The 129,328-nt window shown below is 39.9% G+C and overlaps 6 protein-coding genes across 8 annotated transcripts; 4 read left to right on the top strand and 2 right to left on the bottom strand.

The window, feature by feature from the left end:
* Positions 1-7,147: 7,147 nt before the first annotated feature.
* On the top strand, positions 7,148-27,879 carry slc13a4 (solute carrier family 13 member 4). The gene is made up of 16 exons (XM_014976503.2): positions 7,148-7,527; positions 15,442-15,570; positions 18,390-18,526; positions 19,039-19,214; positions 19,916-19,979; positions 20,825-20,864; positions 21,783-21,869; positions 21,967-22,151; positions 24,169-24,288; positions 24,448-24,549; positions 25,691-25,792; positions 25,919-26,028; positions 26,213-26,334; positions 26,501-26,662; positions 27,395-27,532; positions 27,718-27,879. Exons 1-16 carry the CDS (start codon positions 7,405-7,407, stop codon positions 27,853-27,855), a joined length of 1,935 nt encoding a protein of 644 aa, XP_014831989.2. The 5' UTR covers positions 7,148-7,404; the 3' UTR covers positions 27,856-27,879.
* Positions 27,880-30,633: 2,754 nt separating this feature from the next.
* On the bottom strand, positions 30,634-32,925 carry coa6 (cytochrome c oxidase assembly factor 6). The gene is made up of 3 exons (XM_014976564.2): positions 32,727-32,925; positions 32,358-32,511; positions 30,634-31,858 (listed from the first exon to the last, which is right to left on the bottom strand). Exons 2-3 carry the CDS (start codon positions 32,499-32,501, stop codon positions 31,763-31,765), a joined length of 240 nt encoding a protein of 79 aa, XP_014832050.1. The 5' UTR covers positions 32,502-32,511; positions 32,727-32,925; the 3' UTR covers positions 30,634-31,762.
* Positions 32,926-39,033: 6,108 nt separating this feature from the next.
* Positions 39,034-99,577, top strand: ptprz1b (protein tyrosine phosphatase receptor type Z1b). The gene is made up of 33 exons (XM_088003076.1): positions 39,034-39,570; positions 62,599-62,667; positions 75,593-75,772; positions 78,486-78,637; positions 78,716-78,811; positions 78,895-78,961; positions 79,759-79,916; positions 81,282-81,432; positions 82,292-82,476; positions 83,136-83,262; positions 83,343-83,395; positions 83,577-84,080; positions 84,220-84,397; positions 84,953-85,180; positions 88,246-88,390; positions 88,468-88,559; positions 88,635-88,720; positions 89,816-89,836; positions 90,052-90,148; positions 90,223-90,305; positions 91,013-91,147; positions 91,229-91,360; positions 91,461-91,618; positions 91,698-91,833; positions 92,237-92,383; positions 92,462-92,555; positions 92,914-92,987; positions 93,619-93,747; positions 93,821-93,973; positions 94,052-94,194; positions 94,267-94,402; positions 95,439-95,640; positions 98,835-99,577. Exons 1-32 carry the CDS (start codon positions 39,507-39,509, stop codon positions 95,580-95,582), a joined length of 4,317 nt encoding a protein of 1,438 aa, XP_087859202.1. The 5' UTR covers positions 39,034-39,506; the 3' UTR covers positions 95,583-95,640; positions 98,835-99,577.
* On the top strand, positions 85,442-87,316 carry LOC148152464 (uncharacterized). Its single transcript, XM_088003077.1, has one exon. The coding sequence runs from the start codon at positions 85,934-85,936 to the stop codon at positions 87,194-87,196; it is 1,263 nt and encodes a 420-aa protein (XP_087859203.1). The 5' UTR covers positions 85,442-85,933; the 3' UTR covers positions 87,197-87,316.
* A 304-nt stretch (positions 99,578-99,881) lies between the features above and the next one.
* Positions 99,882-108,607, bottom strand: LOC106910064 (HMG box-containing protein 1-like). 2 transcript variants are annotated; one of them, XM_014976622.2, is made up of 13 exons: positions 108,549-108,607; positions 107,638-107,735; positions 106,835-106,939; positions 106,552-106,732; positions 105,781-105,904; positions 105,574-105,685; positions 105,187-105,296; positions 104,540-104,696; positions 104,318-104,462; positions 104,018-104,136; positions 103,727-103,901; positions 103,250-103,391; positions 99,882-103,157 (listed from the first exon to the last, which is right to left on the bottom strand). In XM_014976622.2, the coding sequence occupies exons 1-13, from the start codon at positions 108,590-108,592 to the stop codon at positions 103,134-103,136; spliced, it is 1,536 nt and encodes a 511-aa protein (XP_014832108.2). In that variant the 5' UTR covers positions 108,593-108,607; the 3' UTR covers positions 99,882-103,133. The 2 variants fall into 2 exon arrangements, with proteins under 2 accessions (XP_014832108.2, XP_014832117.2); XM_014976631.2 differs by lacking the exon at positions 108,549-108,607 and adding an exon at positions 107,937-108,509.
* Positions 108,608-109,575: 968 nt separating this feature from the next.
* On the top strand, positions 109,576-127,399 carry pik3cg (phosphatidylinositol-4,5-bisphosphate 3-kinase, catalytic subunit gamma). Of its 2 annotated transcripts, none has more exons than XM_014976609.2 (24): positions 109,576-109,774; positions 111,427-111,642; positions 111,735-111,906; positions 112,807-113,069; positions 113,588-113,674; positions 113,766-113,866; positions 113,961-114,130; positions 114,208-114,395; positions 115,914-116,021; positions 116,120-116,201; positions 116,868-117,297; positions 117,374-117,472; positions 117,553-117,688; positions 120,348-120,413; positions 120,915-121,058; positions 121,271-121,352; positions 122,235-122,338; positions 122,515-122,661; positions 122,742-122,832; positions 123,631-123,761; positions 124,368-124,479; positions 124,569-124,726; positions 124,812-124,893; positions 125,747-127,399. In XM_014976609.2, exons 2-24 carry the CDS (start codon positions 111,430-111,432, stop codon positions 125,944-125,946), a joined length of 3,366 nt encoding a protein of 1,121 aa, XP_014832095.1. In that variant the 5' UTR covers positions 109,576-109,774; positions 111,427-111,429; the 3' UTR covers positions 125,947-127,399. The 2 variants fall into 2 exon arrangements, with proteins under 2 accessions (XP_014832095.1, XP_014832100.1); XM_014976614.2 differs by having other exon boundaries at positions 111,423-111,642.
* Positions 127,400-129,328: the final 1,929 nt, after the last annotated feature.

Raw genomic sequence — 129,328 nt, 5'->3', positions numbered from 1 at the left:
CAAACTTTTTTGCTGCTCTGCTCTTTAAAGACCAACAAACAAGCTAACAAGTTTATTTCAGCTAGCTAAATAGTCAGGCTGTCTGCTCCTGCCTAGCCTGCAGTTGGCTACTTAACAGATGGATCTTGAAGCTGCTTACTCTCTCCTTCCTGATTAATTGGAATGATGGATGACATTCCCAGTTTTCCATGGCTAAAAACACTCAAACATTTAATAAAATTTTTAAAAAGGTTTACAGTTAGCATGTAGCTTCAGCACATCGCTTTCAAATTCAAACATCTCACCAATTTTATATGCATCTTTTGTCGTTTCAGTGGTGTGCCTAATTTTATTCAACACTTTCCATTTTAATTTCAGATTTTTTTTCAATAAATAATGAAAAGGTGGAATCTGTCGTGTGTGAATTTGTATAATTGATGTACCCAGTGGAAACCAGGCAATGAGAACTGCATCAGGGTGTACTTTCTTTAGAGAATCCCCATAAGGTGATGTAAAGGAATGTATCATCACGAGCTTATAAAACCGTCAGGATTTTCGTTTTGTTTCATCCATGCGGTGAAAAACGTGACTACAGCACCTTCCTGGCACGCGCTTCCACTGTCGCTGTTTCTTCGTGTGAGCCTGTGAGTGCCAGGGGTGGATGTTCAGGTGTAATGTGATGACCCACAAAAGCTCGCGTTGATAGCTTTCCAGCCTGAAAGTCCGTGCAAAAACTGTGAATAATTTATGCTTCTCGGACCAAAAATAGAAGAGCGACGGACGGGAAAAGATGCTGTCGGTGAGCGAGAGAGGAGCAAAAATAGTGTCAACACAAACAGAAGAAAAAAAAGGCAATTGGAATGGAATAAAAAAAAAATAGAAAACACAGAAGATGATTTGAAAACAGATGCAGATGGAAGGAGAGCTAACCTCTTGAAACAACAAAATGTTAGCCTGTAGATGGGGATGAGGAAAGCTCTGCTGGTGCAAACTGCATTATTTACAGCTACCGCCTTTCCAAAGTGGCCAAAATGGAAAGTTATTTTAAGCCATCAAATGACAGCCTCTTGAATGTTTTCATATCTGCATGTTAAGTCTGAAACATGCATTACTTTTGTGTACTTTAACAAAAGATTTCTAAAAAAAATATAAAATAAAAATCTAAACAACCCTGTAAAATTGCCATGATGTACAATAGATAATAATAAATCATTTTCCATCTTCGTTGTGACATGTCTTCTGTTCTTTTCAGCTGAAAAACCAATGTTCTGGGGAAGAATATGAAAAATTAAAAAGCTGCAGAAGCCTGGCTGCACATAAAGTGACTCTTTGCTGAAGCACCTTTTGAGTCAACTTCAGCAGTTTTCTTTGCTTGGAGGCTCCCTGGATCTTGACTCGCCTATATCTCCCCAACTCCACCTTGCAAACGTTCCCCAAATCTACCAGATTGTGAGAAACTCTGAGCTCCACAGCAGTTCTGCCAGATCTAACTCTGGACTTTGGTTAGGCCAGTCCAAAACCTTGCAGTACATTTGGTGGAGTCACTGTTTGTTTTTATGAAGTCTGGACTAAAACCAAACTTTCTCCTCATCTTCATGTTCCTATTAGACAGGTGAAGGTCAAGGGTCAAAGCTGATTGGTGTTTAGAACTGCTCATGATTTCATCTACCGAACTCCTTCAGAATAAAAGTAACCCCAGATCCTGATGCTGCCACTGTCATGTGTCAAGTGAAGCACTGTGTTCTCCTTTTGTTGTTGTTTTTTGACACATTTTTTCACACAAATGTGCAAGATTTTTATGTAGAATTTGATGCATTTCTTGAAATAAGAGGCTCCCTCCTGTACTTAATACTTTTGTACCCTTTGTTGCTCCATTGTAACCCCGCTGCAAGCTAGAGCCCAAATGAAGCTGAACTATAGGAAAACTCAGAATATTTATAATTGATAGCAGATGTGAGTCTAAGAAAACTGAATGTCTGAGTCTCAGGATGTCCTCACATCTACCAGCAAATTTGTTGGTTTTTACAATTTCCCCCAGAATAGATTTTATGGGGATTTTTCAGGTAAATAATAAATATGCCACATTAAAAGTTGGTAAAGTTCTAAGATGATTAATGATTAATGGATTTATTTTTTTACACCGCAAAATCCTGTTATCTAAACAAAAATGTGTAGGCTTATATTGACATCAGGGATACACAATATATCGGTATCGGCCGACGTTGATAGTTATTTTTATTGGTATTGATCCGATAAGTAAAATTGGGTCAATATGAACTGAACAACAGTTGTTATTGTTGCTGTTTGTGTTTCAGAAGTGGGAGGGATTTTTACACACTGTCCAAAGTGTCGGGTAAAATACAGAATATATTTGATATCTGGAAATATCGTCTATCAGCGATGACACTTATCAGTGCATCCCTTATGGATAGAATAACTCTACACATCTTTGTTTAAACATCAAGCACAAACATCAGTGTAAATCAGAAATAAGTGGTGGAACAAAGAGAAGCTCATAAGGTGTAACAGAAGCTGGTCTGCATTTTGTTTTGAGCATATATGTGTCTGTAGAAATAGAGTTAATGTTTCAAATGTGATGCCAAAGTTTTGGCATTCACCTCAAGAAAAACTGCTTTAAAAAAAACAACAAAGACCAGATGTATTTCATAATGAGCCAAGTGAAACATTTACTTTCAGAACAATTCATGTCAAATTATGTTCTGCACTCAAAAAGTCAGACAGTCTTCTCATCTTACTGACCAGGCGAAGAAAAGCAGTTTAAAACAGTAAAGCGATAAGTCTGTACAGAGGAGTCAGAATGACTAATATCAGCAGTTTATCTTTCTGGATGTTCACAACAGCAATCTGCTGCTCTGACACTATCAGCCTAAACCTCTGTGTGACATCTTAGAACCTGCTGAATACCATTATATAATCCAAAACCCCACTGACTGCATTAATGGCATCTGCTCACGTGTTTGATATTCTGCAAATATGTCTGCAAGCTTCTGTCTGCTTGTGTTTATAAAGAAAGTGAAGGATTTGAGGAAGATTGGGCTTTAGTTTTTTTTTTTTTTTTTTGCTATGGCTGAATAAACGTTAAATGTGCATTTTGACATGCTCTTGATTTTGGAGTTATGGAAAAGTGTTTGGTTGCACAGTTTGTTTTCTAATGTCATAATCAAAATCTTAAGACTTTCCAACATGGGAAACTGTGTCAGTGGACCCCCTCACACCCACACGTTACGTTTCAATAACATTCAGTGAAACAATATTGTTGTCATGAGGTGGCGGTTTGTGGTGGTGAGAATGAACGCTGACGACCCAGGTAGTGATGAAGATGATGACGAATTTAATAAAGAGAGCTCAAACACAGTCCAACACAGGCAGCACGGCAGAGAGTTAGCACACAGCTAATTACCGGTAGCAACTGAAAGAGAGGACTGAAAACGAGAGCTGAACCAACACAGGACTTTACAGTTCGACTGTGGTGGCAAGCAGACAAATGACATACAACGAGGATCCGACAAGAGAGAAAGACAACAGGTGGGACTAAATACACAGGGAGGGTAATCAAGGAATGAGACACACCTGGGAAGCAATCAACGGGGAAGACGCGAAACACAGACTCACAGGAAAGAAACTGAACACAGAAAACCCTAAAAATAAATACACAGAAACACGGATCATGACAATAGTGATATATTTCTTCACTAATTTATAAAAGGTGGTCAAGACATGACTCTCTCTGTCTCTGGGACAGACTGGAGAATGACGCTAATCCTAAAAGCTGTCGCCTGGTGAGTCCAGGTCTATTTGGTTCCACAGTGATTGGAACAGTAGGGCCAAGAAGACTGCTAGGTGAAAGGATTCACCCATGAGGACGATTCAGCATTGCTAAACCTTGAAGAGGTCAAAGTTCATTCAATGTGATGAATGTTCAGGCTGTTCCGCCAATAGATTTCTTTCTGCCTTGGTAGTGAAAACATTTTTTGAGATAATAATCCTAGGATTAATCATGTGTCAAATTGTGAAGAGCATTTGAATCTTTGGGTTAATGCTAGAAAAGTTGAGTCATTTCCAGCTTCATCTCGATTCCATGCCTCGATCGAGACTTCCTTGCTCAAATCTGCCTCAACGTCAGGTCAAAAAAAGTCCACCCATTACTCTCACTAAGCCTTTAATTACAGGGACATTAAGGATATCTCGGGGTCTTGCTGCTTCACAGCTGGGGTCTGTAGACAGAAAAAAAAATCTCCTCTGATTGAACACAGCCTTAAAAACCTGTTTTCTGCCCACCGTCTGGGTCTAAAGCGGCTGACTGCGACTCCCGCTGTGACAAAGCCTCAGGATGATGAGGTCAGGATGATGGAAAGGATTGGAGGGCCAGCGGGGAGTGGTCTGACCCAAACCGGAAGGGCTCCTGGGAAAGCATCCTCAACAAGAAAACGCCACATTAGACGTTCTTGAGTGCTGTTTGTTGATCGCAAACATAATAAAAGACACGCTGTCCCAACGATCGATTGTCACTACGATCATTACTCTTTTGTCACTGCGATCGTTTCATCCATCTCTCTTCAGAAACGTTTGTGAAGAGACACGTGTGATGGAGAAATGGAAGACTTTAGAACCAGAGGCTGCTGTTGTAGTCTCTAACATCTTGAAAACCAAACACAGAACTGTCTGTTAATCTGTCGTCTGAGGATTTGGGTGAAGATCCTGGCTTTGAGTGACTCCATGCAGCTTTGACACTGATTTGGAAGGCAATCAGCTGCATCAGATTAGACCCACGCAGCCAGACGGGGGATAACACATGTAGAGGAAGACTGGGAACTTTTCTTCACTCTCCTCTTGTTCGTTTCTAGACTAGGAAGTCTTCTCAGCCCAGGAGGTAAATCATTTCTGACAGTTTCTGGTTCAGGAGAGGCTTGAGACGAGGAATGCAACATCTGTAGTTCCATTCCCCGTCTCTTAATGTGAATCTCTTCAATGGATTTTTCTTGTGGTTGCTGTGGTTGTCCATGTTCCTGGTACACACCTTTTCCTTCCACTCAACTTTATACCCTGTTCACAATATTCTACTTGTCTGAGATGCTTTATTGTGGGTTTTCATTTTCTGTAAGCCATAATCAGCAAAATTATAAGGAATAAAGGCTTAAAACATTTCACTATAGTTGAAATAAATCTGTATAGTAAATGATTTCCACTTCCTGAAATACTAAGCTTTTTTGTGATATTCTATTTGCGTCTTTTGCTTTAGTTATTTGCAATGTAACCTGTAACACACAAACCTAAAAGTCCACAAACAATTGTCTAATCGTTTGTCAAAAGAAATAAAATTGGGGTGACTTTTTAAATATTTATATTCCTGTCCTTCTCCATGTTTTTAAAAGTAAAAACGGGAAGTAAAACTAACTTTCCTAGAGCACCAATAGTTCAGAAGATAAAGGAATAAGTAAATAAATAATGCAAATTTTGTTTAGATGAATTTGATGAGTTTTTAACTTTGTCTGGAAAAAAGGTACTTTCCTGCGCTGACGCTGTTTATCCACCAGAGGGCAGTATTGTTCCACTGGATACAATCCTGCATTTTGAGGCGCTAGGTTTCTCTCTGGTTTTGTAAAACAGGTTAGAATAGATTTTCTGCTCCCGTGGTTAGATATTATATTTTAATTATTTTTATTTTTTTAAAGATGTATTTAGATGTTTGTTGCCATAAGGAATTAATCTGCTAATCATTTCCCAAGCTACAGAAAACTTAACCAAATCGAAAAAATCAAAATAGAACAAGCTCAGTATTGATCTCCATTCATTTTCCCATCCACTCTGACTGCTTCCTTTGCTCTGCTGCCTGCAACCTGGGCCAGACTTTACAAAGGCCTGACAGGGGCGGTAGCCCAGGGCAGCAATTTGTGGGGAGCGGCCAAAGATTTTTATTTTCTGTTTTTTTTTTTTCAAGAATGCACATTTCACAAATATTGTACTGTACAATAAAATGCCAAGTTATGCGAGTTGTATTATTTTAGGATTGTTATGAATTTAACAATATTTATAAAAATATTTGAAAATTGTGAAGTTACACAACATAGTTATTGGTATTGGGGACAAATTAAACCTACAATGCATCACTTCATACTTTGTATTTTTTTTTAAATAAAATCTTTTCTTTTTTAATAAAATCTAATATCATGTAATAAAAATTATTACATATGTGTTTGGAGAAAGAGAAAATGAGTATTAATATTTTGTACATTCATTAAATGAGGGCTCTTGATGTCAACATTGAATGTGAACACTGAACAATTTGTTAGTCCTACTGTTTTTCAATAAAATAACTTGAATAAATTTATTTAGATCATCCATCAAACACACATGCCACCGTATAACTAAGGTATTCTACAACAAAACGGCATCAAATCTTAAATGTAGCTGTATTTTGTAAATGTAGCTGTGACGACGTCTGATAATCTGATGCGGAACTTCCTGCATACCTTCACAATAAGAGCTGAAAGCCACTTTGAACTTCAAACATACCTCATTAAAACAAAATTAACTTGTAAAAATACAACAGTCTCAGTCAGTGGTGTCCAAACCTCTAGAGCTGCAAAAAAATAATTTTGGCATAAATTCTTTTTACCTGCCCAGCAATAAATGTGACATGTAATGTTTAATGAAAAAAGTAGAAAACAATAAATTATTGTAAGTGGGAAAAGTATTTTTCAAAAATAGATATATTCGGTTTCCTAACTATTTTAACAAAGGTTTTTGCCCTTTAATTTTGTTGGTTATTACAATGTCTTTAGATTCCTCTTATCAACAAAAACATGAACTTTCTTTAAAAACAAAAATCTTGCTGTGTTTAGCGAAGTTTAATGATTGTGTCTGCTCTGGAGTAAAAAGTCACAATGTTATAACAACATTAAAATGAAATTTAAAAAACGTGTTACACCTAACATTTTCCCTTTAAGTTACAGTTGTAAAATGATATTAATGTCATCCTAAAGTAGAATCCATCTGCATAAGCATAAGCCTAATTAAAGTGGAGATCTCGCACACTGCCTTCATCAAACCTTTCCAGCCACCCTGATTGGTGAGGTCTCAGCCAATGAGGGTGGGGCAACATGGAGGCTAATTAGCATACCTATGCAGCCAGATAAAAACTCCCGCAGCTTCACCTGAGCGCCAGACCCAAGGAAGGAAAACAGGAGGAACCTGACTGGTCCTCTCCTCTCACCTCGCTGTGGAAGCACGCAGGGCCAGCTGCCGCTACCACCTGGGTTCTTGTGCGTAAATGCGCACAGCCGAACCAAAACTTTGCGCTCTCTCAGGTGGATCCAAGGCTCAACCCGTCGGCCGGCTGGTGATTCCCTCACGCCCGGTTCCCGCCGACCCGTGTCCGCTCCGAGCCAGAGTTCCGGGTGCCCCATGAGGCTGGAGGCCGCAGCCAGGATGGACGTGTTCAGGAAGCTGTGGAGGGCCAGGAAACTGATCGTGGTCGTGTTCATCCCGCTGTCGCTGCTGCCGCTGCCGCTGGTCCACCCCACCAGCGTGAGTACAGTAAACCACTTTACCCCCAAAAGCATCCAAACAGGTGGAGCTTTTCAAAATAAAAGCGTGCCAAGGAGTTAGTTTGCATGTCGTCGCCTTCCTAAAATAGTGGCATAAATCATTTTGTGCCAGAAGTATTTATTTCTTAATTTTTTTTATTGTATTTTTGCCTGAAACATCTTCTGGAAAGGGGAAAAATTGTGATTTTAATTTAGGAAGGTGACCACATGTCAGAATTAGTAACACATGAGAATATTAAAGTCCAGGAATGTAACATTTTGCAAATTCCTCTGGAATTAAGATTAAGCTGGTTTAGGTTATTAAAAGTCTCAATAAATCCATAATCTAGGATTTGATAACTACCTGCTGCTGGTGGTGTGTGTTCCTCCTGGTGGCCGCACATGGCTCCACAGTCCTGATGGGAGCTCCGTTTCTCTGAGTGTGTGTGTGTGTGTGTGTGTGTGTGTGTGTGTGTGTGTGTGTGTGAGAGAGAGAGAGAGAGAGAATCAATCAAAAGGCACACTGTCCCTCTCTTTGTCCTGCGCTGTCCCTCTCCTCAGCTGATGAGTTGTGTGTGTGTGTGTGTGTGTGTGTGTGTGTGTATTGAGGGGAGACGTCGCGACATGGTGATGAGATGGAGATCAGTTCTGAGCTGAAACTTGAGCTTATTTAGGCGAATGTTTGCCTTTTTTTTGGGGTCTTTAAATAATAATAATAATAATAATAATAATAATAATAATTGTGTTGCTCCAGATGAAACATTCCTGACAGATTTTCAGACTTTGTTCCAGAAGAGTTGGATCTGGTTTGGTTAGAAATGGTCGATTCCAGGAGCTCCTACTCCAGAGCTTTTGGAACAATTCAACTCCTCACCGTCATTAAAGTCGTTTTCTGGTTTATCTGAAACGACGACAAATTCAATCAAAGTGAATTTCTGATGACATTAACCAGCTCCCAGAGATTAGACGAAGCTCTTCCATACATTCCTGACACTTGATGTGCTGCACTGTGTGAGAACTGGACTGTTAGAATACATTCTATTGGATTTAAACTGGCCTTTGAGGAAAAGTTGTAAATAGTTCTGGGTCTTTTATATGTAGATCTGCTGCTGATGTTTATAAAAGACAGTTATTTAATCTGTCTGATAGAAATGGCCTTTATTGTTCCACAGAGGAGAAATTCAGGAGATTATATGACAAAAATCTCGCCTCAAGACAATGAGTTATTTCAAAACTAGTTTGAGTAATTTTGACTTTTTCAAGTGTTAAAATGACTCAATTTCTTGCTGAACCAACTCTGTAAAGAGTTAAATTAACACCAATTCTGATAAGGACCAAATGGACTCGGCATAGTGTTGATTTAACTCTGCAGAGTCTGCATGAAATGTATTTTACTTATCGTGCTGCACAGACGATCTAAATGAAGTCGAGACAAACTATCTAGATTAAAAGAAAATGTTGCCATGGTGACAACGACTGGGTTTGATTACGTTTTCAGTTGTTTTGTCTTCTCATCTTGTCCGGATGGCTCATGGCCCCAAATAATCTGCCTAAGCACTTGGCATGTGGCCAAACATGTTTCCAGTGTTTTTTTTGTCTTAGAAATAATTTGGCATAAACGGCATCTAAGGCTTTCTGTGTCACTCATTGACCAACGGAAACCTTTGCAGTTTTTTATTCCCTTCTTCTCATCCACTGACTGCAGGGTTTTACCCCAGAAAACCTGCTAAGCCCGGCGGTATGGCCGCTACGGCGCCCCGGCCTGTTTGTGTTGGGGAAAAAAACATTTTAATTTACCAAAATTCTGAGGTTAACGAGCGGGTATAATAATTCAGAAATAATGGCGGGTGAGGAAAACGGGCAGGTGTGGTTCAAAGTACCAAACTATAAACCTAGCTTAATGGGAAAGTTTGGAGTCTTTCCCGTTTTGAAGAGTATAGCAGCTCTAGTTAAATTAGAGAGTAAAGCAATGTTTGAAAATCTGGTTTATTGATATTTTTAAGGGACTGCTAAAGTTAAAAACAGTTTCTTCTTAACATAAGATTTTTCTCCCCTTGTTAGATGAATGTACTTGTTTTTTGTTTTTTTTACAGTGAAATTCTGCTGGTGTGAGAGTAGATGGGTCCGCATTTAGGTTTTTACAGTTTAAGGGGTCTACTATACAGCGGGTGTCCTGGTTGTCGAACTTTATTACCCAACGTCCATGTTGTTACGTCAGTGGTGTTGGATGCTTGGCACGAGTGACGGCCACAGGACGTGGCCATTAAAGCACAAAGTAAAAAAAAAAAACTTCATGACAAAGGGGGGAGAAAAAAAAAACAATCCGTGCAATTAAGTTACATAATCAACCCACCTCCATGCTGGATTTTGGCCCCCACGTGGCTTCGTTACGACAACGCGGACCTCAGACTGCGTCAGGAATGCGACAGTTGTTCAGAACGATCCTTCCTCTGTGTGTGTGTGTGTGTGTGTGTGTGTGTGTGTGTGTGTGTGTGTGTGTGTGTGTGTGTGTGTGTGTGTGCTTGGAGTGGTACTGTGTCCAGCTGCAGAAGAACAGAACATCTGTAGGACACAGTCAGGGCAGGTCAAAGAGACACAGAATCAAAGAACAAGCACTTGATGTTCGATGTTTGTGTCATCAGATGTTAGAAATTAGTTGTGGCCTGCTTAACTTTAATATAATCCCATAATGTATATTTCTCATAGAATAGGATGATAAACATTAATAGTGTTGAGAAAATGACTCAAAACGAGACTATTAGCAGTATTTTTTATAAAACAAAGTCCAATTTATTTATTATTTTTTTTTTTTACAAATTAGTTTTGTAAATCACAAACCTTTTTAAAAGCAGTAGAGTCTCCAAGACCTTTTCTAGCCAAGCATGGTTGGCTAACCTAGAACCTAAAAAAAAAAAAAAATCCAGGATAGTGTTGATTTCCTAAATTAGGGTCTTTAGTTTGGTGTAGGACCAGGAAACGATTTGTGTGGATTGTCTATGTTTTCTTTTTTATTGGCATATCTGCGCTGTCTGTGCTTTCTAGGACTAAAAATGTGAAAATGTCAGACTGGATGACTCCAGTATTTGATTAAACAAAGGAAGCTACCCTGATGTAGTATAACCTCTACTACTTTTTATCTGTAAAGTCCAGTCTCAGTGATATCTTAAGTGTTTGTAATGGCCTTTCCATGTGTGCTGGCCTGCTGTCTTTCTTATCTGGTTTTGCACACAGACTGAAACAGTTTATCATCGATTTCATCACTCGCAGGTTTTTAAACCAATGTGTGCTTTCCTCTGTTCCCATTTCCTCATCAGTCGACTGGATTGCAGTCGGCTGATGAGATAATCAATGGGATATTCAGATGGGAATGGTTTGGTTTGATGTCGTTTTCGGTGAATACCTTCCACCCTTTTCAAAAGGTTATTGTGTTGCATTCAAAGACATTCTTCAAGAAAACAGTTTTTATTAGCAGGGAAACCATTCATAGCTGCTTTGTGTCTGCCGTGTTGAAAAGTGTGTTCAACGACTAAAAGCTGTCATGGAAGATGAAATCTTTGAAATGTGTCCCTGTTGATGCTCTTCCTGTTTGAAAAGGACACGTATATCGGGATCAAAGTTGTGGATTTCACAGTGTCTTCCTGTGTCAGGTTGGGGTACGTTACTTTTCCCATAACATCGCCATCTTGCCGGTTCTTAATATGTACTTAAGGATCAATTTAATATCTGGGTATAAAATTCCCAGGTATTAATGGCTCTCTGCAGCAGAATTTCCCAAGAAAACAGCCTTTTTTATCCACTGATCATTTTATGGATGCTACACTATTAACAGAATAATGAGTTGATTGTGTTTTTTCTACAGCAGAATTAGAAATGGTATTTAATGGTGTGAAAACAAATTATATAATAGTCCAACAAGACCGAAGAAAGCTAGCTGGCTTTGATTAGACATAGGCAATCTTCAGAAATTTTTAAAAATTACATTTCTTTTTAAACTACAAATCATTTCCTGTCTGAAAATTTGCTTTAAGGAAAATTGTATTGATGCATTTATCTTCATACGACTAAGAATTTCTCATGTTTCCGATGAAACCACATTTAATCTGAAAGCAACTTTTTATCCGTTGGCCCATGTCTAACTTTTGCCATAATCAGACTTTTTTTACTGAGATGCGTCCGGAAGCAAAGAGTTCAGCTTCCACCTTGTGGCCCTAAAGCAAATCAACTGAATGATAACAGAGGATCGTCGATCAGCAATCAGGACCAATAATCAATTAACAGTGACTGCTCATCAACCTTCTGTGTCTGTTTCCATTTTCTACGTGTTTTTTTTTTTTTTTGTGGCATCTTCATTTCCTCTTTAAACGTTTCTTTGTGATTCACGTGTCAAAACTCGAACAAAAGAGAGGAGCGCTGCCAAAAACAAAGTCTTTGCAAATCTGGGCTGCGTTTAGAAGTGATTTACTGTTTAGTTGCACATTTGCGTGCGAGAACGCTTCTGAGCTCCAATCTTCTCGTTTTGTTTTCAGCTTTATCATCTGAGCTCTTTTTAAGGTTTAAAAATCCACAGGAGAGATTTAGACTCCTAAACCCTGCAGACGGCTCAGAAACAGATCGATAATCATTTTGTCAGAATATTTCTTAGGTTGACCACATTTGCAGTCCTGGTTGATATTTGTGAAGTGGAATAACATAATATACATTTTTAGCAATAAAATCTGAAAAGTGTGGCATTTGTTTGTGTTTAACCCCTTAAAAAAAGAAAAAAAGTTGTTTTTTAGAGTTGAAAACTAGTTTGACACTTTTTATTTAGCTATTTGTAAAATACATTTAAGTGTGTCAGTGTGAAGAAATGTAAAAATTATGACGGGATGTGAATAAGTACGGATTTGGTTTCAGATGATCTTTTAGAAATTAAAAATGTTGCGAACTGAAGCGATGTTTTTTTATTTTTTATTTAGCGCATGGATGAATGAAACGAAGAGCGGAGAAACAAACCTCCGCCTGACTTTGGCAAACTTCCCAAACATTTACGGTCAGATTACGGCCATTTTTAACAGCTAATCGGGCTTACCAGATGTTTTTAACACTTTTCATAATTACTTAAAAAGAACAGAACTCCCTGATAATGGGTGGTTGTTGAAAAGCTCCCTGAAATCTCAGAACAAACTCACATTATCCTAATCCTTGAAGGTGGTGACGGTTAAGTCTGCGCGGGGCTAATGCCGCCTGCGGAAGCACACTGCGTCACCGCGCCGCCCGGCTCAGAGGAGGCTTGAAGTGAAACACGAGGAAACTAAAGGAAGTCAATCCGACTGCATGGTCATGGTGGGTTTTGAAAATGCCACCTAGATGGTCAGTTGGAGGCTTCCTAGTTTGTTTATCACGTGTGTAAAAATGTTTTTTATGAGAGTAACAGAAACTTGTTTCTTGACTGCAAAATTGGGTCCAAATCCTATCCACAAATGTATCAATCCAGTCCAACGATGCAAGCAGACAATCATTCACACCCAATCAAATTCAATCCTACTTATATAACCTTGCAGATTTAGGTTAGAAAGGCAATTTGCAAAAAGTTTATTTTATTTTTTAATCTAAATAAGCTGAGCCCTAAGCAGGCATGCTTTATCTATAGCTTGGTGTAATGTACAGTACGTTTGTTTTTATATGTCTGAATCTGAGTTTTATGTTTTGCTTTGAGGTTGTTGTTTTTTTTTTGTTTTTTTTTGTTTTTTTAGTCCCAATTACCTTTTTCAGTTAGGTGTTTATAGAACAGCCTGAATAGTGAAGCACGGACTGAGCTTGCAGGACGGTGTCCCCCAGGGAACATGGTTGGGAAACAATGTCTTAGTGCAGAGGTTCCCAAACTGTGGGGCGCGCCCCCTAGGGGGGGGCGCCGTGTCATTGCAGGGGGGACGCGGGAAGCCGTCTGGATGAAAAAACAAAACAAAACATGAACACTGTATGCGCTGGGTTTTTACCTTAGAATGGCCAACTCTCTGTTATTCCTATGTCAATTTGATACAGTAGAGGCTTCCACACTTCCCATATCTGTGTCCTCTGTCACTTTTATCAGCAGTTAAAACTGTTTAATCCGTTGTTAACATGTTGTAACCTGTTTTTCTGAGCCGCCTTTAAACGCAACATGAGCGCTACGACGCTCGCGCTGGGTTTCCACCTGTGAAGGAGACCTGCTGCTGCTGTGCAGAGCTACGTAGGTTTGTGTTAGAATCACGGCAGCAAACCAGCAAAACGCAAAGAACTTTTCACAGTTTTTCCCTCCAAACTAACCGACTGAGTTGAGTAAAGCTGTTGGATGCAGGCAATGTTAGCTAAAAGATGACTAGCTAATATCAATACAGAACCTTAAGCTTAACAAGTACCTTGTAGGCTACCGATGTTGGTGTCTATTTTCAGCTACGTACATTCATTTTGCCCCCAAAAAAGTCGATGACCCCCCCGTCACACGCGTCGTTTCAACCAGACAGCCATTTGTAATCCATAGGGGGGGCGCAGAAAATGTTTGGAAACCACTGTCTTAGTGAGATCTTCCTGCAGCACAGCGGTTCATAACCATCTCTTCTGGTGTACTCTGGGATCTTCGTACTTGATGGTGGCTGAGACAGGTGTTAGTCCCTGACTAAAGTCCTGCAGTGTTAGACGTAGGGTCAAACCCTTAAAGCATTGGAGGCTTTATAGTCTTGATGTCAGTTACTTGGTTGTTCGCCACCAGGGTCTCTCATGATGGACGTGTCTTTGTTGTTACCATGCAGATGACTTTGACTACCTGTCTTACTGCCCCAGGGCAGCTGTGACTACTGTCCAGTAGCTCACCACCATCAGCGTGAATGACTCTACAGCAGGGGTGCCCAAGTCCAGTCCTCGAGAGCTACCATCCTGCAACTTTTAGAAGTATCCTTACTCCAACAGACCGGGATCAGCTCTACAGAGGCCTGGTAACGAGCCATTCATTTGATTCAGGTGTGTTGAAGCAGGGATCCTGAAAGTTTCAGGATGGTAGCTCTCGAGGACTGGACTTGGGCACCCCTGCTCTACAGTGATGTACTTTGGCGTCCTCTGGACTCGATGAAGCACTATGCGAGTACAGGCCAGTTACCATTTACTCTCTGTCTGTACTCGGTACTTGGTTGTAAACCTAGTGAGGTTTGCCCTTAGCACTCCGAGACTGAATGTATTAAAGACCTGTAGAGTTGGAAAGGAAGGAAGAAAGAATTCAGAGGAAAGGAATTGAAGCTAGGAGACGATCAAGGAACAACAGCAGATAACCCTTGCTGATTAGTGCATCCCAAAGCGAACCCAGACCATAACGACTCTACTGCCATGCTTCTGTATTGTTACAGAGATGGATACTTGGAAATATCTTTCTCTTTTATCTTCACCTAACATGTCAGTCGGTGCTTAGAGAAGGTATACGATTCAAACAGGTCTGGACATGCCGGACATGTTCCTCCTCCCCTGAGTTTATTCATTTAAGATTAATTGAGCCACATCGATATATTACACTCAACGCTTCTCTTACATAAAACTTCAAGCTCACAAAGCATGTGACTGCTCATGTTTAACACTAAAGCATTTACTTAAGCTGTTATCATTTATTTAATGAAGAACAACCGTTTTCTGCAAGATCGATGGGAGTAATTGGTAATCCTGGCATCTTAAAAATATGAGACTTGGAGTCAGTTTTTAGGGCCAAAGAGCCTGCTAACATCCATGCTAATGTTTAAAGTGCTAGCATATGAGAAGCCTGCATGTTGGCATCTGTAATATTGCAATGAAATAATTTTAAATAATCTTCAGCGTAGATGAGGAACTCTGACTTCTCTACTCTTAATGTTGCTAAACGTTACAGTAGCTGCTGTTTCTACATGGATCTAATGGATTGTTTTGTGGTTTGCAGGAAGCGTGCTGTGCGTACGTGTTGATGGTGACGGCGGTCTACTGGGTGTCGGAGGCCGTGCCCCTGGGGGCCGCTGCCCTGGTCCCGGCATTCCTCTATCCTCTCTTTGGCGTTCTCAAGTCCAGCGAGGTGAGGCTCATGATCCCCCCACACCAACCAGCTGGAGCTTCTTTTCTCTCAGGCTTTTGTGGAAAAGAAAATGTCAATCCTCAGACTTTAGGAAAGACGATATGAAGGACACTAGGAGGAGAGGAGTGACTTTAGGAAGGGAAGAAGAACTCTAGGAAGCATGGAAGAATAATAGGAGGAAAGGTAGGACACTAGGAAGGAAGGATGGGCACTGATAGAATTTTCTTTTGCATATTTATCTGACTGACCTAGAGCCCATCATCCTAACTAACTAACCTTTATTACATAAGCACAGAAAAAATGATCATGTTAGTTGTTCTCATACCAACTTTCCTTTGCTCTTCACGTTCCTCATTAGCCTTACATAAACTTTGATCCGAACGCCTCGTGTGACCGGGCTGGCTCTGTCCAAGCGGTAAAGAATCTGCCGCTGCACTGCTACACTGTAATCTCTTTCAAGTATTTTCTAAAAATATGCTGGCAGAGATTTATGCAACATTTCAAGACTATTATTGTCCTCCACGCTTGAGCTCCACAGGTTAAAAGTAAAACTTTACCTGCCGTTAGGAGTAGCATTAGCGGGAACGTTGACCTGGTTCTTGGAGGTTTCTGCGGTTTAGAGAGCCGTATTAAAAGTACAGCGAGAATATGTTATAATCCTTTCTGACCTTTTACAATTCTTTTGTTCTGTTTCGCTTGAATAAGTCAACATGTAGACTGAAATGGTGGCAAGTTTTAGCTGGAGAAGCCAAGCATGTCTCACTTTGCATAGCTTGTCCACCTGAGAAGAAGAAAAATCATGTCGGTAGATTCTCTCTTTTGGCATATTGCAGCTAAGTCAACATTAAGCTAAACCATATAGCTGGGCAAATCAATACAAAGGGACAAAATTGAACCAAAATGCCATTCAATTATTAATTATATACCATGAAATACATAGATGTTTAATGAATTTATGTAATGGACAATATTTTTACGTCATTAAATCATTAAAATGCCTATAGGTAATTAAATATGTAATTAATTATTTTATGGTTCCTGTTGTTGCTGCATCAATGTGAAATCACCATTGGTCAAACTTGCTCATTCACACCGAGAGGCGGGGCTATGGGAGGGCTGTGGGCGGGGCTATGACCATCAACCAGAGGAAATGACTGATAAAGTCGACGAATTCATACATTTAATAAATTTTTAAATATTTAAACAAAGTCTATATATACAAAGTCTGTGAATTTAATTCAGCTTTTTTTTTTTCATTTTATGGTACATTTCATTAATTATGTATTTATTTAATTTAGTTAAGTTGTTTTTGGAAATCATTTACAATTGTTAGGGTTTTTTTTAATCTATATTGCAGCTTAACTGTAATAATTTTCCTAATTAATTTCAACTTGACACAAAAAGTAAATCTTATGCCATAAGAAAACCTGTTCATTTACATTTAGCAAGAGCCTGTATATCTTCTTTAAGTCTATTGTGGCAGCAATATCAGAACCAAGGACTTAAAGCTAAAAAAAACAAAGTTATTTCTGTTTTGGGGACGACTGTGAAACATCCGAATGAATTTTTGTAATGAAGAATTAAACAACAAAAGTGTATTCAGTCAGAGGCTTCTTCCAAACCGCTGTAATACTGTGAGCTGCAGGAAATCCTTCTTACAATAACGTTTAATTTCCCTCTGAGATGAATAAAGTATTTTTGAATGTGAATTTTATTGAAAGTGTGCCAGATTATTAGTAAAATAAATACATAAACTCCTCCTCTCTGCCAGTACAAAGCAATTCTTCTCTTGACCTGAGTCTTGGAACGGCACCAGTAGTTCATTAGTGAATCATATTCATATTTTTTTTTCTTTTTTGCATTGTTTTTGATTTTTTAGTTTTTGTCCTTTTCTCCTTTAGAAACCACTTCATCTTAATATTTTTAATGGTATTCTTAGCAGAGCGCTGTTTCACCTCCAACTTTCATGGGATAAAAATCACCACTGTGAAAGCAAAACATTAGCTGTTTATCTTTATTAAATTATCAGAAACATAAACCAGTTTAAGATGTTTAGTCAGACATTTTAAAACCATAAATGTGCCTCCTCAAACACTGTTTTAAGATGGCTAATCAAGAGCAGTTGGTCTTTTTGTCTCTTCATTAACATTCAGCTCTTTAGCTGAGGTAAATACTTCGGCCGCAGGAATTAATTAGTCATATTAAAGTTCTCTGTTCAGTTCAGATTGGATTAGTCTTTTTTTAGATTTTAAAGTAGAATGGGTCCAAATTTGTTGAAAAACTGTGAAACAACCAGTTAGCTTGGCGGCAGCTAGCTAACTAGTTGCTGCCTAGATAGCTAGCTAGCTTCAATGCTCAGCCATGTTTTTTTTTTTTATAGCACTTGCCCTAAAAGTACTTTTATGCACCTCACATAAAATGCCTCCACTTCAGAGGGGGTGTACTTTTTTTTTTTCACATTTACATATTTACATATTCCATGTGAAGGTCGGTGCTATTGGTACCCTTTGAAGTGAACAGAACAAACATAAAAAGTTTGTGATTTGATGCAACTCGACTGGAGAAAATCCGTCTTTTTTTTTTTTAGGGGAGAGGTTAGGCGATGGGTGCCATGAACACAGTGGGTGGGAAGTGGAGCAGATTAACAAGAACAACAGTAAATTGTAACTGACGACCCCAACAAGAGAAGGAAATGCTGAAAGACACCTTCTCAAGCTTCCTTAGATTTCCTCTGCTAGCTGTTTTGGTCCATAATTCAGTTTCAATAGTGTCTGCTTTGGGAACTAACATGACCATTTGTTGTGTTTGTGTGTGTTTAGGTAGCAGCAGAGTACTGTAAGGACACCACTCTGCTGCTGATGGGAGTCATCTGCCTGGCCGCCTCCATAGAGAAATGGAACCTGCACAAACGCATCGCACTGCGCATGGTGATGATCGCAGGGGCAAAACCTGGCATGTGAGTTATATACTTAAGATTTTTTAAAGGTTCAGCATTATGTTACATTTTGTTAGTGTTACGTCATGTTATAAAGTTATTCCTTCATCAAAAACATAACTGGAGTGTTTGCCTTGGGAGATTAAAGGATTTCTCACTCATTTCCAAGCTTCCTAGCCTCTGTCTCACAGAGCAACCCTCCCCCACTCAGTCCCTTAAGACTAGCCAGTAGCAATTAGCAAACACTTGGTGCACAGTGAATGTGAACTTCACATTCACTGTGCTCATTATAGGAACTATTTCTCTGTGAAACACTAGTAAAAAACATTGTTAAAGTGTTAATAGAGGAGCCATGTTGTGATGACTTTCTGAAGGCAGAGTTTCAGAAAGAGCAGGAGCTTCTTAAAGAGACAGAGGCCAGATTTCAAGCCGTTAAATTACAAAGTGAAAACATTTGTGAAAGTCCCATGTATGTTCATCTAAATAGTAAAAAAAAAAAAAAACCAGAAGATGATTTTTACTTTGTGACTCAGGCTGGTGCTGGGCTTCATGTGCTGCACGGTCTTCCTGTCCATGTGGCTCAGCAACACGTCCACCACCGCCATGGTGATGCCCATTGCCGAGGCTGTCCTGCAGCAGCTCATCTGCACCGGCCTGGCCGACTCCCACGACTACTCGGAGAGCGGCGATGCTCCAGAAGAGGACAGCGGTGGGTTCAAGGGTTTGTTTCCATATCACTGCACATAGCGCAGTGAAAAATGTAACCCCTGACATATTTAAGCTTTTGCTGATGTTTTAGATCTTCAAGTTAATTTTAATATAAGATGATCTGAGTGAATACTAGAAAATGAACCCTGTTTAGTTTGCTTTATCCAAATTTTTCTAGAGGGTCCGGTTCGTTTGCCCAGGTGTGAATGCACAATTGAATTCTGATGCGGACCAAAAAAATTAACTCAAACCGTTACAAACGCAGGTCTCAGTTCGTTTAAAGTGAACTGTGTTGTGGTTCGAATTCATACATGAATGCCAAGTGGACCAGAGACCAGAAGCAGGAAGCGAACTGGACAGACAGTTTCTATGGTTTTCTGATTCTACACTTCTTTGAGTAAATTTTTTTTTTTTTTTTTTTTTTTTTTTTTTTTTGGAAACCGTTTTCTAAAACAACTTTACTGCAATTGACAGCAATTGATGAAATCATCAATTGAAAATGTACTTTTGAATGAAAATAACCCTGGTTATTTTTGTCTTACATTTAATGATGAAACATTGCCAAATAGGTGTGAACAAAAACAAATCGGAAGAAAACTTTCAGGACTAACAAATTGTTTTTTTTTTGTTGTTTTTTTTAGCTGTGTGAAGGTAAATGTGATGCAGAGAACCTTTTGATAATTTTTGTCTGTTATATTGCAGCTGTTTCAACCAAAGAGGAGAACCTGGACAAGAACCAGCTAGAGCTGCTCTATCAGAATGAACAGTATGTGTGTAGAGTCTTGTTTTATATGTCTTTCTCCTTACTGCCTTATTAATCAACTTTCTTCTTTCACTGTCCACATCTTTATGCTAATACATCCGTTATAGTAAAGATGAATATTGTGTGGTGGATACTACAAGCACAAAATTTGATTATTTTTTTTTCAATGAAAATTATGTATGGTGGACCACAGGGTAATGTGTGTAGTCCCCTTTTGTTTACAGCCAAATTTTCCATCATAATTGATTTTTTTATGTCGATTTATATTGCTGTTTAAAAATATATTTTAGCCATTTTCTGCTGTGTTTGACAATCATACCAATTTTTTTTCCACAATTACTTTCACAAATAATTCCTGTAACTTTTACAAAATCTCTTTTACAAGACATGTTATCTCTCTAAGTAAGTCAGTTTTCTTACCCCAGAGTACTAACATATTATATTATATTATATTATATTATATTATATTATATTATATAATATATTGGCTTTCTGCATATTTTGGTTCCTACTCTGAAATGTTATTAGTCACTTATTACATCTTCAATGATTAAATTTACTTTAATCAATATTAATTTGCTCTCTTCTCATAATTAACTTTGGACATGCATTTTTTCCCCCCATCCGTCTTAAATGAGAACATAAAAACTATTTAAATACATTTCTGTACGTTCGTTCATATTTTATGTTTTCCAAACTTTTATTGTCTTCATCATAAAACAATTCTGGCTGTATTTAAGTGTGTAGTAAATTTGACAGACTTCTTTTCATTGCACCATTTTGTGTTTGCATTTTGTTTGTGAATCTGATTCAGATTAACTGTTTTTTTTTTTTTTTCTCCTTTCAAGGAATGAACGCTCCAAACAGGATGTCTGTTCCTTCACTGAGGTAAAATACAGTTTAAGTGAAGTGCACTGAAAAAATGTTTAATCGCTTTTAAACCTTCTTCTTATATTTCAACCACAAACTTGCATGTATTTTTGTGAAATAAAAAAAAAAACATGCATTTAAATTACTGGCCTAAACAGGAGCGGGCCCTGGGGGTGTGGGGCCTTAGGCAGGAGTTGATGTGGGGCCCCTCTACCTATTAACAACAAAACCACCAAAATTTAAATTGTGACTGCCAATGCAAGAATTTAACAACAAAAAATAATTTTTCAGTTTTGCAAAGCAAATTTCCCAATTCCTTTAATTCTTACAGAAAATATCAAATTAATTCTAACAGTATTCCCATTCTCAATAAACAAATCTAAGACTTTTAGATCTATTGTTTGTTAGAATTCAAGCATCTATCGGGGGCCCTAAGCAACAGCTTAGTTTGTTTGCTGCTTGGGCCGGCTTTGGTCCTAAGGCAAAACTTTAGAGGAAAAAAAAAAATCTCAATGTTTAGAACCAGTCAGTCAGTTTAAGTGAATATCCTCCACACAGCGTGACGTTGCCACCACGCTTTCACGCTAAAGATGGATTTTAAATGTTTTTTCTTATTGTGACACATACGTTTTTTTCACTAAATACACATGATCTACTAATGAGGCGACTTCTGCCCACAAATGGCTGACCCAGATTTTATTTTTGGGGTTTTAGAGCAAAGGTGACTGAATGCAAATACTCTCCACTTTTCTATTAGAATGCAAATTTACAAACCACCTATTCATCCTTTTTCCTTTCACCTCCCAATGAACTTTGTGTTCACCTATCCTGTAAAGTTTGTGGTTGTAATTTAACAAAACATGGGAAATATGAAATGATCAATGGATAAAAAGATGCAAATAATAACGCACACAAATTTCTCCTTTCGCCCCTTAGGGTCAGGCGGGTGAGCCGAACGGTTTCGGTCTTCAGCCCGTCTTGAACAAGACTTTTGTTCGACAGAGCAATGGACACCTACCGCAGGTCGGGGACAAAACGCAGCCCCTTTAAACTCTCTCAGCGGCTCCCCGCAAGTCATAGTGTTGAATTCAGACGAAGCATTCCTGTGATTCCTCTCTAGGTTGCCGTAGAGATCTCAAACGTGAAGCGAGTGAGAGCCAGAAGAGACTCCCAGTACCCCACGAAGAGGGACCACATGATCTGCAAATGCCTGTCACTCAGCATCACCTACGCAGCGACCATCGGAGGACTGATCACCATCACCGGGACGTCCACCAACCTCATCTTCGCCGAGCAGTTCAACACGTAGGTCCATGTTCTGTTTACAGCTTCATATTCAGAGGCTAAAACAACCTTAGACCACTGTGGTGAGCAGGTGGAGGTTTCAGAAATCAACAATTGAGCTTTAACTGGGAAAAAACCCAGAGAGTGAGTATTGATTTTCTTCAATATTAGCAATTTAACTGGTAACAGGTGTGAGGAATTTTTATTCTTAACGTCAAAAGATCTACTTAGCTTAATGTTTGTCACGTTAGCCCAATAGCAGGTTTTGATTTTTCTTTTTTTTATAAATTTGAATTTAACATGTGTAATTCAAAATCTTAAGACTTTTTTTTTTTAGTCAAATGTTTTTTCCTAATTCATTTTGTTGAGAGAGCAAAACGATAATTTGCTTTTATTCTGATGCCAACAGATTTTTATCCAAAATTTCCTGATATTTCAAACAACATGGAAGCTAAACAAATACAGAAGCTGTTACAGTAACAGCAGCTCATAATGACCAGAGATGCCATAATTCCATTTGGTTTTGAACACATGTGCAGCTAGTTTTGGCGACCGCGTTGCTGTGATTTAACACTCTGTGTGAAATCAGAACCCGGGGGCCTTGAAGGGTCTTAAATCAAACTAATCAGCCTGTACAGTCCTAATAGAGCCGATTTTCTCCAGCCAGTGTTTTTAAGCCCCACAGAATGGCCTCCTTCATGTCACAGCTCAGTGGGCAAAGGTCATGCCTTTTATTTTCCGCGCAGTTGGGTTTGTGTGTGTGTGTGCGCGCGCGTGTGCATCTGTGTGTGCGTGTGTGTGTGTGTGTGGCAGAGGTAATCCTAAGAGTATATTTCCGGGAACGGGACTCTTTTGAGAAAGTTAACTCTTTGCTAAAAACAAGACTCGTGATGGACATGTAGAGAGTGCAGTAGCTCTCAAAAGTATGCAAGTCCCGTTTTCTGTGACCAAAAAAAAAAAAAAAATGACGTGGTTGCAGAAATGTCTAAAGTAAAACTTTATCGAGTTAGTCATATTCAGGCACTCTGTCTTCCAAAAGTTCTCCAAAGCTATCAGATTGTGAGGATATCACCTTTATTTTCAGCTTTCTAAAACCAAGCTATTGGAAAACCTTGATTAAATATCTGAGGTACATTCAAAGAAAAGGAACCCCAGAGCATGATGCTGCCACCACTGTGTGGCCATGTGTTTCTTGTTGTTCAGTGCCATGTTTGTATCGTTTTGTCTTCTTTGCTTGCTGGAACCAGATGCAATTTATTATTGCGCCGTCAATTTAATCATGTCACTCAGTCCGATTGGTGCAAGGTGATATTCAGGAAACGTTTCAGGAATTTCTTTAAGAATGTGGACTTTGGACATTCCTAGTGTTGGGGATGTCTGTGCTAGCTACATGTTTAGCATTGAGATGCTAATACCTTCGCTGCTAAGCTAACTCCTTTTAGCACAACAGTAGTCGTTTTTTAGCATCCAATCATACTGTTTTTAGAAGCAAACATTCAGCCATAGTGGACCTTGGGGAACATCTGTCGCTTTCAGCAGATGTTGTGTGTGCGTCAGATTTACGGATGTACCAGAAACATGCGAATACAAAGGTTCCGCTTGAAACTTTTGTGTGCAAAAAAATAAAAATCATTCATGCTAAAATTTGTAGCGCATTAAAATCTACTAATTAATTAATCAAAATATTCTATTTTAAGATCACTTTTGTCCTTGTTTTGTCCTGACTGTAAGTGAAGACGCTGGAAATATTATTAACCACAGGTAGCATAGCTACCGCTCATGGCTACTTGACAGAACCAAATTTGTTTGAATCCAACTGAAGTTTTGGTTTCAGTGAAATAAATCCGGTTGAGTCTGCGGGTTTCCAGTGACTGACTCCACCTGTTGGAGCTCAGATTTGTGAGCCCATCAGCCGTCAGTCTCAGCAGGCATCACTCGGTTTGGAAATGGTTTGGGGTTTGATTGTTGTTTTTCATTCTTTTAAAACGCTAAAAGTTCCCTCACCGTCTCTCTGTCTGGATTTTTTTCCCTTTTCCAGTCGTTATCCGGAGGCGAAGGTGATCAACTTCGGCACCTGGTTCATCTTCAGCTTCCCCATAGCCATCATCATGCTGGTGCTCACCTGGCTCTGGCTGCACTTCCTCTTCCTCGGCTGCAAGTGAGTGCACTTCTTTCTTTCGTTCATTCGTTCGTTCGTTCTTTCTTTTCTTTTTTTTTTCTTCTTCTCACGGTCAGACTCATCCAGGTGTGTGATTATTAGTGTTGCTCACGCTCGCATCTTATCATTACGGTAATCCGTTGGTGTCTCTGTGCTCAGCTTCAGACAGACGTGTTCGCTGAGTAAGAAGCGCAAAACCAGGAGAGAAATGATGTCTGAGCAACGGATCCAGGAGGAGTATGCCAAGCTGGGCCCCATCAGGTGACTGGAGAGGCTCGTGTGGAAAACTCTGTTTTTATTGGGATTTTTTTTTCTTAAGTGACGCATCGACACAAAGTAGCTCAGAAATGTTAATCGTTTTTTTAAAAACTCAATTTTCAAGTCTGGTTGCAGATCCTCCAGCTGGATTTTACCTTTTTTTTTTTTTTTTTTTTTTTTGTTCTCAGTAACTGTGTTTCCATTAACAATATAATTGTGCATTTTGACATTTTGAAATAAATAAATTCGCTTAATAGAAACATGGCAATTAAAAAAAACTTTTCTGATTAAAAAGGATGACATTTTTTTTCTTTCCCCCGTATCAAAATTCTTTTATTTTGCAAAACATCCATTGAAACACTTTTTTCTCATCACACACGAGTCACATGATCAAAAACCGGATGATCATGTGACTCCACAAAAAGAAGACGGCAGGAAGTAGCTGGAGGATTGTGGAGAAGCTTGTCTTTTTTTTAATGACTTCTCGCGTGAACAAACTTATTCACATGTGATTTTAATTGTTTTTATTTTTTTCATTCCACTCCAAATGTACCATCAATTTCTTTGACATTAGCAGAATATTGACAAAGGTTTGGACACATTTGTAATCAGAAGTTAAATCCAACTAAACCTTTCTTGTTTCAGCCAACTTAAAATTACAAAAATGACAAGAACGAGAAAGCAGTTGGTTTCAGGTGTGACCTTAAAATACAGTTAACTCAGACGAGTCAGTTAACCTGTCAGACGTTTGTGGAGAGAAACCCAACAGGTTTGACCCAAGTCAAACATTTTGTACAGTGATGCACATCATTCCTGATACTAACCAGATGAATGTTTGAATTCAACAAAAGTAACAACAATTCTCTAAAAACTGGCAGCTTCCTGGAATTTAGCAAATGGAAATAATGTTAGTAATGCTAACTAAGCTAAAATGCTGCATTTTGTTTGCACTACTTTGTGCTGCTCTTTCTCAAAAAAATACTATTATTAATATTTAGTCACTTTTCTAGTTGTAAAGGTGACAAATTTTGAAATAGAGGAGTTGAATCGTCTGTATCCAACTCGTCTGAGGTCACACCCACATGTAGCTGCGATGCCCACTGGTGCAACAGTTGCTGACGTGCTTTTTGTGGTTGCGTTGCAGCTACCCCGAGGTGGTGACGGGGATTTTCTTCATCCTGATGACTCTGCTGTGGTTCACCAGAGAGCCTGGCTTCGTGCCCGGCTGGACGTCGCTCTTTGAGAAGTAAGCGGCTCTGGACGTCGCAAACACTCCTCCTGTGGTCGTACTTAGTGGCTCCACCGTCCGCGGCGAAAACAATCCAATTAGCACCGTTGCGGGATTCGATGGATTTCTGTTTTTTGTCTCCAGGAAGGGCTACAGGACTGATGCAACCGTGTCCGTCCTCCTGGGCTTCCTGCTCTTCCTCATCCCCGCCAGGCGTCCCTTCTCATCATCCTCACCCAGCTGCAGTAACTCAGGTCGGTTCCCGTGCAACAGCAAAAACTTTTTTTTTTATTTTTATCCAGTGGTAAATCATGCAGTAGAATTTCCTTAAGAATATACAGCAAAGAATTACACAAATATGTTAAAAAACAAACAAACAAGGTAATCAGCTTTGTATTATGATTGTTTTGTTTCTTGTGTTTTTTCTTTTACCTTCAGAAGACAGTTCAGATCCTGACCCTCTCGCCCCCATGATCACTTGGAAAGATTTCCAGAGGTTGATGCCGTGGGAGATTGTGATCCTGGTGGGAGGAGGATACGCGCTCGCCGCTGGCTGCAAGGTAGAATACACACGTCTCTGCTGATGTGGCAACACAACAACATGTACAAACTCTGCCCATACAAATCATGTAGCCCTGCCCATCAGTCAGCCTGGGTTTTCCGTTTATTTTTTTCCGATTGGCCAGATTTGTATTTGTGGGGTTGTTTAATGAAGCGTACCTGCAGGTGTCGGGCCTGTCGGTGTGGATCGGCAGGCAGCTGGAGCCCATGAGTGGCCTTCCGCCCTGGGCCGTCACCCTGCTGGCCTGCCTCCTGGTGTCGGCGGTCACAGAGTTTGCCTCCAACCCAGCAACCCTTACAGTCTTCCTGCCCATCCTGTCAGCTCTGGTACGTATGTCGGCTCCTCCACTTCGCATGCCATAAAAACCTTGCATTAAGTCCTTGACTTTCGCCGATAATGAAAAGAAACGCGGCTAAACGTAGAACTGCTGCGTTAGGAGTACAGTCTATAGAAAGACGGAGAGTAGACAAAGTTAATATCAGTGATGGCTCCGTCAACGTTGTCGTCTATTGATGGATTTATCTGGAGAAGGGACACAGTTAACACACTAGCAGGGAGTGAAGAGAACTTTGAACAGGAAAGACAAAGTACTGGTAGTCAGAGGCAGCCATGCTTCGACTGATGGCTTAATACACAAATGAGACACGGCTAAGCTAGCAAGCTAGCTAGGAGTACCCTCTCCCCCCAAAGTAATAATATAGAAAACACAACATAATTGATTAAATATTAGTGGTTTTTATTACAGATTACATCTCGGTTGCACTAGATAATGTTCAGTAAAACTCAACCACCATGCATTTAAATAAACAATCCCAAATATTTGTAGAACTCTCATAACTGTGGTTGTGAATCCATCTTAAAATACAAAAGCTTCCTCTTTTGTTAATTTTTTTCATCTCCATTCTTAAATTATTTTTCAATCCTCATGTTGTAATCGCCACCTTGCCTCGTCTTCCTTCGCTCCGCTTGATCTCCAACCAAAAGCCACTCTCCCTCGCTACCCCCTTGTAATGTTCCCTCACTGTATCCGTGTTGTTCTTCTTCACCCCATGGTCCAGTCGGAGACCCTGCTCATCAACCCCCTCCACACTCTGATCTCGTCCACCATGTGCGTGTCATTTGGGGTCATGCTTCCAGTGGGGAACCCCCCCAACGCCATCGTCTTCAGTTACGGCCACGTGAAGATCAGCGACATGGTAGGTCTCTGACACACACTCTGTGTGCACCTGCAGCATCAAACGGCTTCAGATTTGTTTTGTCTACAATCAAAGAATAATGTTTTATTTTCTTTTAGAACTGAATGTTCCTGTTCTTTATTTTTTCTCCCCCCCCAGTCTTTTCAGGTCAGTTAATGTGTGTTTATTTTAATCTTCCTGTCCAGGTGAAAGCAGGGTTTGGAGTGAACCTGATCGGCGTGGCGGTGGTTATGTTAGCCATCACCACTTGGGGCGTCCCACTTTTCAACCTGACCGAGTTCCCCGCCTGGGCAGTGGCCAGAAACGTCACCGGAGGCTTATAACCAATGCTGGGCTAAGGCCCGAGCCAATAGGAAGGGGTTGGGGCAGGGGGTAAAATTAGAAAGAGAAGAGGTTTTTATGAAGAAGACAAATAAAACATGACAAAGTCAAAAGGATCGTCTTCCCCAGAAAGAGACTGAGAGAACTGGCCTTATGGAAAGGAAGACGAGAGAAAATGGTGGAAAGCTAGCTTAGCTAGAATATTAGCTTCAGTTTAAGTTGGCCATATTGTGGTCGCTCTGGGGAAAAACTGAACTTCAACTAATTAACTTTACCTCTGTTGCTACAAATACACTGATTCTTTCAAAGAAGCAATACAAATTAGAAAGCTAATTGAGGCAAATTAAGAGCTCATATTGTATTGACATTTCAAGTATATAACAGAACTAAGAGGTTTTTTTGTTTTTGTTTTTTACAAATTTACCATGAATGAAATGTGTCTTAATGTATTCTTTGTACTCTTGTAGTAAACGTTACAATAGAAATAAGCTAACTAGCCACTTGTTAGAAACCTCTTTTATGCTTTACCTAAATGTGCATGTTACCGTAGCGCACTGGTCAACTGGTTAAAGAGAGGTTTCTGCTGTGGTTATGGATGTACTGTATCGATACACTCACTGATTAAAACGGTAAAGAGGAAGAACTCAGAAGAAACTGGCGTAATACTGTGGCGGGTATGTTTCTAGTTTGACTTTTAACACTCTGGTACATCTAGAAGAGAACATAATTTGTCCACAAAAGCCGATGGTGCTGCAGCCAGTGGGCTAGAATGTTCAGCTGTTAGCATAAGCTAATATTAATGACTTTTAGTGGGTCTACAAAGCATCATCTGTGTCTTGTGTACAGATGCAACTACAGCAACAGTTTTTACCTTGATGAAGTCATGATACGGGCTAGTTAAGTCTGAACCGACAACACACCAGCATTCTGATTCATGTGTTTTTATGACTGGAGAAGGTACTGTAAGCTCTTTAATGAGGTTAAAATCTTTTTTTTTTTAAGATCAGAATTAATTATTTGTTAGCCTCTCATTGTGAAGATCTACAAGAACTTCTGTCTTAGCTTTATTAACGTTTTTAACTTCAGACAGTCCTGCTATTAGCAGAACTCCAGCTACAATGCTAGCAAAGATATGAGAAGCTAGCAATAAGTTTAACAGACTAAATTAACACTGGTGAATGCAAACACCCAGCTCAAAATGATCTAAGCTGCTGGAGAGTGATGCTAACTGTATGAAGTTAAAAAAAAAAAAAAAAACCTACATGAAATATTTAGCGTCTGGTGCTCTTTTGTAGTCCAAATGTCTGCTTTACTGAGAGATGGAGATGCTGCTTTTGATGGACAATCCAAAAACCTGGAGCTGTTATTATTGGAGTTAACCTTCAGAAATTGTACTATAATTTTTTCATTCCTACTCCAGTGATCTTCACTCACCATTTTGACTGTTAACTGCCTGTAGCACCATCGCTCAAATTGTGATGCTGCCACTTATCCACTCAGGGAACTGCAACCTGGGGCTCTGGAGTCGAAAGTGGTTATTTGGACCTTCCACAATGACTCTTAATACTTTGGGTAAAATAATGAAGAACCAACTTTTACATTTTTTATTTATATTGTTTTAAATAAGGCTTTAATAGTTTCTGGGGGTTTTCCAGCACTAAATTTTCATAACAGAATGACACTAAAGGTAGCCATAATTTTTTGTGTCTGTTCTCTTTTTGGAAATGTTTTTTTTTATTATTCTCTTTATCTTAAAACAACAAAAACAAATTTTAAACTGTGATCCCCACAGTCTTAAGAGACACTAAGCCTGAATGTACTTTTACAAGTTTTGTTTTTCTGTGTGTGTCTCACTTCGGGAATTGACGGTCTGATGGGACAAACCTCCCATTTTCCCGCTGTTGACTGTGACATCTGCTGCGCAACTCCTGAGCCGCAGTAGGATGAAACATAATGTTTTCCAAAAATTATAAAGTGTCTTTTTTTTTCTAAAGGTCATGTTACACTTGCAGATCTGAGTTTCATTTAGCTGGACTGAAGGCAGAAATGTAAAGGTAGCTGACCCCTGTTTTGACCATAACTAATCTGCGCAAATTATGTCCAATTCCTTCTGAATGCTTGATTTGGATCTCGACCGTTTTTCCCAGTGAGTGTAGTCAACCTACTGTACATATAACCAAATGTTTTTCTTCTATGTTTGTATCTGTGGATAAAAATCTAATTCGCCACACAAGCCAGGGCTTCCATGTGACCAATCATTTTTTGCAGAGGTTCTAAAGCTGATTTGGAGCTTTGCTTTGCACCAAATACCCAAATTATTTTTTTTGCTGCCTGTTTTATTCAAAACGTCTTGAAGTGCTTTCTGTATCAAGCCTGTAATGCCAAAATGTTGGCTGCCTGTTTTAAACCTGGATTCAAACCTTATAAGCTCATTGGTGCCTTGCTGTGATGTTGGAGAACCTCTGTTCACGGCTTACTTTCTTAAATCTTGCACATTGTTTACTCTACTTTACGACAAGAATGTATTTCCAGCAGTGATCGTGTATTCTTTGCTAAAAATTATCTTGAAACTTTGCTTTTTTTTTTTTTTTTTTTGTATTTTTGTCTTGTCAGATCTCAATGTCCTTAAGATCACAGGGAGAAGTATTCGGTTGTTGGATTAGCTCAGTTTTTTTTTTTTAGGTGTAGAAAGTACATGACTGGATTATGTGCAAGAGGAGAATTTATATGAGGCAGCAGAGTCCATTCAGCTCTGGTTGACTGAAAACTGAGTACGGGACTGTATTGTGCAATAGTTTAATCAATCATCAAATCACAATAACTCTCATGGTGGCAAAGTCAGGTTTATCCAAAATCCTCCACTGTACTGAGCAGAATTGCAAAAATATATGCTTTATATTTTCACAGAAAATACAAAAAGTTAAGATGTAATTTGTGATCGTTTTGTACTGCCAGAGACCTTAGAAGTCTGAATAGATCTACAGTTTTCTTTGTGGTTTGTAGATTTCTACAGGGTTCCTACACATTTACGGGGTCAAAATTTCATCTTCAAAGTTCTTGATCAGGTTAACTTCAAAATGTGGTGCTTCCAAAGATCAAGCTAAATGTAAAGGATGATGGACAGAAGGGTTGACTGGAGCATGAGTGGAGGGATGATTGATGCAGTGATGAGTGGATTAGTGTATGAAAAGTAGGACGAATGGACAGTTGGACTGACCGGACAGAGGGGCGGCCTTACAAACGGATGGACCGATTGACGGATACATTTGACACCAAGAACTTGTATCAAACTCCAGACTGTAGGAACCCTGTTTCTAGCAAGTTTCATTGAAGACTTTTGACCCGGAGGCCACACTCCTTTGTAAATACACACTGATTTGTAATATAAACACAATGTGTTTTTTGGGGTTGTTTTTTTTGCCCGTTTCTAATGACCTGTAACATTCTCAAATCAGCTGTTTTATTCTGAAAGGGTATTCATATCCACCTGTTGCGCTAGAGTTGGAAAACAATATACATGTACGACAATAAAAGCCATCAAAATCACCCTGTTGGTTTGATTTACTCCAAAACATTAGCGAATGTTGATGTTTTTTCAGAGTGGTCATAATCCAGAATCTTGAATGCTCTGCGACAGGAACAGTTGATCCGGTTATACAAACCACACAGACACTTCTGGGTGGATTCCATTGATCTTAATCTTCCATTAAGACCAATTTGCAAAAAAAAACAAAAAAAAACAAAGACATTATTTTTGATTTTCTAAGGAACAATGTCCAATAACTTGCCAGGTTCATCTGATCACATAAATAATGGTAAAAGTGAAGGGTTTTCCTATTCACAATGAAAACTCCACTCAGGAGCTCATGTGATTAAAAGTCAGTCTCCAGAGTTCCAGTTTGGAAGGAGTTAGTTTACTTGTGGGCCTTCAGCAGGTGTGAAGCCTTCTCTCTGCATCTTATCTTTGTACTTCAGGAAGTCTCTCCTCTTGGTGAAATATTTCACCTGCCAGGAAGAGAGGAGGGGGAAAAATTAAAGAGACGAAACAAAAGCCCCAATTCTGCAACGAAGTCATCCTGTGCTCTTCAAACTTTGTCGAAGTGTAGTTTGAGTCTTTTGCACAGAAAACGATTCAAATTGTGATCAATTTGGATCTCACAGATTTCTGATTCATCTGTCCATTCAAAGATAAATGATTCACACCAACATACCTTCATGAAGTTTGGTTTGAAATTGGCAGTTTTTAATAACTTTAAACAAGGTTAATCTCCATGAGTATTAGGGCCAGGCTAAGAACTTGTTTTTTAATTACAAGAAAGTTGTACAACAAATAGTACACGAATAAAGTCAACATATGAGACTATGATACTCATCTCTTAACTTAAGATGAGAAACAAATGTGCAGATTAGTTTTATTTTTAAAGAAATTTCAAATTTCCTGAGTTTTCGGCCATTTCTGCTTCAACGAGCACAACGAATGATTAAAAACGAGGAAGAACTTTACCCACTGAGCTGGACATTTTGCCTCGAAGTCTCCCTGGAACTTCTGACAGGATTGAATCTTGTCATTGTTGTCGTCCAAACATTGCCAGAGTTGATCCCTGGCGTCCCAGCAGGCCTTCCTCTGCGCTGAGTTTGGAGCTGCCATTCCTGATCACCTGAAGGAGAGATTAGGAGAATCTATGCTTCAGGAACAGCTGCTGGCTGGTGGGTAAGTTGTTGAAAAACAGCTTCCTTTCCTTTCATAATTTGAATGTATTTTTAGACTACTTTCTGATTAAATATACTTTGAAAAAAATTTCTTACACCGCTGACAAATTAGTAAGTAATAGGGTAAAGTATCAGCTGTCAATTTAACTTCACTGTTACTTACCGAATAAAAAGCTAAAGAATAATAAGACGACTCCGCGGTTCCGACCCACTTCTTCTCTTCCCTTCGTTATTTCATTAAAAAAAGGCTTTGCTTCAAAAACAACGTATAGTACACTTTTGTAACGACATGAAGTGGATGGACGATGTGAAGGACAAGCGCGACAACAACAGCACTTCCTCGTCGCGCGGTAATGACGTATACGTGCAATTACGGGGTTGGGCCAGGTGATGTCGCTGTTATACAACAAACTTGAATACAGAAAATGAAAATTGTTAAATTCTTTGGAAAAAATGTATTTTATTTTTCTACTTTTATGGAAAAACTTAATTTCAATATGGTTCTATTTCATATACTACTTTATTACCGTAATACTCACCAAAATGTTTTCTTTGTGCAATCATTTCAGCTAATTCAACCTTCTTTCTCAGTTTTGTAAAAGCACTACATAATGTATATGGGTTTTTTCGCCCATATATATATATATATATATATATATATATATATATATATATATATATATATATATATATATATATATATATATATATATATATATTGTCTTCATGGAGAGTGAAGTGGAACCACAGTCAAATTAATGTTTAAAAAAGTAAGAATGAGAAATGAACTGGTGAATATTTAGACTCTTGGGTGTTGTTGAGGCACACATTTTCTTAATTTAATGGAAAAAAAACAGTTTAAAGTCAATGTTTACAGTTAAGAAACTGACTTTTTAAGGTTTAATATTAAAAAGAGAGACTATTTGTGAAGTAAAAACAATCTCCACTTGTTTTCTCCAGATATGAAAGAGAGTTAAAGTTAACCAACAAGAATCAAGCTAGCAGAGGAACACATTTTCAGGCGGTAACAATGTGAAGGCAGAGCAAAGTTTTAATAACCACATATGTCTGCATAATAAGACAGTGTGTGAAGGCAGAGTGAAAATGTGCGTTGCTGATTAACTCCTTTGGTCCCTCCTTCAGCTGCAGTGATTGAGAATAGCCCCACTGGTTGCCATGGAGCCCTGCAGCAATCCATCTCTGTCTGTGGGCTTCCACTGTCAGAAGGGAATAAAAAAAAATACACACACACAGACGTAGGGATGAGGCGCTCACCCTCTTCTCAGAAGAGTGTGTTTTGCCTCATGTATGTATGTGTGAAAGATTTGACAGAGTTCCTCTGGTGTCTTCAGGAGCAGACCTCATTTTCTATTTATGCCTCACTCTGCCTGCTGACCTCCCTTCAGATTTGTTGTACACATGTACAGAAATTTAAGACCTAATATTTTGAAGCCAAATCTACTTTATCTTCCCTTTAAGTGAAATATTTTTAACTGAAATCAAATTTGCAAAGAAGAAAACGGAGGTTGATGATCATCCGTGTCGTAGTCCTACTCCTCCTTTGGGATGTTGCGTTGCTCCCACTGCACACCTCGCCACTGTCTCACTGTCCTTGCACAAGTCCTGTATCACTCTCTGCTCTGTCGCACAATATTCTTGCACAACAATGCTAGCTGTTTTAAGTCTTTCATTTGATATTTTACAGACACAGACTGTTGGCCGGAGAGAAGTGATTAACACAGACGTCACGGTTGATCCACCATTAAACATTTTCATCCAAATACTGCAGCCTGCAGTCACCTTCCATGCATTTCCTCCAACAATGCAAATGCCATATAATCTCATATTCATAATCTTTTGATATATTAATGGAGGATAAGCACATGATGTATTCATGAAAAAGTAGAAGCCATGCCTGAGGAAAGTGTGAGTTAGCTACAGGTCAAGATGTTACAAGCAGACCCTTAATTTCCCGTTCTTTGAGCAGATCCTTCTTGAGACTGAGGTGTGGGACGTTCGTAGGACAAATCCCCGACTCAGATGACTTAGCTGTGCTTAAGGTGGAGTCTGGTTAGCTGCCCCATTTTTACCAGGGGTTAAAGACCCCAACGAGACAAACCCAGAGGATGAATGATCTCTGAAACACAAAACCACCTAATGTTCTCAGGAAGAAAGATGGGAGCCATGCCATTAGTGGCTGCCTGGTGAGGTCAGGGTGTTTGTGCTCCAGCTTCTAATCCTCAAAGGGGCCCCTATGACTGAGCCCGACATTTAGGGACCAGCTCCCTCGCCCAAAGCTTTTGGATTTGTAATTAGTATAATCTTAAGAAGTCAAAGAAGACCCACCATTGAAACTACAGATCCAACACACACTTAAGGATGTGAATTTAGGTGTGTGTGTGTGTGCGTGTGTGTGTGTGCATGTGGACTCATCTACATTGCCTCTTTTGGACCTTTTCTGGTATTTTCACTAAGCTACTGAAAACCGGTAGGCTGTAGGGGCCTAGTCATGAGCCCCATCCTAATATGGTGGACCCCAATTTAGATGGTTGGGATTAAGAAAAGTGTTTTTGTTAGGTACAAGTGGAATTAATTAAGTGACTGGAAGTCAATGTAAAGTCCTAATATGGCTAGAAATACAAACTTTTCAGCAATGTCTTACTGTTATGGGAAGATTTACACAAACCTCAGTTGTGTCTGCGTTAAAGGGGCAGTATGTGTTTTCTGGATACTTAGTGCCATTTTATAGCACAATCAAGTAACTATCTTGCCTTCGGTTGTTATAAAAATAGTGTATGTATCAAATTTGACTTACTAGAAGTTTTACTTTGCGATTTAGCGCCTTGAAATTGGGCCTCTGTCTCTTTAAAAAAAATCTTGTTCTTTCTGACGCTCCATCTTCAGGAAGTCATCACAACATGGCTCCTATATTAGCCCTTTAACATTTTTATCAGAGTTGCACTTCCGCAATGAGCTCAATAGATGCCACCAGGTGTTTGCTAATTGCTGATGGCTAGTCTGAAGGAGCTCAGTGGGGAGTCACTGATTTGTAAGGCAGAAGCTCAGAAGACTGGAAACTGCAGTTCTAAGGTAAAAGCTGTGTCTCGAAGGTGGAGCTAGGTCCACCAGACCTGAATGGTTGCCATGGAGATTAAAGGATTTCTGAAAACATGCATGAAAGAATTAAAGCAACACTCCAGGTATGTTTTTGATGAGGGAATAACATTATAACATGATGTAAAGCTTTTAAAATTCTGAAATATTGGCCCAAGTTTGCCACCATTCAAGCGTACACACTGTATGCAGTAATTAGCTGCAGTATTGATCCAAACGCCACATATGTTCTGGACTAATGAGCGCATGGAGAGGTGTTGCTCCACAGCAGCCATTGACCTGCCAACAGCACCACTCTCACCAACAAACACACACACACATCGACCAGTGTTTGTCAGCCCGGTGGTGTCTAGGATACCGACCTCCGATTGGCACCGCTTGAGGTCAATACCATTGTATTGTTCTTTCAGCAGGGATTCACATATACAAATATGCATAGGATCACACAGATAGAAACAGAATTTTGCACTATTATATATTCTTGACCACCTTGAAAAGTATCTTAGACACTAAATACTCACAATCCAGACCTGACTTATTTGAAAGCCCTCTGCAGGTAGCTCAAATGAGAACCATCAAGTTATTGACCATGTTCCAATTGTGGTTTGATTGCACAATCAGAGAGAGAACGGACAGTGGTAACACAGGATCCATAATCCATAGCAGCCTGAGAGCTCGGAAAAAAGACAATCAGTTTTCTGCCACAATGGGATGTAAAGGCAGTTCGGAGACGGCAACATGATATCTTCCTTCATCCCACCTCAGCATCCACTCTAAATGTCGTAAGCTTTCAGCGAGTCTTTCATTTAACAAAAAAACCTCCTCATACATCTTGAACTTTTTTTATGTTTTGCCCAAATTGTCAAAAAGGCTTGACACTGGTGACCAAGAATCAGGCACATCAAGAAGGAGTGAGCTAGTCATTGATTGCAAGGAACACGCAAGGAAGGGAAGTTGAGGTATCAGCAATGAGAAACAGACAATGCATGCCATTCTTTGGGATTATAAACCACTTTGAATTGGCATATCATATAAGATTCCATAAACCTTGTATAACCTTAGACAAGGTTTTCTTGTCTAATGAAATGTTAGACAAGCAAGGCATTGCAGACTTTCAAAGAGTTTTCTCATCGGTTCACATCCGTACATACTCCGCCGCTGCCATCTACTTGCTTCTGTACAAGCCACGTTCTCTTTCATGAGCCACAAACGTGCATTTGGGGCTGCCGGCTTAGACCCGGAAGCAGAGAACCAGAGAGGACATTGTAAGACAAGCGTCTGAAAAAAAAATGTTGGTCCAACAAATGAGACGAGGCTCCTGTGTGAATTCAAGGAGATTATCTCTTTTAATGTATGCTAATTGATGTACACAGTAATGAGAGCCTTGTGTCATTGTGTGACCGAGGCTTGCCCCACACACACTCTGACACAAACACACACACTTCCAAGCTCCCATCAGCCCTGTTGCACCAGTAAAACCTGTTGATTGCTTGTGGAAATGTGCTCCCTCTCTCTCTCTCACAAGACACACACATGCACGTTCAAACACCCGGCAACCCACAACTGTGTACTCCATGGGAATCCTGAAGTCCAGCCGCTGCCAAATCTCACTCTCATCACAAAAAGCCCGCATTGATTCAGATCCTCTTGGCTCACATTCCTGCATCATTATGTGGTACTGTTTCAGTTTTTTCAGACGGTTCACTCTGTGTGGTGCACAGTTTGAAGGTATCTTTGAAGTCGTATTACCATTCCACCATGGCTCTTCTACTTGCCTGAAGTAACACCCTGGAGTACTGATGCCATCTTGGTTGGTTCTGTGGAAAATTACAATGCTGCGCTTTCTAAATAAAAGATGAATCAAAAAAGTTTCCTACTTTTACGTTTTTAAATTTCCCACAAACCAAGTAGCAGAAGCAGCAAACTTGTGGAAGAACGTGCTCTGGTCAGGGAAGACTGAAATTAGACCTTTTGACCTTCATGCAGAACAGTAGGCGTGCTGAAGACTGACACTACATGTAACCCTGAACCTTCCACCTCCACATGGGAGTGAAAACTTGTTAGAGTGGATGTGAATATGGATGGAGCTTAATTCATGGCTATCCTGGAAGGAAACTTCAGCCAATCTAAGTTCTCAAAAGCTCCTTCTCCACAGGCGTGGCTTTAATCGGTTCTTCCTCCTCTCCTCCCATGGTAGACTATTAGCAGGCATTTCTGTTCCTTTAAATCAAGGCTAAAAAGCCACCTATTTAGAGTTGGAACATTGACCAACATATTTGATGTGAATTGACGATTTTGATCATGGCACTCAAAATGTAACGTTTGTTACTGGTTTTTCAATTGGTCACTGTATGTATGTATATTTTTTTATGTTTGTGTTTTTTGTATAGGACTTTGAACTGCCTTGTTACTGAAATGTGTTATACAAATAAACTCGACTGATTAATTGATTGATACATGAGCCGATCCTTCTGGAACCTGAGCAAAAACGCATGACAAAAATGCTAAAAGAAAAGGGTTACACACCTTTTTGTATCATGTTCTTTTGTTAAGGTAGTTAAAATAAAGGGGAAATGAAATTTCTATCAATCAATCAAGTCAAGTTTATTAGTAGGGTAATTTTATTTATATAGCACATTTTCAGCAACAAGGGAATTCAAAGTGCTTTATATCATAAAAACACTTTACAAAGTTGTAAAGAAAACACCATACAGTCAACAACTAAACAAACATTACATTTTGACGAGTGCCTTCACCAAAATTATACACATTTCAGAAAAAAAATCTGAAAGTTCAATTTGCATTTCAGAATTTTATTCTACGTTTGTTCCTTTTTTAATGCTCAGAGTACCCTTTGGCTTTATTTAATATTGTCTTTTTATCACTGCTGTTTTAGTTAATCTATAGATGTTTCTATAGTGCAGAATAGATTTTATTTGGCATTATAAAGGACTATTGGCTGTCAACCAGATGATTAATATTCATCATCTTAGCTTAGGAAAAAATTAAAGCATTTATTAAATAACATTTGCTGAAAGCTTAATTCACACACACACACACACACACACACACACACACACACACACACACACACACACACACACACACACACACACACACACACACACACACACATATATATATAAATATATATATATATATATATATATATATATATATATATATATATATATATATATATATATATATATATATATATATATATATATATGCCATTGTTTTAGGTCATACTAGCCTTTCATTATAAATGGAGAGAAATACAATTTTGAGATTGTAAATGTATGTAGTTTATTTTAAACCCATACATAATTGTTAGGGTTCTATTAACATATTGTCATGGTAAAAAAAAAATCAAGAAGTGTAACGATCAACCTGTATGATATAATATTAACTGTATTTATAACGGGCTGTGTGAGCGACAGGCAGCCAGTGAGTCCCAGCCGCTGCAGATAAATGGGTCCCTGCAGGAAGATCAGACGCACATTATAGGAGCGATTCACTGATTTCCGTTCAAGGCAGTGGGCGGCGCGCGCGCTGTCCGTCTCTTTAATGCGATGTACGTGAAGAGCGCGAGTCCGCAACCGTCCAGCCAACCAACCAACCTGGCGGCGCGCGAGCCCGCTCTCCTTAAACCAACCCAGCAAAACCAAGCCTTGCTGAGCCAGTCTGTATCGAGTCCGTCCCAGCCGTCCCACACACAGAGGACGGGCTCAACGATGTGACCTCTTAGCACATCCGATAATTAAAAAAAAAAAAACGAAAAATATTTTTTTCCCTGCCGGCTTTTTACGTTGAGCTCATCGACACCATGGACTCTACAGCTCTGAGAACCGATGTTTGCATCTGCCAGCTGCTTCTAATCAGCCACATAGGTAAGAGAATGAACTGTTGCGGTGGAGAAAAGAAAAGAGGGGATTGAAGGGTTTAAATGTCTTCTGACTGACATGTGACGATATGAACGCGCTTCATTTTGAGCTGCGCGCGTCTAATGAATTCCCACGGACATCCAGCGCACTTTTCAGATTGTGCAATCGTTGGTAAAGAGTCGCTTTGTGGATTTTAATTCAGCCTCATTAGAATGCGCAACAGCTATATTTATGCAGGGATAGTTTTTCTTTTCTTTTTAATTTCCTGCTGAAATATTTTTTTCCTCTGCAGTCTGTCATGCAAATGAAAATCTCTGGGGTCAGTATTTTTGAACGAACACTGTGAATGACCAAAAAAATGTGATGTTCTGCAGAGGGACCATGTGCAGGACTTGAGATGCTGACTGTAATCTTGGTTACCGCAAATATTATGTTTAAAAAAGAAATCTAAAAATAAATAAGAAGGTCTTTCTAACAAATGACTCTTTTTGTTCCACCTGAATACTTTGTGTCTGAACTATTGCTGGTTAAGTCTGAAGAGAGGACTGGTTTCAGACTTTGGTAACAGGGGGCAAGGTGGGTGTTAACACTGAGGAATCAACGTTATACAGGTTAATTTCTATTCAGACAAAAACATGGACAAATTACTTCAAGTTAAATGTCTCTGAGAACCTTTGAGTGGAATGTCTAGGGCAGGACATTTTTGAAATATTTAGAAACCTGCTGCAAATTTGTTGGGTATTGTTGTGACTGCTGACATTTACATATTTTACAATGTACTTTACACCTGCTGCTGTTCCGGTTACATCTTCTGAAGGTGGCAATAATATGCCTGACGGCAATAATTTTGATGATGATGGTGATTCATTTGTAATGAAAGTGGTTTGAAGTCACACTTGTATCTTTATTGTCAATATTGCTACAATAATTTGCTGGAATAATCAATAAACAATGTTATTTTTTGTGGACAATGCTCTCAAAACTATATTAAACCGACAGAATTGGACTGAAATTATTAGAAAAGATTAAGGATTCTCATATAGTTATTAGGGATTATCATGAGACGGTAGAAAGCATAAGAAAACATCTGAAAATATTCCAGAATATTAAGAAGTTGTGTTTGAATTATCCAAATAGCATCCCTAAATCTTCTGGTGGTTAGACCAAACAATATGCTCAATGACCAATCAGGGACGACCTTTTTATGTACCACTGAAAAAAAAAATTGACAGTGCAAACTGTCAGTGAACAATCCAACGTTCATGGTTTTTGATTACAATATATTTGCAAGGCATTTCTGCTAATGTTAAAAAAAAAAAAACAGTTTCTGCTGTCTTTGTCTTTTCCATCGGTAGTAACATCCAGTTGTTGATCATGTGACTCATGAGATGGAAAAAAAGTGTTTCCTTTGTCATTTTGTGGAAAAGACTTTTTCTAAAAAAAATAAAAAAAAAGTTTTTTTTCTGCAATTGGTATCTTTCCATCAAGTGGATTTATTTTCATAATTCCAATTTGTACTGTTATATCGTTGGTTGAACGCATCTGCTGTGTGTAATTTTTAGATCGTACATCATAGCAAACCTGACTCACTTTACGTTGATAGTCCAGTCACTGTTCAAGTGAAAAGTTGAGTGATTCTGGTTAACCACTGATTGGTTTGTTGCTTCAACTATATTTACCTTTCTATAATTTTTTCCCCACAGAATTTAAAATCAACTTGGAAACACTTTACTCTCTCAAGTTTTTTCATCTTCTCCTAGTTTGATTAGAACTGGGAGAAATCAAAGTGAAGATGCTAACATACTTAAAACTCCCTCCTAACAAGGTTATTTGATTTATTTTGGCATTTCTTTTAAGGAGCGCCAGAAGATAAAGAGTATGACGTTCTGCCTCGGAAGCCAGGATTAGGCTTTTTCCATGTCCTCAACTGGCTTTGATGTGATTTTCTGTGATCATGTTTTACTCAGAGGAAACCAATAGAAACAAGACCCAAAAGAACTGTAATATATGGTAGAAATATGCCAATGTAGAGAAATGGAATGAGTTAAAAGATGCATCATTGCAACCGCACACATCCTCATTTCACTGTCTTCTAATCGCTTTCCTCTATGTCTTGTTATTTGCTCTCTCTCTACTGAAACGAAGTGAACCCGATGAGTACTTCTGAAAACACCGCCTGTCTTCCAGTAAGCCTGGACTCCAAAGGAACACATTTTCATGCCTAACCTCCTTCTCACACTCTGCTACATACATATAAATTGCTGTGATGTTATGGCTGCCATCTCTGGCCTTGTTTCCACCAGTCAGCATGTGCCTCTCGCACCGAGGCATATGCTCTTCAGCATGGTTCCATCGACACACCACGGATCTCTGTAGCTCTAGCAGATGATGCCCGTCAATCTGAGTGTGCGGTTCAGCAGGGGAGAGAAATCATGACATGCTTTCCTTTTTTTCTGCAAGATTTTACGTTAAATATTCAGTACCCTAGAGTTTTGATTTCTTTGAATCCAGCTGCGTTCAGATTTGAAGCTAATCTTCTTGAGCTCAGCATGGTTGTTGTCTATGTGGTACTTTCTTCTAATGTTAACAGCAGACACCAGCCTTCCATTTATCCCACAATATGATTGCATTTGATGCTTTCTACTCATAATTGCATGTGTTAAATCTCACCAGTTGAGATATGTGTGAATACTAAGTGGAAGCTTCTAAATAAAAGGCAGAAAAAGGACTAACAGGAGAGTTAGGGCTTCTTGGCATAGGCTAAAATCTACAAATGAGTTCATTCTCATAATTTTAGGATGGTAAAAACCAAATGCTGCTATACTGATTGGTTAGGTTTTGGGTCACTGTTCAAGTGAAAAGCTGAGTGATTCTGGTTAACCACTGATTGGTTTGTTGCTTCAACTATATTTACCTTTCTATAATTTTTCTATACTCCTTTTATACCCAAAAGGAGTATAAAAGTAGTTGACAAATGTGCATTAAATCTTTTTCTGAAAAGCAAACAACCACCTCAAGTGACTGTAAAAACATTTTTGCAAAATTGGGGAAATTATTATTTTCAGATGCGATACACAAAAATGTTGACAGAAAAATGACCACTGATAATTCAACCCATAAATTATTGGTGTGGTTCCAGAAAAGCCCAGGAAATTCAATCTGTTGTAAGAATGGATTCTCTTTAAGGGTGGCTCAGTGATATTGAGTGTCCACACAAGTCCTCTTTATCTATCAGTAGAGAAATTAGCCTTACAGACAGAAGTAGTCTATTGTGTTGTGTGTTATTCTAACCTTATTATGTTCAGACTAAAGAGCTCCACAGTCGTCTTAACAACCTTTGAATTTTATGTTCTCAATAAAAGGCACCAGGTTTCTTTTTAAAATACTAAGCCCATAAAAGCCAGCGGATAGGTGTAGAGATATTCTGATTAGTGTAGCTTTAGTGTTTGGGCCAACATTGGACACTGGATATTAGCTTGTTGGACAAGTACCACATTGGCAACTTGCAAGCATATGATGTTGGTGGCCATAGTTTTTGTAAAGTAGACATTCATAAATAGCCCTCTGGTGACAGTTCTTACAAGATAAATGATGCCCTCTTCGTTTCACTGAGGGAAATCTGGGCAAAGTGCCACCAAACATTATGTCAGGTTCAATGTGACATGAGCAATCATATGTTCTGCTGGTGGGATGCCATCTGGCCGAGCACTCGATCCAGAGGGGGCTCGTCCGGTCGACATAACGGGATGCCGGATGGTGCAATACTAATTGGCTACAAAATAGTGACACATGCTTCCGGGGCCCCATAGCAAAGCAGAGTGAGTAAATCCATGAATTTATTGGAAGAGCGATGACATAACTTGCAGTCAGATACAAATCACAAGGGGTATGGGAGTTCACATCCAGCTGGAAGGTTGCCTTACAACCACTTTATAATTATACTTGAATGAAATGGCATTTCACTAGTCAGAGTGGTTAGGATGTCTGTCGGTGTTTACTTCTACGGTTCTTCTTAAATGGCCTCATGAGCTATTCTAATGCATTTTGTCATATCAGATCCACAAACCTGAATTTGTTTTAATGGGATTTAATGTGGACAACGTCGATTGGTAGTCTTGTCAAAGCAAGTATATGGATATTAACGCATACTGGATGCAGAGTGTAATTTCTCATGTCCACATGTATTCTCAAATCTCCACTTTGGTCTGAGTTTTAGACTGTTAGAGGGAAATGAATATAGAAGGTGATCTTCCAGCAAATTAAAGTCTGCTGAGAAGAATTGTTCCATTTTGTATGATCTATATCGTTGCTTCCCATTCTTGACTGTCATTCCCAGTTCGTAGTTGCAAAACTCTGCATTTGTATCGCTTTTCACATCCCGTCTTGAGTGAATACTCCACCCAGGTGAGGTGCCACCTGAGGATATATGCTAGTTGTTGAAATGCTTTCTGCTGAGTAGGAATGTCTCCTGCTGGGGAATGAAACTCAAGTTTGGAGCTTATTTTACACAACCTACCTAACTTCAAAGCGATAACAAATCATCCCAACATGATTGATTCAGATAGTTTTCCTAAAGCCGCCTTAATGTTGGCTTTGAAGAGGAAGACACAGGAATGCAGAAAGTTTTATTCTAAACTTGGCTACATCGAAACTCTTCTGAGTGTCAGAAAGATTTAACGATTTGCACTACATAGAAACGTCTGTGTTCAAACAGCACTCTATTACATACATTGAAGATGAACAGTGAATCCAGTGGGATGGTTACCACAGAGTTAGGATTGCTAAAAAACACAGATGTTACTCTGAATAATTGATTGCCTGCTTTCTTCTTTGATATTTTATCTTCTTTTCTCCCCACTTTCTCGCTTTTCTCACTGTCACTTTTTCATCTGGCCTCGCCATCTGAAGCATTATATTCATAAGTGCTCTCATTCTTTAATCCATTTAGCTGCGGTCTGGTCTAACTTTAGCGGCATACGGTCATGGCTATTTTAGCAGACAGTCACAGCTATTTTAAAGCTGTTCTGTGCCATGAGGATGTCTTGATCTTTATGCTAAGGCGCCTGGACAGTGAAGTGGACTCTGTGAAACACTGATCTCGCTACTGTAATGGTAGATTCTTTTAGCAAAGTCAGAAAAGTGTGACAAAGGAGAAAAATAGTTGTTTAAATGGCAATGAAGGTTCTTTTCATATGTCCTGGATAGGGCCCAGAGTTTAATCCTCCCACAGTTTTAAGAGGCGGGGTCTATTGGGAGCTTTTTAGCCTGTGCGCTTTTACAAAAGTTTTTTTATTCGGGTTTCAGGAACTGATAGTCTGACAGGACAACCCTTTTGCTTTCATATTGTCTGACCGTGACATCCGCCGTGCTTGTCCTGTAGGCATCATGCTAAGACTGTGGGATGGGGTAAAATAGTACAAGGACTAGGTCATTAAAAATCATGGCGCCAACGTACGTAAACACTTGCATGAAACATTTGGCTAACAGCCGTGAGACTCCTTGTGTTGCGATGCTGCTACATGCAAACTAGCGTGACTTTTGTGATGCGAATGAAGTATTTCCTTTACAGTTTTTCGAAAAAGAAATCTTGATATGGCTGAAAAACTACCTCTTCCTAGCGCAAAAACATTTTAACGAAAAATGTGAGTTTTTCGCAATTGCTGTTTTTACATTAAACATATTTATTTGTAATTCCAATTTGTTCAATTGAGCAATAGTTAATGGAAACGCAGTTGTTAGTTTTAGCTACACAACTAACAAAAACTATAGTTAAATTTTCTTAGTTCACATTTTTTTAATTAAATATCAGATACCAATAGAAAAATGTAAAATAGATGTTTGGATTTTTAAAAAATACTCAGATAATCATACCTTAATCAAGACTTTAAAGATAAATGTTGGGAATAAATGTGTTAAAACTAAAGTTTTCATTACAAAGTGCCTGAAAAGTAAACACCAGGTTAATAAATGTAATTTATGGTAATTATTAAATTGATCTTTCTTACGTTATATTATAGGTACGTTTCCCAGCATGGTTTAAAAAAAAATCACAATATCCTTTTTAAAAGACTAATTTCAAATATGATTATCAAGTCGAACATCATATTTACAGATTTTCACATTCTTACACAATATGAACCAGTCAGTCACCTGCTGTAAAAAGAGCTGCCCAGAATCAAAGCCGGACATTTTACCTGTCTTTACGATGAATATAAGATCTAAACATATGAATGTTGTCAGGAATAGATAAAGTTTTAGGGAATGCATCTCAGAATTCAATCATTCTAACACGGTTTTCATTTTAAAATATTAAATCAGTGTCATATTTTCAGCTTTTAATCTGCTGAAAGGTTAATCTTGCATTAACCTCCACTATAAATCAAACCTTTTAACCAGCAACACTGGATAACGACTCACACTATGCAGCATTTCCTCCTTTGCCTCAAACACGGCCATATTGTTGCTTTTTATCTGCAGGCTTTCATCAGGTAAACCTAATGTATAAATAATGCTTTGCTTCAGGCAACTGGGTGGTTGTTGTGAGTAACTGAAATATTGCCAGGATCCACTTATTCACCCAGAAAATGTTGGTGAATGTATACAAGGATCTGAATACCAGTTTTATACAAACTCCTGGCTTTTGCAGGTGCATACAAAAATGTTTGTTTCTATATAGTGACACTATCACATTTCCTAAATATACCTCAAAATGGAAATATGGACTTAGAATTTTATCTAGTTTTTTTTGTACTATTGTGATAATAAAAAAAATCCAATTAAATAAACAACAATTTATACACTATACAATATATCACAAATGTTTGTAAAAACAGACTGAATGCCTAGGTGCTTAATTTTATATACCTGTGGCCATGGAAGTGATTGGAACGTCTGATTCCAATATTTTGGATGAGTGAGCAAGTACTTCTTTCATAATGAAAGAAGTATGCAGACTTCTCAAACTGGGACTGAAATATTGGTGATGTACTACTGGTTTGAGAAATCTTTGCTCTACTTAATAAATATAAAATATCTATATTTTACGGTTAACTCCACCCAATGCAAAAGAACAGATCCACACTCTGGGCTCATGTGATGCAACAACTGGGACTGTTTGATGAAAAACAACGCAATACCAGCACTGTAAGAATACAACGGACAAACTGCTAGCCACTAACAATGCCAACGTTAGCATTTCCTTCAGGACTTAAAGCACCAGTTCACAGAATTGTTTTTGTTTGAGTCTAGACTGCTTTTGATAATCTCTAATTTAAAATTAAATTAAATTTCCTAAGAACAACATATTTTTTTATAAAGATTTTTTTGTGCTTAATATTGGATGTGGTGCTTCTTATATGAATAATGTGACAGGGAACTCCACCCACTGAAAAGATAGGGAAACTGATTTTCATTTAGAGTTGAGTCTGACATTAACTTTTGGTATCCTGATTCTCACCAGCAGCCAGGTTGCCAACTCATCACATTATCAAACATTTTTAAAATTTGCTGTTTGCTTCTATTGCTACCATGGGCAACTGCCCATATGGCCAATATAAAAACTGACTACACCTCTACTTATAGTAACTATAATAAAGTTTTTATAATCAAATAGCATCAGTTTTGTGGCAGTTCCAATAAGAATTTCATTTAGTTTGAATAACTAGCGAAACTACTCCGTTGTACACTGAGATGAGGGATTAACAAAGAAACCAAATACATTTAACATTTACATAAAGGAAGCAGCTAGGCATGGGGAGCAGAAAGTTTTCAGTAGAAAAGAATGATGGCAGGATACCAGAGAACAAAAGGTGAAAAGGAGCAGAAGAGTGAAACTAAGTCGCTAAGACCAGCTCTCCGATGTTCAATCATCAAATGCCAGCTCTCTCCCCAGATGAGGAAGTCTGTCTGAAGTTCCATTAGCTGACAATGGCTGTCTGTGTCTGACTGTGCTCACATAAAAAAGCTACTGTTGTGTTTTTTTCTTCCCTTTGGCACCAAGGATTGAGACAACTTCACTACCTTTTAATCTACCCAGATGATGGTCAGCGGAGACTTCAGTGCATACGTCAAAATCCAGGATTTCTAAAGAATACCATCATTGTCCTCTAATGCTCAAAGACTCTTTCAACAGCTCTACTACTGTTAGTGAACTTTGAACTTAACACTGCAGTTTAATTGTTGGGTCAGACTGAACTTTTCCACTTTGTGTGTTATCAAGATTTCGTGTGACAGAAAAACACAAAGTAGGACATAATTGTAAAGTAGAAAGCACATATCAGCTTTACAAAATATATTGCTAAAAGTTAGGGATGCATCGATCTACTTTTTCTCTTCCGATACAGAAACTGATATTTTAGGTTTAGTATCAGCTGATCTTCTGCCAAACTGATACATAAAAATGGTTGAATTGACTTTAAACGTCTCTTTTTTTTTAAACACAGACATAAATGTACCGATCTATAGATATTTATTTGATAACTGCACCAGCACAGCACACTTAAGTACACCAACAGCTTGACAAGCTTGGTGAAACTTGAAATAATACAACTTCAGTTTGTTCATTCAGTGCAATTAGGAGTATAAAAGTCAATGTAAAATAAATAATAAGCTGAGACTGACAAAAACAATAGGTTGACTACCCTGGTCGAACATGTAAAAATAAATTGCAGCAAACCTTTCAACTGGTTCAGAAATGAGGAATTCTAAATATAATGTAAAGTCAATTATAATAAATCATGATGTTGCTCAGAGCACAAAGCATAGAATTAGCCTGAATAGATCTGCCCATATGGATCTGGCACATTGTCAACGATACCCGATCTAGAATTCTTTTCAATATCGGAACCAATACAGATATTAATATCGGATCGGCGCATCTCTACTAAAAATGTCTAGTTGTGGTCCTGATATGCGAGTGTGCTGTTTGTTGTAGCTCTGGCTGCATGTTGGAGCTCACTTTCAGATTCAAAGTTGCACAATTGAATTTTAGGTATCAGTGTTGAATCACCGCCGCAGTTCTGCTAGCTTAAAGTCTCAGCTGTTGCTTTTCTGTTTGCTGCAATGGACTTGTGCCACAGCCCCTAATCCTGCATGTTAGGTTGGTTGTACTGCATTCAGGTAAGAGTGTGTGTGTGAATGGTTGCCTGTCTAGTGTGTGTGTGCTTGCTGGCAACCTGTTCAGGGTTTACCCACCTCTTGGTTGCTGAGTGCTGGAAGAGGTTCCCAGGCTCCTTTTCTGGCATGGCAATGATGTGGCCAACTGAGATGCCAATCTTTCGCCTAGCAACAGAAATATGTTGTAATTTCTGTAAATAAACGTGGATTTTTTGGGGTTTTGCCAACATTGTTTATTTAGGTGTCAAATTCAGATGTTGAATTTTCTTTTTTATGTTTTCATCAACAGTAAAACCCATAAGACTTTTCACTCACTCTTCACTCTTGTGGACTCAGTCCCTTTCCTCTTTCCTGTTGAGTCATTGTAAGAGTGGGCACCCAGCTGTAATTGTAGGATTATTCACATGAGGGCAGAATGGTAAATGATCTCGACCGGCAGTTAGCATAATAGTATAATTAATAAGCTTCTGAATGAGCGTGATAATTTGGAGGGGTTCTATAAAAACAAAATTGCAGCACCAGTTAGATTATTAAAGTTTTGTTTGAATGAGCCACAAGATTTCTGGAACCATGTTCTTTGGACAGAGGAAACCAAGGAAAATATATTTGCCCATAATGCACAGTGGCATGTTTTCTGAAAACCAAATGCAGCACACGCATCTCATAGTGTCCAGCATGGTGGTGATAGGCTGATGCTTTGGCTGAGAATTTAGATTTTTTTGCCCTGAACTTCTTTATATACCTATTCTATAGTCAACATAAAGACGTCTTTCCTACATTTATAATCTATCCAAACCATTGCCGTGACGATTTATAATTGATGCTTACAATTACATAAGTAACATCTCATGTCCATGCATTCAGACTTCAGAGATTCATGGTGCTACACTTTTGTCATTTTGGTCTCAACTGCGTTGAGGGTATCTGTTCTTCTCACAGAGTTTGACCCCGAAGCAACTGTCTGTATTGTTTCCCTTCTGCACATTGTTGGCTTTGTGGGGTTTATTTTTGGCACAGCTGTTGAACTCAAAGGTTAATCCAGGTGCGTGAGCATTTGGCACACTTGCAGTAAGCACAGTCCCCCCAGCTTCCAATTTTTGTACTTTTCACAGATGGCCAACCTGTGACCGGCTGTGGACTCTGGCTGAAGGGAATAAACGGCAGAATTTATGCCACACAGGCTTTATGAAATGAATAAGTTGGACTTTATGGTGATTGCTCGAGGATATTTAACAGTTGTCCTATTTTTAAAAAAAAAATGTTTAAACATGTCTTGTCCAGCAGTGTGACATTGATAATTGTTGTCTGAGTGTCAAGGTGAGGCCCAACAGATTTATTTTTACAAGCGAAACATTAAGCCTCATGATCCTCCACTTGATATATTAACAAAGCTTTAGTAGAAATTGCTTTGGGTTTACAGCAAATGTAATAGAAAAGTTGGTGGTAAAGTAATAAGGGGAAAAAGGGAGAAGGGTTTAAGAGTAGAGAGAAAAAACTTAGAAGTACAAGGAAATATGAGTCAGCACCCTGGAAGTCTGCTTCTACACCTGCAGAAAGAGGGAAAAACGACCCCAAAATAATCATTTATAGCAACACTGAGATTTAGCAGCAGGCAGAACCAGTTTGGTTTGATGGAGGAAGATTTTCTGTGTTCTGGTCATGGAAGGAGCTCAGAGGAACAGAGCAGAAGTCAGCATGTTGGTGCAGCATAAACCTTCTTCTCCTTCTGGGAAAGTTCATTAACGGGCTGCGAGTGTGACCAGAGAGTGGTCAGAATCTTGATCAACACCCCCTCTGAAGCTGACCCCGCCTCCTTCAGACTCAGACTCAGGCCTGTGAGTGCATACATGTGTCTTTGTCTCATTGTCCCAGGGTGTGCGTGTCTGTGTGCGTCCATAATAGTGAGAAACGGAGGGCATGACCCGAGGTGGAAAACAGCGACGGGATGGGGATGGTTCTGTATCCATGGTGATGGAAAGAGTCGGAGTAAGAAGCTGACAGGAAGTCTGAGGTTTCTACACGCCATTGTGAGGCGAGGGAGGGGGGGTGGAGGGGGGAGCTGTTTCTGTTTTCTTGATACTGCGAGTTGTCATGGAAACACATCTGATGGACAGCATGTTAAGCTGATGCTGTAGAAGGGCCCTCTCATAGATTTCCTGTTTATACTTTTCACACTTTCTCAAATTGTCAAATTTTAATATCAAACAAACACAATCGGAGTAAACACAACGTGTCCTTTTTAGGGCTGCAAGTAATGATTAGTTTAGTAATAAATTATTCTGGCAATTAATTGGATTAAAAAAAATTCACATTATACACTTTTAATTTAACCGCTTTAGCCTTTTTCGTACAACATTAAAAATACATTAAAAGATGCAAATAAATAAATGATTCTGTTCCCTTTTGAATAAGAAAATAAATATTTTAGTTCCTAGAATGAAATGACAAAGCATTCCTTTAGTGGACTGGAAATAGGTGAAGATAAAACTGTGCTACTTGAGTTTGGGTAAAACATACTTACAGACAAAGGCATGTAAGGTTTTTATCTTGATTCCAAAATGTATCTATATACAATATTGTATATACAGCTAATGGCTTTTTTTGTATTTTTATACATGTAACAATCAATTACTAAATTAGTTGACTATTATTTCAATAATGATTAATCTGATTCATTGTTCCAGCCCCTGTTTTCTTTTTTTAAGATGGTTTTTAAACCTGTAAACTCAAAAAACCCACTGAAATAGAACCTGTCTGACAACACGAAGTAGATTACAAGATCACAAAATAATGTCTTTGTTGATTCGAAACACTTTGGGTAGAAATAAAAGCCGCAAATTTGTAAGGCTGGCAAACACTTGGTGGCTGAACTGTGTATCTTTTTATAAAGAGCAATGGATGTTCTTTTCACATCCTGCTTTTTCTTCTTCTACAGCTGACCTTAAGATCTCCTGGTTAAAGATGGACCTTTCCATTTAAATCCGAGGAAATCTTCAAAAAGATCTTTATTTATTTATTTTTTAAACCAGGAGCTTGGGTATTAGCTGGCATCCCCGCTTCACTGAACGGCTAGCAGATTACTAATCGCACACACGCACACACACACACACACACACGCACACACACACACACACACACGCACACACACACACACACACACACACACACACACACACACACACACACACACACACACACACACACACACACACACACATGTTTGTCTGGCTATCTTTGTGGGGACTTTCCATTGACTTCCATTCATTTCTACAGCCTAAACCTTACCTTTACCCTTTTCCTAACCCTAACCATCACATACCTAACACTAACCCTAACCAAATCTCAATTCATACCTTAGCCCTAACTCTGGCCCCTGACCCAGAAACAGGGTTTCACCTTGTGGGGACCAGGCTCCGGTCCCCACAAGGAGCGATTGGTCCCCACAATGTAGTATATGTCAGGAAAATCGTCCCCACAAGGTATTACAAACAAACGCACACACACACACACACACACACACACACACACACACACACACACACACACACACACACACACACACACACACAGTATTTTCTCAATTTGTGCCAAGCAGATGGAAATGTAGCATCTTACTGCCCTAACTAGGCATGCAGATTAGTGAGCCTCTCACTCACTCACACACACGCACACGCACACACCCACACACACACACACACACACACACACACACACACACACACACACACACACACACACACACAACTTGGCTGGACATGTGCCATCACAAATTCTCTGCGGATAAACCTATCTGCGGCGCGTCCACGCACCGACAACTTGCCACCAATCAGAAAGCGGGAGCGGGGCTGAAACATTAACCACACACATCAAACGGACACAAACTCGCCTGCTCGTCTCGCTGCGAGTCCCTCAGTGTGATTCTGAACGTGTGTATCCGTTCAGCAGTTATTCATAGCTTCATTTTACCAACTCCCCCCAACCTCCTTCTATTCGCCCGAGCTTTAACTAGAAGCAGAAATTTGAGGTCAGCCCCCCGCAGGGTCTGTACTACTCACAGCTCATTGGAGACATGCAAGCTTCAGGCTAAAATGTGGTGAAAACCTCTCTGCAACTCCGGGCTTTCACCTAGATCTGAGGTTTCTGAAGTGCAGTTGTGGGGGAAACAGCAGAGCTTTGCTGAAACATTTACAGTGAACAAAAAGAGGCCTCTGACACATTTAGTTCCACAACTAGGTCTGAAGCTCAACATCGGCCCCATTCAGGATACTAAACTCTTTGTATCCATGCTGTCGTCTTGTCTGTCCTCTCACAGTGCTACCACTGTGACATCATATTTACAGCAGGAAGTGCTCCCACAATCTGTAAAAATATCCTTATCACTTTTGGGGGATGGGAGGGGGGGTCGGTTCTGTGCCTGTATCGTTAATTTCATTTGTGTACCAATTGCAGTTTTCCACCAGATCACCAATCTTTAAAAAGCTTGACTTGCTGATTGTAATTTTTTTGTCTGATACTAATTTCTGGTGTTGGTATTCTCTCCTTTTGACTGACAGACACGCAAAGCAGATCACAGCTGCATATGTGAGTTTAACAATGGTCACCCACCGTAGCCAACTTAGCAAGTTCAGTAATCTCTCAGACCTTTGTGGAAATGGGTAAGATTGGTGGATAAGATCTGTAGTTGCGTTTCTCCACTAACTGCACAATTTGACTTTTGGGAAATACATTTGCTTAATGGAAACACTTCAATTTTGAAAAAATACTAGCTTTTCAATATAAAATTTCAATGCTTGGCATGATATTTTTTGTGTGGCCATATCAAAATTCATTTATTTTGCAAAACTGCAATGGAAAGACTTCTTTACATGTCACACGAGTCACTAGATCAACAACTGGACGTTGCCGCTGCAACAAACCACAAAGAAGATGACAGGAAGTGGTTGGATATGGAGAGCCATAGTTGGAGGATCATGTTTTTTAATGACTTATTGGGTGAACAAACGTATTCCCATGTGACTTTAACTGCATTTCTTTTATGGAAACATTTCACAACTGCAAATTATTTTTTTATTTTCGACATGTTTTTTCATCAGACGGCCAATTTTTTTTTTGTCTGCAAACCTCAGTTAACACTTAATCCGTTTCTAAACTACTTGACGATTATTTCAGTAATCGATTAATCCGATTAATCGTTTCAGTTCTAACATGTACGTCTTGAACATTGTAAATCTTGCATCTTCTGCCTGTTGGAATATTTCTTGACTCGCATCATTGATTTAACCCTTTGATTGCAGTCATTTAAACTCCAATCAGATGTGATAACAGACCAGTTATCACGTTTCAGTCCTCCAGTGTTCCTGTGTGTGGTTACAGCTCAGCGGACGCTTAAATAATAGAGTTTTATGCGAATATAGTGGAGCCAAATAACTGTAAAGGAATTTGTGATGCTTCATCTGGTTGGATATGTAGAGGGTTACTTGACACTGTGAGTGTGTGTGTATGCGTGTGTGTGTGTGTGTGTGTCAGCTGTTCATCCACATTACCACCTCCAACACAAGTCCCCATTATTTCTTGGTCAACCTTAAAACTCACAATAAAACTTTCTCGCAAGTCTTCCTTCGCCGCTTTTTAAAACTACTGGAGAACAAGATGCTTCACACGCACTAATAAAGACACACACTCTCTCACACACACCCGACACAGTCACCGCTTCCAGTTTAAGTCTGTCCTGATAAAGGTTTGTGTTGCAGCGTTAATGCCGCTGACACAAAGCTCGGTTTGTCCTGCACCCAGAAACACAATCCTCCTACTTAACATGGAGCCTAATCTCAGTGACGGAGAAACTCTGTCGCTCTCAGCTTTTCTTCATCCCTCCATCATCTGAGATGCAGCAGGATGTTTGTACCAGGATGCCTGAAGTCGTACATTAATCAAACCGAGGCCCTGATTAAAATACCAGCTACAGCAGGCCAGTAAAAATTAGATAAAAGGTGAAACAGGCCAGATGGGCAAATGCTGAAATTTGCCATTTTTTAAAGCCATTTATTCTCTTCTTAGGTGTGTAAAAATATCTTAGAATTACTACTGTTAATCTTTGAGGAAGTAGAGGTGAACAAAATGGACTTAAAGTTTTAGCACAATGTTTTGTCGTGCTACTGTGATAATGAGAAAATAAGAACTATTTACTAGAGATGTGCCGATCAGGTTTTTTCCTCCCGATACCGATACCGATCACCCATGAGGGCCGATCACCGATACCGATCACCGATACCGATCACATAATTATTTTTTTATTTTTTTATCATAAACACTACCGGTTACATTATGTGGAAAAAGGAACCATGAATTCACCTTAATTTAGACAAAAACTTGTTTTTAATAACTTTTTTCAAGAAGAAAACTAAACAAAACAGGCATTGTGCAAATTGTACTGCTATTGATAATACTACCTTTAACAGACTGATAACATATGAAGGCTCTGAAGAGGCTAAGTAATGCAAAGAGCCAAAATAAAACCTCTCAACATTGCCAAAAAAATTCAAGTATAAAACTTAACATTCAAAGGCAAAAACAGGTTCCATTACAATAAACAATCCAGAGTTACTGAATGAAAACTTCCTGTTAGCATGGCGGCTAGCTGATTACTGCTAGCTCTGATTGGCTGTTTCTGACTCAGCGGAGTAATTATGCAGATCAGGGAGGAGATCGATTATTTTTTTAGAGATTATCTGTCTCATGTTAGGACAGCGAAAGTTTTAATACGTAGGTAAAATTTATTTTTTTAGGTTAGATGCTGCAGCTTTAAACAGAGGTTCGGTGTGAGAGTCACTACCAGGTGGAGCAGAAGCGAAGCTCCGTCTGTGAAATATTACTACCTGTAGCGTAGCAGCGGTTCAACAGGAGAGCAGAACCAGCGTCTTACATCGCAGCTCGATGACTTAAATAATTTTGCGGGTTATTTGTTTAGCTTTCTGACCGTCATGCTAATCCGGGTGAGTGTTTGTAGCTGTGCGCTGCTTTACCTGATATCTGATCCTCCGTATGTCTTTTTTACTGCAGTGAGCCTCGATGTAGCCAAACTCCGTCAAGTATGTCATTGTTTTTATGCCATATTAGATTTGTTGTGTTGATGCATTTTGACCTGCTTCAATTTTCCGCCGCAACACGCAAACTTCCCCATTCACTCAGTGCGTTATAGTTCCACATCGCTTAGGATTTGTTGCTGCGCGTTTGCGCAGAGTGAAGGAAAGAGGAGACCAGCTGCACAGGCAGGTTGGAAATGAGATGCAGGTGATCGGTATCGGCAACAAGAGCCAATGATCGCCGATCACCGATCATGCACTTTTTCACGAAAATCGGCCCGCTTATGATCGGTGACCGATCGATCGGCACACCTCTACTATTTACTAATATTTCCAGGTAACTATAGTTGTAACATTTGCTTTACATCATGAAAACATAAGAAAACATAAACACATAATGTAGTCAACAGCTGTGAAAACCAATAACAAATTATTTTGTTTAGTGTCATCATTAAAATCATCACAAATCTTGTCAATGTTCCTTTTATTATGGTTAAAAATCAACTCTAAACAGACATAATTTAAAGGAGCTCAGAGTTTCAGCTGATTTGCAGTTTTCTGGAAGTTTGTTCCAGATTAGAAGTGCATAGAAGCTGAATGCTGCTGCTTTCTAGACTAAGCTAAAGATGTTCCTTCATAAAGCTTATAGTTAGACTTTGGTTATCTCTGTTGTTATACCACTATGAGACATAATGACCACTTTTCCTCACTCTGCTACTTTCTCCTACTACTCTCCAATTTTGCTGTTGTTCAGCATGCTGGAGCATCCCAATCCATTAAAATTTTAAAAGTTCATTTACGAAGTAATTGATCTAAAGTGAAACTCATTGAGGTTTATCACAGAGTGAAACAGATTTCAAGTGTTTATATCTGTTCATACCCCCGACTATCTCTTGTGACGTATGGTGGCCATTGAAACACCGAATCCAGGGAGCATCAATCGATTAATCATGATTAATCGATTATTGAAAATATTATTAGCTAAATTAGTTACTGATTGATCGCTAACTGGAGTATATAGACTCTTAACAAAGGTCGTCTGCTGAAAGAACATGATGGTCAGACAAGTAATCAAACCAAAACTGTACAAAACTGTACATTTTGGGTTTAAGATAAACAATCTTCTTTGTCTGTTGATCTGTTTAACCTAGAACTCAAGTGCCAGTTTTAGCTTAACTTGGTTCAAATTCAGTAAATAAAAAAAACTCATACTAAGCACCGTTTTCTACACTGTATGGATGTTAAACACAATGGCTGAGCTTCTCACACATTGATGTTAGAAGTATTTTTTAGCTGCAGATGCATCTTTTTGCTACACAAAACGAATGTTATGTTTATGCATTTTTGGCAATAAAATGTTTGTTTTTGTATTTGAAAAGGAATGTGATTATTTGCATATTTTGATGCATTTCTAATATTGTGTAAAACAAGCTTTAACTGCTCAATAAGAAAATTTGCAGAATGTGCCATTTATTTCTGCATTTAATTCATTAATCTTTAGAATAATTGATAATTAAATAATCAATAGTTGCAGCCCTGCTTGTTTCAGTAATCCTCATTGTCCTTGGTTTGACTCCTGACCTTGGTACCTTCTACCTGCACCCTTCCTTGTCTACTTACAGTCAGGAAAAAAGAAAAAGTTCACTAGCACCAACCAAAAATGAATTATGTAAAGAAAATGCTGAATCTAGTCCAATTTCATCTCTTGAATGTTTTTTTTTCTTCACAATCCTATTAAGACTGTGATCATCCCTGTTGATTGTGTGCATTTTTTGTCACACTTTTTCCTTCCACTCAACTTTCCAGTCTTATACTTAGATACAGCTCTATGTATTTAACTATTTAACCTGCTTTGTCAGCACTTACTTTTTTTAGGCTGATTTTCCCTGCGGAGGCTGAAGTGACTCTCTGCTGGAAAACTGTTAAGTTAGCAGTCTTTCCCGTGATTGCGTAGGCCATAACATAAATATTTCAGTGTATTTATTATTTTTTTTATATCAGTCTCTTGCAACATCATTTTCTGGAACACTGAGTTGTTGGTCTAACTGTTTCTAACCATAATCACTAAAGTGAACAGAAATAAGCGCCTGAAACACATCGTGTCAACAGCATAGTCAGAACGTTCTCTGCTTAAGCAGACGCAGCGGGATAAATCCAGAGAAACGCTAAGTGTGAGAGAGGTCAAGTGTGGTAATTTACCCGGCTGACACTCCACACACAGCTGAAGGCTATATAAGTTATCGTCTGGCCTCTGAAGGCATCCGCCTGTGGGAGTGTGTGTTAGTGGTTTGGCGGCCAACAGGTGTCACGTTTTATGTGAGGCGGATGTTGTGTGTTTGTCACTGACAGCAGCTGCTGCGTAGGGTTACTTTCACTCAAGAGATTTCACTGTAGTTATTTTTATATGTTGTGATCTAAGAAAAGAAAAAAAATGAGTGCTATTTATTATGTGATGACAGTTGGTTAGATTGATGCCATGTTTCTGAAGACGGGGAAGCAGCGAGAGGTTTTGATGGTTCAATTTGGCTTCCAGTCCAAAGTTCTTCAGACAAAAATGGTGCTTCTGTACTTAACATGGGTCAGTGAGAGAGGAGTGTATGAACAGCAGCTTCATGGTAGCAACACAACCATCTATACCATTATCTAATTTATAAAAACAATTGAAATACTATTCAAGAAAACATTTAGATTGCAAGGAATTGTATCTCTTTTATGCTATGCATAACAGTGTACAAGCTAATACTGGCTGGTTCATTAGTTTATTAGGGACATTTGCTTAGGTAACTCGGTAGTAGAAATAACTGACATATTTGTGGTTGATGGTAAAAATGGAGCAGACGTTAATCAGCATGTTGACTGGAAGTGTGGATTAACAGGGTGAGGAAGGACAACGCTACGCTACAATAGCTATGTTTCCATCCAACTGTCACACAAATTCTACGCCAACTTTTAAAATGTCACAAAAAAAGAAAAAACAAAAGGAAAACAAGGCGTGTTTCCATCTACTGATTCAGAGTGAATCAACCAGGTTATGCAAAGCATGATTTCGTCATGGCTGTAATAAACAGGAAGTAAAGATTGCTAACAAGCATGGTGCACATACCTTTTTCCATTGAGGCAATTCCCAAAGTGACCATTTTGACTTCCATGCTAACTCTAATTTCTGGTCAGAATGATGACCTTTGGAACAGAGATATTTATTATTCTGGTCTGGAATCTGGACTAAATTATGATCCCCCTCTGTCCAGTGTCAGAATTCAATGGTTTTACTACCCTTGTCTATAATCATAGCCATGCCTGGATTGGGTAAGATTTATGAAAAGTCTTGTTTGAGGTTAACTTTGAAGCAAGCGAATGGTTTCTCTGTGTTCTTGTGTGAGTTTTAGTGCTTCTGCTTGCACAGATTTATTCATTTTCTTTAGATTTCTTCATTTGAACTCTTAATTTTTTATTGTCGCTGCAATGAGAATCAGATTTTCCAAGTCTGAGGACAGCAGAAAAACATAGATTGCCTCTTGCTGGTTGGGGTCCGTCATTGCCTCAGGAATTTAATACCTCGTCCTGTTCATGAGTGATTGTGGGTAGGAAAGAGCAGGAGAAGGATGTTGTCAAGGGTAAGGCCAGTGATACTGTGGTCTGTTGTGATGGAGAAACAGCTGAATCAAAGAGGGAATATCTCCATGTAATAGTTGGTCTTTAATTCCAACTTTCCTCTATGGTCAAGAAACGTAGATCGTGACCCAAAGAACAAGATCCTGGATATGAAGAACTTCCTCCATAGGGTTTCTGGTGGGGGTGCAATAGACTGGATGATTTGCAAAACCTACATAACTTGTAGTAAATAATCAAATTATTATGTTTCTCTGCTTTGGGTTCATAGAAAACATATACCTTGCTTAACAGTAGTCTGTTGAGATCCCTGATGAAGGCCTTCCTTTGGAAGTTTCTAGGCACATCCCAGGAGGACACCAGAGGGAACACCCAGAACTCCCAGTAAGGACTCATGGCTTTCACCGTCTTGAGAATCTTGGAGAATTTTTTTTCTTGTTCTGCAAAAGAAGAAGAAAAAAATCTGGTTGGCACAGACATTTTTCTTCTTGGGGTTTAAACCCTCTAGCCTTCAAGCATGAATGGAATACTTAAAGCTACTAGCATTCAGCCTCAAGGATTAGATGGTTAAACCTTGTAGGTTTATCCATCCAATCCAAGTCTCATTTTTACTTTTGACCTTGAGTAAACTGTCCTGCTTCAACTTCAGTAACTTTGTAAGATTTCCATTACCGAAAAACATCCTGCTAAGCTAAGGTAAGCTAAGAAGGACTGCATTTGCAACAATCCGTTGCAAATGGTGATCTTTGTAGAGTGCATTTTAAAAAATTGCAGGAGTAAAATCTCCATCTATACACGTTTGTAAGCAAAAGGAACAAACATTGGCCATCCTGGACTGATATAGTTCAACCTCCTGGACTGTGTCTAAGGAATTCTGAAGGGACATATTAGCATTTGTTATGTTTACCTGCAATACATTACAATGCAACATAAGTTGTGTTTTCATTGATTGTACATTGCACAATTTGATATTTAGAAAATAAATTGCTCACATTTGTAATGGAACTGCAGCTATACATCAAGTTCATAAGAAGAGTGGTTTTGGAAAACTGAAGATTTTGACTTTTTTCTGATGGTGACTCTGTCTACAGAAAATTCTCTCTTGTAAACCTTTTGATATCAAGACCTGAAAAGTGTTGGAAAGCAGGTGCAGTGTAGATGGGTGAAATCATGAAGTGATTGGGCGTTGGGCTTCATGCATGTCCAACCTGCACCAATAAAGGCCCTTCACTTTCCTCTGCTCGCTGTAAAACACAGAACCCCCTGCTTTCATCTTAGAATGTTTTTTTTATTTGTGCAATCACCCACTGCTTTCCAATATTCACATTTCTGTCATTTGATGTCCAAGTTCAAGTTTGTTACAGCAGATTTGCATGAATAACCTTAAGAAAGGAATATAATCTATGTAACATTTAAATAAAAAAAACAACAAAAACACTTTTTTTCCACTGATGATTAAGTGTTTGGAAAACTCCATAGTTGAGTATAATACAAACCAATGATTAAAAATATCTTAACCTTATTCTTTTTTTTCTGTTCTTCCTCTGAGTAGGTGGTTTGTAAGGCAGCATCTTTTTGCCCACAAAATGTTTGAGCAAAAACTGGATCTGCAGCTGCGTTTCCAATAGAGATGTGCACAAAACTTTGTCAATATTCTGCTAATGCAGGAAAAACACAATTTCACAATTGAAATAAGTGGAATAAGTTTATTCATGCGACAAATCATTAAAAGACACTTCATAACGTTACCAAATGGAAACAAAATGAAAGTCAGTTTTTAGTAAAAATGGATAGAAGAGACTAAGCATTCTTTGATCAGGTAGATTTTCTATAGCAAAGAGCCTAACAATATTAGTGCTACCTACACAATATTTGGTGTTAAAAGTGGTATATTTATTTTTTATATTTTTATTTTACTGTAGGAATAGAGCAGATTTTGTCCTTATGTTTGACTGTGAAAACAGCCCAGTCTGTCAAGCTATGGGTGATTTTTATTTCTTCTTTTTTCTGCTGGTGCTTCATGGATCAGAGTTAAGTAGCTTAAACACAAAAATGGCTCCTCTGAAAATAGAGACTGCGCTGAAGCTGAATTTGAGAAATCTGTACACAAAGGCCAATAATACTTTACAAGCCGCTCCATAGTAACCTCAGTCATGTGACAGAGGACTCGTGACTGGACTGTAAAAGTAAATGCAGTGAGGCATACAGTATGTCACCGTGCAGTAATTTATGATGTTTACATCCCAGCGCTGTGCACATACTGTAACTATAGGATTATTCACAGTGCGTCTGTGCCACATGTTGTTGGGATGTTACTGTGACCTAAATCTGACTCTGAGCTACACTTTCATCTTCTCTGTGTTTTTCCTCTTCTTTTTTTTTTTTTTAGAGTTACGCTTTGAAAGATCAAACAAAAAGAAAATGCATCATTTTGGTATTTCTCCTTTTGTGTGTGTGTGTGTGTGCGTGTGCGTGTGTGTGTGTGTGTGTGAGTGTGTGTCTGTTGCTTTTTTACAGTTCCATTTAAAATGTTGCAAACTGTTTTTGTTTTTTTTTATGTTCATATAAATAAGCTTACCAGATATACAGCATGGCAACTTTTAGTTCAGTTCACCCACCTATTACATGTTATGCCTAATATATTCTACTCACTTTAATCAATTAGTGGCTACAAAATAGATTTAAATCATTTAGAAAAAAATCCAAACAGTGACTTGCAAAGTATTTTTATTTGTAAAAAAAATCTTTTCTTTCAACTTCACATTTGTATTCCACTTTGTGTTGTTCTTTCACAATAAATTCTAATCAAATACATTAATGTTTGTGGCTAGAATGTGACAAAAAATGTAAAAATTCAAGGGGTGTGAATACTTTTGTCACTAAGATGGCAAGTAGGAAGCTGGAATTGAACCCACAACTTTAAATCTTTGAAACTACAAGTTGACTACACTTCCCACTGTCCCACAGTTGAATCACCAGTGTAAAAAAATGTTTTTTTTTTTTTTTTTATTGAAATGTTATATAGATTCTATTCCTTTCTTAAGGTTATCCATGCAAATCTGCTGTAACAAACTTGAACTTGGACATCAAATGAGAGAAAATATGAAAATTGGAAAGCAGTGGGTGACTGAGTTTTATTTGTTCTGTACAAAACTCCATAGTTGAGTATAATACAAACCAATGACTAAAAATATCTGCTACAATAACATTTCTATCTTGTTTTTGATAGTTCTGGCAGTGGAGCCGCCGGCCCAAGGCCTGGAGAAACTCCCGGAAGAAATGAACTGGTCCTACTCAGGTCTGTTTGATTCTTCTGATGTTTTACTCGTTTGTTGGCTGCAAGTGGAATTTTATTTTCCAGTTTATCGCTTCTAGAGCCAGCTTATCTTAAACAAACTACTTTTTTAAAATTTTGATGTCATGACACGTAATCAATTTTCCCAAAAATAATCACTCACTGACACTGGGACTGCATTCTGTAACTGCAGAGCCCGTATAAGACCCAAACGCCACAGCAGTATGAATATCTGATGAATTGCAGGTATTATCCATTAGCCTCTCCCGCAGGAAAAAATTGATCTGCCTCGGACCATATGGTTCGGTGACTTGAGCTAACTCAGCACGGAGCCCCTGCAGAGTTAAGCTACGATCAGACAGAAACAAAGAGTGGACGCAGACAGGCAGTAAGGACCCCTCAGGGAGCGATTAGAGTTTTACTGCTCAGAAGAGACCCACTGGCCGTCAGCAGGCTAAAACAAGAGCTATTAGGGTTATTAACCTTCACCTCCATGGATCACATTAGCTGTAAAATGCTAAGATGTATGATGATTCCCACTGCTGCTAATAGATCTCACCTGGAGTTATAAAAGCAAACTGTTTCGTTTAGTTGATTAGTTACAATTACATCTTCGGTTTGATCACTTAGAGTGACAGCAATGTGAAAAGTTTTTCTAAAGCCCACTCTCAGCAGATTTCAGCATGAATATTAATGGGAAGAACTGCTGCTTGTCAAATGATGTAGCACAGTATTTTCAGTGCATTACCTCCAAATGATGATAATCAGTACAAGAAATCTGAAATACTTAGGAACCATTAGACACCAAGCCTAATTACAACAGAACAAAAGCTATTTCTACTTGCGAAACATGTTCATTTGAGCAAAATTCAATGGGGTTTATGCTCCCTACTCCCTTACTGACCTACTCCCTTACTTCCAACCTTGGATGAATACAAAGCCAATGCTTCAATCCGTTTCCTACTCATTACTGCTGTTATACGTGACAAAGACTGAATCTCAATAGGTGCACCTGCATTTCATCCTTCAGATTGCTCTGTCTTCTTGTCAGAGCTTTACAATCAATTTGTCTGCCACCTTCACCTTGTTTGTCAAATTGGAATGGGTTTTTTGTGTGATACACTGACATGCATAATGAACAACCTTTCAGCAGCAGAAGGGAAGTGGATGCACATTTTCCTTTTCTCTGTGTTGGGTCTGGAAGTTCATCAACACAAATGAGTTCCTCTGGTAGTTTATTGAGATTCACTGTAACTGTAGCTATCACCGTGACTGTGTGTGTGCGTGTGTGTGTGTGAGTATATACTTGTATGCAACCTATAGAGGTCCATTATAACAATTTTCACCAACAAATGGAGGTCTTTTGTGGAACATGAGGACATTTTCCTGATCTTCACGTTTTTCCAAGTAAACTGTGCTCAAATAAGAAGGATTATTTGTTTATTAACACGGTGGTATGCCTCTCGACGTGAAGGAGCAGCGGCTCTACTCCGAGTCCCTCACGGATGACCGAGCTTCTCACCTTATCTCTAAGGGAGAGCCCAGCCACCCTACGGAGAAAACCCATTTCGGCCGCTTGTTTCCGGGACCTCATTCTTTCGGTCATGACCCAAAGCACATGACCATAGATGAGGGTAGGAACGTAGATCGACCGGTAAATCGAGAGCTTCGCTTTTTGACTCGGCTCTCTCTTCACCACTGTGGACCGGTACAGTGCCTGCTTCACAGTAGTGAAGTAGTGAAGCAGGCTCAGACCTGTTCCTGGTTGTGGGAAAGGTCCAGTGTTCCACAACCAGGATGAAAACCACACTGCTCTTCCTGAATCCGAGATTCGACTATCCGACAGACCCTCTGCTCCAGGACCCCTGAATAGACCTTAACAGTGAGGCTTAAGAGCGTAATCCCAGGTTGTTGAGTGAGAATGATGATTTAATGGTGAAATTATACAAAAATCCAAAGTCCAGACAGCACAGAATGAGTGGAAGGCTAAGAACTCATATCTGGTAGCAACTGGTAGAACAATTGACATCTGACGACAGCAGACAAGACTACTCCCAAAGAAGAAATGCTGTTTTTGGGTTAAGAAATTGAGTTTTGGTTGGGGTTAGGCTGTAGAAATGAATGGAAGTCAATGAAAAGTCTCCGCAAAGACAGTGAAACAAACGTGTGTGCGTGCGTGCATGTGTGTGTGTGCAAAAGTGTGTGTACACAAGCTTGTTTTTGTGTCCAGCTCTGTTTCTCGCCTTGTGCGGTGCTCTGAGCCGAGAGTAAAAGCATTAACATTTGAAAGGACCACACTTCATTGTGAGGCACAGCGCACCGCGTTTTTAGTTAGGTCAGAAGTAAAGGGGGGACTGGGGGGAAACGAATGAAAGGGAGACAGCCAGGGGAACGAGAGAGAGTGAGAGTCGGAGAACTTTCAAGACAAGATACATCCAAATCCCTATAGGCCTTTACAATGAACTCGCCTCCAACAAACCATGGCTGTTCACTTAGATTTACTGCAGCAGGTTTAAATGACTACATGCCTCTCATTAATTGTGCTTATACAGCTACTTACCAACCTGCCATGTAAGAAAGACAGATTTGTTTTGTCTGACATTGAGAATTTCTCACAGAAGTTTTTACCTTTAAATTTAGAAGCTTATCACACTAGACAAACAAACTGGAGTTTGATTAAAGCATACTAAACAGGGCTGGTGTGGTCTGAGATTAAGATTAAGCTAAAAAAGTGTGTGTGCTTGAGCAAGGCAGTCTAAAAACCCAATCCCCAAATTCAGTTCTGTCAAAACAAATGGGCCAAAGTCCCAGCAAACTGTTGGGAGAAGATTGTAGAAGGAAACTCGACATATTTGATACAAAATGTGTTTAAAAGGCAATTTTAATGATCAAATATTAATGAAATGCATGTGAAATTTGTAATTTGAAAATATTTGAACAAAGAAACACAAACAAAAGATGTTTTACCTGATTGTTTTGGCATGTTTCAAATAGAAATCCTTTTGTTGATTACAATTGACTTAAAACAGAAAAGGTTTAGCTTTAATGTTGGACAGAAACTAAATTGCATTTGTACCATATTGAGTGGAAAAAAATGCAACAGTTATTTAAGTAAAAAATAATTGTTGCAGATTCATTTAACAAAACAAATTCTAAATTTAAATGCAGTATTATCAACATAAATCCAACCTAAAACCTAAACAATGGCCTGAAAGTCTGTAAGAACCTCAAAATATCATTAAGATTTATTCATGCTTTAAGCCTCAGAAAAGAAAAGAAACCCAAACATACCTTTTTTTGTGCATACCACCTCTTCTGGGACATCTCTCACTCTTGAGATTAAAAAAAATTCTACTTCTATGTTTCCCCAAGTGGATTCATTGTAAATTATTAATGCTTTTATGTTTTTATTTGGTTCAACATGAAATAATAATCTTCTGGTAATCCAGATGAAGCTTGTTAGGGTGGAAAAAAAGTAAAGTTTTTTTTTTATAAACTTGATTCGCAGGATATTCAAAACGTCTTTTAAAGAGCTACACTCCCATTTGATTTTTCTTTTTTTATCATTGCTATTTTTGTATATTTTTATGAAAAACAGGATTTTTTTAATGTTCAGTGTTTCCATCATTATTACTCTGTGCCTTGTCTCCAGGGGGTCCCTGGGATCCTTGTGCCTGGAAGACACCCCTTAGGGTCCCATCTGCCATGCGTGTTTTTGTGCATGTCGTTGTGTATCCCGTTAACCCAGAATTTCCCCTGCCTGGCAAATTTACTAGGAAGTTCCCAAAGGAATATTCCAGAGTTCACACTGTAACTAATCAAAAGAATTTGCATGCATGTTGTTTTTTTTTTTATTTCTGATAAATTGTTGGTTTTTCATTATTAAACATTTTTTCCCCACTACAGTTTTCATAAATGTGTCATGAACCAAAGGAAGATTATGCAACGTAACAGATTATGCCATTTCAGAACATTATGAGCATTCTGAATCCAAATGTTGAATTTATTACTAGATAACTGCAGCATGTTTTGTCATCCGTCTACTTGTTTTTGTTTCTTTGGCCTCCTGTCGCCTGTTTCTCCTCTTCTACTCACCGAACCATAGCCGGGGGACACGCAGGCTTCAGTTGTGCTTTGTCTATGGAACACACACCCACCCACACACCTTCAGGTTTTAATTATGCATAACTCCCACCCCCGTGTGCTATGCTTGTGCTACGTATTCCTTCACATCTGAAGCGATGTGATTGGAAAGAGGTGGGCTCTGGCAGACGTGGAAGTGATTCATGCGAGTGCGTTTTTTTTCCTCTTTTTTCTTTTTAATTCGACCATCTTCAAAGCAGGAAATACATTGGCTCTGGTAAGGTGACCTGACATAGATCCAAAACCCACTTGGAAACATTTTGTACAAGATAAGACTAGAGAGTTACACACCTGGGAGTTAGTTTGAAACCAGTAGCTTGAAGATGATTTTACACAAAATCCTCATTGTTCTCAACAGGTCATCTAGCCAGAACTCTGTTTTGGTCTGTCTGAACTTTATAAATGTCGTGGTTGAAGATGGAAGTGCATTTCATCAACATTTCTTCTGCCACTTTGTACAAGGAGTTTTGTACTTGAACTTCTCCCAAAGGATGAAATGTTACGGCCAAAGCGAACAGCTTTCTTGTTGTGGCCAAATTTCTCAGTTCTTATGGAACATCTTCAGGCCTTATCATTCAGCTGGCTGATGAAAGAGTAGACTTTCCCTTCACATTTAGGAATTACATAATTTGGCATTTCACAAAAACACCTCTTGTGTTTGACTCTTCACACTCTAATCTGATTTTACTTGACATACAGGCCATGACTTTATGGTCCGTCTTCGGACCGCTGGCCTCATGAACAAGCATCAACTGCACGAACAAAACACTTACCGTTTCCTCGTCAAAAAGGCAGCCGGTCACTTTAATTTACAATGGTTCTCTTCCATTCCTCTCTAGAATATTTTTTCTCTCTTCTCAAGAAAGTTTGAGTTGTTTTGCTAACTGCTTTACACCAGGACTATACCACCACATTACTCTTCAGAACCCAACTGATCAGGTATCGAATTGAAATCTGTTTTCCAATGCAATCACAACCATCATCATTTCATGGCTTTACCTGCATTTGGCCAGAAGCATTCATCACCAACCTTTTTGTTCTCTTTCAGTTTTATTTTAAAATGTGAGAACTAGAAATCTCTTGCTGTGGTGTTTCTACAACAAGATGAGGAGAAGGAGTCGCTTGCTCTATATATTTAGGCTCCTCTCATCCAGCCTCCTGTGCATTTCATCTCTTTATCCTTCAGTACACCACCCACAATGTTCTCAACTGCCATCTTAGTCACTAAATACTCCATTCTGGCTGCTCTTCTGCTCCAGTTGCTGCTCAGTCTGTGCGGCTGCCTCTGGAAGCCTTCGGGGAGTCGGGAGGTAATCATGCAGAGGTGTCTTTCTTCATCCACAAATAGAGGCTCTGTGCTCCCTGCTTCTTGTCCAGTCTTCATCAGCGTGTTGCAGCGCTAATGACAATGGCCGCCACATGAGATGGTTTGAACTGTGAGGACATTAGTGGCTAAACGCTTCAGGAGAGCTCATTTTTACACATCTCAAGTGCCTAGCAGAAAGGTTTGCAGTGCACACTGACTGCCTTAGACTTTAAAGATGTGGTAACTTTGAACAAAAACACAATGTTTTCACACTACTGGAGGATAAACATTTAATAGAAATCAACTGTGCTCTGTTTTGGGGCGTGATTGAAAGGTTTACGCTGTATTTTTCAGGAGCAAATATTGGATATTTAACGGTGAAAGAGTTGCAGCATTTCCCCCAAAGGTGAGCGCTTAGTGACTGCTGTGTGCTGGTGTGTGTACGCACAATTCACCTTTGTAAGGACTTCTTTTGGTAACTAGACTTATTTATTTCCCCTCACTGTAAACTTGGCTAATATACTTGAAGAGAATTGAGCTTTGGTTGTGGGTTGACTCCCTTATGACAACTGATACATAAATTACATTTATTTATTTATAATTATAGTGGGGGTGGGCATTTAGTGTATCTATCATTTTTTATGAAAAATGTCTTGTGATAATCATTTTTGATTCATTAACATAATAAATTTCAGGAAATATTAAAAAAAATTGACTAAAATATTATTTTTACTATTTTCTCCCATTTTTTCCACAAGAGCACTAAAAATATCAATAAATTTGACCGTATGATTAAATGAAGTCTCTTTTTGCATCTTAGTGAATTAAATCACACTTCTTCATGTATGTGGTGCTCTAAAGAAGCTTATTTTAAATCTGTATGTTTTTCAAGAGCAGTATTTATGTTTCTTGCAGTATGAATGCTATGTATGTCCACCAAGGCCACAACATATTTGAGGACACGAGGCAAGAATGAGGGTTCAAAAATAATTATTTTATTCTTAAACTCTCTTGAACTTTTCTTTTGGTTCAGCTGCTTTGATTTTCTGTGAAGAAAGACCCTATACAGGGCCGTCGAAGCCCCTACTAGTACCAGACTAAAGTAAAAAAAGAGCCTATGCAAATAAAGAGCCCTACTTTTTAAAAATAGAATGATCAAATAAAATGTGCAACTAGTGACTGTTTTTGTTTCAAACAACTTTGACTTTCTGTGTTTTTGCTATTTTTCACCACTGCTGTGCTTCTAGGCTTCTATTTAAGCAACGGTTCCAGTTACTTTTTTGCTATTTAAACAACAGCTTAAAGAGCAAAAAATAACGAGCCTTAAAAATCCAAATATAGTCTTCCATCATGTGAAATTCAGACATATAATACAGGCAGACTCCACACATCCTGGACATAAGCTATTTCGACTTTAGCGTGTGTGCACTAACTCAATTTTCTCTTCTTATGTCTATTTGTATTCACTAAAAAACTGCACAAACTTAGCAAATACAGCTGACTGACTGATCTTAGTTCTGATTAGATATCTCAGGGCCCCTAAGATCTCCTGACAAACACACGAGGCCTCTTTTTCCCTCTAAAAATCAGAACGGTTTGATTGATAGACGAGGTGACTGCTGTTGTGTGCGACAGCTCGTCTCTGTATTAGATCTTCTGAATGAATCATGTGCCCGTTTCTCTGCGTGTGAAGCCTCTCTATTATCCATAATAGATTTATTTCTTATCTTGGATTCTCTCTAAATCTCTTGTCACTGTGTCACACTGTAGCAGTCGAGTGTGTATGTGTGGGGGTGTGTGTGAAGGAAAACCTAAATGATATGGGTCAATATCTTCATGGGAAATGTAGTTCTATCTCGGGGAACTGCAAGTCACAAAGTAAAAAATAAATAATAATGTAAATGATTTTCCATCTTGCTTCCAGCTCATGTTTTAAAATTATTTTTGTTAGATTTTCTTTCTTTCTTTTTTTTCACCGTGAAAAGACGCCACGAGTTAATTTAAAAATAACGCTGAATGGAATATGAAAAATAATGGTCTCCTGCGAATGCAGCGGCAATATTGCAGATTCAGAAAGCGCCATTAAGACAACACCAGCAGCCTCTCATTTGAATATTTAATACATATTCAGCTATTTTTTTGCCAACTGCGAAGCAAACAGGAGCCGACAGTCCCCAAAAAACCTCCAAGCCCTGCATTATTCAATCCAACAATCTACCCTGTTTTCTGAACAGTTAGCTCACTCGGCAGAGCGGAGACGCAGAGGTTGACGTCAGCTCTAAGTGGTAGAAAACACACATTACACACATGGATTGTGTGTGTGTGTGTGCGTGTGTGTGTGTGTGTGTGTATTTGCATTGCTTGCAGCTCTGGAGCAAATGTGACATTTCCTACACTACCTTCCTTCCTCTGGAGCTTCTTTTCTAATATTTTTCTTCATCACCTCGTCTCACCCTCTTTGTCCTCTTCACTCTCCTCATTTTCTTTTGTTGCCTCTGACCCCCCTCCACCCTGATACCCCCAAGTGAAAGAACTGGCCTGAAAGGATAAGAATGTCGAGAATAAAAAGAGCAACCGCTGTCGCATCAGAAGAAAAGTATTTTCTTCACATTAATGTTTAAAGAAAGAAGAATTCATTTTCTTTTTGATCTTTACAAAATTTCACCATTCTGATTGTGAAACACGGTAACGGCTTTGGGTGCACTGACTGTAGTTTTCTGGCTGATCACTGATTTTTAAAAAGCCTGAGCTGATCCCAGTTTCAAAATGAAGGAAATTGGTTTTGATTTATTGGAGCACCCCTAATAGAGGTAGGATCAGGGAGGAGAGAGGAGTTCTTTTTTTAAACAGGAACAAAAAATTGGGAGATTTTATATGTTTTTTGATGAGAAGATAATTGAAGAAAACTTGAGGTTTGTTCACTATCCAGCTTGACAATAATCCTAAAAATAAAATTCACCCATAGAGCCACAACAAAAAAAATTCTTAATATGTACATAAAACGTTATTCTATCAAAACTAAACAAGAACTTCTTTCTACTCTCTTTAGGAACCTTTAGGATTTCAGGTAATCCCTGAGGATATTTACATTAACCAGTTACATTAATCAATTACTAACTTTGGAGATCTTCTAAATTAAATCCAACAATAATAATACCAAAGATGGTAGTAAATTACGGATTATTGTGGTTTAAAATTAGATAATTTGTTACGATATCTGAAGTGCTTTTAACGTTCATATGGACTGAAGAATAAAAAGGAGGGTTCCTAATATTCAAATTTTCTGAATCTAAGATAAAAAAAAAAAGGACTGGTGACGCTGGTGACACATCTACATACTTCTTTGTCTGACCGCGCTTGAATATCACACGGAACTTAAGAGACCTGAAAAGTAATTTCCTCTCTGAATCATCCCCATTTTTCTCCCAGCGCGAGCTCGAGCGCGCGCGAGGCGAGGCGGTGCGGCTTTTAAACGAGCACAGCAGTCTTCAGTGACATCCAAGTCGGGCTTTAGGGTTTTTTCTTTTCCTTTTATTCCTGTCTTCAAACTGTCAGCTACTTGTTGCCATGGCAGCGTTATGTCAGCGGAGTCGCTCGGTGTGTGCAGATGTTTCGGCGCGCGCGCGTGTATGTGTGTGTGAGAGGTGATGCTAACAGATAAAGCTGTAGGGGTGAGATGTGGCTATTGACCGCTGACACCCTCCTGACATTTCCCCCCCTCACGCGCCGCAGCACGTGCGCGCGGTTCGCGTGTTTATTTTACCCTGAGCACAAGTGGAGACGGACACGTGGAAGTCTTTTATTGCAGCTGGAATTCTGGACGGCTTTGTTCCCTAACAGAAAACCTGAATAAATATTGCGAGAAATGCGAGTTTAGGCACAGAAAAGGTTGAGGTTGTTGCTTTTATTGTAAGCGGTGCTTAATTTGAGCCTGTCCAGTAAAAGAGGAGGGTGACAGAGATGTTAGCTCAGCTGCTTTACAGGCTGATGTTGTTCCCACTCTACATTTGTGCTCTTTCTCTTTATTTTCAACATACTGACAGCTATTAGGAGCCGGAGGAGCCAGCGTTCTGCAGCTGGAGCTGAAGTAGACTGAAGGATTGCATCAAGTCTGCTTTATCTGTCAAACTGTTGTAATTGGACATTTCTGAGCCGCTTCTGATTTAGTTTGGATTTTTGTTCCTAAAATATATTTTCATAAGGACCTAATAGGGTTGCACGTGCTGATGCTTTCATGTGAAGACAATATTGTCTGGTGATCTTATGCAAAAGGTTTAATAATAAACCACTGTCCTCTTTTGCTCTGCTGTGAGAGAGGTTTGACTGACATGTCTACACATTCACAGTTAACAATAGTTACCAAACTGTTGTCAACTCAAAGATTTTCTTTCTACATTTAGCAACATTACAGACAAAAAAAACTTGGTATCGGCCAAAATCAGAACCAGCAAGTCTGGCTTTTTAAGGACCGGCAATTATCCAGAGAACTGCAGTCGTTGCACCTGTAGAACCTAAATTTGAATGATTTCCGCCTCATGATGCAACAAAAACAACTTAGTTACATGGGCATCATTCTGAAATCCAGTTACATATGTAAAATGCTTTTGGCTATGTGATTTCTAGATCTACATCAAATACAACTACCTAGAAAAGCTGCAGTGCAGCCAAGATGAAGCTTGTTTTGCCCATGTCTCTACCGTCCACACAAACGTCCACGTCCAGGAATGTAAAGCCTGCTCTGCTCTGAATGTGAACCATCTGCTCTGACCTCATTATGCCCATTGTCTTTACTGTACACTGTAGCACAGTACACAACACAAACATAGGCTTCATGAATTACAGGGATTTAGCTGTGTAATTGTATAATTCTGCCATGTCAGTTCTTACAATAGGTTTGTGATCAGGATGCTTTCTGGTGATGAGGAAGAGAGGAGGAGTCTTCCCATTAAACACACATCTTCATCATCAGTCATTTGAAAAAAATACATATGACCTCACCTATAATTTAGTATTTTTGACATATTTGGACATAAGGATATAAGTTTTGCCAATACTGACTAAGTCATCAGGCGCACATGCCTGTTTCATCTTTGCTCATCATTCCATCGTTTAGAGCTTTGACGTTTAATTTGTTGCTCTTAACTGTTGAAGTGAATGTGAACATCATGGTGAGATCTGCCTGTTGCCTTCAGAGAGAAGATTGTAGGAGGTTAGGATTCTGTTACATTCAGGAGAATGTTTCCACCACCAGTTGGGGTTAAACCCACACATCTAACACCGCATCATACTAGAGTGACGACAAATGTGATGCGCTAGTACGTCTTGTGAGTCAAGCAATGATGTTATTCTGTCCCCAAATCAATGGACTGTGTTGTGTAGCAGTAGCTCCACCCTAACCGTACCGTACCATTGTCCTATAGACCTACAATTGAAGGGGGACCAGGAATGGTGTCATACAAGCTGGTTGTATTGGTCGCTTGTACAATGGACCAGACTGAACCTTTAGTAGAACTGGATCTGAAGACAAATACCCAAAACGTACCAGTAAATTCAACAAAGGACTGTCTGAGAGTCGATACACGGTAAAGGCCTATAGTCAATGCCCATATCCTGATCTCACTGAGGTGCTGTGAGGTGAACTGAAACATGCCTTAACGTATATACCTCAAACATCTCAAAGAAGTGTCAATCCTACAAACACGAATGTGTAGACATAATAAACGAAACCATACGCATCCAGGAGACAGCTGTAATCATGCGACTGAATGCAGGTGCAGATCAGGCGCGCTATCATGAATAAATTCACACAAACACACACAATTGCTGTCTGGAATTTCAGCCAAGAGCCTACAATATTGACATGTGCTCATATTTTATTTACAAGTTGCTGTTTTTCTTTGTTGCATTTCACATAAGGTTCATTTTTAATGAAGCTTTAACATATGAAGAAGCACACTGGCTTTGTCTTTCATGTTACGGCCCTCTGACTGAATGTTGTGCTGCTGCTGGTTTGGCTTTGAGTTTTGTTTGTCTCCGTGTTTTCGTGTGTTCATCCTCTCTTACATAATTCATGTGAAAAGCATCCTTATAAAACAAAACACACACACACACACACACACGCACACACACACACACACACACACGCACACACACCCTGACACCGCATCAGTGACTTCCAGCACAATCCATGCTGCACCGTCTTGAAAAAATAAAAAATAAAACGAAGACAAACATGAGAAGATTATTCAGCCAAAAGCTCATTTAGTCATAAACAAAAAAAAAAAATGTTCAGAGAATATCCCCCCTACCACTTCACTGAGCGGCTCATCGGCCTTGGATTCTTTTCTCTACAACTTTGCTGTGAGCATAGCTGGTGCATGTGAGTGGGCACATACTCATACTATTGATAAAAGACATTCTTTTCTAATTCAAGCAATGTAAAGCATTAGGCGTGTTTACTACAGCTTTTTACTTTTTAGTGTTATACATGATCATATAATCACAATGAAAACTCTTAGAACAGATCCTTGTGTTATTTTTGGTTAGCCATGTTTTTCACCCTGGATGCCGTTTTTGCCCAGTATCTTTCCATGTTGAGTTTTTTTTTTTTGTCATCTAATGGGTGAAAAATCAGTGCTTTCTTGGAGTAATTTTAGGGTGGACACTAAAAAATTCCCCACTTTTCCATGTCTTCATCTGTGGATAATGCCTCCCACTGTGATTCTCTGGAATCCCAAAGTCTCTGTTCCTAAATGGTTTTGTAGTCACTCCGTATTGAGCTGTGGCTGCCACTAAATATATCTTAAATGGACTAGTGTTGGGTACTTTTCAGTGATGTTGTAGTTGTTATGTTGTTAGTCGGGTTTCTTTCTCTCAGACTTTTAGGATATTAACTTGTATTATCTCTGTGTTTCTTTCTCTCCTCTTTTCTCCTTTCTCTATTAAATCTTTTCCGCAGCTTTCTATCTTTCTTTTCCGTATCTGTGTCCATTATATTTGAAATACACAAAAAGAAATTCAGAATATATTTTTTATATGTATACAAGCCTTAATGCTTCACTTGTGAAAGTAAATCTCAGGAATTGTTGGCACTCAGACAACAATTCTGACCACCACACTGCCAGATAAACAAAACAAATGTAAACATAAAAAAATCAATTACACAGCAAAAAGAAATGGCTTTGTAACCCTTTTCAGACTGATTGATATTATTAATTTTCCTTAGATCAGGTCATGATGTGTTATTAGACTACTTGAGGCTTAAGGATGCCATCACCTTCATCTTTTGCTCAGATTCTGGCAGGGACACTCCAGTATCATAATACAATTTCTTGTCAAAGAAAGCATGTTGATAAAATGAAAAAGATTACTTTAAACCTAAAATATACCGGAGGTATGAATAATTTTGAACTCAACTGTGAGTGGACTTCCACTACTTTTTTTTAGCAGTACTTACTAAGCTGGTTTTCATACTTACAGGTAGCCTGAACCAGCAGAACTGGGGGAAGAGTTACCCGTCCTGTAATGGCGCCCGGCAGTCTCCTGTGGACATCGATGAGATGTTTACCCAGGTCCGGATGCAGTTCCAGAACCTGCAGCTAGAGGGCTGGCAAATTCCCACATCAGAGTCCACCACCATCCAAAACAATGGGAAGACTGGTATGTTTAAAAGCGCCTTCTTTCATAAGTATAAAACCCCAAAAAGAAAGATTTTTTTTTAAGCAAATCCTAAAATTTGAGTATCCTAGTAAAGCCAGTGTCTCTACAACTTCATTTTTCTCCTGTATAAGCATCGTACTTAAAGCTGCAGTGTGTAACTTTAATAAAAAATAGTTTTTTCAAAATTTCTTGAAATTATTTCTATGTCGTGGTGGTATGATATGAGACATAATCTGTGAACTAACTACAAATAAACCAATCAGAGCTAGAAGGAGGGTCTTAGTGCTGGCAATCACCTCCTCTCCACGCTGCAGCTAGGAGATCCTGTTATGAATGCTAAGGCTAGTTATCATAGCCACCAATTATGTAGAATTAATAGTTTTCCTGTAGATTTAAATTGTCACGAAAGGGCAGGGCCTCCCATGGCTGCAGCCTCAGGCACCTATCTACCCATGTCTTATGTTTTAAGTTCTTTTGGACTTGCTGTACTGAAATGACAATTTCCCTCCTGGGGGGACTGATGAAGGTATTCTATTCTATTCTATTCTGCTCTCTGCCTTTATCACATTTAGTAGTGAATACATGAGTTGATTGACAGCGCTAAGCCCCTCCTCCTGGCTGTGATTGGTTGTTTTTGGTTGGGAGCGGTGCATTTCTTCAGATGGCAATATTAGCTCTGCAAGAAGGAGGTCAATCTTTTCACAGATTATCTGTCTTATACTGTCACAACATAGTGACAGTTTTAACAAATATGTCAAAAACAAATTTTTTAATAAAAATTACATACTGCAGCTTTAACACCGTGGAAACATGTGGGAATATTTTTGATATAATGATTGCATAAAGCGAGACTTGGTAATCCTGAGCTGTGGAAGGATTAAGTTTTTATATGCCCCCTCAAAAAAAAAAAAAACGATCCACAGCTCCAAGATTAATGACACAGTGAGCTGTTGGGAAAGAAACAAGAAGCGAAAGAGACTATGTAATTGCAAGAAGAGCAATGAGAGAGACGGCACCGACTGAGGGATCATGTAATGAAAAGAGAAAAGATCAGTGCTGAGAGGCAGCGATGAACAGAGGAGTCGCTAGAAAAGAGCAGGAGGGAGGAAAGCGAGTGGGGGAGCATGGACGATGTGAAGAGACGTGAAGTGATGTCTGAAGTGATAAACAGATGAAAGCTGTCTGAGCTACTCTATCCTCTCCATCTGTACAATACTGCCTGAGCTGCAAGCCGTGTTGTGCCTCTGTGTGTCCATTGAATGTTAGTGGTATGAAAGTGAAAATGGCAGAAATCTCACACAGCTTGTATGATAAACTAGTCATAATTCTATACCCATATAAATCAAAGTGTTTATAAAACTTTAGGATAGCCTTCATAAAAGCAAAGTAGGTTTTAGAATCTTAATATTTGACTTGAGGGAGCAGTTTTAGACTCAACTGGTGTGTAACTGTAAAAAGATTTGCTTTTGCAATACTGACTCAGCCTATAAACTGCTGTTACACTGCTTCATATCTTGGTATACATGCTGGTGTATTGAAAGGCAAGTTTTATGAAGGGGATTATGGTGAATGAGTCTTTTCATTTTGATGCTTCCTGAACAGTTCTCAACCAACTTATCTGGTAAAATAAACTGTGAAAAATATATAAAAATGTCCTTGCAGCTATTCTAATGTGTCCTTTGGGATCCCGGTTTGAATTTCAGTGTTGCATTCAGGAACGGCTATGTTACTTTTGCAATGCTGTCAAAGTCTCATCGTCTGAAAATGAAACTTTAAATTTAAAATAATTCAAATTAATCAGAAAGTACACACCTTCAGTTTCAAGCATTCTGCATACCGACATGAGTAAATCGTCATCAGTCAAAACAACATGACATTAAGTACTGTTATCAAATGGCTGTTGCTTAAATATCTGAGAGGTTGTGTAGAAGTGGCGCATGTGTTGCATGAATGGCATATGTAAAATTAGGAGCTCATGCAACATATTTTTTTGCGTGTGTCAATTAGTTTCATAAGGATTTCTTAACATCTGAGAGCTTTTAATGAGAGAAGCTTGTGAGAACTACTTGCTATTAGCTTAGTTCATCGATTTATTCATATCGTCATGGGCATGCTAACCTATAACAATTGCTTTGGTGGGAAAATATGTTCTCCCAGCAAATAGTCCCAGAGTGGCATATTTAATGCTGCTTCAACACCATGAGTGCAGTCGGCTGCATGAACAATACATATAAAGGCAACTTCTCTCCGCTCTGACTCCCAGATATAGCTCCCAGAGCTAAATATCTCTCATGAGAGACACACAAAGACTACATTTTATATAACAGCTCTGTCGGGGTGTTGGTGGAATAAAAATCTGTCAGGATGCACGGCACGTTGGTTAAGCATCACTGAGCGTTTAAAAGTTTCAGCACAAGTGAACTTCTAGTGATGTGAAAAATCTACATACCAGCTCAACTGCTCACAGAGTTAAGGTCATTTCTGGTGCATTTCAGAATCTGCAGCGGTCTTTATTTATATTTCAGGGTGTACCTGTGTATGGGAAAGGTACTTTGGGAATCTCAGGGTGTTTTCACACTTGGTAATCCAGTAGACTCGGTTTTATTGGGGCTTTCTGGTTTGTTTCATGAACCAGTAAAGAGCCAAAGTAAATTTATTTTCATTAAGATGGAGTTTTGTTCTGCTTAAACATTTGTTTTTATGAACATTTTAGTGGTCATCAACCTGGAAGGGGACTTCTTTGTAAGTGGAGGAGGGCTGAGTTCCAGGTTTCGCGTATCCAGACTCAGCTTCCATTGGGGGCGCTGTAATACGACGTCAGATGGGTCTGAACACAGCCTGAACGGGATGAAATACCCTCTGGAGGTAAGTGTCAGCAGTACGCCACACGTTTTCTTCTCCAACTCAAACCCAAAGATAACGTTGACTCTGACTGTGTCACAGATGCAGATTTACTGTTACAATCCCAACGAATTTCAAAGTTTAGACGACGCGATGGAGAACGGAGGACGGGTGGCCGCCTTGGCTGTTCTCTTTGAGGTGAGGCGACCTCACTGTGGAACCACCCGTTTCTGTACCTACCCTCAAACAAAGCAACAATACAATCATTCTTTCATTTCCAGGTGAGCCTGGAGGACAATGGCAACTTCAGTCCTATAGTGGAAGCAGTCAGTGGTGTGAGCAGATATGGTAGGTCACTACATGAAAGTCTGAGCTTGTTACAAAAGATGAAGATGTCAAATATTTGACAATAAAACACATAAAGCTTACAGCTTTATCTTGGGTCTACTTCCTCTTAATCTTAATAATTGCAGCTTTAGAGCTCTGGATACCATCAGTTTTCTCCAGGTTTATTTGCCCTTTTACTCAAACAGTACAGAGTAACATAAGGCACTTTTTATGTGTAGATAATCCAAATGTATCGGGTTGTACTAGTGGTATTTGTTTTTTTTAATCTATTTTATTTGTCGACTGTCTTTTTTGTTCTATTGTTGATATCGTTTAACTGCATAGTCAGTTACAGTTGTAAATATATTTACATTAGCATGAACATTAATTTAAAAACAGTAATGGCTCTGCAAAGTAAAAGGACTTCCTGTTTGATTCATTCAGAAATTTGACATAAGCTAATGTTCACTTATTTCTACTACTTTTCTTGGAATAAAAATATATATTTATGTTTTTGTTGGGGTGTATTACACCTTATCAACATTTGAAATAATGAAAAGTGGTTATTATTAGTGAAACTTTGGCCAAATTGTAATTATCGGATCGATACTTTAAAAAAAAAAGACTAATTTCGGCTGTTATCAATGTTAGTGCTGACATATCATGCATCACTAGTTAATATTTTTTTAATGTAGCATTAGCTCTTCTGATAACGATAATGATTTGAATGAATAACCTACAGAAATTCTGTGTTATAAACAGACTAGACAGCAGAACAGTTAGACTTGAGGTCTGACTCCAGTGATTCATTTCCCCAGGTAAGAGAGGATCGGTGGACGCCTTCACCCTGAGCTCCCTCCTGCCCAACGTGACCAATAAGTACTACATCTACAACGGCTCGCTGACCACTCCTCCCTGCTCTGAATCTGTAGAATGGATCGTCTTTAAACACACGGCAGACATATCAGAAGCACAGGTCAGTCGCTCTCAAATGTGTTGCCTGTTTTTTGTAGTTTTAGGTAGGACAAACATAAAGAATGTACAAAATAACCAAATATCTGAAATTTTTATGAGTTGGGATGAGAAGTGCTTTCTTACACTTGTTGCATTCTTTTATTGTATAGTAAGCAGTGATGTAACAAGTTGACGCCTAGAGTTTGCTAACTTTAGTGTGACTTTGAGTCGTAGTGTGAAAGATTTTTTTCATAATCTGTAAACTGTAAAAACAAAGGAGTACAGTCAATAACGTAACATCAGGAGGTCACAGAGTTATTCTAACAGTCACCAGAACTAACAATACATGTAAATGGGGCATTTTTTAAAATACTATAGTGAAATTAAGTGGAATTTGAATATTTTTAAATATATCTTTTGTAATAATAAGTGACTTCAAAGTTACATAACATTGTTAAAAAGCCTGGTATTTAGTGAAAAGAAAAATAAACTTTGATAAATTACTGAAAAACCTTTGGTCATATTACACATAAGATATCCTGTACAATTCAAGTAAAAATCCAACTAAATAGGAAGGAAAAAAAATAATGTTTTGGGTGTTTTTAGTTGAAGTGTGCGGACACCAGGTTATTGAAAGGAACTTTATGATTCAGTTTTCATCTTCTTTTGACTTTACCGCCGCTATCAGTGATGGTGAATCTGATGGACTCAGATATCTTAGTAGGATTTTCCTGACATTTGCTTTTTTTATGCTTTAGCTAAAGCATAAAAAATAAATAATGCACCGATTTTATAAATAACAAAGAGCAGCTCGTTGTGTGTGTCAGTCAGTGACACTGTGAAGGTATTCACCAATCATTTGATCTGAACCAGCTGTGGTCGTCGAGTGGGATTTTTAGTCTGTTGCTGGTTAGCTGTCGCTAACATCAACAAAGACAACATGTTGCTCTAAAGCGATGTAAAGCGAAAGGTTCAGTCAAGATCTCCTCACAGACGGGCTGTTCCTGCTGCTCTTGCTTCTTTTTTTTTTAAACGTTCGGTCGGGTTTCACACTGAAGACGACTGAGCTCTCCCTTTGACGCTACGCAGCGTTACAATGAATAACGCTACCTAGCAGTTATTCATTGTTGCAAAATAATGGAGAGCAAACACTGGTTTGTTGTGTGGATTACGTGTGTGAATGTGCTCGTGATTGAAGCAGGGAGTGAAAATATGACACAGCCACAATCATGCAAACCAGAAATAGAGCAGCCTGGCAGCAATACGAGCCTCTTCAAGCATCAGTTCTTTGGGTTTATTTTGGCGGCAGCATAGAGAGCAGAAACATGTTTCCTCTCAGGCTGACCTTTCCTCCTGCCTGTGTTTCTGTCCCTCCCTCCACCGTCAGCTGGAGGTGTTTTGCGAGGTGATGACCATGGAGCAGGCCGGGTATGTGATGCTCACGGATTACCTGCAGAACAACTTCAGGGAGCAGCAGCAGCAGTTCATGGGCCAGGTGTTTGCCTCCTACACCGGCGTGGAAGACGTACCCACACCCAGTATGTCATCACCCGATTTCAACGTTTTCTAATTTGCCTCGCACAAACAGCACTAAATGAATATGTTTTTGTCACTTTATAATATTTCTACTTGCTTTATCCTAGATGAAAAAGGTCACAGCATAGCATAGCATGCTTTCCTGCTCAGTGATTGGTTGATTTTCAGATCTATAACAGTTCAGCATCAAAACTGGGAAACTTGCATCAACCGACAGCTCTTTGAACTCCCAGTAGAAGCAGCACATCATCATTTTGTAGCATAAAAATAAGTTGGAGCTTTTCACCGCTTTGAAATCTGAACATTTTTGGGAGAAATGTTCAGAATTCTCTGTGTCTAACTCTGTGTCCTTTAAGGTCAGCTGCTTTTTTGATCATAAAAAGTCCTCGACACTCTCCACCTTCATAAAGTCGACCCAGAAGCAAAGTCTGACACGTCAATGGATTTCCACTTTGTAGCACTTTGTGTCACTGCTCCGATCAGCGGATAGGCAATTTATTTTGCAGCTCTTTTAGAAATTGAAATAACATATTCAGATATTCATAAAAGGCTCTTTTTACTTGTAGCAAATTCATGAATGCATACAGGCACACACACACACACGCACACACACACACATGCACGCACACACACCTGCAGCACATACTCAATGTCACACTTACTCTGAAACTGGGCTTTTTAAAATGCAGTTCCGTATTTTTATTTTTTTATCAAGTCACTTAACCTCATAATACCTCTGAAAACTTCGCTGGTATGCGGATGTTTTACCAATGGTGGTGTCAGCTATTTATTTCCACATTTTGAAGATTCACACAATTATTCAAGGTTTTAAGAGAACATATTCATCTCTGCTGTTTCCAGCGTGCAGCTCGGAGCCACAAAACGTCCAGGCCGACGCTCAGAACGACACCACCATCGTGGTGACGTGGGAGCGCCCCCGCGCGGTGTTCGACACCACCATCGACTGGTACACCGTCACCTACCAGAGGCTTCAGGGCAGGGATCAGAACAAACGGGAGTATAGGACCGATGGAGACCAAGATGTGGTAGGAGGGATCTGTCTATGGTGGTGGGGACAAAAGAGTTAACAGTAGTAACTGTAATTACAGATGATGTTTTTGCTCCATTATCTGCCGACCTCACCCCTACATCTGACATGTCAACGGATAATTGATGAAAATAGCATCAGTGCCCTGTTACCTTTGCCTTATCAGTCATTTCCATGAAGTGTTTTGTGAAATGGGCTGATAACTCAAGTTAGGAATCATCATCTAAAAAGGACAGTGACAGGAGCTCTTCACAAGAACGAACTGCAAACCAGTTGAAACACAGACACCTGTATTTCAAAGAGACACCTGTAAAAACCCTGCAGAGTGGAAGCATGTCTTTTGTTCAGATGAGACGAAACTAGAGACATTTATGAGACATTGCTAATAATCCAAAGAACACGGCCTCCACTGGCCACCCGCAGCTGGGAAATCTTTTTAAGATGGAAGAAGTCGTGACCTAAACATATGGCTCTCCTGGTGAGGAACTACCTGCAGGAGAACACAGTGAACTTTATTGACTGACCTGCACAAAACACTAACTTGAACCCAAGTGGAAATGTGTGGCATGAATAAAGAAAAAGCTTGTTTTGTGTCTTGAAGAAGAGTTTTGACAATGATTCGTTTTGACCAAATTGTGTGATTTTCCTTTTTTCCAGGGTGCCATTATCTCCAGCCTGCTAGCTAATAGCAGCTATGTGGTTCAGGTGGTGGCTATTTGCACCAACGGGCTCAAAGGACGATGGAGTGATCAGATTATAGTCGACATGCCGTTAGAAGACCCCGGTACGAACCAACACAGGAGCTCTTTTTATCCGTCGCTCTGACTACGGTCAGGAGTGTTTATTCTATCCCTGTCCTTCCAGAAAGTGACTCCAGCCCCGACACGGTGACAAAGGAGGCTGACAGCCACAGGGAGGTAGGACAGTCTGTTAGCTTAGCTGCAACTGGGCTGAATTTTTGTATCTGCCTTGTTCACATCTGCAGTGTATTTAGTTACATCTGCAAATTGAGTGTCACTGATTTGGCAATAGCTTATAATTGAGCATCTGAAGTCCATCCTAAAGGATGTTGAAGCAAACAAAGTTTTGTCTCTGTAGGGATCAACTGTAGCTGGACCGAAGAGGCCAGACAACCAGAAACAGCTGGACGTGGCTTCAGAAGACCACAGTCCAGTGGAGGAAGTTCCAGCTGACCAGACAAGAGTCTACCAGAACCAACCTACACAACATCAGAAAAAGGCCGCAGATCAAACCCAAATAAACCAACACACTCCAGTCCAGACCGGCAGACAGTTAACGCCAAAGACGCCGTCTGAATCCGTCAACCTACAAGAAGCTCTACCGGACGAGAACATGAGGGAGAAAGCAAGCCCAAACAGGTTGACCCCTCATGGAAGCAACCAGAACTGGATAGAGGACGATCAGCTGATCCCAGCGAACTCACCGTTCACAAGTCCAAATTTTGACAGCACCAGTGCGATTTGGGTTAACCGGATAACCGAGGAGCCAGGCCTTCTGTTTCCAGTTGCTCGGACAACCGTGCCACCCGCAATTCGTCGGCAAATCACAGAAGAGGCGTCGTTGTCAGTCTTGTCACCTCAGGTCAGGATATACTTTACCAATCATCAAATGCTCCGTGTGCTAAAACAGATCTCAGATGATAATAGATTTGACAGTTTTGTCTCAATCTAAACATTTTCTCTAACTGTGGGTTTATGTCCATCATGTCTTCATTTTACAGCCATTAGATCCTGATCTACCAGAACAGGCTAGTGAAAACCCTCCCACTAAGTTTGAGCTGTTCACCCACCCAGTGGAGGACATCAAGGTCACGGACGTCTTCTATGAAGACACAGTCACCAGCTCTCCATTAGGGGTCATCACCTACCCTCCAACAGGTTCTCCTTCTGTGGTTCCAAGTGAGATTTAACTTTGGTTTACATCGTCGTGATCACTCAAAAGTGTGTTTTATACTTCGCTTAGGGTTAGAGGTAGACGCTGAACACTGAAAGTTAGGTATCGGACACTTAGGTGTAGACACTCGACACTTAAGGTCCCTTATTTGAGGTCACACGCTTTGGTTGGTGATTAAAAGAATGAAATTGTGGATACAAGCGGCCGAAATAAATTTCTTCCGCAGGGTGTCTGGGCTGTCCCTTAAAGACAGAGTGAGGAGTTTGTTCCTCCTGGAGGGATTCAGAATAAAGTGTAAGATTATGACTGTAAGGACGGACGGAGTGACTTCAGCGTGTTTCCAGTGTGAGTTTGACTCCATCAGAACCGCTGCTGCTCCTTGTCTCCAAATCTCTTTGTGGTGCTGATGAACAAAATCTCAGGGTGTATGTAATAACCAGGTCCTACAAGGATGGCTGGTATTCTTTGGGTTGCCCAGCTATTTTTATTTTCTAATGCCTTATTGGTGTCCCATCTTGTTCCATTGCATTACATCATTTTCATGCACTTTGTGTCCACAGGTAATGAAGTGCACAAAGACTCGACGATGAACCCCGAAGAGAGTGGAGCCGCTGTAAGCGAACCTCTGCAGACATCCTTTACCTCAGATTCAGCCAGCCCTACCTCAGAGTGGATAACAGAAAACACGGCAACAGGGGGCAACACTCTGTCCGACTCCCTCTATAAATCCTTCACCACCTCCTCTTTGCTCAGAGGGCTGATGCACACCACTCAGCCCCTGTTCAATGGTAAGACAACACTTTCTCTGGGAAAGTCACACATCCCATTAAGCTATTCTATTCCTTTTTTAAATGGCTATTAGTTTTCATTTTGAGGGATTTTACCCAACAGCAGGGTGCTGCAAATGTATCGATGGGCAAACAGCGGGATGAGATTGCAGTGGGTGCTTTTATTTCTGCCTTTAATGACCCACAACTGTGCATCTAATCAGTGCTGTGCCCTGTGATCAGAGGGACGTGATGGGGAGGATTCCAGTGGCGGCCGTGAGGAATAAGAAGATGCTGATTGTGATTGGGGTGATAATTAGGGGCTTCTCGCTTTCCTAAGTGGCTCAGAATGAAATCTGCTTGACTCTTTGATATATCGTACCGCACGTCCGAGTTTTCTGCCTCATAATAATCTACTTGAACTCACTCAAGCTTGGTGATTGGCATCTACTGCTGGGGTCTTGGTCTACATCTGTGTTCTTTTCTGTAGCTCAGCAGCACTCTCTAGTGGGGTTTTTTTGCTACCTTGCTTTGTCTCAACTCTTAAGGATTTCTGGCATTTCTTCACTTTCAAGCAGTAATTCCTTGGCTTGCCTAATGTGCCCTGGTAAAACCCATTCTTCAAATACATTTCTGATTTCAAAAAGGTAACATCTGAAAAAGGATTCCTCTGTTTTGGCTTTTCTTGCAGCAGATAGGCCAATATCCAGGACTGAGGATTCAACAGTTGACCAGTTTTCTGGCTTCGTAGACTCATCCAACTCCCTGATAGAGATGAACATAAACCCTACACCGTCTGTCTCTGATAGGGAACTCTCTACACCTTTACCTCTCAAACCTCTCACCAAATTCTCCAACAGTTCCCATCTCTCTCTTTCCCTCCTGGAATACTTGTTGAACTCTTCACAGCCAAATTTAGAACAGCTACCAATCTCTACTATTTTGAGTTCCCAAGATCTGGTAAATACCACTAACTCTCTCTTTTTGCTGTCTAATTATGGATCAGTCATCGCCCAGCTAGCAAAGACAACCCAACATGAAGAAATCAGTCAGAACAATTCTCTGACTGACGTAAGGAGTCAAGACATTGTTGAATTCTCAGAGCTGATTCACAACAATGAAGAGGGATTCAGTGCAGATACAAATGAGAATGAGCTTTATGCTAATTTAAGTATGTCTATACTTGATTCAACAGAAGAGAGTGGATCGGGCTCTGGTCATGACAGTAACATGTTCAGTGGAGAAATTGGTGAAGTTGCTGAAGCTCAACCTAAATTTTCAACATTCTCAAGTTCAGCTGTTAGCGTCAATGTGAATTATACTCCAGAAAACAGCTTAGTGCCTCAAAGTAAAATATTAGCAGCAAGAGTTAAAAGTGGGGTAAGTAGGAAACTGGGCAGTGAGAAGGAAAATGAGATGAGCGGAGAGGAAATTGAAGAGGAAAACAGTGGAAGTCATGAAGGCAAAGAGAACCCTGAACACAGAGGGTTGGTGTGTAGTGGGAGTGGCAGCGGGGCTGAGGATGGTAGTGGTTCTGGAGAACAAGCGACTGCCGATGATCATGTAAAGACAAAGCAAGACGATGGCGATCAGGAACGTTTAAAAGTGGCACGCAAAAACAGATTTGTGTCCAAGGGAAACGGAACACGCACCAGAAACAAAGTATTAGGATCTGAAAGAGCAGACAGTCATCACCTGACATCCAGGGAAGACGCATTGACACCAGACCAAGCATGGTCTGTGACCAATGACCAGAACCTTCATGTTGGGAATGACAAAGAGCATCAGAACACAACTCTGGAAAGCCCAGGTTTTGGACTGAGGTCTAGTGTTGATACAACAGAGGGATATACTGAAGAGGAAGAACCCGCAGAAGGAGCTGGTCATGGAAGTGCAGCTGAAGACTCTTTGGAGCGTTTCTCAAATGTGACTGGGTCATTTCAGACTGCAGGAGGTTCCATGTTGAAGGATCTTTTCCCTCTGCTCAGGTTCACTGACACTCAAGAAGGAAAACTGGAACAAAAGGGAGGTAACTGAGACACAATGTTTGAATTTGTCTCTTTAGAGAAGTGTAGTAGTTAATGCAAACTTTCCTACAAATCAGTTTAAGTTTAGCACGAGTCTACTTCACCCTTCAGACTTAATTAGGTCCGAAGGAGAAATGTAATTACTGTTACCATCTCGTCTTTTGCATTGGATTTCTTGACTTCAATGAGCAAATCAGAAATTCAGATTCCCCCTAGACGTCTGAGTTGGCGAGAAAGCCAGGATTTCAGCCTCAGAGGTCTTTCCAAGACTCTTTTGTAGACTTTAAACTCAGACTTCTGATTACAAACGGAGTGCACCATTAATCTGTGTCTGGTAAAAATCACTAATGTTTTTTTTTAACAAATTAATGAGCTTGATAACAGCTAAGAATAAAAAGACTTAAAACAGTAAAAACATATATATTCAGTTGAAATATTTATTCACTTAGAGTGAGGCAGAAGAAAGGCAAAATGCTAGTGCTGTGTAGTCTGAAATAAAAAGGAAGAAGCTGCAATGCCTCCTAGTTTAATATTTTTTAAGAAAAGAAACCACATATATTCATAGATTAACTCACATTTCTCTGTGCTTCATATTCAAAGTAACTGCGATTCACACTAAAACACAGATTGGACCTTAGTGTCACCATGGTCAGATTTTTGTTGCAGCACCATTTTCTTTTTCTAAATCCTCACAAAATTCTTCCTACATCCTTTAGTAAGATTTATGACCTTTACATAGAAGTTCAAGGTCTAAAGTAATAAAATATGACACCGTTTTGTGTTTTGGGTTATTTGATTTGACCCATTTTGGACATGTGTTCCTTCTGCTCTTTAACTTGTTTCTGTTTGGTGCTTTGTCGCCCCCTTTGGGTTGAAGGCTGATTGTATCTATGAGGTTTCACATTTAAAAGAAATGTAGCTTTAAAATTAAAGCTAGAGTGTTTGCTTCTTTAAGAAGCTAACATGAGTCTTCATGAGGACATTTTCGTCTTCTTGGTAGCAGCTCTAAACCTTTCTGATGTGCAACATGAGTATGCAGGACTTCCTTCTCTGTTTCAGAGGGCAGCAACAGCAGCCACGAGTCTCGGGTGGGGCTGGTTGAAGGCGTGGAGAAGGACAAGAGGACAGTCATTCCTCTGGCTGTCGTCTCCACTCTCACCACTCTCTGTCTGCTGGTGCTAGTGGGTATACTCATCTACTGGAGGTACAAACACACACCCTGTACATTCTACATCGTGCCTGACCATCTTTTCACGAGCAGTTTGGCGTCTCTGGTTCCAGAAACTGTTTCCAGGCAGCCAATTTCTACCCGGATAACCCCGCGTCACCTAAAGTCCTGTCTGTTCCCTCCACGCCCCTGCTGCTTTCCACAGGTAGGCCACTCAGAGGGGGGGTTTCTTGCTCTTCACCTCATTAAGCACTGAGACAAACTGAGTGTGGTGTTGCAGATTGCCACGAGCCGCTGACGGTGAAGCAGTTTGTGAAGCAAGTCCTGGAGCTCCACAGCACCAACAGCTTCTCCAGGGAGTTTGAGGTGTGTCACATTAAATCCACATGAAAGGAAAACGGGTGGAATGATTTGTCTCAGCTCCCTAATGTGCATCCATGTTTCTTTTTAACATCATGAGCTTTTGGAATTTAATTTGACTCTGTGTGCAGAAAGATATGCTTTAACTTGCAGGGAAGTTCTTGTTTTTTTTTGTTTGGCAGCCAGATGATAATATTTTGTGTTCAGAGAAAACTCCCTGATGGTGGTTTTCAGTATGAATCAAGGACACATCTGCATGTTTGACACTTCCACACATGATCCGCTCACACACACATGCAGATTTGATTCTTTCAAGTGTTCAGTGCCTTGCAAAACTATTATTACCCGAAACTATTTCTCTTTTTTTTCATGTTCCAACCACAAACTTCTGTTTGTTGTTATTTTCCATCATTAAAGCGGACTCAACTCCTGTTTAGTCCACTTTAATCAAACTCCAGTCCGTTTGCAGAGGTGTGAAAGCTCAATCAAACTCTGATGCTCTCTCTTCTTCAGAAGTTTTCGTGTTGTTTCTCTATAGTTCTTGGTCCAACTTGCAAAAAGGGTTGTGCAGGTTTTTCAAAGGGTTTGGTTCATTTTAATGTTATTTTTCATCAGTCCTGAGAAAGATCACTGGAGTATAAATCCTGTACATTTTCCTTTCATCTCCCAGTAACGTGCTAACACATTGAAGTTTGTGGCTGTAGCTCGGTGAGAAACCTCCAGGTTGAATTAATGCATTTGCAAGGCACTGATTGGTCTCCTGTGTCTCCCTCTCATTGTGTAACAGTGTTTCTGTCTTCCAAATAGTCTACCACTGCTTTACACCCCTTAAATTATTAGGAGGCCCAGGCCTTGTTTCACCCGCCCCGTAGAATAATGTTACATCGTCGCTAACGTAGCTGCTAGAATTGCAGGCGGCGGCTCAGGTGGGATGGTGTGCCCCCACTCCCACTCGGCGCCTCCGCTCTGTGTGGATCTGAACCCTACATTCCTGGACCTGCACTGACTCCTTGTCTGTCGTCTTGTCCCTCTGTCCCACTCTCCTTTCACCATCTCCACCACCATCATCGTGCTTTCCGCATCCTCACCACCCTCCATTAGATTGTGAAAGAGTCGTATGAGGTAAGACCCCCCTCCATCCCTCTGCTGCAGAGGGGTTTTTTGTAGTTCTGGGAAGGAAAGGCAAAGTGCCAGCTTACCTTAGCATCCCTGATTTGAGTTGAAAAAGTTTTACATCCGTTCTTCTTCAGCTAGCTGACAGCAGGCTCACTCTGTGTCTACACTGAAGCTTGCTGTGCTCATCTGAACCGCTTCTCGTTGGTTGTGTTGTGCTTCAGGAGGTTCAGGCGTGTACAGTCGACATGGGCATCACCGCCGACAGCTCAAATCATCCCGACAACAAAAACAAGAACCGCTACATTAACATCCTGGCCTGTATGTGTCTGCTTAGTAAAATCAGTCAGCATTTAGGCAGAGCGTCAGCTAACCGCCTGGTTCTCCTTTCCCAGACGACCACAGCAGAGTAAAGCTCTCCAACAGCTTGGACCGAGATGGGAAGTGTGGGGACTACATCAACGCTAATTTTGTCGACGTGAGTGATTTTCTTCTAAGTATTTATACAGTCATAGAGACAGTTGTTTGGTCGGGCTAAAAGGTTTAGAAAAGTTTTTTTTGGGGCTCATTTTTAGCTTTTACCTGTTTCTATTGTGCCTTGCAAAATAATAAAACATGAAACGATCCAAGTCCACCAAGTATGGTGTTTTGTGAAAAATTTGTGTACCACATGTGAATTTTACATTTTTAAAAATAATTTTCAATGTGGTCTTCAAATCTGAAATCATGTTTTTTTCTATAAGGGATTTCTTCTATCCTTTCTTTTTGTATTGTCTTCTCTTTGTCCTTTCTTCTTACTGCCCTGACTTTCTTTCTTAACCTCTGTAATTTCTCCTTCATTGTGCAACCTTTTTTCCCCTCCTTACATCCTTACATATGCTTTCTTTATTTTTTCTTTCTATTTTTGTTTATCCAGGAGCCCATATTTAAAGCCTGGCCACTGTAGAAGAATATCTCATAATTTCATGGTTTAAGTTCAGTGCCAAATCTATGGAAAGTTGAGTTTGCAAAAAGTCTTTATTTTCTATTTCTTTAAAAAAAAAAAAAAAAAGGTGTAGGAACCATTACTGTCAATATGATAGCCAGCAAGTTTGCAAAGGACAACAGTGGGGTCCCTGGGTTGAGGTTAGGGCCACAGCTGACACTACCACTAGCAAAGCGGTCAAACTGCTGCTGCGTTTGCAGGGTTACGAGCGAACGAGGGCCTACATCGCGGCTCAGGGGCCACTGAAGGCCAGCCGGGAGGACTTCTGGAGGATGATCTGGCAGCAGAATGTTGGAGTTATTGTCATGATCACCAATCTGAAGGAGAAAGGACGGGTAAGACCTGACACAAACACTGAAGGTCTCCACCAAGATCAGTGCCGGGTCAGGATTTCATGCCTGCTCCTTCCTCTGCAGACGAAATGTGACCAGTACTGGCCGGAAGAGGACCAGGAGGAGTATGGCGCTTACCAGGTGGCCCTGAGAAGCACCAAGACACTAGCGTACTACACACTCCGGACGTTCACAGTTAGGGATACAGCTAATAAGGTACTTCATATACACATTCCTTATCTCTGATTACCACACAGAGAGCCTGAACCTTTGCAATGTTTCAGTGTTAAATAGTTGATATCATTTGTTGTTCCAGGTGCCACAGAAGAGAGTGGAGCACACGGTCCTGCATTACCACTACACCCAGTGGCCGGACATGGGCGTCCCAGAGTACACTCTGCCTCTGCTGTCCTTCATCAGGGCGTCGTCTCGGGCCCGGACACAGGAGATGGGACCCGTCCTGGTTCACTGCAGGTAGAGCTGAACACAATTTCTTATGATATCAACAACATTACAGCAAATCTGGCATCTTCTTTTCATCTGTCTGTTTCAGCGCTGGCGTAGGAAGAACAGGAACCTACATAGTGATAGACAGCATGCTGCAGCAGATCCAAGATCAGGGAACGGTAAACGTGCTGGGCTTCCTAAAACACGTCCGGACACAGAGGAACTTCCTGGTTCAGACGGAGGTAAAATCAGTCAAACTCCACTGGATAATTCCTTAATATTAATATATTAATATATAATATAAAACGGCAGTCCATGTTTCCTGGAGTTGGTTCGTACTGATGCAGGTCTGTCTGCACAACAGAAGCCAACCACAGAGTTTGTTTGGACCGGACCTTGACCCATTTTTTCAGGTGGTTTCAGTTGTTTGATCCACACCAAATGTGTCAGGTGTAAACACACACTTGGGTGACAGGCAATAATGTGACAGGGGGACATAGACTGAGAACGTCACCTTGTCCAACCGTCATCTTATGTTGGGGTAAATGTCTGATATTTAAAACTCACTGTTAAGGTTTTAACCCAACCTGGCCATCACAATAAAGTTCTAAACCTTCAGTTTCATTGTTCCTCCATATTTTCCAGGAGCAGTATGTGTTCATTCATGACGCTCTGGTGGAGGCCATCCTGAGTCGGGACACGTCAGTCACCTCTGACCTTCTCCACAATTACGTCTCTAACCTCCTGATCCCAAGCGCCACAGGAAGAACGCGCATGGACAAACAGTTCAAGGTGGGGCCTTCATTTGATTCCTTTTCCATTGGTTCTAAGCGATCGTTCTGAAGCTAACCGTTCCTCTCGACCTTTCAGCTGATAAGTCAGCGCCAGGCAAAGCACGCAGACTACAGCACTGCCCTGAAGGATGGCAACGCTGAGAGGAACAGAGCAAGAGCGCTGATGCCTGGTAAACTAGACTTAAAAGAACCCATGTGTACCGCCACATTTTCCAGTAACCATAGCTGGATGTAATATGGTGATATTTCTGATGTACCATTGGAAAAAGAACAGAAGCCCAAGTGGGATCTGTGAGACCAAATAGCAGGGTAGAATCCATGTTTTGCATGGTTGACAGTTTGCTTATGTAGAGCGAGATTGATCTGGGCAGAGTGAAACCTGAAGGACAAGCTTCAGTCTCACTGCAGAACAGTGAGAGTTGGCAGCTATGATGGTGTTTAAAGTGAATGCATGTCAAAATGATGTAAAAGATCAATTAAGCAAAACAACATTTTGGTTTCTTGTGAACTTATGTTTCTGTTGTCTAGTGGAGAGATCAAGAGTCTCTCTGGCGGCTTCAGAATCCAACTCCACTGGCTACATCAATGCCTCCTATGTAACGGTGAGTGACTTTTTACTGTTACTTTAACACTGTCATGTGAAATATTTAGGAGGATTATTCTGAAGAGCTGCAGTATAAGTAGCAATGGTAGTTCTGCTTTGGTATTCGGAGCAGAGGTGACATCATCCTATTGTGGATCAGTTGGTGTAAAACAGGATTGTACTAATATTTACAATATATAATATTACAAACTTAACATCTGGCATTTCTCCATCTCATTGGTAACTGAACATATGCTAACACCAGCCTATCCAATGCTAATGGACACAGGAAGTAGGCAATCCAGTGGGTGACTAGCCTCAGTATGCTAATAATTAGCTTCTCCAATGCTAATGCAAATGAGTCCTCACTTTCTGATCTGCCAGCGCCGGTCACTCAGTTACCAGTGTTGGCCGATCACAAATCAGATCAGTAGCTAGCTTCAAAAAAGATATAGCCACCTATGACAAGGGAGTAGCCACTGCTGAGTGTGCAGTAGTTTTCATTTTGGCCATAATGCCGCGCCATAGGCATCTGCGTTTTGATCTCTAAATGTCAGTAAAGCCCTCGTGTTTCTCTAAACGCCTCTCTGTTGGTTGCCGTTTTTAAAACCCCCCGGAGTTCTTCAGTGTTACAGCTCCAGTTCTTACAGGGACACCACTGCTGTAAAGGTTTCATAGTGAGTCAGACGCCTATGAGCAGCACCGTGGAGGATTTCTGGAGAATGATCTGGGAGCACAACACACACACAGTTATCTGTCTGCCGGACACACACAATCAGGTACGACCTGCTCACACTCTGCCTTTTAAATGAGTTCCTTTAATGCAGCTGCGTTCATGTTTTTATTTTCTAGAATGAAAAGAGGGACTGCTGTGTCTACTGGCCTAGTAAAGACCTGCCATTGATCTTTGATGGATTCACTGTGTCTCACACGGGGGAGGAGCTTGTACATCTGACCAATGATGAAAGGGTTTTTGTGCAGGATTTTACAATCCAGTCTCCTCAGGTGATAAACTCTCACACACGTTACTATCAAACCCCCCAACAGAATGATTCCTGATGCAGTGTCCATGCCTCCCCCCAGAATGATTGCATCTTACACGTACGTCAGTACAGCACCCCCTGCTGGCCTAACCCAGACAGTCCCATCAGAAACAGCTTCGACCTCATCAGCATGGTCAGAGAGCGCAGCAGACACTCACAGGAACTCGTAGTCGTTCACGATCCGTGAGTAAAACACAGAGAGGATTACTGAAAGGTCGGATTCCTTTCAGGAACTAAATGTGTGTTTGTGTGCAGGTTGGGAGGAGCTACATCAGGGCTGTTCTGTGCCCTCAGCACCCTGTTCAGCCAGCTGGAGGAGGAGGGAGCCGTGGACGTCTACATGGTGGCACGGATGACCAACCTCATGAGACCTGGGGTTTTCAATGACATCGTAAGTACTGGAGCGGCGTTGAGTTGTGGAAGATTACTTTTTTTCCTCCCCCAAATTCAAGACATTGGGGTGACCTAACTAGAGTCTAGTTGGGTCACCCCAAGATCACCAAGTCTTCTTAAAAGGTAGAGTCTCTGAGAACAGTTCTTCAAAATATAGTCAGTGTTTTTAGCAAAGTTGAGCTGACTATCCAGGAACGACCCAAGGTATTTAAAATTTGCCACAGTTTCAACAGGTTGGCCATTGAGAGAAATGAAATGAAATGAAATGAAATTTTATTCGAACATGATACAAATATAAAAATAAAATAGTGCACAGTAACAAGGAGTGCATAAGAAAGAAGAGAAAATACAGATTTTTTTGTTTCAGTTAACATATCATGCTCAAAATGGGGTAGGAAGAAACTGGAACCACTTTAAGGTCTTGTTTAGATAATTTAATTAGCTCTACATTCTTAAGAGAATGAAAAATTCATAATAAATAATAAACAAATTGCGGTATTCTGATTTAGTAATATAATTATATTGTGTTACCACCCCCACGCCACTAGAGGCAGTACCAACCCCGAAAAGATGCGATTAAGGAGCAGATTTAGAAGTACACCGAAAACTGCAGAATTTGGTAAAAACGGTGAGCTTTGCTGAAATAATTAAAGACACAAGTTCAAATCCATGCTGAGAGTGAAGCTCCTTCAATCAGTGCTCCTCCGCAGCTCTGATTGGTTAAGCAATGTAACGTGATCCTCTGCAGCAAGTGATGGCAAAGAGGGGCGTCATCACGACTTTACACAAGTGTGTTTTTACCTCCACGGCAGAGGCTCCGCCGAACCCCTGAGACCGACTCACCGAACCCCTGGGGTTCGATCGAACCCAGGTTAAGAACCACTGATATTGAGCTATCCTAAACTTTACTGACACCAGAACATAAACAATTTATGGAATTTACATGTTTGTACACAAAATAAAAAAGTAAATCTAGAAATCAGTGTAATTTTTGTTACATAAGAAGCTGTGATTCTTCCCGGCCCAACCCACAGGAGCAGTACCAGTATCTGTACCGAGCCATGCTGAGCCTGGTGAGCAGCCAGGAGGACCAGAGAGCCCTGCAGAGTCCAGAGACGAACGGGTCGGTACCGCTGGGCCAGTCCAACGCCACAGAGAGCCTGGAGTCGCTCATGTAGCCCCGCCCAAACTCCCACATGCTGGGATGGATGCCTGGGCCGTTCATGACTGTGGAAAGTGAGCATCGTAATGCTTTAATGTCCACTTGGTCAAATTTAACAATTTATTATAATACTCTTATAATACCTGTGATGAGCTTTTCAAAAACTGTAAAGCTCATCACAGGGAAATTGAGATACAGCAACACCTAGAAAGCTGTTTGTTATTTAAAGTGCTCATTTATAATTTTTAATTTTTTTTTTACATATTTCATAATCTGAAAACAGAAAGCAGCAGTTCATCATATGATCCCACGTTTCCCGGGCACCAATTGGACGTGATGACTTTACTGATTTTGTTGTCGACTTTAACCCTAAAGTTTCTTTTAATAATCATGGATAATAAATTAATAGGTTGAAATGTTTATATTTTGTTCATGCTTATGCCTTGAAAGCAACAGAAAAACTGTCATCCCATGTAAAATACTGCAGTATTCCAAAAGGTCTGATTATAGCATTAACATGTTTCGAAGATACAGTGCAGGTCAAAGGTTATGACAGAGTTGTAATGTTTAGTGGCAACTAGCCAAACCTATAGTTTCAGTCAATCTTGAATTAACCAGAGGCCTAATATACATGTTTTAAAAACTATCATGAAAATGTTTGCAGTGACATCACGCTATGTGAACGCACCTACAGTTAAACTTTATTTTCCTCACAGGATTAACCAAACAGTCTGTTAGCATTCTCTCTGGGTGTATTTTTACCTTTGTTGGAGTGAGACATGAAAGTATCTAAAAGGAAGCCATGCTGTTTGAATTCTCTAAATGTTAAGGCTGCTGTCGCTGTTTTTTATGCTGCTGAGTGTTTTTGCATTGCTAAAAAAAAGGGCTTTACGTTGGTCTAAACATGAAGAACTGAAGCTTCTGTCCTGGTATTTTGTTGTGTATAGCCCAACTGTATTGGCTTAGAGGGTGTAAAATTGTCCATTTGCTACTGCGGAAAGATAAAAGCCCCTTCTCCATTGTCAAATCTCACTAGCTGGTTAATATCTGGTTAGGTTCTAACCAAAGTTGGGTCCTTCTCCATTGGCATCATGTTCCTTACTATGTGGGTGGGAAAGTAGGTGGGGTGTGAGCATACAGTAGCTGTGGTTGACACTCCCACAATGTCATTTATACCCTTGAAGGGCCAGTTTCTCCAAAATCTCCAGATATATTTGCTGCGTTCGGTTGAAGCTGCGTGTTCTCTTCCATCACAATTGCTAAAAACATTTGGACCAGAAGGTCTGACCATCTCGCCAACAACTATGGTCTCATCCTGGATTCAAAATGGTGGTTGAGAAGGGTTTGCTGACGTAAATCCATGGGCCAGTCAACAGATGAAGTTTGTTGCCAATCAAGGACCTGCTACTCCATTCTAGAAGTGGTTCCCAAAAACAAACGCCGCAGGATCTGCAAATGTAGATGAATCTGGCTAGGTCTGACTGGCGAAGAACCGGTTAGAGCCACGCAAATGGAGAAGGGGCTGAAGTGAGTAACGTTTTGTCTCTATGTCAGTCTCTGTCCCAGTCCCCTCATTTAATGGTCGCCTGACCAAACTTAGTCTGAATCAAGAAAAAGGGGGCCAGGCTGCCCTGCTGTTGGAGCCATTTCAGACATTCAGGATACTGTGGTGAATGACTATTCGTCAGTGCAGACAGAGCGCCTGCATTGTGGAGTATGAGATTAGGTAATGCTGTTGATGCAGATTCTATAACAATGATGCAGATGTGGGGGGTATATGTACGGTGTCTCAGTAACAAAGTTCAAGACACAGAATTTATCAATGTCTAAAAACATCTGAGGTGAACCACGATGTTTGCTAGAGAACCAAAAGCTGCTAAAGCCATGTCTCTTCAGACGCTACTGATATAAAGCATATACTTATTGAAGTTTCACAAGGATATGTAATATTCTTAAACTTTTGGGTCCTCATTTAAGAATATATTTTTTCTTTGGTTCTCCTTATGCCATCTACTGAGGATAATGAAACGGACGTATCAAAGTGAAGCCATGATGTTTGCCCAACATTTAAAGAATTCAAAGGCGTTTCAGTTATTTCAGGTCCCACTGTTGTGTCATTTAAAGCTCTCGTAAATACTTATGAGATCAGGAGTTACAATGTGAGAAGAGTCTAAATGAAAATTGTATTGTCTGATCTGACCTTTGACCTGTGGTGAAAAACTGCAAAATGCCTTGCTAACCCTAACAACGCAGAATTTACCACATCTAAACAGGATGGTTTCTTTTTAAATGGTGATTCATTATTGTTTGATAAAGAGGTTAGTCACAGATTGGTAACCAAAAACAGCTCTAGTACCTTACCTGGATATGCAGACAATAGATCCCCCCTGTTAAAAATCCTGGTTATAATTTTAAAAAATGAGATGATGAGAAACAACCTCAAAAATGTTCCACCTTTAAGTGTTCACACCTTTACCCTAACCTGTCCTGAAGCACATTTTAATTTGATGTCCATCAGTCAAATGTTGACATGGCAACCCTTGGCAACACAAATGGTTTCTGTCAAATGTAGTTTTATACTCTTGCTTGGTCCAAAGCAATTTTTTTTCCCATGAAGTCATTCTTTTGTTATACATAACTTTTGTTTTCTGAAGTGATACAGAAAATTAGGTTCCAAACTGACAGAAATTTAAAACTTTGCATAATTTCTCCCATCACAGTTTTTCCACATGATATCTTTATATTATATTAAAGGTGGAAAAAGTTTTGAAATGATTTATGATTGGAGGAATTTATTTTGTTTTACATCACAAAAACCTTGCCGTTTTACCAGGGGGTGTGTAGACTTTTATATCTGCTGTTGTGTATTTAACTGAGTAAGAGAGATTAGAGAAATGTCAAGATCGTTTTACAGCTGAAACCAGAAGTTTTCATACACTGAACCATAACTTTATTTTCTTTGATATCTGATAGGAATGAGCCAGAATTCCAGCCAACTAATGTGAATGACCAAACAGTTCAAAGGCAATGCTGCCAAATAAAGAAGAAGATCAAATAAATCTTGCATATTTTGCTACTTTTGTGGCATTTAGCAAATAGAAATCATTTTTGATGACTCTAACTGACCTTAAACAAGAGACATTTAGTCTGATTTAACTGTAGACAGTGAGGAGAAAAATGTATGTAAACTTCTGGTTTTAAGTGTATCCTGTAAATCTTTCCATTCCCTATTATTTTACTTCTTTTGCTAATCTGTTTTTCTCTGTAGGGTTTTCAGGCCTCTGATAGCAGACTGAAGCTGTAGAAATGAGACACAGATAAGAGCAGAAATCATGACGCGGCGGATATGAGATCAGCTCCACTTTGTTTTTGCTTACTTTGTCTCCTTGCCAGTGCCTTTTGTAAATCACATTACTGTACATCAAACCTCTTTTGGTTCATTTCAACACCTACTCTGCTGTGACTCCGCCTGCTGAACACTTAAAAAGAAATCCAAGCAGCACAAGTAGCAGTCTGAGACCAATTTTTATATTTTCTCTTCGACGTGAGCAAAAAAAAACAAAAAAAAAAAACACAAAAAGAAAACTAATAATTCCAGCCGTTCCCTCGGAAACCTGCTACGACTGTTGCAGTTTTGTAAAGATGCAGGAAAGTCACTGATGTTACATCGAGCTCAACAGACTGTGATCCTGATCCGTTTCACCTTCTGCATGTAAATACCCCTTTCAAGGCCAAATTACTGTATGTTTATAATGTACCTTTATATAGTTTTCTATTTTACTATACAAGCTGATTTTTCTAGCCATTTCCAAGAGCATACTTGTGGATTCTATTTGATAAACTTAGCCTGGAAATGTTGATTATGACTATAGTTTTAATGGAATGTTCTGGAGTACGTTTTTATCCCTCTTGTTTATTGTAGCAGCTTTGTGTCTTTTACCTTTGACCTCCAGCTAAAAACTGGGGAAGTGTTTATGTCAAACCATAAAATTAAAAAGATTTGTTTCAAAAGTTTTGTCTCAGATTTATTTTTTGTTTTACATATTGTCAGTTTTAATCTACACCAGCTGCGAGAGCAAAACTTTGTCAATATTCCGCTGACGTCGAACAAACAATTTTGCAGCTGTGGTGTTTCCAATAAATAAGAAATCCAATTAAAATTCAGTCAGTTTTTAGAGAAACACCGTTGTGAAAAGAAGCTGTACTTACCATTTTCCATTGCAATAAAAGGTCTATAGTACTTTTAAACTGATTTAAAATATAAAAGTTTCTGGACTTAATCGTCTTAAACACGAAAAAAACCAGCCACAAACGGTGGGTTTGTCATGCTTTTTATTTTTACTCATGAACTACATGGCATCATCTCCTCCGGATTGAGCTGTACGTGACGCCACGGCTTGAACAAAACGTCAGATAATCCAACACAAGAAGTTAAAGATGAATTCAAACCACAAAAATATAGTTTTCTCTATAATAATCTTAATATTTGTCATGACACATACTGTAGCAGTCTCGGAAGATAAAGTGTATAAAGTGCATTAAGAATGACCCTTACTGTGCAGTGAGAGGATGAATGCCGTCACATTCTGCGTGGGAAGTGGATTTACATACACCCTCTAAAGGAGTTCCTATCAAGTCAAACAATATTTTAAGATTTACGGTTTAATAAATGCTATTTAATGCAGGTTTTTAAGAGCCTGAATTGTCTGTGTGTATAAAAGTCCTCTAGCAAAAAGGTTTTGTCATTATACAAAAATGTAAAGAACGAAATGTGTTCTAAAGCAAATATCTTATTTTTAGAACTTGTACACAATTATTTTATTTTCTAAAATATTATTTTCACAAATATACTTTCTTTTTTAAACAAATATAAACAGAATGGCATCCTAGACAGAGACAGCTACTGAGGAAGTGACTGATTAAAATGGAAAATTAGTGAAAAAAGCCATTGAGTGACAGAGAGATGGAGAAGATGGAGCGACTAACAGGCACACGGCAACACAAACGCCGTATGTGTGTGACGCTAAAACCAATCAATTAGAATTAGTTTTGTCTCAGCTACAAATAAAAAAGTAAAACTGCATTCACATAGTATGCTTGTTTAAAAATGTCAGTTTAAAGATTTATAAGATTCTGTGGATGAAGTGATATTTGACAAATCTGCTTCCATCTTGGCCTAATCTGATTAGCCGTTAGCTTTAGCTGCCAAAAATAAAATAAAAAACTAAGCTTATTTGAAATTACAAATGTTGCTGAAGTTAATAGAACCCAACTGTAAAATGTCTTCTAAAAGATAATGAAAAAATATATAGTTTTAGTTTTAAACAATAAGTCTGTTTCGATTAAAATATACACCTAGGTTTGTACTGTGGACACAACGTGAATAAAGTAGAAAGCTAAAGCTAGCTTTTTAATCAACCATTGCATATCTAGGTTTTCAAGGTATAAAAAGATTTTTTTTTCCAAATTAGATCAAATTCCATAAGATTTAAAAAAATTATAATTCCATCATGAGTTAAACCCAACTGGGCTAATGAGTGAATATTTTAGTAGCATTTATGTTTATTTATTTAGATGACTCATTCTACACTAATACATTTTCTTTAAATTGCAAATTCAGGCAAAGCGAATGTAAATAAGAATCATCCTCTGGTTTCAATTTCTGTTAAAAAAAAAAAAAGTTCTTTAAGGGGTGCATGTAAATCCAGCTGTTTTTTATGCCTCATACAAAGAGCTCACTGGAATTTCCTGGCAGTGACTAGAAATATACAAAATACAAAAATCACTCACAGGAATTCAAACAGAATAAAAGGTGAAGCTGGACTTGATGTAAATGGGTGGTGTCGCTGTTATTTTGGTTGGAACATTTAAAAATCAAAGATAAAACATTATCTGTGGAGGTTTAAAATGCCCCCAAACAGAGCGGAGTGACACAAATCCTAACGAAGAACTGCTTAAGATGATCTGCCTTCTATTTTACACAAATGAGCTTTGATTACAGCTAAACACATGAGCTGTAATCATGTGGATTAAAACCAAAGGCACATTTTGTGATCACATTCAGTTGACTACTGAGGCGATCGAGTCAAATGAATTTTTGGTTTCACTTCCTTTAGGAAATTCAACCTTCTGTTCCCTCTATCAAAATAAAAGCCAGAGAGAAGTAAAGCATTTCTTTTGAAGGTCCCATGTAGGATTTAGTGGCAGTTTTGCTCATTTTCTGCACCGGCCGCTCTTATGTTTGAAGCGTGGCTTTAAAGTCTGGCCCTGCACATGTTTGACGAAAAGAGAAATGCACTCTATGTGTTCTTAAAGACATGCTTCGTAATGTTTGATGAGTTCAAACAGAACTGTTGCTCATTTACATAAAAAAAAACTACACATGTTGCCTTTTATACGAAAACCTTAAGGAGACAGTTCAAGGTTGTTGAAGCGTTATGAGCAGTTAATGTCTTTCCTCTTCATCTTGTAGTTCATGATATTTATGGTAAGATTTAGTTGAGTAATGCTACAGCCAAACTAAAATGACCTGAATATGACTAAAATGCTATGGCTGAAGCTAATTTAAAATGTACTTTCAAAAATTAACACTACAATACAATAACTTTCCATTAAAGAAACTATAATATTTCATAGTTGTTTATTCTGTTTTACTTTTATATCACATGTTCACTGTCAGCCGAAATGCTGTGTTTCATACAGGACGATAATAGGTGGCGCACTGCATCAAAGACCAATTATCAATGTAAATAATAACCAGGTTCTTTAAACAGCCAATCAGTGGAAAGATAGAGATAGTTCAAGGGCCTTTTGAGACTGGAGTTGTTCTAGGCCTTCGTTTTGGCCCCTCTTAGACTAGACATTAGCATTAGCCTCTGAGCTCAGCTCGTGTTGTCTCACACTAAATGAAGCGTGTTATCTGCTGTAGGTAAGATATTAACTGCTTCCTACTCTCCAGCAGGACCTTGGATTAAAAATCCCGAGCTATCCCTTTAAGTATTAATGAATTAATGCTACATTTGGTGAAAATTTGTTTAGTAGATGAATATTATGCACTAAAGCTGCAGTAAAACAAGGCTAAAATAAGCTAACACTAAATACATATCATATAATTGTGTGCAATAAAACATAGTTTAAATACAAATAGTACAGGCAAGAAAATAAATTGCATATATCCTATTTTATGGCATAGATTTTAAGAGAAATTGGCTACACTGCTTTGGCTAAAACGCTACAGCACCACAACCTCCACCTAGTTCAAGCATAAAGAGAGACGCTGAGAATACCCACAGTCTCTCTGTTTTCATAAGATCACATTTTGTGAATTGATGAACGCCACTGAGAGTTAAAACCTGCGGTTCTGGGAGACGCCACACCCATCTGGAGGAACGATAACTTTTTTTTTTTTTTTTTTTTTAAAGAAACATGCTTCGAGGCAAGAGCAGCTGTGAATGTTTACTTTGTCCTGAGATCGGTGAAAATCTCATAAACACATAAGCTCAACACAGGATGTGGTGCTGAATCCTTTTTTCCCAGACTCTGTGTTCTCCTACATGCCTTTGTGAGTTCAGCTTTGATTTCCTTGGCAGCCCTGTTGGGGGGGTGGAAAAAAAACACAAGAGGTGAATCAGACGTAGGTCAGCCAAGCATTAGGTGGCGCTGTGAGTATGGGAGTGGCCTTACAGAGTTGGTTCTTTTGCGCTTCCAGCAATCGGGGTTGAGCCTCTTCTGCTCGTCGGCGAGCGCCTTGGCCTGCTGGGTGAACATGCGGCGTTCCTCGCTTCGCATTTTCTTCCACTGCTCGCCCAGGAGGACGCTGATCGCTCTGCGGCACAGACGCACACGCATGACCACATGCGGGGCCTATTCAAAGCATCTCTAACTTGTAGCTTTCACATGTTGCTGCCACAAACTTGAATGTGTTTCATCAGGACCAGCACAGAGTAGAGCGTAGAAGGGAATTTATTTTATTTTGTTTTTCCAAATAAAAATCTGAAAAGTGTAGTGACAGACCTCGCAATCGCCCCTCGCCCTTTTAGTCTATTACCCCTCAATGAAATGCAATGAAACCCAGAAAATACCAAGCTGAGGGTGAAGTCTGCAGACATATGAATTTTTGTGAGCCTCCATGTTAAAATAAAGTCATGTGGCTCCGCCTACCTGTTATCCTTGCCGGGATACATCTGCGTGTACTCCACTCTGAACTTCTTGGCGAACAGCATGAAGGCATTCATTGGCCGCTTGCACTTGTTGGGCGTGGCACTGCCGCTAGCTTGCGCCTTAGCATTAGCTGGCTTTGGATGTTTGGAGAGGGAATGGCTGGGACTGTGGCTGTCTGAAGTGTGTCGGACAGTAAACAGTTTCTCATTTCATTGTGTGAAAGAAATCATTATGTCAGCATGTCTGAGTTAAAAGTTGGGCCTAATCTTAAAACATTAAGAATTACAAGACCTCGCATTGTGTCTCTGTCGGGAGAAACGGCGCCCCCGCTGGACTGTGAGGCATGTCGGCGTCTGGCCATGCTGCTCAGCAAGTAAACAGCGGAGGAGTCCAGAGGAGTGAAGTCATAACTGCAAAAGAAGCACACTTTCAGAAGAAGAGGAAGGAGAAGCTCTCTAATTGGCCAGTCAATGCTAATGCTAAGTAGCAGAATGTTGTTTTACTGCTCTTGCCAAAGCCCCTTTAAACTCACAGAAGAAGTTCACCCCAAAAGTAGACTGCAAAATGCCAAAATATGAATGTCTGCTTTACCTTCTAAATGTGTCAAACACGAGGGAGTCATCCGTATGCTTAGCATCCCGGTGTCCAGGAGGCAGGCACATATCGCCCACTTCCATTTCATAGCACGGTATCCCATAATGCACCACAGTCAAGCTTGGGTAAAACGAGGACCATCCTGAGAGAAGGGAAAGAGCTTGAATAATTATGTCTTTGGTAGACACTACTGGTACTGCTCATCACCCACGCTGGTACCTTTGTTTTTGACGTAGAAAGGGTGGTCCAGTTGGCACCGGGCCGTGATTGGCGTATGTCCGAATACGCCGGGGTCAAAGATTAGCTGCAAAACGGCCTGACCACAGGACACAGTTTCTTCGTGCTCAACCAGCTGCAGGCCCTCGGAGCCATAACTCTGTACAAGACAAGATGTTCCATGCATTTTGTGCCTCGTTTCTACTGAGCGGTACGGTATGGGTCAGTACGGTTTGGTACGCTAATTTGTTTGCATTGTAAAAGTGGCTCATACAACCAAACCATACCAAACCATTCCTGGGTCCACTTCAGTTGTAAGTCCATAGTAGAATGGTACGGTACAGCTCGGGTGGAGCTACTGCCGTCACACATAGTCTATTGATTGGGGGACTGAAAAACACTCATACGAGAACTAAACATAGAAGTGCTTGTACCGATGTTTGTAGTATGACACAATGTCAGGCATTTGGGTTGAACCCTGTTTGTGAGAATCCAACAAGGAGTGGAGATTCCATCCTGAATATGCTGGACTATGAAATGGCATTCCATACCTCTTCTCTCTCTGCATCTAATTTGATGTACTGGCAGAAAAACCTAGTGATAATGGAGTTAATACTAATTCAGAGAGGTGCCTATGACAGCTGTTGTACCTTCAGGAATCTTGAGCGCTCTTCATCGGCACGGTCTTCTTCACCAGACCCCATGTCCTCAACATCCTGCCAGTCCACACATGAGCCGCTGTGAAAACGCAGGCGAGTTCCTGATTGGAGAGGAGCAAAAACGTTCAGTCTGTATCACTTTAGTTTGGGGAAATGCCAGTTTGTTTGCGTGCTCACTTTTAGTGTAACTGTGCACATACAGGAACATCACAGTCATTGGCACAATCACAGGAAGGAAAAGGGGAAATCGAATGTAGAATACCTAATTACTTTTTCCTAACTCCAGACATTTTCAGTCCCAACTTCCTTGGGTTAAACTTTAAATCCTTTTTGAAGATCACACCCTTTCCTCCAGGATTGTTCTGTTCACAGATCTACCTTTTAGAAAGCAGTGCCAGACTGTGGGTGGACAGGAGAAACTCCAGCCCATGTCCTCATCATCAGACAGGGAGGACCTGGTTGATACAGCAGAGCCACACTCACTGCTCGTCTGCAAATACAAAACAGCCATCAGGCACAATTAGCACCAATCACAACAAAGAATAAGGATTTCTATTACAAAACATAAGTAAAGCTTGGCTTTACCCTGCTGCGATGTCGCTCCCTGCTGTGAACTCTAGAGGGCGACGAGCTGATCGGGAGAGTAGGTGGAGGACGGGCGTAGGTGTGTAGATCACTGCTGGTGCTGGGGATGCAGACTGCAGAGGAGCTAAAAATGTCCAACCACACAGTCTAAGAACAACGGCGCTCTGATTCACATGATGCAGTTATCATGGTTTAAAAGATGTTCTCCAAAGAATCTACTAAATCTAAAGTGCCACCATACATTAGAGGATGTTTCCAACTGTTTCATCTACTTGAGGTGGACTGATTTAAAAAAACAAAAACAAAAAACATTTTACAATAGAATAACAAAAATCAGAAGGTCAGTTTGTTGGTGAAACCTGCAAAGACTCTGCTTTTGCCGGAACACCATACCAGCTTGTGTTCCTCATAAAGAGTGCCAAAAAAATACTCTATTCATTATGGCGTGTATAAATAGCTGCTCACTGTTCAGCTGCAGATCATAAAACGTTTTGACACTCAGAAAGTGACAATTAAGTGTGGATAACTTATCAAATGCCTATTTTCACATCATTGATTTACCATATAGATTAGAAAAGTTCCACCATTTGGCATGAAAGGCTTGCCGTACTTGCTGAGAGCAGTGCACAATGCAACTGGCTGTAGTGATAGTGGTTTACTGCCTGAAGAATTAGTTATTAGTTATTAGTTTATTAGTGCTCCCGTTGTGGTACAGGTGTGTTGCTACTCGTAGAATAAGTTCCTATTTCTGGTGTGGAGCTAAGCGCCCACCTGCTGTGAGGCAGGTCCTGTAGAAGCGGGCTCTGGGGCCCCGTGGCGATGTGAGCCAGCTGTGTGAGCCAGAGCGTCTCTGGAGGCTGAGGCCACTCCTGGTGCGACACACCAACCTCCACCTGGTAAACAGGCGCCGCCGTTAGTTCCTCCTGAACCTCCTGGAGGTCTGGCAGGTCGTCTGGGTGAGCAAGCCACACATTTGAATTACTCAAAAAAAAAACCCAAAAAACAATGACAACAAAAAAGAAGCAGCTATGGTTGCTGCTTATATGTTAGCTACCATATTCCATGAAGCTGTCGCTGGTGGGGATGCCAGGGGAGGAGAGGAAGTGTTCGTCACAGCGTAGCAGATCATGAGCCTGGTCCCCGTCAGCACTCATTCTTCCTGAAGGAAACAGTGAAAAGAAAGCTGAGGATTAGAGCAGCTCATGGAACTGAGTATTAATGAGTCTTTTTCACTGGTTTCCTTCCAGATTTCTAAAGTCTTCTGGGAAAGGTGTCTTGTTGGTACCTAAAGTTGAAGCTAAACTTTACTGTGAGGTGTCATTCATTTATTACTCACTGAACACCCGAGGCTGCCTGGAAGCCTGGGGTCTTCAGCATTGATGTTTTTAAAAGCAGATTAAAAACGGATACTTTCAACCTGGTTTTTCATTGAAATTTAGTAATTGTATCTAATTCACCTTTTACTTTAGATGTCATCATAAAAAAACCTCAATAACTTTGTTTATTCTTCATTTCTTTAATTTATAGTGTTCATCTAGATTTCCTTCATTCTAGTTCTAGAATTTTTATCCATATCGCCTCTAAATTTGACAAATATTCCCCCAGTTTTCCTTTTCAATTTGTCCAGTTATGTCATTTACCCAGCTTCATTAAATAAAGTTTGACTGACATGCAGAAATATTTCTTTGACATTAAATAATTTTTTGTTTAATATAATCTGCTATTACTTTTTGTGTTGTGTTCAAAATATTTTCTTTTAATGTTAATTGTTTGAAATAAAGTAAATTTTTTGGAAGAATAAATACTGTGTTTTTGACATTGACTCAAAATGCAATAAGCTGCTAATTGGTTAGCTACCTGTGTATTGAGTCTGATGGTCAACCTGTTGCATGTTGCAATCATGGGAGTCGCTTGATGGAAGGGGTGGATTTTTCACCTCCCAAACCATGATGTAACTGAAACACAGAGTTTATAACAGGTTTATAATGGATTTGCTTTAATCAACCACATAAAATAAACTGGCATCAGTCTTAGTGTTTATTTATGGTTTAAGTGACATAAGAGCCACATCGATATATATTTACAATAATATAAATCACTTCATTGTGCACCGATTGTTCACTTTCAGAACAAAATCGAACTTGTTTCACTTTTACCTATTACATCACTATTGTCCTGTGACGAAGCCTTGTTTATAAACGTCCAGGTCCAGCACGCATGCGCATTTAAAGTCCATTCATTCAGTACAGAGAAGGACGGAGAATATACACTTTAAATTACAAGTGGAAACCAATGTAATAAACTCGGATAAAGGTATTTTGGAGAGCAGAATGGCGGAATACTGCCCGTTGTCAAAAAAAACGCCACAAATGTCGAAGTCTTTACGTTTTGTACAACTTCAAAGGAAAGTACAGTGAAACACTGTCACGTCGAAAAAAAAAAACAAGAACAAAGGCGATACATTCGGAACTGAGGCAGACTAACTCAGGTCGAGAGTAATTTTCGGAAGGTGAAACAATGACTAGGTCGAGTTAAATGGCTCAGACGTCCTATTGCGTAAAACGCAGTACAACAAAACAACGTCAACAATGAAAGCTTTACGGGAGCGAGCTGCGAAACTGCATTTACAGCAAAAAACGAGCGCTGACAGCTTCGTATTTTTACTCCTGTTCTGAGTTTAGATATATATATGTTCAACTCTGTAACGTCTTCTCAAATTCAGCGATTTAAAAGCCGTCAAAGACTTCAATGAACTTTTCTCAACTCACCAAAACAGTCGCCTTGTAGGGAAAAGGGGGGTTGTTGTAAACATAATGTTCTAGTTACCCTATTGGTCAGACATGGTGTCAATCTTTGGTGTTGGCGTTTCTCATTGGCCAGCCAAGTGTGAGCTTGCGCTCTGTAAAACATATGGGTTGGGTTGGTTTTGATAAAAGATGGTTAAAGTAAGAAATACTAAACACTTCGCTCTTTTATATATTTTTATTTGGTCATTTTCGGTGTACCCATTGGCTTTACACGTCAAATAATACTTTGCCGCAAAGACCAGGCCACAAAAACTCCAATGTTCGTGTTAAGATTACAGTTTAGTATTGTCCTGGAGGGAAGTGAGTTTTTACTGCACTCTACTGGTCGTAGTTTGGTACTATTCAGTGGCAGTGTGCAACATTTACATCATTCAGTTTATTTATTCCCAAACTTGTCAGTGATATACCGAAAATAAACATAAATCTAAAAACAAAAATAAAAAATATAAATATATTTAATTTATACAAATAGAACACATTATGTTGTAAGACGGAGAAAAAAAAGCTTTAGATGGGAATCGCTTATTCGCTTCTTTTCCGGTTTGAGTTCTCAAAATTGTTTCAGCAATACTTTATGCGGCCACAAGAGAGAAGTAAACTCACATTTAAAGTACCCAGCAGCACCAACGTTATCAAACAGTACAAGACAAGATAATGCCAGGTTTATACTTAATTAATATTTAGAAAATGTATTATTTATTATTATTATTATTATTATTAGTAGTAGTAGTAGTAGTAGTAGTAGTAGTAGTAGTAGTGGTAGTAGTAGTAGCAGTATTAGTAGTATTATTAGTATTGTTATTGTTTAGAAAGGTGCATTGTTTTAAAGTGATAAACTATATTTACTGTCAGTATTCAATATTTTTATTTATGTAGTTTTAATTACTTGAAGAATCGCAGCTTCTTCAAACATACACGCGCAGTGTGATTCACTTCCTGTACAGCCGTGTTTTAGTTTGAAGACAAAGCGGAAGTTGCGGGTTGCTCTTCAGTTTAGAGAAAACTTAGCCGGCGAGTTTGACAAGTTCTGGTAGACTTGTGGAGGCGCAGCGTTTCCTCCCAGTAGTTCCTGAGCACAAACTCCAGAAAACCCTCATTTTATTTAATGTTTCCGGGTCTTGTTATTTAGCATAAATGCCGAATTCTTCGTCGACAGCTCCGGGGTTGGTTGCCTTCTGCGTTCCTTGGTGAGTCCTTATTAAAAGCTTTATGTGTGTGTGTGTGTATGTGTGTGTGTGTGTGTGTGTGTATGCGTGTGTATGTGTGTGTGTAGCCACACACGCCTCTCTGCTTCCTGCTGTACCGTTACACCACAACCTGCTGCTGTAACTCACTCCTATGGTGGCTGCGTTTTTTCCCCCATTTGTTTTATCTCTTGTTTTTACCTCTCTGCGCTGTTACTCTTAGCTGCTGTAGACCTCTAGTCTACACTTAAAAGTGCGTAGGACCCAAAACAGCTGACAGAGAGCTATTCTAGTCCATCCATGCTGTTTGACTTTTGCTTCCTGCTTTTCAAAGCTTCCTCTGCTGATGCAGAAAGAAACAGAAGGGAAACTCCAAAAACTTCTTCGCATTTAGTGTAGCGTGAGCAGTTTTGGAATGAGTCCTTCAGGGCTCCACTAACCGAATTGATAATTTCTATCAAAATAAAGTCATTATGGACTAAACATAATGCTGAAGTTACGGTTTGTTCAAATTCTCTCCAATACAAACCGAGGAGTTGTTTATAGCAACCTATTTTTTTAATGGAGTAAAAACATGAAAACTCACTAAGCTTTCATCATATTTGCATATTACCAGATAACATAGACATTATATTTTTGGCTCATTGAATGATCATACTCTCAAAACTGTGTGTGAAAACTTCCGGAAATAATTCCTTTTTCTACATTATCTAAATGTCTTTTTAAAAATGACATTTAGATGTCTTAAAAATGCATGCATTCATCACTCCTTCATTTATTATCTCCATTGTTCCCATTAATAGGTTCAAGACAAAAATAAATCCATGTAATCCACAAGAAATTTTAATAGAAACTAAGAGTCGATCTTAGTGAGAACTTCATCTTTGTTTCAGCCTGGATGGGACTGAATGGTGTAGCACAAACATTCTTTTTTTTTTTGTTTTTTTTTGTTGCACATGTCCCTAAAAGTCCTGATCTCTGGTAGCAGTCAGTCTTGCAACGCATCTAAAGAGGCTTCTGACTGAAAAATGTTACTATAAGACAGTTTCATGACTGTTATGATGAAACAGCTCAATCTCCAGACAGCAGAGATCACATTCCACATTATTATATTCTGGATGCCATCATTAGTTGTCCATAAGTTCTGCTAATCCTACTTACTTGCTTTTGCCTCTCCTCTGTAAACCTTGGCCAGGTTAGAAAGCTGTATTTTGAGCAGTTTGAAGGCACTGTAGAATCCTCTGGCCACATTAACCACAATCTTGTTTAACTCACAACATTAGTGGAAGCATGGTGGTGGAAATGTTATGACTCTGGATTGGCTCGCTGCCTTTTTGATACGAAAACACACATTTAATGTGTGTGAGAGTTGTTTGTAAGGTTCCAGCTGACGGAGAGGAGACACTCATGTGGGATCGCGCAGAACACGCCTGCAGCAAATGCTAAATTTAACCACAAAACCAAAGCTTTGGTCCGACAATTTCTGCCATCGTGCCTGAATAATAATTTGAGTGTTCATCGTTGCTCACTCCAGTCGATCTGCCACTCGAGTCCAGATTGTGGCTACAGACAGATCAGATCTTTGCATTGCGTGGCAACAAGGTGTTTGCATGATTACAGGTAATGATTAACTGCGTGTGTTGTGTCCAAGCTAGGCAATGGACAGGCAGCAGATCCAGGTGAGCGACGAAGAGCGCGAAGTGGCACGGGAAGAAAGCCGCAGGAGGAGGAGGAAGAAAGCCATCACCTCTGCCTCCTCCACCTCCATGGATCAGATCAGCGTTGAGTTTGTGCTGCCCACAGTGGCGCGGGGTGGGAGCAGCCCCGACTCTCTGCTGCTAGAGGTGGCTGGGAACTGGACTGTGGAACAGGTTGGGGATGCTCAGGGATTTCTTTTTCTTTTTTTTTTTTTTTCACTTTAACTCCAGTGAACGAATGAAACATGTTTTTGTTGTTTTTCCAGGTGAAAGCCCAAGTTTGGATGAAGGCGGTGTCTTTAAACCTCTGTCCCGACTTCTACCAGCGCTTCTGTCCTGATCACTGCATCCTCCTCTATCAGAAGAAAGGCACTGTGTGCGAGATCTACGACAAGCACCAGGTCTTCCAAACACTGGACTGTATTCGCTACTGGAGAGGTACTGGTTGCCTCTTGGAGCCAGAAACTATTTCTATCATGACTGAGATTTTTTCTAAACATGTATTCTGACTGTACGGAGTGCAGTATCCCACCTGCAGTAGACAGCAGCCATGTTGGAGAACAATGGAAAAGTTCTCATGGTGAAAAGAAACTAACTGCTGTTTACTACTTTACTTATAAAGTTCTTTAAAACAACAATAGCTGCAATAAATTGCTGTACAGAGAAAAACAATAAACATTCAAAATATGGAAAGGACAAAAACAAAATAATAGAAACAATAAAACACTAATAGAATTAAGAGCAAAAGTCTCAAGGTGTGTTAATAAAACTGTTATAAACACATTTTTCCCCTGTCTTTGCACAATAAAGGAGATCTTCTAATGCATAACTGCATGTGGTTCCACAGAGAAGGAACAAAAGAAGAGCTACATTCTGCCATATATCTCCAGTCAACCCAGTTAGCACAAGGGCTCTCTCTTCATTTTCTCCTGCTTTCATTTTTAACATGGCTTGTAGATATAATGGTACAACTCCGTAAAAATTGTGCGTAAGTAAAACTTAAGGAAAAAGTTGCATTATTTAGTTTGCGCTATGCTTTATACCTTGTAAAACGTGAAGGACTAGTTTCTCTCTACAAACATGAGTAACTGTCTATTTAACACCACCAAGTCCAGTAGAGGCCATCTTTGACTGTGTGAACATTCTTGTAAAGGGTAAAGAAACAAAAAAAGGATTTTGTAAGAGTTTTAATACCAGTTGTGATTTGTTTAGGACATTGTTGGCTTTAGCTTAGCATATGTAGCTTCTTTGAACTACTCCACAGAATCCTACTGTATGACAACTAAACTGTGCCGGTAGGAACTTCAGGTGTCTTGTTTTTTTTTTTCATTTCAATAGCTCTAAAGAAAGACGTGGGTCGAATCCAGCTGGTGCCGCGGCCGCAGCCCACAGACGAGTCTCAGCAGTACCAGCGTTACCTCAACTACCTGATTGGCTACGACGTGACTGACGTTAGCAACGTCCACGACGACGAGCTGGAATTCACCCGCCGGAAGCTGCTGACGCCACGACGCATCGAGCTGTCGGATCGGGACCCCAACCTTTACTCCATGGACCCCTGGGTCACCCGGAAGCCGCTGCCCGAACACCTTCTCTCCAAGGTGTGTTCACTTCCAGAACCCCTTCTTCACCCGACTGACCACCCGTGATTACTGAGAGGAAAAAAGAATTTAGAACACTACAAATAAAATTTGTTTTGGATTCTTCAACTGCAAATGTGATATTTTCCAACCAACCAACCACCTCCGTCAGCTAAGAAGTGCTCACTTCCCACTCCATGCCCACAATGAAGGAGGAATGCTCACTCATGACCTGCGATTTGTGGTGACACCTTTAAAGCAGCGCTGCAGCACGACTCCATCTCATTTTCCTGTTTCATGTGGGCAGCCTGCAGCTTCGAGTGGTGCTGCTCTGAAACAGTTTGTGATGTGCGTCGCTCATTCTGCACCCTGCATGAATGCTTTTCTGGCAGTCAGAATGTGTTTTCCTTCCAGAATCAATGATTCTTGGTGATTTAGGAACATATCATATCTAATATCAATAATTTTCTTCATATTTCCTTCTGACAAACAAAATTATGCCTTTATCTCCATCCTGTTCTCCTCCTTCATTCTCTCAGGTTAATAATGGTTACATCCTGGTTGTGATCCATGTCAGCACCTCCAGCCAGACTATCAAAGTCTCCATTGATGATACGCCTTCACAGGTTGATAAACATAGCTCATGATCCATGCACCACTTCCTGTTTGATAAATATATCATTTCCTGTAGCGTTTCTGTCTTTCTCCTGTTTTTAGGTATTGGCGAGCTTCTTTGCAAAAACGGCCAATAAAAGGGTTTTGTTGGGAATCCCTGAACACTTGAGCGATGAGGACTTTGTGTTGCGTGTGTGTGGCAGGTATGCAGTGTGTGGAAACTCCCTGGGAGACTTCACGCTGGGGTCGGTGTGGTCAGGTTGGAGTTGGTTATTGTTGTTTCTGTCTCGCGCTAAGAGAGGAGTATTTGTATGGAGAGAAAGCCCTGCAGAGCTTCAACTGGATCCGTCAGTCCCTCAAGAACGGAGAGGAGATCCACCTGGTTCTGGAGACTCCTCCTGACCCGGAGCTGGATCTAGTCCAGCGGGAGGACTGGGCCCAAGTGGATGACTGCACAGGAGTCGCAGGTTACAATTTGAAACTCCGCTGTTAATTTATTTCTACTTGGATGTGAGCTGAATTAAACTCTAGAGGTTTATCACAGGCACCCACGAACAGCTAACCATTGCTGAGAAAGACCATGAGCGAGTGTTCACCATCTCCATGTGGGACTGCAACAGGAAGTTCAGAGTCAAAGTGCTTGGAATCGACATCCCGTCGCTCCCCAAAGTCCCAGAGTTTATGGTGTTCATCGAGGCCAGCATCTTCCATGGGCAGCAGCTTCTGGCTCAGGTTGGACACATTGAACGTTGAGCCTCCCATACACACTAGAGAGACTTTTTCACATGTTGTCACATAACAACCACAAACCTCAAAGTATTTTACTAGGAATTCATGTGACCAACACAAATGTGGAAGGATGTTTTTACAAAGAAAATGATCAGCTATATTGTATTTGTTCATCACTAGCCTGGTTTAAAAATAACAAACAAAAAAAAAGCAGCTTTTTGTTCTATGCTTTGCTTCATCCAGAGGGTCTGGGACTTCGGCTATTGAAAAACTGTTGAGCGGTATTGGAGAATTGAAAGGTGGCTAAACTCTTAAATATATAAGTAAAAGAAATAACGCACAGAGACGTAGTTCTTGCTGCTAGGCCATAGACGGGCCGGAGATTTATTACACTACCACGGATTCTTCATTACAATTTCATCAGTTCAATACTCAAATATCTTCCAAAGTCTCAACAAAAAATCTCCCCGTATTCTTAACATCACCCTTTTTTATACACTCTCATCTTTACTGATGTGAGTTTGGAAAGTTTCAACCAATGGTGTTGTTACTCTTGATTTGCATAAAGATTCTGGCGTGCCTTATACTAAGTGTGTAGTGGACGACCTTTAAAATATTTGAGACCTCATGAACTCAACATCTGCTCCATTTCAGAATTTCTGAATAGGACAATTTATCTTGGATTGCTGATCTTATCTGTCAACCAGCAATCGTTTCCAAGTCATTTTTTGGTTCCATTTGCGCTTTGTACGCAAATGGAAGGAAAGGAGTCAGGTCAGTTTGACCTAGAGAGGTGCCAAAATCCTTTCGCAAAAACAACTCCTTAAATAATATTTCCACTATTACAGCGGTTGACTGCGTCGAAGTTTGAATTTTTACCCAATTGCTAACATTTGGCTGTGATTTATGTTCAACGGTATAATTATGAGAAATTTTGTGCACTAAAAGCAGACTATTACACTAAAACAGAGCAGGAAATCAATGTCATCATTCAAAACTTCTGATTTACTGATTGGCCCGATTGAAATTCTATTGGAGGAATCCAAGTCAGTGGGAGAAATTCTAGACAGAGCACTGAATTAGATGAGAATCGAATGGAATTGTGTATGGCAGTGACCAGAATCGTCTCACAAAATCACCACAAAATACATTGCCTATAATAAGTTATGAATGCACAGGCATTCTCCATATACCAAAAACCTGCTGCTGTGACAAAAGTTGAGTTCACACACAGTTTCCTGCTACATCTTCCCTGGAAACTATAAACCACCATCAATCCTGTTAAACTATTCTGAATTTGCATGATCAGCTTCTTCATTTTGGATGTGGTGTGAAGACAATAAACACTGTGGCTGACAGCATGAATACAGGCCAGCATTGTCCTCCGATTCCTGTAAACATCATTTGAATCCTGGATGTAAGGCAGCTGACTCTTAAAGGGACCATTAAGGGTTTTTTTTTCGTGAAGTTATGAGCAGTAACTGCATTAAAACCCTAAATGACATCAGTGAACTCTTTTAGGAAAGAACAACTTCCAAGACGTTTAACGAAGAAGTGCTGTGGAACTGCTGGCTGGAGTTCAACATAAAGATCAAGGACCTCCCTAAAGGGGCACGCCTCAACCTGCAGGTACATCTGGTTACCTTCATTACTGTTTTGTAGATTTTGTCGTGTTTGGTTAAAATGGGGTCGCTTGGCTAGCTCTGAAACACTTTCACTAAATCCAGGTGATCTGTGGGAAGCAACCCCAAACCCCCAACTCCAAAAGCTCCTACCATGACAACACATCAGGAAGCTCCACCCTTGAAGGTAAAATCCAGTTTCAGCACTGATTGCCAATGAGTCAAGCTATTAAATTTAGAACAGCGCACCTCGGCCATTTTAGTCTCGGACAAAGAAGATGTGTTTTTGGGGAAACATCTGTGTACCTGAACAGCTGATTTTGCTTGTGATCGACTGATTTATGTTATAAAGACGTACAACTTAATGCCTACCGATAGTTATTTCCCAACAGCAAATAAACTCAAGATGAAGAACTGTTGTAGATGACACAGAACTGATGGAGTGACTGTACTAGCTGTTTGTGACAGTGTTTCTCACCATGGCTCAACAGGAGATTTAATCCATTCACAGGCTTTTCCAAATTGGAAAATTAACTATAGAGCATCGATGAATCAGGATTTTTACCAAACTGATTGCCGAGCGGGAACTTGGCAAGGTAACTTTGTGCTAGCTTGTGCTACCTACCATTGTCCATAGCCAGAAAAAGAGTCCTCTGTCTTTCTCCCTTCGCTTAAGTTGCTTCACACTGTACTTCATTAGCAAAAGAACATTGAAACAAAGGTCCCAGGACGTCCTCATCTTTCAGCATTACACGCTCTTGAGATGCCGCCATTCCGTCATTTGCGATCAGTGCCATTTGCCGCCATCAACGAGGGAGCCCTATATCATCGCAGCTCTTTGTCTGGCTTTCAGGAAAGACCAAGAACCGCCTCCTGTACTACGTCAACCTGCTCCTGATCGACCACCGCTCCCTCCTACGCCAGGGCGAGTTCATCCTCCACATGTGGAAGATGCCCGAAAAGAGCGAGGAGAGCAGCAGCAGCATCAACGCAGACAAGCTCACGTCAGCCACCAACCCGGACAAGGCCTCCTCCATGGCCATCGCCATCTTGTTGGACAAGTACTGCTACCCGGTGGTGCTGCCCAAGAGCAGGGAAGTGGGCAGGGACTGTGGGGCCGGCAGTGAGGAGGGCGACGGAGGGGAGAGAGGTCAGAGAGAAATGCCCAACCACCTGAAGAAGCAGTTTGCGGCGATCGTGTCCACCGACCCCTTACATCCGTTGAGTCCAGAGGACAAGGAGCTGCTGTGGCACTTCAGGCATGAGTGCATGCGTGATCCAAGGTACTCGTTTTACTTCCCAATAACATTATACTATACATTTTTCTTTTTGCTTAATTTATTCAATAATCATGCTCAGGGCTTACCCAAAGTTGCTGGGCTCAGTCAGATGGGGGAAACAGGAAGACGTCCTGGCTACTCATCGCCTGTTGGATCGTAGCAATGCATGGGACACCAGGTAAAGTCGACACGGCAGTATACATCTCTGTTTGTAGTGTTGATGTTGTGTTGACCTGCTGGCACGTTGCTGCTCCTCAGTGGTCTGGATGTTGGTCTGGCAATGCAGCTGCTAGACTGCCACTACTCGGACGCCCAGGTCCGATCCATGGCCGTGCGGAAGCTGGAGACGCTGGAGGATGATGACGTCCTCCGGTATCTCCTCCAGCTGGTCCAGGTGGGTCTTATCTCACGTTTGTGTTTATCTGTTAACAGGCATTACAGCTAACCTGAAGCTGCAGATGGACAGTTTGAAATAAGTAATGTCTGAAAACCCGTGTTACATTAGAGTCTAAACTTTAGGAGATGAAGGAGGTTTGTGGTCCCGTCACTTTTTTAGAGGAAATTAGTTTCTGTTCATCTGTCAATGTTCTACATAGAGCAAGTCTATGGGATCAAAGGTGTGATTCTTCCTTCCTTCTTTGCTTAATGTCTTTTTCCTCCCTCCGTTCCTTTCTTTGATGCATGTTTTCTTCCTCACTTCCTTCCTCCCTCAATCCCTTTTTTCCTTCCTTCCACCCTTGTTTCCTTCCTTCCTTTCTTCCTTCCTCTTTTATTTCCTTTCTTATTTTCCTTATTCCCTTTCTGCCCCTTTTCTTTCTTTCATTTATTCTTTCATTCTGTCTATCTTTTATTCCCTCATTCTCTCTATCTTTCTCTTTCTCTCTCTTTTTGCCATTGTTTTGCATCTCACCTTTAAAATCTCTGAAGTTTCAACATGAAGAACATGAATGGATCCTATCCTAGAAACACAGCTACAACAACACATAGGTAGCCATTTGCACTAATAATAATAATCAATCCATAATCATTAAACCAATTCGGTGAAAGCAGCAGCTGCTGTGCATACCAAGTACTGTTAGTGCTGGTCCTTCAGACGGGTGTGTCTGAAATATGAACTCTAAATGTGGTTCTGGTCAGAGTTAATAAATGAACAAACTGAGCTGCTGTTCGTTTCACTGAAGGCTCCTCATGTCTCGGTCCCAGCTCACCAGCCAGTGGGAACAGCTGACTCATGCCTCATGCTTCTCCTCGCTGTGTTTCCATAGTCGACTCTGCGCTCAGCTTTGCATGAGCAACAAGCATCAGCTGAGGCCAACAAAGGGCCCTTTGCTTGGATAGGAAAATGAGACTTCATCTCTGCATGCTGTGCATTTTAATCACCGATGGAGGATTAGTACTGAATATTTATATAAATACTGATATTGAGGGATGAAGTGCTCTGGAAATGTGTGGGACTGACTCAGCAGGCAGCCTCACGTCATCCTGTCTGATCTATTTTCGAACGCCGCAAAGTCTAATCTTAGATTACTGCTGAATAAAGAACGGGACTGAAAACACAGACGTTTAATGTGAAAAATAAGTACGTTTTAATGTGAAGGAAAGCATTTTTGTTCCCCACAAGCTGTTCAAGAGGTGGAATTTCAACTCAAACTGCTCCCAATATTTGGCCTTACATCCTCAGCTCACCCTACAAATTCCACCAGGTGAGCACAATAGGCTCTGTGTTTTCACTTCCTTCATTGCTACAGTCAAATTTGTTTCAGTTCTGTTCAGAAATACTTTATTTATCCTGAATAAACTCACATCATTGGGAGGCTGATGCTGTGGACAGGAAGGACCTCTAGTAGCAGTCAGTCTCACAAAAAACAAAAAAATTACTAAAGAATCTTCTGACTAAAGGCTATCATGACATGCTAACAGCTCAACAGACGATACTCAACACTAACTTTGTGCAGGTTGTGGACTGGTTGTCTGGAAATAACGCCACTTCCTGGTTGAAAGTCAACAGGATGACTTTTATGACATAATAATCCAGCCTCTTTATGAGCTGCGGTTGTTTATCACTTATAAAAACACTTTTATGTTTGCTATATATGTCAGAGCACAGGAGGGTCAGATGGATATGAGCTTTGTTTTACTTGTTTTGCTTTTACTAATGTGGGAAGTTATAGAAATGCTAGGAAATATTCAGAAATATTTACATGTTCAGCTCTCATCTTGTTTTTATTTATTTTTAGACAATAGACAGTGGCTTTATTACAGCTGAACACCAAAAAAAAGGAAAAAAACCAGAACACAACAGCAGCTTGTGTTTCACCAAGTGTTCCCAAACCATGATACTTGCACTTCTGTGCTTCAGAGCAGGTATAAGGTTATTTTCCTGGACTGCCAAGCATGTCCTCTGCTCTGTTGTCCAAATAATCCAGAAATGCATTTCTGTATCTGTTCTTTCTGACAAGCTAAAAGTCTGTTTATGCTTCTGTTGGAGCGGTTTGTTTTCAGGATATACTGCTTAAGTCACTCGATTTAACTTTCCTTCGCTGTAGACTATTATTTGTACAGTGGATTTCATTTTTTTTTTAAAGCTTCATTAATTTTCTAACAAAAACCATAATCTGTTACAACCTTTGAAGGCCTAAAACAGCTCTGTTGGTTTTCAGTCCTATTATTATGTCAAACAAATTATTTAACTTACTTGTGTAGTTATTGATTTAAATTCTTTTTACCACAAAATACACTTGTGTCATCTGCAAACAGAATAACTTTTGGCAGTTTAGAAACATTTTTACAGATATATGAACTTTTTTTTAATTCAGTTGTGAATTAATTTTCTGGTTTCTGTCATCTGCCTTTAAAGGGAGCAGCAGGATGATCAAAACCTAAAAATAATCTGTCTCGATTTAATCTTAGTTGGTTTCAAGCTATCTAGGTTAGGTGTTTTGGCATAGTTTCTATGGTTACAGTTGGTAATTGTTGAGCATATAAATGTGAATAAAAGAAAACCGGTGCATTGTGACAGACAGACATGTTTGTGTGTCCGTCTTCTCCTGCAGGCGGTGAAGTTTGAGCCATACCATGACAGCGCCCTGGTCAGGTTCCTGCTGAAGAGAGCATTGAGGGTAAGCTCCACAACAACAAGAGTTGTTTACACTTCATACGCTGCTGCTAGTATTATGACTAGATAAATCAGCCATAATTTCATTCATTTTGGGAGACGTAAATTGGCCAACACATGTGAGGCTGATCTTATTCTCCGATCGTATCTACCTCTGCAAAGGTCTGGAAATCAGCCACTGTCTCGTTTTTCCAGACAAAAAATCAGAATCAGTAGATCAGACTTTTTAAAGATTGATGATTGGCTAGAAAACTGCAATTAGTGCACCCCTGTTATAACATAATAAGGAGAAAAAGAAAAAAAACGTATGTTAGCAAAGCTGCATCTAAATGAGCCACCAGACTTCAGGAACCATGCACTTTGGTTACAAGGAAGTGAAAATGTACATGGGATTAAAAAAAAAACCCTATGATATTTCTAGTGTAAAATCGACACGTATCCTTAAATAAACTTGTTTCCCTTGTTCTTTTTTCAGATATTTCTAAACATTTCTTCCTCTCCTCAGAGTAAGCGCATCGGCCATTTTCTGTTCTGGTTCCTGCGGAGTGAGATCGCCCAGTCCATGCACTACCAGCAGAGGTACGCCGTGTTGCTGGAGGCCTACCTCAGAGGCTGCGGGGAGAACATGCTGCAGGACTTCAGGAAGCAGGTGAAGAGTCTCCCCTTTACATTCAATAATCACAAATGATCATCAGTTAGCAGAGTGTTATGATAAAAAAAAAAGTCATTTGGAGTATTTGTTCCGTTTCTGACAGCGTCTTGTTTCTCATCGTTTTCTGGTAGAGCCTCCTGTTGATGTTTTCAGTTTTTTTGATCTCTTTGGACACAGAGTATAGTTTTTATAAACTTGACTCTCTACAGGTGGAGATGACTGAGGCCCTTCAGAAAGTCACGCGTGAGATGAAAGCCATGTCTGCCGACAAATACGATGTCACACAGCAAGGTGAGGAGGAGGACGGCGTCCATCACGTGGCTCTGAAATCACTTCTAACATATTTATAAGGAAGATTTTATTAAAGTCACTTTTATTAAAGTTTTGCAAGCATCACAACAAACTTTGATGGATTTTGTTTAATCTTTAACTGATAAAACAACAACACCAAAATCAGTTAAATTTGGGAGATTGGTGATTGGCCGATACTTACATGAGAAACTGATCTAATCCACTGATCAAATCAACCTTTTTTCTTGCTCTCTGTGTCGGCTATACTACACACAGACCTGTTTCCATAGCAACTAGCTGAGCTGACAACATCTCCACTTGTGTATCAGGTTTTGACACCAACAGGCAAAAATTTCCCACACAAGGAACAGAACATTCAGTCTGTTACAGTTTTATGTTTTCAGTCTTGATGTTTATCTTGTGATTATTAATAAGTGATCGTTGATTAGCTAATTTAAACCTCTGCTCTAATGATCTGTAACACACTGAATCCTGCAGCTTATCTACATGTTAAGATTGTCAAAGTCAAGCTAGCATGACCTTTTTCCCTTTCCTTTGCTACTTTTGTTTGAAATTAAAACTTTATCCTGACCTTATCTAGTTGTCAGAGTGTTGACAATTAGTAGCCAATATTCTTTTATATATCAAGTGTACATTTAAGATTTAGCACGTTACATTGATAACAGTTAAAACCAAAGCTGGTCATTGTCAGTGAACAGTTTTTTGCCCTAGTAGGGATCTTGGGGGTGGGATCTCATGCATGTGACGTCATGTTGTAACGTCTCTATATGCTCTAAGTTGTGTTGGTCTCTCACATAAAATGTCACTTTAAGTGTGAGACTTCCTGTGAAGCTATGTGTGTGTGTGCTGTGTGATTGTCAGTTGTGATCCAGTTGCGTCAGAAACTGGAGACCTTGCAGTTGTCGGGCCTTCCGGAGAGTTTCCGAGTCCCTTACGATCCTGGGCTGAGAGCTGGGACTCTGCTGGTGAGACACACACACACACACACACACACACACACACACACACACACACACACACACACACACACACACACACACACACACACACACACACACACACACACACACACACACACACACACACACATCTGCACCCATAAGGACCAACATCGAATCAGCTTTTTGCTGTGCATGTGCAGATTGAGCAGTGCAAGGTGATGGCGTCCAAGAAGAAGCCGCTGTGGCTGCAGTTCAAACGGGCCGACCCCACCACGCTGTCCAAAGACCCCGTGGGCATCATCTTCAAGGACGGGGATGACCTGCGACAGGACATGCTCATTCTGCAGGTGGGTCGGCAGCCATTCGCACCGGTTCACACAGCCAGAGGTTCCAGGAAGTCCGCTCACGTCTCCGCTCCTCCTGTCAGATTCTGCTCATCATGGAGTCCATCTGGGAGACGGAGTCTCTGGATCTGTGCCTCCTGCCGTACGGCTGCATCTCCACCGGCAACAAGATCGGTCCGCTACACTCTCTTACACCCTTATATGCTTTATCTGCGCTACAGCGCCCCCACCCACTTTTTTTTTCAAATTTTATTGTCACAAAACAATAACCTGGATAAATCCATCTAATGTCTGCTATCAGATGAGGAATGTTGTCCCTTTAATCCAGGCACATTGGAGAGATTTTCAGTCTTCCACTTTATCTCAGTCAGATTTAAGTCTAGACTTTGACTAGACCAGGGGTTTGCAGCCTTTATAGCCTCCCAGGACAACCATTTGAAACTCGTTTAGAACCGCAAATGTCACATGAGCGTTTGAGAACAAAAATCTTTTTAGATAAATATCTACTTTAGACATTTTATCTCTATATGTAGTATTTAAAATAAAAGTAAACAAAGAAGAGGACGGATATTTATGTTTTAAAAAATCACTTAGATTCCAACCTAATGACAAAGTAAACAGATCTAACAACATATTGCTGCTGCTACTTAAGTGTCATTTCATGTGGGAATTTAGTGCAAATGTTGCAGGAAGAAAACTGAAAAACAGTTAAAAACCTTTAATATGTACCCAAAGTTATTAAGAGCCTTTGTGGAATGTCCAAAGAGCCACTTGCAGTTCCAAAAACCTTTTTAGATTTTCTTTTTTTACTTCATATCATTTTCCTATTGCAGAACACAAGTGAATTTGGACTTATGGCCACAAAGTGACGGCCAGATTCCCTCCAATAGAGCAGAATTCCCTGTGTAGGGTTAGCCTGCAGCTGGTCGTCTGTTTCCATAACTTTCCGTTCTGCTTTTATTGTCCCTGTAGGAATGATTGAGATCGTTAAAGACGCCACCACGATTGCTACCATCCAGCAGAGCGTCGTCGGAAGCACCGGTGCCTTTAAGGACGAAATCCTCTACCAGTGGCTGCGGGACAAGTGTGTCAGCGAGGAAAAGGTGCCCTTCATAAACACAAACTGGATGTTTCTGCACAATACAAAACCACCAGCAGGGGCACTGCTGAGCAAATATAACTAAATGAATACCTTCCATCATAGAAGAAAACAAGAGTCACTTCTAGTCCTAAACTGTTCTAGTCCTCCAACCGCTGAAATTATGCTTTGAAATAAAAATCAAAAAGTAAATTATTTTAAAGAGAGGATATTTTTTTTCTTCCATTTACTATTTATGCAGTATGCTGATTTTTCTCCATGAAGAAAAATTTCTAACAAAACATTCAGTTTTGTGTTTGCAGTCTAACAAAAAGCTTAAAAAAACTGACTTTAACACAACATTTCGAACAAAATGGCACAAAATCGGTTGTTTCAGGGCACAACAATCACAAAAAACATGGCGACATCCTGAAGGGACTGAGCAGTAGCGTTATGTAATCAGAGCGTTGCTTCGTTTCCTGCTGCAAGTTTGTTTACCAAATAGTAGGAAGTAGCTTTAGTTCCTGACAGGAAGGAAGCAAGGCCACAACACACACAGCTGGCACAACATGCAGCCTCAGCATGTGACTGCATGTTTTCAAGCTTTGTGTGTGTCTGTGTGTGTGTGTAGTTCCAGCAGGCCGTGGAGAGGTTCCTGTATTCCTGTGGGGGATACTGCGTGGCCACCTACGTCCTCGGAATCGGAGATCGCCACAATGACAACATCATGATCACAGAGTCGGGTAGTCTGTCTGTGTTTAAATATAATATTGCATTTGAAAAAATGATCAAAATCCGGGCAGCTGAAAGGATGTGCGGACGGTTTCTGCAGGGAACCTGTTCCACATCGACTTCGGTCACATCCTGGGGAACTACAAGAGCTTCATGGGAATCAGCAAGGAGTGGGTTCCCTTCGTTCTCACGCCCGACTTCCTATACGTCATGGGAACGTCGGGGAAGAAGAGCAGCCCCCACTTCCAGAAGTTCCAGGTGCGAGACTTGTTTGTTGTTTTTTTTTATTGTGGATGCAGTCAGTAACAAAATGACCGCTCTTCATTTTCCCACGCCGCTGCAGGATGTGTGTGTGAAGGCTTACCTCGCTCTGCGGCATCACACCAACCTGCTCATCATTCTGTTCTCCATGATGCTGATGACCGGTAAGCCGCAAACATTTTCACACCACAGGTTTGTCATGAAGTGCAAGCTAACGCTTCATTATAAGCCTAAATTTAGAAAACCTTACCTACAGTTGAAACCAGATAGTTTCATACACCTAATAAAGAAACATACATTTTTCTCACTGTCTGAACTTCTTGTTGTTGGTTGATTAGAATTACCAAAATTATTTATATTCGCTAACTGCCAGAAAACTCAGCAAGGACATTTTTTTACTTTCTTTGTATTTTGTGTGTTAGCATTTAATTTGAGAAGGAAGGTAATTTATCTTAATAGGATTTTTTAGACATTAAAGTTATTTGAATTTTATTTATTTTTCTTTTTGTTAAATTAGACATTTAAAAATATTAAATTTTGCTATTTTTGTTTTAGTTTACCTCATTGCTGCTGTAGCATGTGGAATACTACCACAACAAAAATAATTAATAACAATAATAAATTATATAAAATCGGGAATTAATTTTTTTTATTTATATTGTTTTTGTCTCTAAAGCAGTGCTGGAAAAGTTCGAAAACTTTTTGAAAATGCATGAAAAATGATTGAGTTTTACCCCGCAAGGGGTTTAAGTGACAAATCCAAATGCAGACTTCTACACTTTAAATGAAAATCTGAAAAGTGTGGCATGCTCTGTGATGTATTTGTTGAATCAGAATAAAAGTGCCTACAGTTATGCAGAACCTACCATATAGAGTTCCAAAAAATGTATTGAAATTTGTGACTGGAACAAAAATGTGAAAAAGTTGAAGATGCGTGAATTCTTCTGAACATCCAAACAACAAAAGCGCACCATCGTTTTTTAAGACTCAGATCGAAGTTGTTTCTTTGACGTTCAGGGATGCCGCAGCTGACCAGCAAAGAGGACATCGAGTACATCCGCGAGGCGCTGACGGTCGGCCGCAGCGAGGACGAGGCGCAGCGCCACCTGCTGGACCAGATCGAGATCTGCCGGGAGAAAGGCTGGATGGTTCAGATCAACTGGTTCGTCCACCTGGTGCTGGGGATCAAGCAGGGCGTGGAGAAACGCTCCACGTAGATGCCACCTCCTGCTCAGACGGCGACAGCTACATTTCTTTATTGTTTCAGAACTTTTCCCTTTTTATATATATATTTTTTTCATTGAATTAACAAGGTAGATACTAATTTTTATTGTAATTAAAGCAAAAAGCAAGAGAGAGACTGTTTATATCGCACTTTAAAAACTAAGTCGAGACCATATGCGCATAAACAGACTTTCCTAGAGCTTTTTTAAACCAGTTTCAACATGAGATCAATAATCGGTGCAGCTTTCAAATGAGTAAAATTGTAAATTTTATTGTATTGTATTTGTTTTTTGTTTTTTTTGTTTTTTTTTTTGTTTTTTTTTTAATGAGAACCAATCCCCATCTCTCCAAAATGCAAACATTTTTTGGCTCTCAACTCTCAGAAGCATGAGCTTCTTTAAGAGCTGAGGTACGGGGTAAAGATCTGTTTTAAAGGGGCGGTGTTATGTATTTTAAAAGGCACATAGTGCCATTTTATAGCACAATCAAGTAACAGTAGCTGTGTTTCCATTGCAAATGTGCTCAAAACTTTGTCAAAATAACACAATTTCGCAATTGCAGTGCTACCATTAAATAAGAAACACAATCAAAATCCCAAGTGAATAAATTTGTTCAAGTCATTAAAACACATCACCCAGCTATCCTTCAGCTACTTCCTGTTGTATTTTTCCTTGTTGTTTGCACCAGATTCATCATCCAGTTGTTGATCATGTGACTCGTGTAATGAGGGGGAAAAAGTGTTTCCATTGCAGCTTTGTGAAATAAACCAATTTCAACACGGCCAAAAAAACGGAACGCATCCTAGTGCCAAAACTCGATCAAGTGATATGATATATGATGAATGAAAATGCAGCTTATGTTGCTTTCAGTTGTATACATCAAACCAAACTTAAATGAAATTTGACTTTGTAATTTTAATGCCTTGATGTCGGGCCTCTGTCCCTTTAAGAAGCTCCTGCTGTCTCTGAAACTCCGCATTCAGGAAGTCATCACAATGTTTCTCCTTTAAGTTGTTTACAGCCGTTCTGAGTATTTCACTGAGAAGTAGCTCGTATAATGAGCTCAACAGATGCACAGTTCCACCAGATGTTTGCTAATTGCTGCTGGCTAGTCTGAAGGAGCTGAAAGGGGGAATCATGGAGAGCTTAGCGGAAAAGGCAGCACTTGATGAGACCAAGCGTTTAGGCACCCCAAATGGTTGCCACTGGACACTAAAGGGTTTCTCAAACATGCATGAAAGAATCAAAGCCATACTCCCTGAATGTTTTGATGATGGAATAGCATTATGATATCATGTAAATCTTAAAAGTTGCTTTTACATAACACTGCCTCTTTAAAACCAGTATTTGTGTTCGAGTTTCCTTTAAAACACACTGGAAAGAGTCGGGTTGCTTCTTGGAAAAAGCTTGAACATGTTTAGTAAATAAAGACGAAGAATCAAGAGTGCATCTCAGAGTGTCATTATGAGCTTTGTCCACCAGATGGAGCACTGCAACCAGCTCACCTCCACTCACCAACAGCCTGACTCCATGTAAATCCACTCTTTTCTTTCTTACTTTTCTTTGTGTTCCTCCAGATTTTGCTGCTTGTGTTTCCCTCCTCTGAGTTCTCAGCAGAGAGTGGGTGTGTGTGTGAGTGCCCTGCTCTGTGAACAATAGATGTTTTCTATCAATCCGGCAGCATGCAGTGAGGGAATAAGTGGATTAGACAGCTTCAAGTGCCTTTTCTCCAAATGACTTGATGGTTCGCTCAGGATCTGTTATGTTTTTTACCTCAGAAGCTTTATAAAAAAAATTAAATAAATGCATCTATAATATGGCCTTAACGTGACTTCCAGTAGATTTTCAGAAATCCTCTTGTATTTTCTCTTCTCCCCCAGCAGACATGCGCCGTAGCTTTCCACAGGAGAACTCCCTCCGCTGTCACGGGCCTGTGAGGTTGGTGTGGGAGGCAACTGGAAGAAACTGGAGGGAACTGGAGCATCCGCGATCGATTCACTCCGTTTTTCTGTTCCATTTTGTTCCCCTTCAGGAAGACTTGAACCAGATCAGACAACGAGGGAAATCACTCGGCCCTGCGTTAGTGTGTGTGGGTGGGATTTTCCAGCTGCTTTACATCTCCAAGCAGAGACTATTTGTCCTGACCTCGCTTCTCTGAAGGGTTACTCTGAGGTTAGAGGGCGTAATTAGTGAATCCAGGCCAGGGGTTATAGTCCTTCAGAGGCAGCAAGGTGCCTGAATGTATGTGGTTTGTGGAACATAGCAATGTGGATGGAAAGGCTGTTATATGTGTGTGTGGGTGGGATTCACTCTGTTTATGGTGGGTGTCTTAAGTGGCCCAATAGCATAAATACACATTTAATGCTCTTTTTCTCAGCAATCAGGGTTAGGTTTACAGTGAAAATCGGGGAAAACAAAGTACATCTTTGATTTTAAGGATTTAATAAAAAAAAAAAGATTCAGAATAGTATAAAGACATTTCAAATCACACATTTCACTGTACAGAAAGCAGTCATTCAAAACAATATCCATTCTTTCTATATAGGTTCACTCTAAAAAATGTTAAGAGAAGTTGACTACTGCTGATGTTGAACAGAATAGAAATAAATGTCCTTTAGTGTCCCACCGTGGGTAAATTTAGCTACACCAGCATGAGGTTAAAGAGAAGTAGAAACATGCACATTCACACAAAGGTTAGCCATATAAAAATAGGAATAAGAGGCATAACCGTTAATTTTACAACAAAAGAAAATAATACAGTAGGCCTACGGATATTAAAAATGACACTAAGGACAAAACAACTGTGCAACCCAGTAGAATAATAAAAAAGAAAAAGAAAAATGTATATAATGTGCACCTATATTTGGGCATAAAAAACAAACTACTTATTTATCATTGAGCTGTCCGCAAGGTCAAATTACATCATTTCAGTAACTGACTCCCTCTGCGAGGACCGAACTTTCTCCACTGTGTACCTCTGAAATTTTGTACCTACCACACAAAAGGTTCCGTGCAGAAAAACGTGGCGGACGAACAAGAGCGCCCCGTGGTGGAGGTTTGCAGAGAAGAAGGACATTGTCATAATTCCATCCGTATGGAACACCATGCTCACAGTTGTCTCCATGTTGCTACCAACTGTTTCTTTTTAATTATTATTCTAAAACTTTGTCAGAAATGTGCAACAGCATATTAGGACCATTGTCCTAATAAAAAAATATCAGACATTTTCTAAAAAATCAGGACATTTTTGAACTCAAAGTCAGAAATTTGCTAGAAAAAGACTAGAAATATTGAGATTGAGCTCAGACATTTTAGAGAAAAAACCTCGGAAATCTCTGAGTTTCAAAAGTCAAGTTTCCAGGTTTTTATACAAATA

The sequence above is a fragment of the Poecilia mexicana genome, unplaced genomic scaffold, assembly GCF_051168715.1.
Source record: "Poecilia mexicana isolate PSO_F unplaced genomic scaffold, ASM5116871v1 scaffold_23, whole genome shotgun sequence".
Lineage (NCBI taxonomy): Eukaryota > Metazoa > Chordata > Actinopteri > Cyprinodontiformes > Poeciliidae > Poecilia > Poecilia mexicana.
Note: the sequence above shows the minus strand (reverse complement) of the source record. Positions and strands in the feature narration are given on the sequence as shown.

What these genes read in the sequence shown, in the direction of transcription:
- coa6 (XM_014976564.2), bottom strand. Translation starts at nt 32,501, where the DNA reads ATGGCAGCTCCAAACTCAGCGCAGAGGAAGGCCTGCTGGGACGCCAGG. An exon ending in CAAAATGTCCAGCTCAGTGG is followed by an intron (nt 31,859 to 32,357) that starts GTAAAGTTCTTC and finishes TCTTCCTGGCAG; the next exon opens with GTGAAATATTTCACCAAGAG.
- LOC106910064 (XM_014976622.2), bottom strand. Translation starts at nt 108,592, where the DNA reads ATGTTTACAACAACCCCCCTTTTCCCTACAAGGCGACTGTTTTG. An exon ending in CGACAGAGACACAATGCGAG is followed by an intron (nt 103,902 to 104,017) that starts GTCTTGTAATTC and finishes GACACACTTCAG; the next exon opens with ACAGCCACAGTCCCAGCCAT. An exon ending in AGCGCAAAAGAACCAACTCT is followed by an intron (nt 103,158 to 103,249) that starts GTAAGGCCACTC and finishes CCCCCCCAACAG; the next exon opens with GGCTGCCAAGGAAATCAAAG.
- ptprz1b (XM_088003076.1), top strand. Translation starts at nt 39,507, where the DNA reads ATGGACTCTACAGCTCTGAGAACCGATGTTTGCATCTGCCAGCTGCTT. An exon ending in GCTTCTCCAGGGAGTTTGAG is followed by an intron (nt 88,721 to 89,815) that starts GTGTGTCACATT and finishes ACCCTCCATTAG; the next exon opens with ATTGTGAAAGAGTCGTATGA. An exon ending in TTAGGGATACAGCTAATAAG is followed by an intron (nt 91,361 to 91,460) that starts GTACTTCATATA and finishes TTGTTGTTCCAG; the next exon opens with GTGCCACAGAAGAGAGTGGA.
- LOC148152464 (XM_088003077.1), top strand. Translation starts at nt 85,934, where the DNA reads ATGAACATAAACCCTACACCGTCTGTCTCTGATAGGGAACTCTCTACA.
- pik3cg (XM_014976609.2), top strand. Translation starts at nt 111,430, where the DNA reads ATGGACAGGCAGCAGATCCAGGTGAGCGACGAAGAGCGCGAAGTGGCA. An exon ending in TTGATGATACGCCTTCACAG is followed by an intron (nt 113,675 to 113,765) that starts GTTGATAAACAT and finishes TCCTGTTTTTAG; the next exon opens with GTATTGGCGAGCTTCTTTGC. An exon ending in TGCTGAAGAGAGCATTGAGG is followed by an intron (nt 120,414 to 120,914) that starts GTAAGCTCCACA and finishes TCCTCTCCTCAG; the next exon opens with AGTAAGCGCATCGGCCATTT.
- slc13a4 (XM_014976503.2), top strand. Translation starts at nt 7,405, where the DNA reads ATGAGGCTGGAGGCCGCAGCCAGGATGGACGTGTTCAGGAAGCTGTGG. An exon ending in GCGTTCTCAAGTCCAGCGAG is followed by an intron (nt 15,571 to 18,389) that starts GTGAGGCTCATG and finishes GTGTGTGTTTAG; the next exon opens with GTAGCAGCAGAGTACTGTAA. An exon ending in CGCTCGCCGCTGGCTGCAAG is followed by an intron (nt 26,335 to 26,500) that starts GTAGAATACACA and finishes GCGTACCTGCAG; the next exon opens with GTGTCGGGCCTGTCGGTGTG.